We start from the raw sequence: 142,791 nt of genomic DNA, 5'->3' as shown, positions 1-142,791 counted from the left end.
AGTTCCGGGTGAATTCATTGTCCTCTGGCTTCCAAGAATACCAGGCATGTATATGGTGCACTTACATACATGTGGGCAAGAAGCCAATACTCGTAGAATAAAAATAAATCTTAAAAAAAGATTCTCATTGTTTCCTAGGTATTAACTTGTCCTCAGGTGGGGCCTCCTGTGGGAATGGTTTAAGGATGTTCTGCAGCTCCTAAAATCTAAGACAGCCAGAGCTTTAAGACAATGGCTGTTGCTGTGCTTTCAACCTTTGCAAAGGAACAGAGACGAGTACCAAACTGGATGGAGATGCAAGAGTTTTCTACTGCTTTCTTGTTGCCTTAGAGGGCAACTGAAAAGTTGGTCCTTTTAAAACAAAAACACTTTCTAGCTGCTTGTTGTAACAAAAGTTAAAATCTTTTTGATTTTTGAGTCTTGGGTTTTTTTGTTTCTTTTGAGAAAAGGTTTCTCTGTGTAGCCCTGGCTGCCCTGGAATTTGCACTGTAGACCAGGCTGGCCTCGAACTAACAGAGAATCCCAGCACTAAGGAGGCAGAAGCAGGTCGATCTCTTGAGTTCGAGGCCAGCCTGGGCTACAGAATGATTTCCAAAACAGCCAGGACTACACAGAGAGATCTGTCTCAAAAAAACAAAACAAAACAAAAAAACCCAACCAACCAAACAAAAAACAAAACAAACAAAGAAAAAAGAGGGTGGGACTGGAAACATGGCTCAGCACTGAGGGGCAGAGGCTACTCTCTCAGTAGACCCAGGTTCAAGTCCCACATGGTCGCTCATAACTGTCTGTCTGCATTTCCAGGGGATCCTACACCCTTACATAGGCATGCATACAGGAAAACGCAAATTCACATTAAATAAAAACAAATTAATTTTTAAAAGAAGAAGTAAGTGGGTCAGCAATATGGGTGCGTGCAGTGGTTAAGGTGCTTACTTGGCATACCTGGCCACCTCAGTTTAAACCCTGGAACTCACACAAATGTGGAAGAAGAGGGCTGACTCTGAACAGTTGCCCTCTGACCTCCCCTAGGAGACTGTAGCATGCGCATTCACAAGCACACGCCACACACACAATAACAAAAAAATATATTTTTAAAGCAGTGTGGGCAAAGCCAGAAAGCTTAAATAGGTCACAAAAAAAAGCTTTATAGGAGATAAAATTTGAATGTGGTGTACATGATAAAGTTGGCTTTAATCTATGGTCAGATGTTGGTAGATGCTTTTCTTGTCAGCCAATCTTTATCACACATTAAGAAAAACTAAAAACAAAGGCGCTGAGAATTTATGCACTCCAAATTGTGGAGCTCTTAACATCAGTTAAAACAAAGACAGTCTATACCCCAGCACTCAGGAGGCAGAGGCAGGTGGATCTTTTTGAGTTGGAGGCCAGTCCAGTCTACAGAGCGAGTTCCAGGATAGCGAGGGATACACAGAGAAACTCTGTCTCAAAAAACAAAGTAACTAACTAACTAACTAACTAAATACAATCTAATAACCTCAGGGATTGTTTATCCATACAAGAACAAACGTGATTGATATCCTTCGCTCTGGGAAATAATATATTGATCTGGACAGATAAATACCAGCTACTCAGAGAAAACCAGAGTAAGGCTTTCCAAATCCCCACAAATCCCCACAAATCCCCACAGTTAGCCTTAATAGTTAACACTTGATCTGGCTGAGACACAAAATACTTACCTAGGGATATTTTCCTGAAGTTTGTGTCCTTCCTCTAGGCACGTGATCATGGACCCACCGCCAGCCTGAGCCAGCACACACCAGTCCTTGACTATACTCTAAAGACAGGATGACCTCACAGAAAACTGTTCTGATCTAGGAGCTAACGGTGGCACCCTCTAACACATCCGGCTCTTCTCTGTAAGAATAGCTCTGTCCATCCTAACTGTAGGGAAGCTTGCGGACTCTTAGGGGGTTTCCTTATCACAATACTTCATTCACACTCAAGTATCCGCCTACTTCTTTCAGGACTTTCCATTTTAAAACATTTAGAAACAAATCAAATAAAAGAACTGTTATGATAGAGGCCAACTCCAGCCTCCCCAGACCTGTGGATCTTACTTCCTGTGATCCTGACGGTGTCAAGAGGACTCGGGATTCACTGTCAGCCCTAAGAATCCTTGGCCTAAGGGCACAGGTCAGGGAAATTGGAGGAAGGATTTCCTTGCATCCTGTCCCGTTAGCTTTAATCCTCAACTTGACACATCCACAGTTACCCGAGAAGAGAATCTCAATTGAGAAATTATCTGAATCAAAGCAGTATGTGGTGGGCCTGTCTGTGGAAGATTGCCTTGACAGCTAATTGTAGGGCCCAGACTACTGGGAAAGGCATCTTCCTTAGGCTGGCGGTCCTGGGCAGTATAATAAAGCTAGGTAAGCATGTGTTTATTACTGAGACAGCGGGCAGCATACCTCCATGATTTCCGCTTCAAGTTCTTGCTTGAGTCTCTCCTCCAAATTCCTTCAAGGATTGACTGTAACCTGGAAGTATAAGCCAAACAAACCCTTTCCTTCCCTCTGCTGCTTTCGGTCAGGTATTTTACAGCCACAGAATGAAATTAGAGCAATCTGAAAGGAAGATGCCACTGAGATGCTGAGATATAGCACAATAAAGAGGGTGACTGCCCAGAGCTAATTTATGCTGTAGGCACATCAGCGTTCGGTTGTGCCAAGCCTAAGATGGCTCCATTTTATTAAGCAACAGTTTTGACCTGATGTACTTGAATTTTAAGCATAAGGCCCTAGAAAGGGCAAACAACCACTATCTGCCAGTACACCAGAGGCCCCAAACTCACTACATCAACAAACAACTCCTTTTGTTTCATCAAAAACTGCAAACACATGTGCTTAGCAAAGACACTATCTGCAATCCCCTCACCTGAGCCTATTTAGAAGGAGCACCCCAAGACCAGAGTGCGGCTGCCTGGCTGATTGATAAGACTTACTCCGTCCCCAACAGACCTTTGTTTGTCCCCCAATGCCTAGACTCCCAAACCTTTCTACATTCTGCAAGCTGCGCATTGGTTTATTTTGTGTGAAATGTTAATATATGATTTAATATCAGTGATTTAAGATGGGAATAAAAGAGCTGTGATTGCCCAGGGTCTGCGAGTCAGCAAAATTGGGCTTACTTAGAAAACCACAGCCAAGGATAACATTAATGTTCTTTAATAAATTGTGACACTGTAAAAAGACACATGTCCCTGCATGTTTGTGACAGGACTCGGGGAGTCACCACACCTCTTTTCTCCTCTGGTGTACGCTCTCCCAACCTGTGTACCTAGTCTTCACCAACCTCTGCGGACACCGCCAGTCAGGAGGAGGAGGGCACAGACGCACCTGCTGCACGGAGCAAGCGCTCAGGCACGGAGCAAGCGCTCAGCCTGGGACAGTTCAGCCGCTCTGGCTGCAGGCCAAGCTCCACCCAGAAGGATCGCGACTGCGAGGCTCCTCGGAGCCAGATTAGACTCATTCGCAGACTAAAACGGCGCCCTACTCCCACACACCCGGTCACACGAACCATTTCCAGCGACATGGTGTCTTGGTATCTGCTTGGGGTTCCTGCTGTCAGTGGAGGGGAGGCCGAAAACGATGGGAGAAACCTGGAGAGTCCCTCCACAGTCATAAGGACCCAGATCCCAAGAAAACGACAGGGACCAAAAGGGATGTCTCAGTGATGTGTAGCGGCCATATTCTTAATGTCTGGATTTCTCATTGGATTTGCATCCCGAAACAACTTGCCTGGCTGGCCATCAAGACACAGACCCGCCCCTTAAAGCTTACGCGGCGGGAGAGCACAGCCATCTCTCCGAGTGAGATCCCATGAATTCTCGGCGCAAGGCTGCTCCGACAGCCCAGCTTACCCCACTAGTCCACACTGGCTCCACTAGGGGAAGGAGCATAAGCAGAGCCTGTCCCGGCTTTCCTGACTGGGCACTTGCTCAGCGGGCAATTCTTGTTTCCTCCGTTTCCAATGGGGTCACAGATGTGTTCAAGGAATTCCAGTCTCTATGGCAACAACTCATTCCGTCATAGAAGACAAAAGAAAGACCAGGTCTCGTTGGAATAAGAGAAACTGATATTATCACACTAGAGGAATTGAAATGATGCAGATTTCTCTACCTTCCCATATTCAGTCAGTAGCATAGAAAGCATATATGTGAAGGAACACAATTATTGAAGACATAAAGTGTAATTTATGGACAGAGGCCAAGCATACTAGCAAAAGTCCTATACTTTAACAATGACCAAGCACTTAACTTTACCCAATGACTTTATTTATTTATTTATTTGGTTTTTCGAGACAGGGTTTCTCTGTAGCTTCGGAGCCTGTCCTGGAACTAGCTCTTGTAGACCAGGCTGGCCTCGAACTCACAAAGATCTGCCTGTCTCTGCCTCCCGAGTGCTGGGATTAAAGGCGTGCGCCACTACCGCCCGGCTCCCCAATGACTTTTGATGTCTTCTAGAAGCTCAATATCACCTGCCTCCCAATAGCCAGTCTTGAGACAACAGGTGCTACACAATTCAGCCTGGCCCTCAGATATCCGCGAGGGTCAGATTCAAGAGGGACGCTGAGTCAGATTGCTCCTGGTGGCTGTCACCAAACCTAAGATCACAGTATCTATCTGAAGTCAGATTCAGGCACCCAATCTTGTGGAGACAGTTAAAACATACAAATTAATAGTAAAAAGCAGGAAAAGGAGAACTACTCGATAAGGTTACATTGCGAAGAGGAGCAGAAAGATTCAGTGATCGTCATCAGTCCATCTTGGGATGACTAAGGTTAGAAGGAAGTTTAGGGGACCTAGGCACATTAAGCAGTCCAGGACAAGGCATGATCCCACCATCACTCAAATGTCAACATTTCTATGAGGTTACTAATCTCTTTATTGGAGGAGGGAAGCATTTTGGAGAGAAGAGCTCCAGCTCCGGCTGATCCAACACGAGATTCCTGGAGAAATCCCAATTCCTTGGGTTTCTGTTTTCTTTTGTTGTTATTGTTGTTTTGCTTTTCTGACAACAGGCTGGCCTTGAACTCAGAGATCCACCTGTCCCCCCTCCTGAGTGCTGAGATTAAAGAACTGTGCCACCATCACCTAGCTGGGGTTCAGTTTTAATACCATTAAAGCTAGAGCATCTCCTTAGAAAATATTCCTTTCTGCCAGGTTAGTGACAGGGACATAAGATTTAACGTCAAACACAGTATGGGACCTGAAAGGAAATAACTTGGGACTGCTCAGAAAGAGCAATGTATCTATTTTAAGGCTTTGGGGAAAGAAGGGTGATGCACTGGGAGGAAGAAGTGTTGTTGATGTGTGACTCAGAGCTTGTGGGGGAAGGAAGGGATGCATCATTTAAAGTTCTTGGTGGTTTAGGATCTGGTTGCCTGAGGAGCTTGCTCATTTCTGTGGTGGGGGTGTTAGGTTTTGGCTAGGTGCTAATTGGGCCACAGTTTCCTGCAGTGTTTCAGGTACTGGCAGGTTACCTACCACGAGTATGTCTGTGATTCTCTACCCAGGCTTGAGGAAGGAAGTGCTAATTCATAGAGATAAAGCAACTCTTCTTGGATAACCTGGTTCTCAGAGCTGATTCTGAGGTACCTGATGCTGCAGGGATAGTTTAATGGCTAGTGTAATAAAGCCCCCTAGCTGTCTGGATTAGAGTGTGACGGGTCACATCATACTCTGTCTAGCACTCAGTCTCATGGTCTCAAGGAACAATCTCTGTTTCAGTGTCCTCAGTCACACCTCACAGTGAAATTACAGAATCACACCAGGCTACTTGTCAGTTTCCCTCAACTCCTTCGAGGGACTGAGAATCACAGAATCCCAGTTGGGTGCTTGCCAAACAAGCCTCCATAGCTGTGAGAATTACAGCATCAGCATTGAGGTTAGAGAGGCTGCTGCAGAGGGATGGGACCTCAGAAACAGCTGGCCATATCTGACAATACAGACCCTACTTAAAAGGTCTGCGAGATGACAAAATTCCCACTTAATTGCTATAAGCCTTCATCCGGGGTTGAAGATTTAGTTCAGTGATAGAGCACCTGCCTTACAAGCACAAGACCCTGGGTTCCGTCCTCAGCTGGGGGTCAGGGGAGAGACAAAATAACAAAAATGGTTGGAGACATGACTCAGCAGTTAAGAACACTGTCTGCCCAGAGGACCTGAGTTCAATTCCCAACACTCACAGGGCAGCTCACAACTTTTTGTAACTTCAGTTCCAGGGGATCTGACACCTTCACAGACATGCATGCAGGCAAAACACCAATGCACATAAAAGAAAACAATTAAAAGATTTCTACCTACTGCTTGAGAGGCAGAGACAGGCAGATTTCTATGAGTCCAAGGCCAGCCTGGTCTACAGAGCGAGTTTCAGGACAGCCCAGGGCTGTTCAGAGAAACCCTGTCTTAAACACCAAAAAGTCAAGCAACAAACAAAAAAGAATTCCACCCCTTTTAGCAATATGTGAAAGCAAAAAAATACAACTCTCACCCCAAAGGAGATAAGAGATAATTTATTCTGGAGCCAACTATGAGTACCCTGAAAATACTCATGTTACCCTAGTAGTATGTCCCAGTGTAGTAACAGTATTATGATGTTTTATAGTTACAAAGATAGTCAAGAGACTTGAAATATATTGGTGGAAACGTTGGATAGGTAGATTACGGAAAATGAGGACATTTCTATGATATGTCTCAGATGACCTTGACGTTATGGTTGGTCAAGAACTGTGCTAAATTAATATCCTTAAAGAGATTCTTAAAGAGGTGGGTGGTCCTTGGACTTCCCACAGGTCAGGGAACCCTGATTGCTCGAGCTGATGAGGGAGAGGGGCTTGATCGGGGGAGGGGGAGGGAAATGGGAGGCGGTGGCGGGAAGGAGGCAGAAATCCTTAATAAATAAATAAATAAATAAATAAAGAGATTCTGATAACTACAATATTAGCCCCTACACTCAAGAGGGGAAAAAATCGCTAGCAAGAGAGTTAAAGATAGCCCAAGACAAATTAAGCTTTGGACCTGCAACAACCCCATCTCTCCAGTCACTGAAGCTGTAATCACCTTTATAGAACATTCAAAGTTCAACGTGGCTTCTTTTCTTTTGAAATGAAAAAATATTTTTGAGGTAGTCTCACTATACAGCCCTTGCCGGCCTGAACTTGCTATGTAGACTAGGCTGGCTCTAACTCAGAGATCCACTTAGGTATGCCTCAACAATGCTGGGATTAAAGGCATTCACCACCAGACCCAGAAAATTATGTATGTATATAGTGTATGCATGTTTCCATATGTGGGTATGTGCACATGTGTGAGTATGCACATGTGTGCATATCTGCAGAGGCTCAAAGGGGGTATCAAATCCCCTGGGGCTGGAGTTACAGATGTTTGTGAACAGACGGATGTGGGTGCTGGGATCTGAACTTGGGTCATCTGCAAGAGCTGAAAGTGAGCCATCTCTGCAGCCCAAAGGGGAAGTGGTTGGTTTCTTTCTTTCTCTCTTTTTTTTTCTTTCTTTTTCTTTCTTCCTTCCTTCCTTCCATCCTTCCTTCCTTCCTCTTTCCCTCCCTCCCTTCTTCCTTCCCGCTTTTATTCACTCTTATTCTTTCCTTTTCCTCCTTTTTTTTCTTTTTGAGGTTGGGGGTGCATTTTTTCACAAATACAATGAAATCAGGGAGCCAGCTGTGACTGCAACATTGCATACTTAAAACATTTTCTACTTTTGTCTTTTTTTTTTTTAAAGTTCATTTGCAGCCTGCATGTTACTAGCCTGTCAGCACTGTCTACCTTTGGCAGAATTATAAGGTACCCGCATTAAAAAAATGAATCGAGTGGAAGCAAAGGAAACATTTAAACACACTCATATAAGCAGGTTGTTGAAATTCAAGATCTCGTACATTCTCAAGTTCAAACACCAGACTTAACATTGAAATCAAGACCCAGAGCAGATCACTGGAGAATGGTCAAGGACACATAAATAAGTAACTGGGGGAGCATGCAATCCTCTGCCATGCACAACCCCAGACTTGAAACGGTGCCTCCCCAAACCTTCAGATTTTCCAAAGGGACGTTCTTCTGCACATCACCTAAATGGATATTCACAGGACCCCTTATCCAAGGAACTACCTATCCTAAGAGTCTTTCTTTAAGCCTGATCTTCACACATTTTTCTTCACACAGACAAGTTAGAATGACCCCAGAGACTCTGTACGCTAAAAATACTATTCACAAAACACCACCCTCATGCCTGTTACCACCCCATGGGAACCAGGAGCTACACCTACCTCTGGCCTCCTGCTTCTTTCCTCCTTGCGCCCTGCAGCTCCTAGGGTAGCAATTCTAACCAGAAGTCACATGCTTTCAGTGAGGGGGCCTGTCTTCTGCCCACTCGCTTAGTGACCTGCTTCATGCCAACATGGGTCATGAGACAAGGATGTTGACTCAAAATATTTTAGCTAAATGCTAGGATGCTCCCACATTCTACTTCTATGTACACTTACGAAGTGGAGAAAGCTCTAAGACACTGTTCATATGGATTTAAAGACGGGGCAGCAGCCTATTCTTTGGCAATGCAAAGTTGGTAGTTGCTTCTAGGTAAACACACCAGCGTGGAAAAGGACAAAACTGATATGAACTCTCCGTTCTGCTCAGTTTCTAGTTTTCCTTTTCCCCAGCTGGTGGTTGTCAGAGAGGTCTCTGGGCCTGAGCGTTTAGATATTCTGCTTACCCCTTTGCAAGCATCTCTTGATCCACCACCACTACTGAATCACGTGGTCATTTGGGTTTGAAACAGAGCTTACGTTGTAATGGAAGATGGCCTTGAACCCTTGACTGTCTTAATTCTCTTGCCTCCACTGCTTGTTTCCCAGCCATTTCTGTAGTCACTGTTAACCCTCCAGATAGTGTCATTAGGAAGCACCAGGGATGGCAGGTCTCCAAGTAGGTCTGGGACGCTGAAGACACCTGGCAAACTCCATGGAGCAGTTCTAGGATGACCCTTCCTGACAAGCAGTAGGTCCTACATGAAAGGTATAGCAGGGAGGGGTGTGTAGGCATCAGAGTCACTGGTATAAGGAACCTGTTCTGTCTGTTTGAAAGGCAGTCTGGGAGATGAAGACATTGTTCAGGGCCAGTGCAGAATCAGGAAACAGGCAAGAGCCTCCTGGTGACAGAGTAGGGGAGCCTGCTAGAGGGAGGCAAGATATCCACCAGGCCATTAGATCTTGAAGGCTCCTTTATATTGATAGTGGATGGTGTAAGAGGAGTTTGGGGCCAGAAATAAACAGATGAGCCCCTATCCTCCGGCACAGGGTGATGATGAATCGTCCTCAGTTTGATTGCATACAGAGTCACCATAGAAACACACCACGTGGTCTGAGGGGTGTTTTCAGGGAGACCCACTCTCAATTTGGGTGGCACCATTTCGAGCACTGGGATTCAGGACTGAATAGAGGGGTGGAGGGTGGGAGACACGAGATGAGCCCCAATCTGACTGTGGAGGCAATATGGTCAACCAGTAGTCTCGTTGATTCACACATCCTGACAACCTCTCACCACGCGTTCCCTTCCATGAGGGACTCTAGGACTTCTTAAATCTTGACTCAAAACACTGGCTGTCCTGGAACTCACTCTATAGACCAAAGTGGTTTTGAACTTCACAAGTCAACAGTTTGTATGTTTTAGCATATACAGACTCTAGATTTTAGCGAGAGAGAGACCTGAAACTATAGGTCTATTTGGAGTCAGGTGTGGTGGTGCACACCTCTAATCCCAGCACTGGGAAGGCAAAGGCAGGTGTGTCTCTGAGTTCAGGGCCAGCCTAGTCTACAGAGCAGGTTCCAGGAGAGCCAGGGCTACAGAGAGAAACCCTGTATGGGAAAAAAAAAAAGTTCATTTGGGAGGAGATGAAGGCCATTGGGCAGAGGGAAAGAGGAAAAAAAAAGGGTGAGAAAAAAAAACATAGTATGCATGTGTCAAAAACATCATGACAAAACCCATTACTTTGCATAATAATACATGCCATTTTTTTAATTTAGAGGAAAAAATAATATGCAGAAGAAATTACTTTTACCAATCTGGACCTAATGTAAGCATCCTGAAAATGACTAGTCTTAGGTTCAATGTTCACTAGGTTGAGTATAACTTCTTGCTATGTTTACCCCTTCCTATAATCAAATGGGTAGTTGGGAACATCTGTGTTTGTGAAGACCAGTATATTGGAGGAAATACTGTTATGTTGGTATAGTAACTCAGGAAAGTAAAAACTGGACTAGAGCAAAGACAAACCTGCCGCTGTGAAGGCAAGTGTCCCATGCTCACACCACAGGGCACTGCTCCTTAATAACTGTGATAAAAGAAAACGTGTTTGTAAAACCAACAAAGTACAAAACATCCTGAATCATGAAAATGAACAAAGCACCTTCACTTCACTAATATGAGAGTAATTCTCATGAATTCAAATTTCTGGAACAATTTCTATGCTCACCAAATATAGAATTATACTCAAATCTCATTACATTCAACACAGAGGCACCTAACTATGATCTAGCCAACCCCATAAATCCCTGGAAGCTAAACACCAATCCTGCCAGAAGGTCTACAGAAAGTTCTTACTGGTGAGACATACTTGCTTACTGTGTATGAACAAATTTAGTACAATTTATTACATGGTACTCATAGTCTTTGGAAGGGGCCACTGATACCAACATACCTCTTAGTATAATGACTGGAGGAGAAATTACAATGAAAAATCAACGATACAATATAAGCATCAAAACAACATTTACACAAGAAAAAAATCATTTATATATGTACAATTGAAATGGCTGGTGACATGAAAACACTAGGAACACCTGCAAACGTGCAAGGATCTACAATTACAGAGTGACATTTACACCCACCTTCCCAGTCGACTAAGAATTAACACTTGTTAACCTACAGATGGCTTGAAAATAGTTTAAAGGACATAGAGACAAGAAATGTTAGGGGGAAAAATCAGCTAGAGAGAAGGTTAACAATAAAAATATACAAAAGTGGGTTTTGTTCATGGAAGAGAATGACAGTCTACAAAATTGGTAAGAACTTGCCATATGAATTAAGAGGGAAAATCTCAATAGTCACAAAAAGTCATTTTTCCATGATGCATTAATCTGGAGAACGTGAAAGCAAGGCTTTTCTTTATGCCTTCTGACATTTCGGGTAACTATCAACTCATCAATGTTCAGAAATTAAAAGAAAAATGACTTGATTCAATGCAAAATGATTCACCCATTAAACTTGTATGCATCATTGCTTTAAGAAACCTTACTAAATTAATGTAAAGATAATGTACCTTTTTCCTTTTTTTTTGAAATTTTAGTTTCCATCTCCTATACTCAAGCAATCTTCTACCTCACATACTCAGTTTAAAGATAATTTCCCAGGGGCTGAGAAATGGCCCAGTGGTTAGGGTGCGTAACAGTCTTGCAGAGGACTGGATTCAGTTTCCAGCACCCACATGGTGCTCATGATTGCCTATAATTCCAGCCCCAGGGGATCTGACACCTCCTTCCAGTCTCTGCAGGCACTACATGAATGTGCACAAATTCACACACAGACACATGCATATACAGATAATCTTTCAAATTAATTTAAAAAGATAATTTTTCTAGAGCAAAAATGTAAAGCATGGAGATCAGAAAGTTTCTTTTAAGAACGAAATACTGAGTTGGGCAGTGTTGGCGCACGCCTTTAATCCTAACACTTGGGAGGCAGTAGAAGGCAGATCTCTGTGAGTTCGAGGCCAGCCTGGTCTAAAGAGCTAGTTCCAGGACAGAGAGGGCTGCTGCACTAAGAAACCCTTTCTCAAAAAACCAAAACAAAGCAAGAATGAACTAGTGATGCTGGATGTGGAAGCAGACATCTTTCGCCCAAACATTCTAGAGATTAAAACAGGAAGATAATTTGATCAAGACCAGCCAGGGTTACATGGTAAGACTATTTCTAAAAGACAGAAACAAATCCTTAATAAATTTCAGTAAGTACAATATCTTTACAAAGTTTTCTTCAGCTTTTGGATTTTCGAAAACAAAAATTTGTATCCAGTTCTTCACATTATTCACATTTATGGAAATTAACATATGAGAAGTTTTCATAGGACGGTTGCCACTATTTGAGCTTCTTGTGCTTTGACAAGGAAAGATTCTCACTGGGGAAGCTATTGGACATCTTTTCTAGTCAAACAAACTTTTCTTTTCTTCTCTCTCTCTCTCTCTCTGAAATAGTCTTATTATGTAGCCTTGGGTAGCTGGAAAATCAGTAGGTAGATCAGGTTGGCCTTGAACTCTGAGATTCCCTGACTCTGCCTCTCAAATTTAGGGATTAAAGGTATGGTACACCATGTCTGGGCCAAACATTCTTTCTTAATCCAAGAATAAGACCAAAAGGTGTTCCACATGCTTAACCTTTATAGTTCTCTCTGAATGCAGTCCTATGTTATGAAGACTTTTCAAGTTCTGTATTCAAGGGTACTGTCTGGTGAGTTCTTCTGTGTCTGTGGAAAGAACTATAATAACTGAAGGCTTTCCCGCATTCCGTACAGACGAAGGGTTTCTCTCCAGTGTGGCTTCTTTCATGTGACTTGACATAACGAAAAGAACGGAAGGGTTTCCCACATTGCGAACATATAAAGGGTTTCTCTCCAGTGTGGATTCTTTCATGTATTTTGAGGTAACTGGGAGAACGAAAGGCTTTTCCACATTGCACACACGCATAAGGCTTCACTGTCGTGTGAGCTTTCTCGTGTCTTCTCCATGATATGCGACTACAGAAGGCTTTCCCACATTGTTTGCATAAATAGGGCTTTTCTCCAGTATGAGTCTGCTTATGACTGTGAAAGGTACTGAACCAACTGAAGGCTTTCCCGCACTGCTTGCAAACATAGGGGTTCATGCCACTGTGAATTACTTCATGCCTTTTTAAGTGATACAGAGAAAAGAAGGCTTTGCCACATTGCTTACATACATACGGTTTCTCTCCGGTGTGAGTTCGTTCATGGATCTGAACCTGACGAGAAGACCTAAAGGCTTTCCCACACTGTTTACATAGATAGGGCTTCTCTCCAGTATGAATCAATTCATGGTACTGAAGGGAACCGAGAAAAGTAAAAGCTTTCCCACATTCCTTGCACACATAAGGTTTTTCTCCAGTGTGAGTTCGTTTATGAATTTGAACTTGCTTAGGAGACCTAAAGGTTTTTCCACACTGCTTACATACATAGGGTTTCTCCCCGCTATGCATCAGCTCATGGTATTTAACCGAACTGTGACTAGTAAATGCTTTACCACATTGCTTACATACACATTCTCCAGAATGGATTATTTTATGTGTTCGAAAAGCACTTTCACAACTGAAAACTTTCTCACACTGCAAACACACAAAGAGCTGCTCTCCTGTGTGAGTCCGTTCATGTTTGCGAAAGGCACCCGAAGAAGCAAAAGCCTTACCACATTTCGTGCACTTGTACGGCTTCTCTCCACTGTGCATCATCTCGTGGAACCGAAGTGAACTACGGTCAGTGAAGGCTTTCCCACACAGCTTGCACACATAGGGCTTTTCTCCAGTGTGAATTCTTTCGTGTGTCAGAAGGGAACTCGAACGGGCAAAGGTTTTCCCACACTGTTTACACATATAGGGCTTCTCACCAGTGTGAATTCTTTCATGTATTTGTAGGGAACTAGGAAAAGGGAAGGCTTTCCCACACTGCTTACAAACGTAAGATTTTTCTCGGCTGTGGTATTCTTCATGCCTTCTAAAAGAACTGGAAGAAGTAAACACTTTCCCACATTGCTTACATTCATACTGTCTTTCTCCAGTAGACGTCTTTTCGTCATTTTGACCGGACATGAGACATTTAACATCTTCATTACCGTGTCTAGTTTCAGATTTCTCCCTAGTGGGAATTCTTTTATTCTTCTGGAAGGCTGTGGAAGAATGGGAGGCGTTCTCAGGTTCCTTATGTTTATTCAATTCTTTTCCATATTCCTGAGTGTCATATGGTTTGTGTCCTGGGTGAGGATGAGGAGGGACATTTAGAGACAAATGGCCAATTACCACTTCTCCATACACATGGCTTTCGTATGTGGGAACTCCTGGACATGATTTCTGGTCCACAACACACTCTGGAGTCCAGTTAATGATCTCTGCATACTGGTGACCTTCTGTATATTCACAGAATCTCTCCAACAACTGGCTACTGCAAAAAATAAAAAGTGTTACTAAAAAATTGTTTATTAATGATTTATCACAAGGAGTGCTAGTTATATCTCTTGCAATAATTTTTTAAATGTTTGAATTGAATGCTCTGCAATATGGTTTAAGGATATTTAGAATAAAAACAGAGGTATTCGTGAGTAGTTGTGTTACATTGTCTTTACCACAGGCAAAAGCTGAATGTCTGCATTACATTTAAATACGTTTTCAAGGGGTTGGAGAGATGGCTCAGTGGTTAAGAGCATTGCCTGCTCTTCCAAAGGTCCTGAGTTCAATTCCCAGCAACCACATGGTGGCTCACAACCATCTGTAATAAGGTCTGGTGCCCTCTTCTGGCCTGCAGGCATACATGCAGACAGAATATTGTATACATAATAAATGCATAATAAAGGCATATATGCAGACAGAATATTGTACACATAATAAATACATACATTTTCAATATCTAATACTGTATACCTTTTTGATGTGCTAGTGACTAAAATAATGTTGGATTCTGACATATTTGTATATTCATTATGAGTTATCTTGATAATTCATTCTATTATAAAAAGAAATTTTATTATTACTTCGTTTTTAATGTATACACAAAGTCTGGAGATGAGTCAATACAACATTTTGAATAATAATATGTACAAAGAAAGACAGTATATATGAACCAAGAGAAAGTATTTCTTGTGGCATCACAATGCTCCAGTTGTTACTAATACTAGTTCTGATTGCCGCAGGTTAATGTGTAAGCAGATCTGGAGAAGATCTGTTAAAATTAAAATCGTGTGGAGCTGGGTTTATTTGTGTCACCTGTTTATAAAATGTGCTAGCACACAAAGAGTCCCGAGGATCACTGCTGTCTCCTAGGGTACAAATTACCTTAGCTTTCTCCAGAGATTTTTGTACTCATTGTGAATGTTTTGGTGTTCCCATTTGTTTCCTAAAATACAGACCAAGAAAAATGAATTACTGCTACAGGGAAAAAAGAGATTCTAGCTAAATTCACAGTATAAAGTGATTCCCACCTGACATATTCACCCACAGTGGTTTTTTTTTCCATAATCTTATTCATGTAGTAGGCTTAAATAAGCAAAAACTACTTATTCTTTCATTGACTAAGTAAGAAAATAATGGCATCTTCACCTATAGAAGCCAGGTTCCTCAAGGTTTCCTGCATCACATCTTTGTAGAGGTTCTTCTGGGATGGATCCAGCATTGTCCATTCCTCCAGGGTGAAGTTCACAGCCACATCCTCAAAGGTCACTGACTCCTAAAAAGAGCCCATATATATTTCCAGGAGAAAGGGTGAGCCTTACAGTACTGGAGATCTAGACTTAATTCATAAGAACTTGAGATGATGCTATGTTCCACAGGTGTTCAAATCATGTTCTTATTCCATACACACAATTTTATACACGTGCTGATTTTTCACACGGCAATTCTAACAGCAGATTGGAGATATCTGCTAAAGCAAAAGCAGAATGAGATCACTCCTTGTGCTGAAAATTTCTGCTACACAGATAGCCCTAAACTTTTTATAGCAACTTAGGATTACTTAATACCATAAGAGAGACAACACTGACTGTCATGAGACTATATTATCATATGCATGCTGGAGAAAATGTTCTACCTCTCCTGTGGAATGGAAACTGGTACTGGGAAGAATTCCTCTTCAATCTAATTCTAAAGAATGGTATGGCTTTTCCAAACAGTTGATGCCAACCATATGCTTTTTAAAATTTATTTATTGTATGTGCACAGTATTCTGTCTGCATGTTTGCCTGTACACCAAAAGAGGGCATCGAATCTTTTTTTAATTAATTAATTAATTAATTTTTTTTAAAGATTTTTTTTATTTATTATGTATACAGTGTTCTGTCTGCATATATGCCTACTCTCCAAAGAGGGCACCAGATCTCATTACAGATGGTTGTGAGCCACCATGTGGTTCCTGGGAATTGAACTCAGGACCTCTGGAAGAGCAGTCAATGCTCTTAACCTCTGAGCCATCTCTCCAGCCCATCGGATCTTATTATAGATGGTTAATGAGCTGCCATGTGGTTGTTGGGAATTAAACTCAGGACCTCTGGAAGAGCATTCAATGCTCTTAATCTCTGAACCATCTCTCTAGCCCCTATATGCCACTGTTATAACTTTAGTATCTTTGCAGTATTTTTGCATGGTTATCAGAAATTAATGATTGGAAAACACTTTCTTTGCACGATGAGTTTCAAAGAAGCTGGCTTAGTGGATACAATTTCATGTCTTGTCACAACTTGTTAGGGACCTTAGTACATTCTCAATGAATGTACTGAAAAATATTTGGAAGCATGTACTTGGTTTCTTATAGTTCACTCTTAATGAAGAAACTGAAAGCTGGGCATGGTGGCCCACACCTCTAATTCCAGCACATGGGAGGCAGAGGTGTATTTCTGTAGGTCCAAGGCCATTGCTGGCTACGTAACGAGTTCCAGGGTAGCCAGAGCTACATAGTGAGATCTTGTCTCAAAGCAAACAAGCATAAAAATAAACTGTAAAAAAAAACAAGTAAAATAAAAATCGAATGGAATGCATTAAGAATAATCTACAGTACAAGAAAACAAACAAGAAACTAGAGGCAATGCTAATAAAGCCATACTTGCTTGCAGAGGCAATATATGTTTTTCTAAAAATAATCTTCTCAAAGACAATAAATATATTGGACTTACTTGTGTAAAAACAATAACAATTATATATAAATTTCAGATTTCAGTACTTCTTTCTTGTTCCCAAATCTAAAAAGTACCCTTCATACATCCATCTTACAAGTTTATTTAGAGAAAATTTCCTTAAACTTTTAACCTTGTTGTAAACTACATTTGTTTAGAAATGTTAAAATGGGGGAGGGGGTTAGAAGCAGGAGAAATAGCTCAGAGGTCAAGAGCACTTGCTGTTCTTGCAGAGGGTCCAACACCCACATAAGACAGCTCAGAACCATCAGTAACTCTCATTTCAGGGGATCTCTGACCTCCACGGATATCTGCACCCACCTTCATGCACAGAAGAACAAGAAAACACACATTCCAAGTCCCGGTTCCATGGTGGTCTCTTGGGGGGGGTGGTGGTTAAGAAGTCTGGGCACAACAACATAAGTATACACAAATAAGAAATAAAATTTAAAAAGAGGTGGTTCACAGCAACTGTGAACTCTCAGGAGAGGAACACTTGTATCTACTTGTATACCCACTGGTAAGCCCACCAAACCCAGATGGCTATTTCCAAGTTCAGAGTCACACAGGTGCCTCGATTAAACTCTGAGGGACAGTAAACGAATAATGATGCCTATGGAAAAGAGATCTGAAAGACAGGAATAAGGATGGCAGGATGAAAAGGAAAAAGAGATGGTATGGGGAAAACAACCAGAATACATAATTTATGTGTATGAAATTGTCAAAGATTAAATGTATTTTAAAAATGGAGCTTGGTTTTTTTTTTTTTTTTTTTTGCCAAGTGTATATAAACTGGAAACTTTACAGAACAGGAGAGGAATAAAGAAAAAAATAGAGGCGGTAAGGATTTAACAAGCACCCAGATTCTACATATACCCATTGTAAAGGCAATTAATTAACATTCTTCTTTAAGATGCCTGTATCTACAGTTAGCCATGTCTTATTCTTTCCCTGGAGTCCCTTTTTTCTAATAAACCCTGTACTATATTTATTTCCAGGGCTGAAGAGATGGCCCAGAGGCTAAGAAGAGAACTGCCTGTTCTTCCAGGGTTCTGAGCACAGTTTCCAGCCAGCACATGGTGGCTCACAACCATCTGTAACGGGATCTGATGTCCTCCTCTGGCGTACAGGTAAACATGCAGCCAGAAGTTTGTATATATAATAAATAAATAAATCTTAAAAAAAATAAATCTCCAATTGGGTGTTATAGTGTGTGCCTTTAACCCAGCACTTGGGAGACAGAGGCGATCCTGGGAAATGGCCCAGAATTAAGTATGGCAAGGGCTAAAGGAGGAAAACCCATAATTCACTGCATTTCCCATCAGGTCCAATCTCGGGCAAGCATACATCCAGACATATTTCCTGCCTATACTACCTCCTGCCTGCATGCGATCAAGCACACCGGTACAGATGGGCCAAACAAACTTGCCTAGGAGAGTGAATACATGTGGCCTCCAGCATTTCAGGAACTACCTGTCCTTGAGCAAGGGGCTTGCATTTTTGTCTCATGGATCTCTAAGGCATAGTAATTAAAACTTAAAATGTGACTTTGACTCTCACAGAAGGAGACTCTTAATTGAGATAATGCCTCAACAAAATTTGCCTAATGGCAAGTCTGAGGGCATTTTCATTACGGTGGGGTCCAGCTCACTGTGGGAAGTGCCACCACGGGTAGGTATAAGAACACAGGCTGAGCAAGCCATGGTGAACAAGCCAGTTCGCTTAGCAGCACTCTGTGGCCTCTGTCTCAGGTCTTGCCTCCAGTTTCATGCTTCCACAGGGCCTAGAGGGCTCAAGTCTTAGACAATGTATAAAGGAAGAACACACTTTATCAAACACAGAGGTTACACTGTGCCGAGAGAGATCTTCATTAGAATCGAGTCCTGCACACTGTCCTGCTAAGAGCAGTAGTAGTTACCGCAAATGGGCTTAACCTGAGCTCTCGCTGCTATCCTTAAACAGATGGTACTATCACAGAGCAGGAATTAAGTTAAAACTCGGATCTAATCTACATGGGAAATAAAAAAGACAAGCTCTCCTGAGTAAACTGGGAGCGTGGGGACCACAGGAGAGGGTTGAAGGGGAAGGGAGAGGAAGGGGAGCAGAGAAAATATATTAACTCAATAAAATCAATAAAAAAGAAAGTTAAAAATCTGGACATAAGCCAGTGAGATGCATCACTGGGTAAACACTGGGCATTTGAGTTAGTTCCTGGAAACCTCTGTGAGGAGAGAATGAACTCCAGAGAGCTGTCCTTTAACTTACACATACATGCCATGACACACAGACCTCCTCCCATGCACAATAAATAATAAACTGCTTTAGAAAAATTATGATTGCTCTGTATGGCAGAGTTTATTGATTTTGAGTCAGGATCTTACTATGTAGCTCTGGCTGGCCTGAAACTCACTCTGTAGATCAGACTGTCCTGGAACTCACATCGATCCAGTTGCCTCTGCTTCCGGAGTGCTGGAATTAAATGACCAATTTGGGCAGACATTAAATTTATCTAAAGCTTAATCACACATTAGAGAGTCTGCTTTTATGAGTAGTAAATGCCTTAAAAACAGACTATGATAGATTTGTTCCTGAGACATACCACACACAGGAAGAATCTAAAGAATCTTTTAGTTGGATAGACAATAAATACTTAGCTGATTAACCCAAAAGTTAAAGCGGTTTTTAGACTATTTATTAGACTCTAACATATGAATTAACTCTTATACATTAATCAGCTAATTGACTCTAATATATTAATAATAAAATTATTAGCCTCTAATATAAAGAAGAGAGTTTTTTTTTTTACTGTTGATTTATCCTTTCCTATCTCTGGAGTATTATTTGCCTCCGCGAGGCCTTCCAAGTCTTCCTGTTTCTTATCCTTGGCTGCGGGTATATACAGCATGCTCGGATGTGCTCAGCTTTCTGCCAAAGACAGCTGGCTTGATTCGCAGCAGTAGGAAACTATCTTCCACACGAAACAGCTGTTAAGGATGCAAGGATTATGACGAACAGTGAGGGAATATCGGAACACTCTCTAGTGCATTAGAAGAGCACACCTGTACTTCATTTTACAAAAAAGAATCTGTGCATGCGCAGTGGTAGGTTGTCCAGAATATACACACTGCACACACTGCCAACTGTGTCTGTATTCTAAGTTAACCTCTGATTTTGATGGGTGGTGACTCATGAGGCATTCAAGGCTGGGTGGCCTTCATGTAAAAAACAACCTGATACACAGAGAGAGGAGGCGATGGAGGAAAAAGCACCAAAGCCATAAATCCGAGGCAACACTGACCTCCTTGCCCGGAAAGGCAAGAGTAAACTACAAAACCACTCCCTGGCTTTCTTTCCCTGCCCTATCTAACATGCTGGGTAGGACAGATCTTTGGGATGTTACTCCACTGTCTTCTCAGATTGGTTGGCTGTCTGAATAAGACACAGTTTTAGGATTCAACTCCTAGCTCTGTCCACTGGCTCCCTAAAGTGATGGGTAGCATGAACCAGTTTCCCACTTTATCTTCCACGTGTACACATGAGATTAAGGCAAAGAATCCACAACTCACAAGCACACAAGATTCAGCCTTGTACAAGTGTTGTGTAGAGGGCATGTTAATTCACTCAAAGCGGCAATACTCTGCTTAGTGATAAAACACATGAAGGCTAAAAGGAATATGTACATGCACACACACACACACGCACGCACACACACACTCCACTCTGCTCCTCCAGATACAAAGCCAAAGGAGACGAGGATGCCACGGAGCCCAACCCATTCACTCACCTGCACGTGGCTCCTCTGGCCCGCACACGCACAATGAATTTTAGTGTGAAACAAATGGAAACAGTTTACTGTAACCTTTCTCTTGGCTTTCACAGGCTTCATCAATCTAGCTACTCACTTACAAACTGCAGAAATTGCTACGACCTACTTATTCATGAAAGAAAATTCTAAAATGCTGAAATAACCCAATTATTTTATTTTTAAAAATTATATAATGAGGGAAGCATCCAGGCAAAGCAGCCTGTGTTGCTCACAGTTACACAAAGAAACCCTCAGTCAGAAAGTTAGATACTGGCTCTGGAGAGATGGCTCAGTGGTCAAGAGCATTGGTTGCTCTCGCAAAGGACCCAGATCCAATTCTCAACACCTACAAGACAATGCCAACCCCAGGGGATCTGATGCCCTCTTCTGAACTCCATAGGCACCAACAACACACGTGGTGCACCAACACACAGGCAGGCAAAACACCTGTACACATTAATAGAAGGAAAAAGTTAAATATTAAGCTCATTAAATACAGGCTCATCCACCACAGAAATTCAGCAATTGCCTGAAAGGGGCTTATCAGAAACAAAGACACTCTGATTACACAGGAACCTCCAAGAGTTCTTGAGGTTCTATTCCGAAATACAGGACAAAGCCCACATAGTCCATTATACTGCACGCCCACATGAACCACAGATGCTAAGATCTCTCCTTCATTATATTCTGACCACAACACTGTGGGTGCAAAACCAAACACATGAAACATGGACAGTGCTGCAATCCTGGCTAAGGGCTACATTCGCATAGCTCTACTTATTACTATCATCATTATTACTGTGATTAGGATTATTACTGTGGGACCAGTTGTGTTTGTGATCTAAGGAACTCCATTGCTGAAAACACCCTTATTAAGTTTTAACCCCAATAAAGCCTCCAAATGCCCACTTTTTGCTTCAGCAGCGAAGACCTGAATTTATCAGTAGAAATGTCTGGGTAGATTTTCCTTAAGACTCTCCTCGCTCTGATCCTTCAGCCATCCCAGGCTGGGCCAGCATACACCAGTTCCCTAAAGACATGATGACCTCAGAGAAAAACCTTTCTCTAGAGACTGACTGTGGAACCCTCCATTTCACTAGGCTCGCCTGCCTTCTATTTGCTCTCGTTTGTCCATATTCACAACCGTTTTTAACTCCCTACAAGCCAACCATTGGTAAGCTTGAGGGCCAACCTCACAGGACTTTATCCTATTCCAATGCTTCATTCACACATAATCACTTGATGAAACAAGTTCATGTTAAAATGATGTCTAGAGGGGCTGGAGAGATGGCTCAGAGGTTAAGAGCACTGGCTGCTCTTCCAGAGGTCCTGAGTTCAATTCCCAGCAACCACATGGTGGCTCACAACCATCTGTAATGAGATCTGGCGCCCTCCTCTGGCCTGCAGGCATCAGTCCAAGCCACTTAAGCACATGGATCAAAATTTTCCTCGCAAGGAGGTCTGGCAACGGCAGAAGGACTTGGAAAGTTAGGCTTTTGTTCAGAGTTACGAGAATCTTTAGGCCAAGGATAGAGGTCATGGAATTTAGAGGAAACTTGAGGGTTATAGGAAAGCAGATGCTATTGAAAGAGAGAGAACAGGATGAAGCACTCCTTTAATCCCAGCACTCAGGGAGGCAGAGGCAGGCAGATCTCTGTGAGTTCGAGGCCAGCCTGGTGTACAGGAGTAAGTTCCAGGACAGGTAGAGCTATACAGAGAAACCCTGTCTCAAAACACCCCTCCCCCCTAAAAGAAGAAGAAGAAGAAGAAGAAGAAGAAGAAGAAGAAGAAGAAGAAGAAGAAGAAAAGAAAACCGGCTGGGGTTGCTCTGCGTTATTCAATACTGTGGGGATTACCAGCTTTCTGACTGTGCCGAGCCTAATACGACTCTATTTTGTTAAGTGACAACTCTGCACTAGTTTATTCTGAGTATCAATGTTAACAAAACACATAGGGAACAAATTAATAATGTATCTCAATAATGACACCGGAAATATATCAGATCATTAAAATAAAGCCCTACTAAAACTAATTCATCAACCTAATCAGATGTCACCCCTGCCTGAGACTACAGAAAGTGTGTAACTGGTATATTGAACTATCAGAGGTTCACTATTAAGTGACAGGAAACATGTCGCAGGAAAGGACCCCTGCCTCTGCCGCAGGACTCCAGAGCCAGTGCAAAGTCTCCTGCCACGGGCCCCAGCTCTCTTCAAACGGCTGGTCTAATGGCCTCCGCTGCGGAGGAGCTTTGGACATCTCTGAATCCTCATTGCTAAATCTTATCAGTTCTCTGCCTCAGATTTGAAGAGAACCTCCCTTATCTTCAGCCTCTTTAACTGTATCCTAGACATTCAGCATCCTGTACATTTGCATGCCATGGTGTGAAGTGTTCGTGTGTAACCTGCCTGCCTGTTGATATTCGTGGTCAAGACTACTGAGATAAAAGAATCGTGGTTGCCAATAGCCATCTCGCAAGGATTACCAAGTGTACTCGTCAAATCGGAGCCAAAGAAGCCCACAAAGGCTGAGAGATAATTGGCTATTAAGTAAATTGGGATATTGTGGAGACATAATGGTCTCCTATTTTCCAGATAACGTGCACAGAACCCAAGATCACCACACCCCGCGGTTCTCCTCCCTCCCTCCCCGCACAGGAGCCCTAAACCAAGTATCCCCCCACGACTCTCCGCCTACACTGCCCAGACTGCAAAGACGCGGGAGCCCAGGAAACCGGAGAAGCAGCAGCACCGAGCGCTCGGGGAGAGCCAGGACCGCGACTCTGCCTGCTGACCCAGGTCCACCCAGCGGGACCCGGGCAGCGCGGCCCAGCGGAGCCCGATGAGTCCCCACTGTCGCTTCGGCTTGCAGCAGCCTCCTCCTCACGCCCAGCGGCACGCACCATTTCCAGAGACCGGGAGTCCTGATGCCCTCCGGAGACTCCTGCAGTCAGTGAAGAGGATACAGATACCGAGGGGAGAGATCTGGGGGCCTCGGCCAAAGACACAGGACGACAATATGGCGAGGACACACAATGGCACCCCAAATGTTGTGCAGCCTCCGTCACCGAAGACCAAAACTCCTCATTGGACAGTTCACAAAGCCACCAAACGTTCTCACTGATTGGGCAAAAATCCGTGGGCCCGCCTCCTGGATCCTGAGTGACAGGGGAAGCATCTCCTTCCTTGCAGGTTAAAGTCATTGACAGAGTCCTGGCTGAAGATTTCACAACTGGCCCCGTTTCTTACTCAGGAGAGCTCCGGGCCCCACCTGGGAAAAAAAAAAAAAACAAACACGTTCATTTAAAGCGCAGGCTAACCTGGCTTTGCAGATACTTATTCAGTGGGTAATTCCTGCCGCCTTTTCCTCAAAGAGAGGTTGCCGGTGACCTTAGACAATCTCACACTGACTCTGGCGACCACCCACGTCCTCATAGAAAACTGACGAAGGCAGTTTAGAAATCCTTGGGATAACAGGGAGGGTCTAATATCACATCTCAGAAACGGGGAAAGAAGCAGATAGTCAAGGCTTTCTTACAAATAATTTCTCAATCAATAAATACGAACAAAGAGGTGAGAATATTCAAGACACAGAGATAAGTGAAATTTGTGAAGACAAAAATCCAAAAAGAAAATGAAAAATTCCTACTCCTTAACAATTGATTTTTCAGTGCTTACAACCTCAACCAAGGACTCGTGATCCATGAATCCAAATATCCAGAGCAGGTGGTTCTCAATTTGTGGGTCGAGACCTCTTTGTAGGTCGAGACCTCTTTGTAGGTCGCATATCAGATATCCTGCATAGCAGATATTTCAATTCCAATTCATAAAAGTATCAAAATTACAGTTATGAAGTAGCAACGGAAATAATTTTATGGTTGGGGGTCACCACAATATGAGGAACTGTAGTAAAGGGCCCCAACATTAGGAAGGATGAGGACCACTGGTCTAAAGCCTCACTTAAAACAACCTATAGCAACTGGCCCAAATGGGCAGTCTCAAGAGAGAATAGTGGGCATGAAAGACTTAGTATTTAATAAGCTATTAGGAAGCCATTCTGGGGGGCTGGAGAGATGGCTCAGTGGTTAAGTGCACTGACTGCTCTTCCAGAAAAACTGGGGTTCAATTCCCAGCACCCACATGGCAATGCACAGCTGTCTGTAACTCCAAGATCTGTCACCCTCACACAGACATACATGTAAGCAAAACACCAATGCACATAAAATAAAAATAAATAATAAGTCATTCTGGCCTGTCAGGTATGAACCCCACAAATTACCTATAAGATGGGATGAAACAATCTCCCCTTTCACATGTTATAAAAGATACCCACCATCTCTCAGTCATTTTATGGAGTCTGCATTTATCAAATGGCTGTAGCTGTCATACAGTGTATTTAATAAACTTCCTACTTTTGCCTTTCCCTTTTGGTAAATTTATTTACAGCCCATGTTTCGATGTCACCTCACAAGATTGAGGCTGGGGAGATGGCTCAGTAGTTAAGAGCATTTGATACTCATTTAAATTAGTCAGATTCGATTTCTAGAACCATGTGGTAGTTCACAATTGTCTGTAACTCCAGTTTCAGGAGATATAATGCCTATGCCCTCTTCTGGCCTGCAAGGGCACCAAGACATGTATGCAGGCAAAATACCCACACTACCTTAGCTAGGGTTTCTATTGCTGTGAAGAGACACCATGACCACGATGACTCTTTTAGGGAAACTGTTTAATTGGGGTGCCTTGCTTATAGTTCAGAGATTTAGTTTATTACAGTCATGGTGGGAAGCAAGGAAGCTTGCAGTCAGACATGGTGCTAGCGAAGGAGCTGAGCATTCTTACATCTTGACTCACAGGCAACAGGAAGTGATCTGAGACACTAGGCGTGACTTACCTATATGTGAGACTCCCCCAAAGCCTGCCTCCACAGTGATGCACTTCCTCCAACAAGGCCACTCCTTCTTCAACAAAGCCACATCTCCTAATAGTGCCATCCCTTTGGGGACCATTTTCATTCACACCACCACACAAAATAATAAAATGAAAAAAAATAAAATAAAAGTAACGAACCTCCTCCCAAAAAGCACACCTCTTCCAACATGCCCGCCATAAGTACATACAAGCAAAAACAACTATGGAATCCAGTTTGTGTTGGTCAACTGCTGGGGCCTGTTCTGGAGTGTGATTGATGTTCCCAGTGTAAAAAATATTAAAGAAATATGATTTAAATTAAAGAAATAGAAGAAATTAAAGAAATATGATTTTCCCTCTCCCAGTAATTGTTAGTTGCAAATAGCTTCTTGGCATGGGGTGGGACTTTGTGAGGACTTCCCCTTCTCTACTGAGATTTTTGTCTGTCTTGATTGAGTTCATGCAGGTTTTATGCATGCTGTCTCAGTCTGAGTTCAAATGTGTGTCAGCTCTGCTGTGTCTGGAAAAGACCGTTTCCTTGAAGTCATCCCCCACCTCAGACTCTTACAACCATCCCACTGCCTCTTCTGTAGGTAGAGATCTCTACCAAGTCATCCCCCACCTCAGACTCTTACAACCATCCCACTGCCTCTTCTGTAGAGATCTCCACCAAGTCATCCCCCACCTCAAACTATACAATCATTCCACTGCCTCTTCTGTAGAGATCTCTCCCTTAATGACTTTTCTTTTCCTTTTTTGATTTTTCAGCCGAGACAGTAAGAAAGATGATTTACTGTACATGAGTTATACTTGACCACAAGTGAGAACAGAACTAGTTCAGAATGCCGCAGGTCCAGGGCAGAGGGCTGGCAGGGACTGTTTTAGTCTCTCAGATGGTCTCTGTAAGATGGAGATGTTCCAGATCCACTGAAACTTATTGTCAATAGTATCACACAGTTCAACAACTTGTACCAGCATTCCAGCCTTCAATATCCCTTAGCTCCTTCAGCCTTTGTGGAAACACGAGCTAAATTACTTGGACCTCTGCCTCATCTTCTCTTGTGCTTCAGCCTGCACATACGTTTCTTCCTCCACTGTGTTCTCATGGCTCAGGAGTATCAAGGAAGGTGAAACTAAGGCAGAGAGTCATTGGGAATGGGCATGTCTTCTGAAACTCAAAGCCTACCTTCAGTGCCACGCCTCATCCAACAAGGCCACTCCTCCTAATCCTTCCTAAGCAGTTCCCACGAGCTGGAGACCAAGTAGTCAAACAAATGGGTATTCTTATTCAAACCTGTTGAAATAGGAGCAGCGGGGCTGCGTCCTGGCACCCAGCCGCCCACATGGCTAGCTCTAGCTTATGCCCCAAAATAATTACACGGAAACTGTATTCTTTTAAACACCGCTTGGCCCATTATATCTAGCCTTATCTCGGTTAACTCTCGCACCTGGACTAGCCCATTTCTTATAATCTGTGTAGCCCACGAGCTGGCTTACCAGGAATGATCTTAACCTGCGTCTGCCTGGAGTGGGAGAATCATGGCGACTCACTGACTCAGCTTCTTTCTCCCAGCATTCTGTTCTGTTTACTCCTCCCACCTATGTTTTAACCTATGAGGGCCAAGCAGTTTCTTTATTGCTTAACCAATGAAATCAACAGATTGATATATGACACTCCCACATCACAAACCACCATAATCTTTAGGGGAGGATTGTAACAAAAACATCCCACCTAGAACTGAGGGATCCAAGGCTCTTATTTTCTGCACACTCTCTAGTTGTGGGTATCTATGTTAATTACCATCTTCTCCGATGAGAGTTGAACTATAGGTATAGCTGATTTATGGGTATAGCAATATGTCTTATGCTATGTTCATTTATCAGAATAATGGTAGTAGGTTTTCACCTACAGCCTATGACCTATCTAGTATCAGGTTCTTGGCCTTATTAACGGTTTTAAGTAAGAGCTTCATCTCATGAAGCATGACTTAAATCCAACCAAAAACTGGTTGGTTACTCCTATAACATTCATGCTACTACTGTACCAGTAGACACATCTTGTTGGCAGGGCACTATTGTGGCTCAAAGGGTCTAGAGGCGGGTGAGATGAGTAATTACTTTCCTCTTTAGTAGCATAAACGCTTCTTCCAGCACTATGAATACTAGCCAGTGGGGTGAAGCTTCTGGGTGAGTAGCAGCTTTATTTCTTCATGTTCCTTGACATAGTATGTGATGTCTTTAGCGATAAGGTCTTATCAGGTTGTGGAGGGTAACCAGTAGCACTAGCAATAGCCTGTACTACTTAGAGATCTGTTTATTGTTCTAAAAACAGTGGAACCTGAGAGAAAGGAGCCTAAAAATAAGTCAAACTAAAGTCCATGCAATAGCCAACTTTATTCAGATCATCAGACAATTTATACTCTGGGAATTAAGAACGGTACGTGAGCAAAGTTCTTATGTGTTCTAGCTATGTATAATCACAAGGACAAGCTGCACATGGCAAACGCAAATAATAACAGCCAATTGTAGTGAATAAGCTTAAGTAAACTTCACTCCTTTTTGCTACACCTGGGAGGGACACAAAAACAATTCCAATAACAATTCTGTGTTTTTGAAGAAACTAAGGTCACAAGACTCTTGTTTTTTAGAGTTTTCTCACAAGCACGCAGAATTGATTTCATCCTTGGGCCATGTTCCAACAGGGTCTATGGGTCCTCTTTGGCAAATGGCTCAAAAAGATGTAACTCATTCTTAGTCCTGGGGTTTTATTTGGTAGACTATGATGTCACGTTGGGACATTGTCTTTATGTGATAACTGCATTTAAGTACCTCTTATATATTTATATATTTTAGGAAGCATCTATAATAGTAGTTTCGATTTGGCTTTTCAAAAGATCTTCAGTGTTAGTGTTCCCTTCCCATATTTTATCCATTTCTCTGCCTCCTCACCTCATCTTAGCTTCTAATTCTAATTTCCTTTTTATCCCTTTATAACATTATTTGAATATCCCCCCCCCCTCGTAGCGAGCAGCATAGAGCCACACCTGATGGAGATGTATAATCAACTCCTATGGCTAAAGTCTGACTTATGCCTGATCACGCAATGATCATCAGCTGCTTGCATATGCGTGAACCTATGGGCAGTGCCCACCTGGCAATCTGGGATTGGCAGCCCATGCCTACTTAAGGGCTGGGAGAGGTTTGCCCCAGGGGGAGAGAGGGGAAGAGAGAGAGAGAGAAAGTGAATAAAGTCCTGGAATAAACTGCAGTGAGAAGAGCTCCGGTGGTCGCATCATCCTTGCTGGACGAGGTGGGGCGTGACAGTACCCCCCCCTCAGAAATCACTTACTAGCTATAGATTATACATTAAAGGAACTGCTTTCAAACACAGAACAGGAGACCAGTAACAGTCCTGATTGTCCTAGAACTCACTTTGTAGACCAGGTTGACCTCAAATTTACTGAGATCCTCCTGCCTCTACCTCCTAAATGCTGGGTTTAAAGGTGTGCAACACCACCGCCCATTCTTTTTTTTTTAAAATGAATCTCTTTTTTATTATTTATTGTTTTTCATGCATGTATGTCTGTGTGAGAATGCCAGATCCCTGGAACTAGAGTTACAGACAGGTGTAAGCTACCTGTCTGTGAGGGTGCTGGGGACTGACCCTAAGTCCTCTGGAAGAACAGCCAGTGCTCTAACCACTGAACCACCCCTCCAGCCCCTAGGAGACCATAATTCTATGACTCAGGCAAACTTCCCATCTCTTAATTGGGCATTTCTCCTTAAATTTTTATTTTATTATAAAAACAAACAAATCAAAAAGGTTATTATTATTTTGTGTGATTGCGTATGATACATGTGTGCAGTCACGCATGTTATAGCATGTGTATGGAGGTCAGATCCTGGCTCTCTCCTTCCACCTCCATGTGAGTGTCAGGGATGAAACTCAAGTCATCAGGCTTCAAGCCAAGATTTTTTAAAAAATAGAATTTACTTAGAAAGCCCAGAGCTAGAATTTTTTTTCTAATTTTTATTTTATGTGCATTGGTGTTCTGTCTGTGTTTGAATGTCAGACCCCCTGGAACTGTAGTTACAGGCAGCTGTGAGCTTTGAAAGAGCAGCCAGTGATCTTAACTGCTGAGCCACCTCTCCAGCCCCATTTGTTTGTTTGTTTGTTTAAGACAGGTTTCTAGCCCTGGATGTCCTAGAACTCCCTCTATAGACCAGGCTGGTCTTGATCTCAGAGATTCAGCTGCCTCTGCCTCCTGAAAGCTGTGTTTAAAGACCTGGGCCACTAAACCCAGTGTCAGTTGGGTTGTTTGTTTTCATTTCTGTTTCTGGTCTTCTTTTCAATGACTGGACTCACAAAGGAAAACCTTCTGGGTAGATGGACAAACAATCGATTGTAGGATATATGCCACGATGTCATGACATAATATATGGAGACATATCTGCACAGAGAAACATTAGGTCCTTCCAGACCATTACAGAAAAAAAAAAGAAAAGAAAAGAAAAGAAAAGAAAGAAAAAAAAACTTATATAGCAAACTCGCTCCAGACAGTGTAGAGCATCTTCAGGCACTCCCGATCTCTCCTGGTTTCTCTGATTCCTGAAGCATCAGTAAAGCTCGCCAAACTCTCCAAGATATGGAAGCCTTCCATTGCATCCATGAGCCACCTGAAACAAGAAAATAAAACAAAATCTACAGGGCTCAACTGCACAGAGTTGTTAGAACAGAAAGAAATGGTGTCTCTGTCTCCATTTTCTGGCAGCAGGGATGGATCACACCCCACAGTCTCTGCCTCAGTAAACAGAACGAGATGGAATTAAAATCTACAACGCCAGTGGCTTGGGTAGAAGGGTATTTCGCATCTTCTGCTTCTCCTTGCTGAGAACCGAAGCTACAAACAGGCATTTCTCTTCATCTCTCTTATCCTGGAATGTGTTTACAAAAACTTTTACTTCCCATTCCTCGCTCCATCATGCCTCGCAGCTGCACAAGCTGGACAATCAAATGTGTAGCTCGACTCAGGCTGTGGATGCTTTCTCCTGGTTTCCTGCGTCTGCCTCTGTGTGGGGCTCCTGTCATAGCCTTTTGGACCAGTCTGCTTGTGTGACCAGTGCTCCCCACGCCTGCCACCTGCAGGCGCCTGAGGCCCTGTCCCAACTCCAGGCCAGACAGAGGCCTCAGTATCATTGAGCAGGACCGGAAGTGGCTTAGGGCAGCAGCTTGTGGTTAGCATTTGCAGGAGGTACCTCCCGCGTCGAGTGATTTCTAGACTCTTTGTGGTTAGAGCCTGAGCCATTAGTTCTGGGTAGGCCAATTAAGGAGACAAGTAATAGTGAAAAGCAGAAAAAAGAGATTTTTTTTTTCTCCCCAGCATGACTTTGGCCAGAGAATAAGGATTGGAGACTGAAACATCAATATTATTACAAAAAAGAATCCGGTTGGGAGAGAAAAGAGTGAAATCCCTTCCTCCACCTAGGCAGCATACAAAACAATGGAGCATGTACAGGCCAGAGTGCAGAGAAAGACTGTGTCCTAATTAACATTATCAGCTCATCACAGCCTAGGGTTATCTGAGATGACAGCCCCAAATGATCATCCAGGTCAGATTTGCCAGTGGATATAGACTTGGGGTCTTGATTATTAATTTATAGAGAAGGGGCCAGTCAATATGTCATAGGCTGTATGAAGTCAAGCAGTGGTGGTACATGCCTTTAATCTCAACACTCAGGAGGACCTCTGTGAGTGTGGGGCCAGATCTCCAGACAGTAAAACAGTGAACAAAAGCATTGCAGACAAATGCTCAGAGAAACAGGAAGGGAAAATACTGCCCAAGAGAAGACATGGATCCTTTACAGGAAGTGGGCAAAGTTACCTGGCTTTGCCTCATGGACCACGTACATGGTTCATGATATGTCCACATACTTGACTAGAGCAAAAGAAAGGGGTCTACTCTGTGGAGGCCCAAAAATGTGGGCCCATTTTCACCTTGTCTGATGGTCAGAGAGTGAGAAGTTGCTCAAATAATCAACAGGCATAGTTTCACATCCCAATTCAGGATGTGAATGTTTGGTTCTTGAACACTAAAATAGCTCATTTGAGTAGGTCCATGCCATCCCGACAGGTGGTCAGGATATGCAAATGTACTTCTGCTCCTTCTTTTGTAACTGTGAGGTCATCTAGGGAAGGGCAGCCTTCAGGATACATGATCTAGAGCAGCTTCACTACCTAGACAACAGAATGCTAATGATTTGATGTCTCAGAGTGATAAAGAGATTTATTGTTTGAGTTATCCTTTGAATCATGTTAATAAAGTCTTTTGCTATCGTCTCCCCCTCCCCCCATCTACATTTGGCATAAAAGCTGTGAAAAATAAATGCAGCAATTTCAGTAATCACTGGAATGTCCTCCCAGTATTATTCTATAGTTTCTGTCTTATTATTTTTCATGCATCTTCATATTCTTTACTAATATTTCAAGATTCCCATGCCCCTACCATGGTAAGAGATATTTTTGTCAAGGCTGGTCCATGACACTACTCTCCTGGGGGAGTAAATTTACAATGACACTTGTCTACCCTGAGTATTTGATCTAAGGTAAAAGCCTTAGGAGTTAGGCACTAATTACTTATTTAAGATATGGTTGGGCAGTGGAGGCTCACACCTTTAATTCCAGCACTTCAGAGGCAAAGACAAGCAGATCTCTGTGAGTTGAAGCCAGCCTGGTTTGCAGAACAAGTTCTGGGACAGCCAAGGCTACACAGAGAAATTCTGTTTTGAAACAAGCAAACAAAACCCAAGTTATCACAACCCACTGGACCAGCCTCTGAGTCCTTAGGGCTTGTCTGCTATTACGGGGGAAATTTTGCTTCTTGGTTTGGCCTTTTTTATGTTGACCTTTTTGTCCCTACACATGTGTCTGTGTGTAGAACAGGAGTGGGAAGCAGGGACACAGGAAACTGGTGCAGATGTGACTGAAGGGGTGGCTACTGGGGAGGTGGCATTTTCTGGATAGTGTTTTAATGTGAAATGCACAGTTTCTGTGAAGGCCCAGCTTAGGGAAAGCCTTCAACAGTGGAGTCTTGTGGAGAAAGTGTTTCTGTATTCCCGAGGTTAGGTGAAAATGTTCAAAGGAAACCCTTACCCCAAACCAGGGCCACTTGACAGGCCCAAGTCATCAAGAAATGTGCTGCCCATGTAGTTCCTGGAAATCAGCTAGCCCCTAAGATGTGCCTGGAGCCTGGCTGGTGTGGGAGGTCCTTCTGTCTATGTGTTGCTTTTATTGGTTAATGAATAAAGAACTGCTTTGAGCCTATGGCAAGAGCAGAACAGAACTGGGTGGGAAATGCTAGGCTGTATGCTGGGAGAAAGAGGGTGGAGTCAGAGAGAAGCCATGGAATTGATGGAGACAGACACTGGGAAGCTGGGAATTTTACCTGGCAAGCCATGTGGTCATATACAGATTAATAGAAATGGGTTAAACTAATATAAGAGTTAGCCAATAAGAAGCTAGAGCTAATGAGCCAAGCAGTGATTTAATCAATACAGTTTCTGTGTGATTATTTTGTGTCTAGGCTAGCTGGGTGGCCGGGAGCCAACAAGCGGCCCTTCTCCAACACCTGGCAATTCAAAAAACCCTGAAATCTGGCTTATCTCTCACTTTGCAGTTTAAAAAAAATAAGAAGTAGTTTCTGTGTCAGGTGAAGCCAGGCCCTCCCCCTCTCTACTCTCCATATACACTGACTCTCAAGATCAACTAGCCCACTCTCCTGTACCCCAGGACACTAAGCCCCAGGGTTTGGAGGGGGCATTTGTAACAGGGCCCCAGATCTTAGCACAACTGACTCCATGATGGAAGTGCCATCCACCTGTAGAACTCAGCACATAGACAGCACCACTAGCCAAAAGGAAAACAAAGACCTAATCCATGGAAACCCACAGTTCTGGGAAAACCTTTACAGGAGTCAGAGAAACTGGGGGAAGGCCAGGCCCACTTCAGTCCTTGGGGTGTAGTTTAGGTTGGCACATGGGTATGCCAGCCAGAAAGACTCTAACAGCTACTGAGAGATGCTGAGAAAACCTAGCAATGACTGCTTTAGTACATTAACAGGCACCTCAGCCTTTTGTTCTGGGTTTGATACCTAATATGGATTCTTGTTTTTATTTGAGGCCAGTTTTTCACTATAAATTCCACTTTCTCCCTGACTTGAATAATTGTCATCACTTGCTTGTGTGTTTTTGAGTTATTGATTGAATATGGGATTGAGAAAGCCCTGGGCACCTGACTCATTTTAAATTCTGAGGTGAAAAAATACCAGTGTAATAAGAAATCAGCAAATGAAAATGAATAATAAGCTAGAAACAGCAAGAGCAGACTGCCCCCTCACCCCCACTCCAAGACAGGCTTTCTCTGTGTAGCCCTGGCTGTCCTGGATCTCAGTCTGTAAAACAGGTTGGCCTGGAACAGAGAATGTCCTTCCTCCAGAGTGCTGGGATTAAAGACTTGTGCTGCCACTGCCCAGGTGAGAGTAGACTTTTATTAGCCTGAGAAACTGAGACCTCCAAACCTGAACACACTGTGCAGGTGCTGAGAATTAATTTTTGCAATAGAGGTGTGGGGGAGGGGCATCCTGGCTTCAAGATGCTCAGAAACTGGTTTTCTGGGCAAGCTGATTTTCTTTCTCTTTTCTTCTTTTCTCTTTCTTTCTTTCTTTCTTTCTTTCTCCCTGTTAATTGCAGGGCGAAAGGTAAACCAGATTGCCTGTTTTTGTAAATGCCATGGATGGAAGGATCGCTGCAGTCTTGGGCAGGTTGGTGGTGGGGTTGTGGGGTGATGGGGGCAGGGCATTTCCTTTAATGAGGCCCGCCCTCCTTCTGCAGCAGGACCAGCCTATTCAAGGCGGCCCTTTGAGTTGTCTCCATGGTAACCGAGTCTGGAATTCTTTAAACTCTTGCTGTCACAGCACTCTGAGGGGGAAGAAGTAGGAATTGTTCTGAGCAAGTGGAGGCCAGGACAAATTATGCTTAAATAATAGGAATTATTTCCCCCAGACAGGGATAAAAAGCTAGGGCCTAGAAAAAGCTTGTGTCTCCTGTCACTAGAGTTCCAGGACTTGAAGCAAGAACTCATTGGCCTATCAGAAAATTACTGGAGTGCATGAACTGGCCAATGAGGAGTGTGTTTCTTAGGTGCGGGAAGCTGCCTGACCAAGGTCCGTTAGTTTCCTCGCCCATCCCCCAGCCCCCTCACCTCACATTAGGCACTTGTGTATTCTTTGTAAGCAGATCCTAGATCCCAGGCCTATATATCAAAGTCGCCTTCACTGACAGGAGCGGGAGGAGGACACCAGAACACTCTGTGACTGGAGATGGTAAGTTTGGCCCGCATCTTGGATGTAGGGAAGATGGATACTGCATACAGAAACTTCAAGGAGACCCGGCCTTCCAAAGCAGCTGAGTCTGCAACTTTGGACTCTGCTGGGCCGCACTGCCCGGGTCCCTCTGGGTGGAGCTGGGTGATCAGGTAGAGTTGCGGTCCTGTTTCTTGTTGAGCGCTCAGTGCTGCTGCGTCTCGGGTAAACTGGGCACCCACAGGGCAAAGAGTCCTGGGGAACCGTGGGATTCGGACTGGGGCTCATGTGTAGGGTGTGTGTGTGTGTGTGTGTGTGTGTGTGTGTGTGTGTGTGTGTAGGGGGTGGAGGTGTGTGTGTGTAGGGGGTGGAGGTGTGTGTGTGTGTGTGTAGGGGGTGGAGGGGTGTGTGTGTGTGTGTGTGTGTGTGTGTGTGTGTGTGTGTGTGTGTAGGGGTTGGAGGACCTGCCTGGATGGTGAAGATTAGGACACTGGATCTGCTGCGCTCTTCGAAAAACCTCGCCACACTCCTTGCAGTGAGTCTCAGGGCGCAGATACCCAGAGCGCCTGTGACTCTCGGTGTGAAAAAAATGAGGCAGACACGATCTCCATGGACTTTGACCGATTTATTGGAAAAGCGAGGAACCTTTCTAGTAGGAAGCTTGAGTGCCCGAGGGTCTGAGGGACGTGTATACACATAGGTAGCCACCAGGAAGTTACACCTATTTTTGTGATTTGTCTGTGTCTGTGTTTGGGGGAGGGTGTTTTGATACCCGGACAATATTGTTTCTACACATGAAGCACACGCACTCTCCAGGGGCTTATTTATTCTCAAGCAACTTAACTGATACGTTAGAGACTTAAGCCCCGTTTTGCTTTTTAAAAGAAAGAAAAGAGGGGGCTGGAGAGATGGCTCAGTGGTTAAGAGCACTGACTGCTCTTCCAGAGGTCGAGAGTTCAATTCCCAGCAACCACATGGTGGCTCACAACCATCTGTAATGAGATCTGGCGCCCTCTTCTGGCATGTGGGCATGCATGGAGGCAGAATGTTGTATACATAATAAATAAATAAATCTTTAAAAAAAAAAAAAAAAAAAAAAAGAAAGAAAGAAAAGAAAAGAAATGGAAAGGAAAGAAAAGAAAAGAACAAACCAGGCACTTAGGAACTTTGCTGATGGAATTCTCTTTGACAGTAGCTCACTGATTCTCAACCTTCCCAATGCTGTGACCCTTTAATACAGTTCCTCGTGCTGTGGTGACCCCCAAGCATAAAATTATTTTCGATGCTACTTCAGAACTATAATTTTGCTACTGTTATGAACGTAATGTAAATATCTGATATTCAGGATATCTGCTATTCAACCCCCGTGAAAGGGCCGTTCAGTCCCCAAAAGGTTAAGATCACAGGTTGAGAAACACTGGAGTAGTTCACGCATCCCAGACACGGAACATGTCAAGACTATGCACATTTCAGAGTGGTTCCGAGGAGGGTAATAGTTCCCATTTTTCTTTCTGAATCTGCTAAACAAGCTTTCTTTAATGCTTCGGGCTTCCCTCCTATTATTCTGCCTTCCCCATTCTTTCTCTAAAGCCTCCATCTCAGCTATGTAACTGATTGCCCACCATGTGGGGGACCTCCTTGACAGTTTAGAATGGTGGTATGGCCTTCTTCCTTCTCTCCTCCATTCTATTCCTCTGTGCTGTACTGATAGTTTACAGCTTGCTTGCCCTGCAGGTTTTCATTTAAACATTAATAAAAATTGTCCTTGAGCTTTAAAAGCAAGCAAACAAAACCCTTTTTCTTTTGACTTGGAAGGCGACAAAAGCACATAGCATTTAGTGCCTCTGTCATGTTCATGTTGTGGTTTCTTCCTTCTGGGAAGTTGAAAGCACAGAGTCCATGTGCTAAATCTCTCACTGCCTTGAAATGTAGGGGTGGTGGAGCCTCACAGAACCACCCAGACTGGGCTTAGAGCTGTTATGTGACAGAATTTTTCTGGGGATACTCAATTCAGTGCACATCTACTCACCTTAGAAAGGAGCCCAGAATAGTCCCAAATATTACTGAACCAGAGTCCAGTTGATGAGCCAATGTGTGTTTATTTTGGGGCTACTAACGGAATTATGGAGGGGCCTTGCAAACAGCAGAGACAACTCAAAAGCAGCTGCTTCAGCAGAAAGCCCGCCCCAGCCTGGGGGAAGACACCCTGCCCCTCCCCCCACACACCCTTAATCTCTTCAGTTCCTCTCAGCTTCCACGGGGCCACAGGTCCAACATCTCTTCCAGCAGTTTGGCTGGACAGAGGTTCCATCCCAGGGGTTTTTATTCTCTTTTATACAGCTGATTGGGATGCTCCACAGCCTTCCAAGTTTCTGTTCTTTCTGGATTTGTGACCTTTTGTTTACCTGCTTGGGGCTAACATTTCAGTTTGAAGGGACACACCATACAAGAGCTAGTTTGTTGTTTGTTTATTTATTTTAATATTATTATTATTTTTTTAATTTATTTGGTTTTTTGAGACAGGGTTTCTCTGTAGCTTTGGAGCCTGTCCTGGAGCTAGCTCTTGTAGACCAGGCTGACCTCGAACTCACAGAGATCTGATTGCCTCTGCTTCCCAAGTGCTGGGAGTGGTCCTGACCTGGCATGCTGGGATTTGGAGTCCAGACCAATACAACTCCCTGGTCTGGGGGCTGGGATGAATGCAAGGGGCTGGGGGGCTACACTCCTAACTTAACAGAAACCATATCAGTTCCTAACATCCCAAGATATTTCATTTTTGTATCTCCCAAGATGGTTTAGATAAAACGCTGCAGTTCCAGTTCCCTGAGGGGTGCAGCGGCAGGCCACGAGGGCCAGAAGGTCCCTGGCAGGGAGCCACATAGCAGGGGAGAGACAGAGACAGATAGGCACGCCATGCAGAGTGAGGTTGGATATTTATTTAGTGGGTTATGGACAGGAAAGGGAAAGGGGGAAGGGGAGAAGAAGAGGGAGGAGAGAGAAAGAGAAAGAGAGAGAGAGAAGCAAGAGAGAAAGGGGAGAGTGGCAGGGAGAGGAGAGGAGACCTTACCTCTTCAGGAGAGGAATGAAAAGGAAGGGGCTCAAAGGCACACTTGCCTCTGTAGAGGAGAGGGAGAGAGAGTGGGTGGGGCTTGTCTCTTAAAGGGACAGGACCATTACAACACTGAGTTTAAAAATTTATGTTTTCTAAGCCTGGAGAGATAATGAGCATTTTGGAGCTCATACTGCTCTTTCAGAGGTCCCAGGTTCTTTTTGCAGCACACATATCTAGTAACTCAAAATTGTTGAAACTCTGGGCCCAGGGAGATTAGACACTCTTTCCTGGCCTCTGAGAACATGTGAGGGCCTGACTTTGCAATCTTGATTTTAAAGAAAGGGCTTCATCTTAAGCCATATAATGAACGGGAGCTGATCCCAGCTCCAGAAATGTGCTGTGATAGCGAAATTTAAACAGATACCCTGAAAATAGCCAATTAAGGAGTTAGGGAGCAGGGTTATAAAATTTAAAGAGGTCCAGATGTTCCTAGAAGGCATCTTGTACTTGAAGATACCTTGTCAGTTATTAATGTCTCTTTATTAGGGTTTTCTTGCCAAAAATACCCATTGGTTTCAGAAACTACCTTACCCTATGCCCTCCTTACCCAATTCCAAGACGAAAAGACATGAACTCCCCTGGTTATGGCATTTCTCCTTTAAAGTTTCCCCCTTCCCCAGGCTTGCCATTGCACTTTTCTCACCCATGCATTGGTGCACACTTCATTAGTGTGCACTGCCTTGGTGTGCACTGCCTTGGTGTGCACTGCCTTGGTGTGCACTGCATTGGTGTGTACTGCATTGGTGTGCACTGCATTGGCGTGCTCTGCATTGGTGTGTACTGCATTGGTGTGCACTGCATTGGTGTGCTCTGCATTGGTGTGTACTGCCTTGGTGTGCACTGCATTGGTGTGTACTGCATTAGTGTATACTGTAGTGGTGTGCACTGCCTTGGTGTGTACTGCCTTGGTGTATACTGTCGTGGTGTGCACTGCCTAGGTGTGCACTGCATTGGTGTGTACTGCCTTGGTGTGCACTGCATTGGTGTGCACTGCATTGGTGTGCACTGCATTAGTGTATACTGTAGTGGTGTGTACTGCCTTGGTGTGCACTGCATTAGTGTATACTGTCGTGGTGTGCACTGCCTTGGTGTGCTGAAGGCGTAAATCATAAACAATGCCACATCAGTTTGGAATTATGATTAATAGGGTGGTATTTATTTAAAGGGGAAAAAACTTACAGATCACCGTCAGCCCTCTGCGCAACCAGGAAGGGAGTCTAGTCACCTCGGAGCAGGAAGTGAAGAGAGAGAGAGGAGAGGGAAGTGGCCGCTTTTTTAAAGGGAGAGAGACCATGCCCCAATGGGCTGGTATCTCAGCAGCGATAGGCTGGAGGAGTGGGAGGACCTCCCGTAACAGTGTGCACTGCCTTGGTGTGCACTGCATTGGTGTATACTGTCGTGGTGTGCACTGCCTTGGTGTGCACTGCCTTGGTGTGTACTGCGTTGGTGTGCACTGCATTGGTATATACTGTCGTGGTGTGTACTGCATTGGTGTGCACTGCCTTGGTGTGCACTGCCTTGGTGTGTACTGCCTTGGTGTGCACTGCATTAGTGTGCACTGCATTGGTGTGCACTGCTTTGGTGTGCACTGTATTGGTGTGTACTGTCGTGGTGTGCACTGCCTTGGTGTATAATGTCGTGGTGTGCACTCCCTTGGTGTGCACTGCATTGGTGTGCACTGCTTTGGTGTGCTTTACATCAGAATCTGGTTCTGTGGAGTTTCTTTGTGGGGATCAGTAACTTGGGCATAACAAACACCACACTCTCATGCATACACACACACACACACGAAATAAAACTAAAGTCTTGTAAAAAAGAAAAAGAAAATAACACTTTATGCCCCTTGTCAATGCTGTTTCTTCAATTAGCCTATCATAATGACTTTACATTGCAAAGTAGAAGGATTTGGGGCTAATTTCAGAGTTGTAATTTATGTGAGGACTCACTAGTCTTTGTCTAGTTATTTTGAATTACAATTATTATTTTTGAAATATGTAAGCAAGGTTAGAGATCTTGGGGTTCCTGGAGGTAATGAGTTACAGGCCACGCAATGTAGGTGTTGAGATTCGAACTGAGGTCCTCTGCAAAGGCAGCAAATGCTATTGAACCATCTCTCCAGCTGAGACTCACTCATCTTACAAATGGATTTGGTACTGTGTTTACAATATAAAGATATGAACACAAGTGGACAATATTTATGTACATGTAGGGGCTATAAAGATAACTCTCAAAGTTTTTATGGCTTTTACTTGGAGTATGATTTGTCAGTTTTTATGCTAGCCTGTTAATTGATTATTATTTATTGTCTTAATGAGTCTTAATCTGAATTGAGTCCATTTAAGGGCATGAGTTTGAATAGGAACAATGCAGAGAACTAAGATGCAAGGACATGGATACTACCCTGATCCCTAAAAGCTTGGAGCAACAATTTGGTTTTGGCTTTATTTATTTTGTTTTTGTTCTTTGAGACAAGGTTTCTCTCTGTGTAACTGTTCTGACTGTCCTGTAAACCAGGCTGACCTCAAACTTACAGAGATCCATCTGCCTCTGGTCCCCGAGGGCTGGGATTAATGTGCCACCACCACCTGGCTTTTTTATTTTTAAAGGTACTATTTTTTTTATTTATTCTTTTAGAATTGTATACATGTAGACAATACATTTGAACATATTCACACAAACCTCACTCTTTCTCCTAACTTCTCCATCCCTCCATACTCCACTAAACATTTTATCTTTTTATTTATTTATTTTTAATCTACTGCTAAAATCTACTGTTCGGTTTCTGTTGGTCTTTTATGCATGCTTGCAAGACCATGCACTAGAGCATAGTTGATTTACAGAGGGCCATACCTTTAAAGCAAACTGACTCTCCCCTGCTAGCAGCCTTTAATTGATGATAGCTCCTCAAATAATGCTGGAATGTTGACTTGCTTGATCTTATGCAGACAAACCCAGGTGCTGTTATTTTAGAGTGTAGTCCAGTCATGCCCAGTAGGCACAGTTTTACAGTCATTCTGCCCCTTCCTCTCCAATGTTCCCTGAGCCTGAGGGGCCAGGATGGGGATAGAGGTGTGTTGCGGATACCTATTCTTGCCTGAGCACGCCACACACACACACAGTCATTCAGTTCACATTGAACAGTTGTGGGTTCCTGTGGTAAGCCATGTCCACTGAACACAGAAACATCTCTCATGAAACTAAGATAGTTATTTTGGAAGTGTTAGCACAGAGTAAAATAGTAGATTTACTTCTCAGGTCTATGACCTCTTCAGTTCTTGGTCAGATTTACAGGTCCAGATTTGGTTTTCCTTTTGCGGAGTGGGGCTTAAATCCATGCAGAATGCGATCTGTTACCCGTTAGTTGATGACCTGTGGCTTCCAGGAGTGAGCATAGTGCCCTGTGGAGGAAACTGGTTTTGACATTTATTATAGGCATTCAGGCAGTTAATGGCTTTGGTAAACATTTTACTTTGAGTGTGTTTTAGGAATTTTAGAGGTGAGATGTTGGTGAACTAGACCCTTGTCTAAGAATATGTGCCATATTTTGATGGTTTCATTATCCAGCGACTTTCTCAAGACAACAACAAAACACAATGTAACAGAGTGATGGGCTAGTAAGACTGAACACCTGAGAAGAGGAATCCAGCTGCGGAATTGGCTCCACCAATCTGACCTGTGCACACGTCTTCGGGGCATTTCCTTGGTTGTTAATTGATGTAGGAGGGACTGCTCCAATGTGGGTGTTGCCATCCCAGATCAATGGGGCCTGACTTGTACAGGGAGGAATGCCCAGCAAGCCAGTGAGCAGTATTCATCTCTGCTCTCTGTCTCAGTTCTTGCCTGCATGCTGCTTACTTGAGCCTTCTGCCTTGGCTGATGGTGAACTGTAATCTATATAATCACTTTCCTGCCCAAGTTGCATTTGGTCATGGTGATACAGCAACAGCAAGTAAAATAGGACACTAATAAAAGGAATTAGTTGTCAGGGGGCCTATTTGGTGTTTGACTAAGGACAAACCAAGGAACCCAGATACATACTTTGTAATACTGGCCTTTAGTGCAACCACAGAACAAGTATTCAGGTTTCTAACCAGTTGTAAGAAGAAGTATTAACCACCTAAGCAGGGAAAGGCACTTGCTATGCAACCCTGGTGGGCAGAAGTCAATCTCTAGAACCCTTGCTAAGCTAGGAAGAGAAAACCAAGTCCCACAAGTTGTTGCTGATCTTCACTAGAGTACTGTGGCATGCTCACACTCGCTCGCTACACTCATGCTCTCCACACATAATACACCAGATCAAGGTTTTAGCAAGATGTACACATACTGTCTTCTGGGTCTAGAGAGATAGCTTAAGGGTTAAGAGTTCTGACTGCCTTTCCAGAAGTCCTGGGTTCAATTCCTGGCAACCACATGGTGGCTCACAACCATATGTAATGAGGTCTGGTGCCCTCTTCTTACCTGCAGGCATACATGTATGCAGAATGCTCTATACATGATAAATTTTAAAAAATCTTATAAACAAAAACCAAATACTGTCTACCAAACGAGGTAATGCAAAGTCATAATCTAAAGACTATACTGGGTTCTAATCAGATTGCAATCCTCTGCTTACCATGCGAAATTATTGCTAAGATTCCTAGGGAGAACAGGTATTGATATTTTTAACTTGGGGTATAGTTGTCATCAACTATATGAGAAATCTATCTTACTCTTTGCAGGTATGGGATGAAGGAATCACTCTAGATCTCCTTTCTGAGATACCAGAAGAACTGCTGTGTTCAGCATTTTTCTAAGCACATTTTTTTTAAGGACAGCTGGTGGGTAGTAGAAGTCGGAATTTGTGATGAGAGTAGTTAGGAAGATGAGATGCCGAAAGAGAAACTAGAAAATTATCTGCACCAGAGCTCGTGCTGTCCTGATGTTTCCTTCCCAGAAAGCTCCAGTTTACTTGTAGCATTTGTGTTTGGGGAATCTTAGTCTGTATGAGCAGTACAGTGTGATGATCAAGACAACATGAACACTTGTGGAACATAGTGTCATGTCAACTTCTTATTAATCCTGTGTGCGTCTCCAGGACCATGGGGCTGACTGTCCTGGAAATATATGTGTGTGCTTTTAGGAGCCAGTGACCTTTGAGGATGTGACTGTGAAGTTCACCCGGGAGGAGTGGGCTCTGCTGGATCCATCCCAGAAGCAGCTGTACAAAGATGTGATGCGGGAAACCTTGAGGAACTTGGCTTTTATAGGTACCTGAGCATTGCCTTTTCTAGTCCACCACAGGGCAAGTGTTTCTAGTTTATCCGTGCTGATGTATGAATTGGATTATGGAAGGGGGATGGAGGGGAATATGTCACCTAAATCATGACTGTAGCTGGCATCCAATATTTTCTCTATAATTAATAGTTGGTAATTTTCTCTGGGTCTGCATTTTAGGAAAGAAGTTGGGAAAACAGAAGGTTGTAAAAGAGTATGAAAATCTCTGGAGAAAACTAAGGTAATTTGTTTCCAAAGAGATAGCCGTATTTCAGAGTGCTGGTACAATAGAACAGTTTACTAAGACGTAAAAGATGTATATGATATCCAGCATCAGATCAATTTCATCTCAAGAGAATTTCTCTCAATATTTGTGTCTTAAACATCAGCACTAGAAGTTGTCAAATATTGCAATATTGAAAATGGTACAATGTTGATTTTTTTCTCATAGTTCATATATACAAACTTTATGCCATACCAAGTGTCTTTGTTTGGCTTTGTATCGCTGTGCTGAAGACCATGAACCAAAGCAACATGGGGAGGAAAGGGTTAACTACACCTTGTAGTCCACAGTTCATGATCAAGAGAAGTCAGGGCATGACCTCAAGCAGGAGCCTCTAGGTGTGAACTGAAGTCAGATGCTGTAGAGGGATTTTATTTACTGTCTTGTTCCTCTTGACTTGCTCAGTTTGGTGTCTTGTATATCATGTGGCCATTAACCCCAGACTGATTCTGTAGGCTGGTGGCTTCCATATCAATCATCCATTATGAAGAGCTGCACAGGCTTCCTTACATGCCAAATCTGGAGGGGGCACTTTTCTCAATTGAAGCTCACTCAGATTTCTCTACATTTCAGCAAGCTCGCAAAATATTGACCAGTACAATTGACCCCTTGTCAGCTTGACACACAAGTGAAGCCCTGTTTTGAAACACACACACACACACACACACACACAAAATCATGATTTTGATTGACACTACTGCACATCCAAACATCCAAAATGTGAATAAGATTTGGACTGAAATTTGTGTTGAAATGTTACATAAATATTTGATGTTTTCAAAGAGACATACCCCATCAAACATGAATAGTATTGTTTCTATTGTAGCTGCCCTTGATAGTCTTGGAAATCATGCAGTCCAAACATGTTACAGACTTTTCCCAGCATGAAACCAACATTTCCTTTGTTCAGTCATTAGTGAACCAAGTCTTAGTCCTGTGCTCTCCACCTGTTTTGCAGCAGCCAACTGGAAGAGAAATATTTTAAGTATAAAGAAACTCGCCATTCTGAAAAAATCCTCAGCTGTATTCCAGAACCTTCTGTGAACCTGAAATCTTGTCCAGGACTTGCCACACGTGAAAAGCATGTGTGTGAAGAAGGAAGCATTGGCCGTTCATCTCTAGGTGTGCCCCTGAACCATCAGGAAGGACAGAAACCTCGTGAAGACCAGAACTATCGACAGAAATTGTATAAACATAAGGGGTTTAAAGGCAGCTCCAGTTCTCCTCTGTCCCTTCAGACACATAAAAGTGCTCACACTGGAGGGAAGCCTTTAAAAAATAAGAACCACAATGGTCTTCCTTGTCCACGATCTGGCCAAAGGAATGAAGAACATGACCATGCAAAAAACTCTCATGTTTGCAAGCAATGTGGGAAAGGCTTCTCCCATCCCCGTACTTTACAAAGGCATGAGAAGATTCACAGTGTTAAGAAGCCCTACATGTGTGAACAGTGTGGGAAAGGCTTTGCTCGGTTAGGTAACCTTCTAAGACATAAGATGAATCCAAATTGTGAGAAGGCTTTGCTGTGTAATCATTGTGGGAAAACTTTTTCTCGTTCTTCTTGCCTTCGAAGACATGCAAGAATTCACAGTGGTGAGAAACCCTATGAGTGTGAGCAGTGTGGGAAAACTTTTCTTCATTCTGTTTACTTTCAAATTCATAGACGTATTCACACTGGAGAGAAACCCTATGTATGTAAGCAATGTGGGAAAGCCTTCACTGCTTCTCGTTACCTTAATATACATGAACAAAATCACACTGGGGAAAAGCGTTATATATGTAAAGAGTGTGGGAATGCCTTCTCATTTTGGAATCAATTTCAAAAACATAAAGTAACTCACAGTGGTGTGAATCCCTATGTCTGTAAACAATGTGGCAAAAACTTCACTTGTTCCGGTTCTTTAAAAACACATGAGAGAATCCACACTGGTGAGAAGCCCTATGTGTGTAAGCACTGTGGAAAAACTTTTGCTCATTTTGGTAACCATAAAAGGCATGAAAAAATCCACACTTGATAGAGGTCCTACACATGGAAGCCATGTGCGAAGATTTTAAATGAGTACAGTTCCTTTGAATTCCATAATAAAATGCATACAGGAGAGAAAACCTGCAAGTGTAAGTCATCTGAGAGGGCTTTTGCTTCTTCTTTCTTCATTTTGAAGCCATGGAAGGAATCACTATGGGAAGAAACCCTGTGTGTGTTTGAAACATGCGAAAGCTTTCAGTTCTGAGAGTTCTCAATAACTCTTAGTGCAGCAAAATCCTATGAATGTAAGCAGCGTAGGAAAGCCTACAGTTGTTTATTTGAGGCTCAAGAATGTGAGAGAAACCACAGCAGCCAAAGACCCTATGAATGTAAGACATTCGGGAGACGTTATTTGAAGACATCTCATTTGGCACTAACTTGTAGTAGAATTAATAAGTAATACGAGAATGCCTTCTCTTTGTTAGCTCTCACAGAAATCAAACCACAAGAGAGTGCTTATGCTAACATATGGGGAAATGTAAAGTCTTAATAGAAGTTGTTCTTTTGAGTCAATATAGCTTTTAGTACTAGAAGATCCCTTCAAATACATGGAAGCAGACACACTGGAGAAAAGTCCTTCAAATACATGGAAGCAGACACTGGAGAAAAGTCCTTCAAATACATGGAAGCAGACACACTGGAGAAAAGCCCCTTAAATACATGAAAGCAGACACACTGGAGGAAAGCCCTTTGGAGAAAAGCTACAAGTAACATGATAAAGTCTGTGTTCTTTTCATTTTGGAGAAGATGGGAAATAGCTCACACTGGAGAGAAACCTTATGCGTGCAGTGTGGAAAGCCTTTAGTTCTTAGGGGGCTCTCAAAAGACATTGTAGTAGTCATTTTGGGGATAAAGCCTTAATTTATAAGGAATTTTAGAAATCTTTGTTATACCAAGGTTTTTATAGACATGAACGAACTCATCAAAGGAAGCCTAAAGCACAAAATTTGTAAAGTCTCCATTTTCACACTGGTAGCACTGAATGTATTGAAAGAATTCTTGACATTGGAAAGTGTGTGGGAACATTTCTTGATTTAACTCAAAAATTAAGAGATATTAAGGTTTGTGAAACAAGTTTCATTAAAAGAGATATTTTTTTTTTGGTGGGGGGGGGCTCAGTGGTTAAGAGCATTGCCTGCTCTTCCAAAGGTCCGGAGTTCAATTCCCAGCAACCACATGGTGGTTCACAACCGTCTGTAAAGAGGTCTGGTGCCCTCTTCTGGCCTGCAGGCATACACACAGACAGAATATTGTATACATAATAAATAAATATTTAAAAAGAGATATTTGGCTGGGTGGTGGTGGTGCATGCCTTTAATTCCAGCACTTGGGAGGCAGAGACAGGCAGATCTCCGTGAGTTCGAGATCTCAGCCGGGTCTACAGATGGAGCTCAAGGACAGGCTCCAAAGCTACAGAGAAACTCTGTCTTCAAAAAACAAAAACGGAGAGTGGGAGTTTGATTTAATCAGACAGTGTCACCCACTGAGTCTGTGTGCCCTCCCTCCTTTCTTTCTGGGGGTGTTCATTTGTGTGACTGATGCCTGCTGAGACCAGAAGAGGAGTTACAGATCTCTGGAGTTACAGATGGTTTTGAGCCTTCATGTTGGGGTGCCAGGAATTAAGTCCAGGTCCTCTAAACTGCAGCCTTTGTTCCTAACTTCAAGCAATCTCTCCAGCATCTCCTTCTGTTTCTTTGAAGCAGTCTCTGGCTAGGAAACCACTGCTAGCAACCTTGATACTTATCATGTAGCCCAGGGTGGCCTTAAGCTCACTACAACCCTCCTGTCTTCTTCTATCACGACATGTTTAAGTAGTATTTTAACAGGAAATATATAGTACTTGTTAAAAGCAATATACAGAAAAAACTGTGTTGTTCTTCACTTGCACATTCCTTCATTTTAAACAAATACTTTTTCTCTTTATCCTTGTCTAGTCTACTCAGGAAAACATGTAAATGCAATCACTTGTTGCTCCACTCTGATATTATATTTAGAATTTTTTAATTTTTGATGTTTTTTGATAATATTTTTTTTCATACATTATATTCTGATCATGTTTTCCTCTCCTCTTCTCTTCCTAGATCATCTCTTTATCCAGCATCTCACCTTCCCTCTCTCTCTGTTTAGAAAACAAGCAACTGAAAAAAACAGAATATAACAAAACAAACAAAAAAGTAAAGAAATGCATACATAAGTAGACACACACAGACCCCAACAATATGCATCAAAACCTAAAATTTGTCACTGTCCTTGGAGTCTTTCCAACTCTTGTTTTAAAAAGCAAGTTTGTGATGGAGCTAGGCCATAACAGCACGTGGGAGGAGAGCTGCAGTAAGGAGTAGGCCCCACTTTTAGGTCTGCAAGCTTCTCTACAGTTTGGCTGAAGAGGGCTGTTCTCTCTTAGGGAGGAGAAAACAGAGCTAAATATGGACAAACAGAAGGAAAGAGAAGGTGGGAACCTGGGAAAATGAGGTGGAAAGTTAAAAGCATAGAGTCCATGTGTTAAATCTATCACTGTCTTAGAATATAGGGAATCCACGGCCTCGCAGAACCACCCCAGATTGGGCTTAGAGTTGTTGTGTATGACAGAGATTTTCTGCGAATCACAACAAAACACACATCTACTCACCCCAGAAAGTAGCTCAGAATAGTTCAAAATATTATTGAACCAGAGTCCATTGGTGAACTAATTGGTGTGTGTATTTGGGGGGTACTTACAGAATTACGGAGGGTGCTTACAAACAGCAGAGACAACTCAAAAGCAGTTACATTAGCAGAAAGCCTGTCCCAGCATGGGCAAAGACTCCTGGCCCCTTGATCTCTTCTCCTCAACTTCTATGCAGCACACTGACAATATCTCTTCCAGCACTTTGGTTGGACAGAGGCGACATCCCCAGAAGCTGTTTACTCCCTTTTACTCTGTTGGTAGGAGTGCTCAATAGTCTTCCAAATTTCTGTACTTTTTAAAATTCTCGTGTCTTTTTTCTTTTAAGATTCATTTATTTTATTTTCTGTGGTTGAGTTTTGCTTGCATATCTATGTGTACCACACGTATTCCTGGTGTCCAGGAATGTCAGAAGATGGTATTGGATACCCTAGAAGTGGCATTACAGATGATTGTAAATCACCATGTCCGTACTGGGAATTGAACCGGGGTACTCCACAAAAGTAGGAAGTGCTCTTAACCTCTGGGTGATCTCTCCACTCAGCCACCCCCAAAATTTCCATTCTTTCTGTATATGTGACCTTTTGTTTACTTTCTTGGAGCAAACATTTCAATTTGGAAGAATGTGCCACCAGGAGATTTTTTTTTTAAATAATAAAGATGTTTTGACTATCATAGCATCAACACTATAACAAGAACCAATGTAATAATAATCAAAAGATGCTACTATAGCCAGCCGATGGTGGCACAAGCCTTTAACGAAGGAATTTGGGAAGCAGAGGCAGATGGGTCTCTGTGAGTTCAGGCTAACCGGGTCTACAGAGTGAATTCCAGGACAATCAGAGTTCTGTTACACAAAGAAACCCTGTCATGAAAAAACAAACAAACAAAAAGATGCCACCGCCTTCTGTTTCAGTTTTATTTTCATTTCTGTTGTTTGTTTTTTGAGACAGCATTTCTTTTAGTCCTGGCTTACCTGAAACTTGTCAATAGACCAGGCTGGCCTCGAACTCAGAGACTGTCTTGCTTCTGTCTCATGAGTGCTGGGATTAAAGGTGAGTGCTACGTCTGGCCAGCTGTGTTGAATTTCATAATGTGAAGACCACATCAATCTCCAACATGAACCCAAGGACATGAGACCCTTTTTTTTGTTTCTCTGGAGGTGGCAACATTATGATTTTGAAGTTTTATTTACTAGCTTTGGAGAGATAACTAAGCATTTCTGAATTCATAGTGCTCTTACAGAGGACCAAGGCTCTTTTCCCCATTTCCACATCAGGTGACTCACAGATGCTTGTAAATCCAGGTCACTCTTCTGGCCTCTGAGTACACTACACTCGTGGGTACATACATTAGAAATAAAACAAAACTCTTTAAAACAGAAAAGAAGTATGCCTCTTGTCAATGCTGTTTCTCCAATTAGCCTAGCATAACAGCTGGTGGCCAAGCTTAGCCACAATCAGAAAGTTTTGTCTTAAAATTTTAATTATATTGTAAAGTACAAGGCCTTTGAACTTATTTCAGAGTTGTAATTTTTGTGAGGACTCACTATTCTTTGTCTAGCTATTTTGATCTATAATTTTTAGTCTTTAAAAATGTATGTAAAGCCAGAGGTGTTGGAGTTCCTGGAGGTACTGAGTTACAGGCAGTAGATCGCCATGCAATGTAGGTGCTGAAATTCGAACTGAGGTCCTCTGCAAGGGCAGCGAATGCTATTGAACCATCTCTGCAGCTGAGGCTCACTCATCTTACGAGAGGATTTGGCACTGTGCTTACAATCTAAAGATATGAGCACAGATAGACAATATTTATGTACACACGTCTCATGAAGATAATTCTCAAAGCTTTTATGAGTAAGTAAAATTTTAAAGTATTTTAAATAAAATACTTTTACTTAGAGTATAACTTGTCAGTATTAATGCTAGCCTGTTAATTGATTGTTTTTATAGTCTTAATAAATTTTAATCTGAAGTGTGTATGGTTGAGTTTTATTTTTTTAATTGTTTTTATTGAGCTATATGTTTTCCTCCGTCCCCTCTCTCGCTTTCCCCTCCCCTTCTATCCTCTCCCCTAATCCCCAAAACCCCCAGGCTCCCAATTTACTCAGGAGATCTTGTCTTTTTCTACTTCCCATGTAGATTAGATCCATGTATGTCTCTGTTAGGGTCCTCTTTGTTGTCTACTTCTCTAGGATTGTGAATTGTAGGCTGGTTTTTCTTTGCTTTATGTATAAAAGCCACTTATGAGTAAGTACATATTATACTTGTCTTTCTGGGTCTGGATTACCTCACTCTATGTGATATTTTCTAGATTCATTCATTTGCCCACAAATTTCAAGATGTCATTTTTTTTTTTGCTGTGTAGTACTCCATTGTGTAAATGTACCACATTTTCCTTATCCATTCTTCAGTTGAGGGGCATTTAGGTTGTTTCCAGGTTCTGGCTATGACAAACAATGCTGCTATGAACATAGTTGAGTACATGTCCTTGTGGCATGATTGAACATCCTTTGGGTATATACTCAAAAGTAGTATTACTGGGTCTTGAGGTAGGTTGTTTCCTAATTTTATGAGAAATTGTCATACTGATATCCAAAGCAGCTGTACTAGCTTGCACTCCCACCATCAATGGAGGTGTGTTCCCTTTACCCCACATCCTCTCCTGCATAACTTGTCATAGTGTCTTTGTTCTTGGCCATTCTTAAAGGTGTAAGATGACATTTCAGAGTTGTTTTGATTTGCATTTCTCTGATGGCTAAGGATGTTGAGCATTTCCTTAAGTGTCTTTCAGACATTTTAGATTTCTCTGTTTAGAGTTCTCTGCTTAGGTGTGTACCCCATTTTTTTATTGGATTATTTGTTCTTTTGGTGACCAATTTCTTGAGTTCTTTGTATATTTTGGAGATCAGCCTTCTGTCTAATGTGGGATTGCTGAAGATCTTTTCCCATTCTGTAGACTGATGTTTTGTCTTGTTGACCATGTTCTTAGTTTTACAGAAGCTTCTCAGTTTCAGGAGGTCCCATTTATTAATGATTTCACTCAAGGACTGTTACTGGGGTTATATTTAGGAAGTGGTCTCCTGTGCCAATGCGTTCAATTGTACTTCCTACTTTCTCTTCTGTGAGGTTCAGTGTGGTTGGTTTTATGTTGAGGAATTTGATCCATTTGGATTTGAGTTCTGTGCTTGATGATAGACATGGATCTGTTTTCATTATTCTACATGTTGATATCCAGTTATGACAGCAACATTTGTTGAATATGATTTCTTTTTTTATTTTATATTTTTTGCTTATTTGTCAAAAATCAGATGATTGTTGGTGTGTGGATTGATATCTGGGTTTTTGATTTGGTTCTATTTGTCCTCCTGTCTGTTTTTATGTCAATACTAGACTGTTTTCAGTACTGTAGCTCTGTAATAGAGTTTGAAGTCAGAAATTGTGATTCCTCCAGATGTTCCTTTATTGTAACAGGATTTTTTGGCTATCCTGAGTTTTTTGCTTTTCTGTATGAAGTTGAGTATTGTTCTTTTGAGGTCTGTGAAGAATTTTGCTGGGATTTTGATGGGCATTGCATTGACTCTGTAGATTGCTTTTGGTTAAGATTGCCGTTTTTACTATGTTAATTCTACCTACCCAAGAGCATGGGAGATCTATTTTCTGGTGTCTTCTTCAGTTTCTTTCTTCAAAAATTTAAAATTCTTGTCATACAGGTTTTCTACTTGTTTGGTTAGAGTTATTCCAATATATTTTATGTTATTTTTGGCTATTGTGAAGGGTGATGTTTCTCTAATTTCTTTCCCAGCCCATTTATCATCTGTGTAAAGAGGAGGGCTACTATTTTTTTTTTCAAGTTAATCTTGTATCCTACTACATTACTGAAGGTGTTTATGAGTTGTAGAAATTCCTTGGTAAAATTTTTGGGGTCACTTATGAAAACTATTATATCATCAGCAAATAGTGAGAGTTTGATTTCTTTTCTGATTTGTATCCCCTTGATTTTTTTCTTTTTCTTTTTTTTTTTTTTTTTTGGTGTCTTATTGCTCTAGCTAGGACCTCAAGAACTATATTGAATAGATATGGAGAGAGTGAACAACCTAACTTGTTCCTGATTTCAGTGGGATTGCTGGGAGTTTCTCTCCATTTAGTTTGATGTTGGCTGTTTGCTTGCTGTATATTGCCTTTATTATATTTAGGTATATTTCTTTTATCCCTGCTCTCTCCAAGACCTTTATCATGAAGGGATGTTGTATTTTGGATTTTTCAGCATCTAATGAGATATTCATGTGGGTTTTTTTTTTTTTCGGTTTATTTATATGGTGGATTACATTGACAGAACTTCATATGTTGAACCATCCCAGCATCTGTGGGATGAAGCTGACTTGATCATGGTGGATGATTTGCCAATATGTTACTGAGTATTTTTGCATCAGTGTTCATAAGTGAGATTGGTCTGTAATTTTCTTTCTTAGTAATGTCTTTGTATGGTTTGGGTATCAGGGTAATTGTAGCTTCATAAAGAGTTTGGCAATGTTCCTTTTGTTTCTATTGTGTGGAATGATTTGGGGAGTATTGGTAATAATTCTTCTTTGAAAATCCTGTAGAATTCTGCGCTGAACCCATCGAGTCCAGGGCTATTTTTGGTTGGGAGATATTTGATGCCTGCTTCTATTTCTTTAGCAGTTATACATCTATTTAATTTGCTTATCTGGTCTTGATTTAATTTTGGTAATGATATTTATCCAGAAAATTTCTTAAAAAATTTCTTTTAAGTTTTCTAATTTTGTGGAATACAAGTTTTTGAAATATGACCTGATGATTCTCTGTATTTCCTCCATGTCTGTTGTTATGTCCCCCTTTACATTTTTGATTTTGTTAATTTGGATGTTCTCTCTTTGCCTTTTGGTTAAAAGTTTGGATAAAAGTTTGTCTATTTTCTTAATTTTCTCAAAGAACCAACTCTTTGTCTCATTGATTCTTTGTATTGTTTTCTTTGTTTCGATTTTGTTGTTTTCAGCTCTCAGTTTGATTGTTTCCTGCCATCTTGTCTTCCTGGGTGAGTTTGCTTGTTTTTGTTCTAAAGTTTTCAAATGTTCTGTTAACTCACTAGTGTGAGATTTTTCCATCTTCTTTATGTAGGTATCTAGTGCTATGAACTTTCCTCTTAACACTGCTTTCATTGTGTCCCATAAATTTGGGTATGTTGTGTGGTCATTTTCATTGGCACTTAAGAAGGGCATTCTGTGAGGTTGTCTATACAATGACAAAGCATAAAATACTGTGAATTATGGACAGGAAAAGATCCTTTCTTTATGAATGTGGCTACAAAGTACTTCTCATGAATTAAAGTTTCCTTTAATTTCAGACTCTCAGATAACAACCTTTTATATATGATTTCCAAATAAGGAATTCAGTTCCAGGGTTACACAGAGAAATCTTGTTTCTCAAAACCAAAATAAATAAATAAAAATAATTCATCACTCAGGAGGCAGAGGCAGGTAGATCTCTGAGTTCAAGGCCGGCTTAGTCTACAGGTGAGGTCTAGGACAGCCAGTGATACACAGAGAAACCCTATCTTGACACACTAAATAAATAAAAAGAATTCAATCTTCCAACATGGAAAGACACTTATATATACTGATCAGCCTACATAAATCTCTCTAAAGTATCCTTAATCCTGTCAGAAATGATGAAGACTGCTCTTCCTGATAGGAAGTACTCAGTACGTATGCACAGATTTAATGCTACAATATGTTACACATACAATGCTCAATCATTGATGTTAGCAGGAGAAAACTAATGCCTGCCTATCTCTGGATATAACGAATCAAGGAGAAATTGAAAAGTAAAATATGTAACACTATATGTATGAAAAGCAAAGCAAAAACCCAAACCAACCAAGTAAATGGGGGGAGTATGGGGAATGCCTTTTGATTTGGTTTGGTTTTCAGGACAGGGTTTCTTTTGTAGTTCTGGCTGTTCTTGAACTCTCTGTAGATCAGGCTGGCCTTGAACTCAGGGATCTGCCTGTCTCTGCCTCTTGAGTGCTGGGATTAAAGTAGTTCACACCATGTCTGACTCAATTGGGAAGTTCTCTCTCTCTCTCTTTCCTTTTCTCCTTTCTTTCTTCCTTTTTAATTTTTGTTTTTTCGAGATAAGGTTTCTTTATGTAGCCTTGGCTGCCCTGTAGACTGGGCTGGCCTCAGACTCACATAGATCCACCTGGTTCTTTCTGCCAAGTTCTAGGATCAAGTGCATGCACCACTGCACCCAGCTCTACTGGGAATTTCTCAAGGGAGGGAGGCATAGAGCATGGTAGGAAGGCTGGGGGGGGGGTGTTGAAGTGTGAACTAAAGCAAAGTAAGTCTGCAAAAGTCACATAGAAATCCACTATATTGTGAGTCGATTAAAAAGTAGAAGTTTAAAAAAAATCAGAGGGAAGCTAACCATGATGCATGTCTACTTGTTACAAATTAATGTCATCTGAATAGGAAACCTCACCTAAAGAATGGTCCTGGTTGTTTATGTGGGAAGACTCTTCCCATCTGTGCATGGCACCTTTCGGTAGCAGTCCAGTTTTAAAGAGGGCATGGCAGAAGGAAGATTTGGCTTCCTTGGCATTCCCTCATACTGAGCAGCTGATTTACGTGATTGTTCTTCTTGATTCTTTACTATGTCAGAACCAGAATTCCCAAGCTTCCATTGTGGACCAAAGATGAGCAGCTCTCTAGGAATCTTCCAGGCTCCTGGTACCACACAGGTACTACTGAATCATCAAGCCCCGTGAGAGACTCTGGTGCCTGTAGGACCACTCTGACTGCTAAGGCATCCAGCCTAGAGGACCAAGCAGCTACCAGATTCTCAGCCTATGAAGTGGGATTAAGGTGTTACTATTTTGGCATAAGCTAATTTTGTTCACACATACAAACACACACATGCACGCACGCAAACAGACATATATGCATAAATAAATAAAATCTAAACAAATTCAATTCCTGGCTTCAGACAAACAAAAAAAATGAAGCATATAATAATGGCTGTGACCCAAAAACAAAACTAGGAAAATTTGTAAATGTGATCAGATCTACTGTTAGAATATGGCACTTATAACTGTCCTATGAGCAAGGGAAGGCTAACATATGCTCAGGTACAAGTAGTTTGAACAGAAGTCAAATTCTAAGAGGATATACAGAAAAATAATGTTACAAGAAAAACTAACATACAATGGATAATTTAATATCAACATATAAATGATTTTAGGGCTCAGGAAAAGGCTCAATGAGTAAGAGTTCTTGTTACGTAAGTGTGAGGCCCTGAGTTCAAGTACCCAGCACCCACACACAAAGCTGCAGGAGGTACATGTGAGCCTGTTGTTACCCCAGTGATTTGCCATGGGATGGGAAGAGGAGAGGAGAAGGCTGCTAACTGCACCTGGCTGCCAATCTAGCTGCAAGTTCAGTGAGAAACCCTGCTTCAAGGGGGAAAAGAGAGAGTGATGAGAGCAGAATTCCACATGTCTTCTTCTGACCTCTGCAAAGGTAAGTCATGAACATCTCACACAGATATACATGTGGGCGCATGCACACACACACACACACACACACACACACACACACAGAGAGAGAGAGAGAGAGAGAGAGAGAGGAGAGCATTAAAAAGTATTTTCTTTTTTATTCACAAAAAAGAATTAGTGTCTTCATACAATGGTGAAACCTACCACTGAGACCAGTAGGAAAATCCAAGATGTACAAAAAGCCATTTTCGCCCTTCTGACTTGAAAACATCATTTGGTAGGTGGGTATATTATAAACATCAATGACTCAGATATAAAATAAAGGGAGAAGTATTTACTCATACATGGCTTTTAGACATAAAGCAAAGAAAAACCAGCCTACACGCCATAGCCCCAGAGAACCTAGACAACAATGAGGACCCTAAGAGAGACATATGTGGATCCACATAGGTAGGAAAAAAAGACAAGATCTCCTGAGTAAACACGTAGCATGGGGGTCACGGGAGAGGGTAGAGAGGGAGAGGAGTGGGAAAAATTTATAACTCAAAAAAAAAAAAACCCAATAAAATAAAATAAAAGGAGAAATTACTACCTGATTTGACATAAAAAAAGACATCACCAAGTACATGTAACTATTGATATTTCTCCCTTGGAGAGACTTTCACAGTCAGAAATTCTTTCTCACTTTTCTTCAGCATTTGTTCTAATTTAAAACCAACACAAGGTGCTGGAGAGATGGTCTCAGTGGCTAACAACCATCTGTAATTCTAGTTCCGGGGGACCTGGCACCTCTTCACAACTCGGAAGGCTCCTCCATGCGTGTGGCACACACACATACACTCAGGCATGCACTAACATGCATACATGAGCAATGAATATTGCTTCAACAAACCTTTCAGAATTAAGTTAGCACACTTTCTTTGTACTTTTGGAGTTGTTTGTTCAATCTCACTGGTCTCTAGCTCCTGAGATTAAGGAGACTTTGGACCTTAGACAGTTGCAGTGGGATGGGAAGACGAGCGGAGGAGGCTGATAGCTGTGCCTGGTTTACTTTTCAGCTTAATGCTTATTTTCTAGAGAAATTAGAAGTGAGGAGTCCAGAGTTTTACTTTAAAATCTTTCGACTGTTATGATTTTGACATGTGGTGTTTAGCTTGCATTATGTCTGGGGCTCCCAGAGAGCAGAAGAGGGCGTTGGATTCCCGGAGATTGGAGTTCCAGGTGGTTGTGAGCCACCATGCAGACGCTGGGTATTGAACCTGGGTCCTCTGAAGGAGCAGCCAGTGCTCTTATCTGCTGAGCCATTGTTCCAACTTCCAAAATGTACTTTTAAGAATGAGATACCAAAATTCACATCTTTTATCCCAGTACAGAGGAGGCAGAGGCAGGAAGATCACTGTGAGTTTGAAGCCAACCTGGTCTCAGTACTTCCAGGAAAGCCAGAGCCATATAGAGGGACCCTATCTCAATAAGGTAGATAGATAGATAGATAGATAGATAGATAGATAAATAGACAGATAGAAGATAGATAGATAGATAGACAGATGAATAGACAGATAGATAGATAGTAGATAGATAGATGAATAGACAGATAGACAGATAGAAGATAGATAGATAGATAGACAGATGAATAGACAGATAGATAGACAGACACAGAAAAGTGAACATATCAGAGAAGCTAAGAAACACATAAACATACCACAACAACAAACCCATTTGTGCTGGTTATGATTTTATCAACTTGACATAAACTAGAGTCACCTGAGAAAAGAGAACTCAACTGAGAAGATTCTGGTATCAGATTGTCCTATAAGGATAAGTGTGTGGCATTTAAAAACTATGTGGGAGCCCCAGTCCACGGCGGATAGTGCTACCCCTGGGAAAATGGCCCAGGGTTGTATAATAAAGAAGGTTGAGGGAGCTATGAGGAACAAGCCAGCAAGCGGCATTTCTCCACGGCCTGTGCTTCAATTCTTGTCTCTAGGTGCCTACACTGATTCCCACTTTGATGAAATAAACCTTTTCGTCCTCCATGTTCCTTTCTCCTTCCTTGGGCCCTGATGTTTATCCCAGCAACCTAAAGCAAGCTAGTTTACCATTAATTTACATAAAATAATGCTTGCTAATGGTTTAAAAACTTTTTCAAAAAGAGACAGGTCATCAAAGGAGATCTGTCTTGCCAGGCACTGTGGCACATGATTGTTAATTCCAGCATTCAGGAGGCAGAGGCAGGCAAATTTCTGTGGTCTGAGACTAGTTTGGTCTATATAGCAAGTTCCAGGCCATTAGGGGTTAAACAGTGAGACCATGTGTCAAAAAATAAAACGCAAAAATGTCCTTCCACATCACAGGTTAAGGTGAATAATCTGAAAATGGTTAGAGATGTAACCGTCATAGAATTAAGTGTAAAATGCATTTTTCAACATATTTTCACCTTACCAAGAGGCTATGATCATGTATCTTATTGAAAAACCATGGAAAAATTGTATTTCTAAAGAACAGTATCCAATATATCATGGAAAATATTTTAGTGTTCATAAGGCACTAGAGCCCTGGTCTTCATCTCACACAGCAGGGGCAAAGCTGCTGGAATTCCATGTGCCATACCACTGCTCTTTACAGACCACAGCAGAAGACATGGGGCTTCCTGTTAGGTTATTTGCAAAATCTGCTAAGTATAAAACATGTTGAGTCATGGCAGTAAACACAGTCCCCTCTCCTTACCAATCTGCCTATTATTTCTAAGATACTAAATTTCTCTTCACTTCATTACTGAGGCCTTTGAAAAATTCACAGGTATGATTTCACAAATATAGAATTACATTCAACTCCTGCTAGTCCTCTGCCAGAAAACTATTGCTTCTGGGAAGACACAGCTCACTCACCGCATATGAACACATTTAGTGGAAATTACCAAGTCTATGGTGCACACGATCTTTACCAAGTGGACACAAATATCAACTTATCTTTTAGAATGATTGAAGAAATGACAATAAAAAGGATAAAAATCATTGTAAACACAAATTTACAAAAGAAAAACTCTGTAATTAGATGTATATAACACAGGTAGCTAGCCACATAAAAGAAAAGAAAAAAATAGCAAACTTGTAAACATGGTCTGACTTATGATTTAGCTTGGTGGTGCCCACCTTTAATCTCAGCACTTGGGAGGAACAGACAGGTAGATTTCTGTGAGTTTGAGTCCAGCCTGGTCTACACAGCAAGTTCCAGGAGAGTCACGGCTACATAAAAAAAAGATCGTGTTGCAAAATTCAAAAGGAACCAATCCCCCCAAATGTGTGTATATATGTATATGTGTGTGTATGTATGTATGTGTGTATATGTATAATGTATTTAACCCTACCATCTGATTAGATGGGAAGGTTAACATTTGTTATTCTAAAAGTGAATGGAAAATCGATCAAAACTGAAGACAGGTCGGCAAATAAAAAACATCAGAGTCATCAAAGAGAAAAATAAGCATACACATAAAAGAATGGATATAAATCAATACAGAAATAAAAGTGGCTACGGCTCAGGAGATGACTCAAGTGGGTTAGGAGAATTTGCTGTGCAGGTATGAGTAACTGAGCCTGAATCCCTAGTACGTGCATAGAAGGCGGGTTTTCATCACAAGCCTGCTTTTATCCTCAGAGCTATATTGGTACAGATAGGTAATAAATCACATCTTCCTGACTGCCAGTCCAGCTCTGACCCCCTTTCAAGAAAGAAAGCAGTGTAATAGAACAAGAAAACATGTTCATAATTCACTAACACACACCACGTATAATCTTTAAATGGCTTTTTAATTCATGGAAAATAATGACTTAGACATTCATGAGGCATACATAGTTGGATCTCTGGGAGCTCAAGGCTAGCCTCCTCTACGTTATGAATTTTAGGTTATCCTGTGCTAGACAATACGAGCCTGTCTCAAAAACAAAACAAAAAAACCCAATACCAACAAAAGCAAAAATGAATGAGGCTATAGCCAAGAATGTCAGACTCTCAATATTCATTAAAAAAACCAATGGCCCGAGTGCTGGGATTAAAGTCGGGAGGCAGAGGCAGGCGGATCTCTGTGAGTTCGAGACCAGTCTGGTCTACAAGAGCTAGTTCCAGGACAGGCTCCAAAACCACAGAGAAACCCTGTCTCGAAAAAACCAAAAAAAAAAAAAAAAAAAACCAATGGCCTACTAACTAAATTGATGGAACAAAATACTTTTTTTGTTGTTTGTTTTTATTTTGTTAATTTTTTTTTTCGAGACAAGGTTTCTCTATGTAGCTCTGGCTGCCCAGGAACTTGCTTTGTAGAGCAGGCTGGCCTTGAACTTACAGAGATCCTCTTACCTCTGCCTCCCAAGTGCTGGCATTAAAGGCACACACCATCACTGCCTGGCATAATAAAATAGTATTAATAAATACTTCCATATTAAAATATCGATGGGCTGCTAAATAAAACAAAACCAGATGAAAGATAAAACTAACTCATGTATAAAAACACATCATTCATTAAACTCACACACTAGCTCTTCAGCAAACGACAAGATCATTTCATTATACTTTGCTTTATTCTCATGATTTTCTTTTCAGATGAAGGTCTCCCCTGCTGGGTGAAAGTGATCAATCCACTTCACCTACATGGATGGATTAGTGCTAACTTTCAACAATAAAAATTAGAAATCTGGACCCCAGACATGGATCTTTAAAAATGAACTATACTGCTGGATGTGGAGGCTGACACCTTGCCTGGGAACATCAGGAAAGCTAACGCCAGAAGATGGCCAATTCAGGGTCACCTTAGAATAGCAAAATATGACGTTTCATTTACAGTATGTATTTTCTGGATAAAGCAAAGAAACGCCCCCCCCCCAAAAAAAAAGTGTTCAGTCCTTTGTATTGCTGGCATTTGTCAGAATGAGCCTGAGGGATTTTCAAGGGACTTCTCCAGTATTTGCTATTACACCTGATATGGCACAGATTTTTGTCATTCTTATAGCAGAAAATTAGATCTGAAGTGAGTGCGCATGTGTGTCAATTGAAGAGTCCAAGAGTAAGAATATAAAAATGTAGATTCCAGAAACAGGAATGTAGAAATAAAGAAATATAAAGTTGTAAGCCTAGGAGAATGAGAACAGACTGTCAGCAGCTTTCTCAGCAGCTTAAGGATTAACTATTAACAGTGGGTTACTCTGCTTTATAACCCATAGCTCTACTTACAAAGCCAAACCATCTCTCTGCAAACTGAGAGCTGGCCTACAGATATGAGCTGAGTCAACTTTTAAGAAATAGATATTTGACCTCTGGGTTACGCATTATCCCTGCTATGTGAAACTGGCAGCATCAAAGGGGAGAACACAGAGCTTCAGTAAACACCATCTGGAAGTACCAAGGAAGACAATAAAGTACAAACACTAGTTTAATTGAAAAGCTCTGTTAATGAAGATTGTAAAGTAAGGCAATCTGTATCTGAGTTTTACCTTGAGATTGTAAAAATTCCTTTGTTCAGACCTAATGCCTAGTGCCCCTAGTAGAAAAAGAAAAAGGTGGGTTTAGAAAACAGCCTTTGCCACAGCCTTACAAATCCATCTCTGGCTGTGGTCTCAGCTAGCTGATAAGCTTTTTGTGCTCCATGGAGATATTTTATTTTATTTTTTATTTTTTCTTGGATTTTGGTTTCTGAGATAAAGTTTGCTTCTGATTTAGTAGACTTCGGTGATCTGCCCCCATCTTTGCACAACCCCCTGGACCCAATTCTCATTTTTCAGGCATATCTCCTGGCTGTCGTGGAGATATGCCTGCCTCTGCTTACTGAGTGCTGGAATTAAAAATGAGCATCACCACTGCCGGACCCCAATTGTCTCTTTTAACCAACCTTGTTATTTCTTAATTTTTGAGTTGATCCAGAATTTTCTCACATATTTTGCAACAATGAGTTCTCAAGATACATTCTTTTAAATGTTGTAAAACTGATAATGAATATTTTACAAATCCTTTATTAACCTACAGTGAGTATATTCATGTCTGTAAAAGAACCTGGGATAATTGAAAAATTTGGAAGATTTCCCATGTATGAACAATTTCTCTCCGAAATATTAACTTGAATATTTTTTGAGGGCCCGGAGAGAACTAAAAGCTTTCTTCACTGTGTACATAAGGTTTCTCTCCAGTGTGGGCTATTTTACTTCTTTTGACACAATTAAAAGAATAAAGACGACTTTCTCGCATTACGTGTAGCCTTTCTAATACTAAAAGCCCCATCGGATTAAAAAAATATATAGCTTCTCAAGCCCTACTGTGGTGGCATGCGCATTTAATCCCAGCACCTGGGAAGCAGAAGCAAGTGGATCTCTCTGAGTTCAAGCCCAACCTGGTCTACAGAATAAGTTCCAGGACAATCAGGGCTATACAACAAAACCCTGTTTTCAAAAACCAAAAACCAAACCAACCAACCAAACAAACAAACAAAAAAATCCAACAACAGAACCCCAGTTCTTTCTCTCCATTATGACATTTTCCCACATTTTAAACATAAACTTTCACTCTCGTGTAGTTTGATTTCTGTGAGAGCAGATTAAGTGGAGGCTGTTTTGGGCTGGAGAGATGGCTCAGAGGTTAAGAGCACTGGCTGCTCTCCCAGAGGTCCTGAGTTCAATTCCCAGCAACCACATGGTGGTTCACAGCCATTTGTAATGAGATCTGGTGTCCTTTTCTGGCGGGCAGGGATACATGCAGCCAGGACACTAGTATACATCACTAGTAAATAAATCTTTTTAAAAAGTACATTTAAAAAAGAGAAGACTGTCTCATGTTACAAATATCTTTTCTATGAATTAGTGCATGTCTTCCCAAACGATATCTTAAGAAGCCCTTCTCACACTTCTTACATACATAAGGTCTCTCTCTCCAGTGTGAGTTCTTCCGTGTATTTCCAGCTGATTAGAAGATATAAATCCTTTCGCACACTTCTTACACTCATAGGGTCTCTTGTTGCTGTGGGTTTGTTCATGTCTTTGAATATAAAAAGAATAACGAAAGGTTTTCCCACATTGCTTGCATACATACGGTCTCTCTCCTGTATGAATATGTGTTTTAAGGGTACTAGAACAAGCAAAGGTTTTCCCACAGTGATCACACACATAGGGCTTCTCACCAGTGTGAATTCTTTCATGTGTTTTTAGGGAGCCGGAACAAGTAAAGCTTTTCCCACATTGCTTGCAAAGAAAGGGATTCACGCCACTGTGAATTACTTCATGCTTTTGCAACTGAATCAAAAGCCTGAAGGCATCCCCACAATCCTTACATACATACGGTTTTCCCCCCAGTGTGAGTTCATTCATGTACTTGAAGGTTACTAGAAGTAATGAAGGCTTTCACACATTGCTTACATACATACGGTTTCTCTCCAGTGTGAATTCTTGTGTGTCTTCAAAGGGAAGCTGAACGAGAAGAAGTTTTCCTACGCTGATTACACACATAGGACTTTGCATCATGATTACATACAGAAGACATCTCAACAGTGTGAATTATTATTTTATGTCTTATAAGGTAACCTAACCTAACGAAGCCTTTCCCACACAGTTCACATACATGGGTATTTTTACCACAACGAATCTTTTCATGTGTTTTTAAGAAATCGAGATATGAAAAGCATTTCCCACACTGTTTACATACGTGAGACTTCTTTGCATGGGCACGACCGTCATTCCTTTGACCAGATCGGAGACAAAGAAGGTCTTCTTTGCACTCCTTATTTTTAGAAGGTTTCCCTCCAGTGTGAGCACTTTTATTTGTCTGAAGGGACAGAGGAGAACTGGAGCTGCCTTCAAATCCCTTATGTTTATACAACTTCTGTCCATAGTCCTGGTCTTCATGAGGTTTCTGTCCTTCCTGATGGTTCAGGGGCACACCTAGAGATGAACGGCCAATACTTTCTTCTCCACACACATGCTTTTCACGTGTGGCAAGTTCTGAACAAGATTTCAGGTTCACAGAGGGCTCTGGAATACAGCTGAGGATTTCTGGACACTGAAGACTTACTTTACAGTCACGGAATTTCTCTACCACTTGACTGCTGCAAAACAGGTTAAGAGCACATGACTAAGACTGTTTACTAATGACTGGAAGAAAGAAATGTTGGCTTCATGCTGAGAAATCGCCTGTAACATGTTTGGGCTGCAATGCTTTCCAAGACCCCTTGAGGAGTGCTACAAATGAAATAATGGTATTCATGTATGATGGAGTATGTCTCCTTGAGAGCATTAGATATTCCCATAACTGTTCAACAAAAATTTGAATCCACAATATTATGCACATTCTAAATGAGCTTCAAATAGAGTAGACCCACCAGCATACTGGAGATGCCAGCAGAACAGAATGACCAGCGGGACAGTAGCAGATGTGGTGTGATTCCAGCTTGAGTTTAGGAAAATCTATGTGTGCTATCAACAGCAGACCTGGAAAAGTGGGGCTAAGACCTTGGGAGCCCAGAAATGATGCATCTACACTAGAGATGGGACACTAGATTGTTTGCACTGTTAGAAGCTGAGTTTGCCTTGATGTCGTTATCACTATGCCCTGGTTCTTTCCTCTCTGAGTATAAAATTATGTAACTGACTTTTTGAGTCTGTAGACTCAAGGTCAAAGACTCTTCCTGTATTCCTGCAGGCCAGAAGAAGGCACCAGACCCTATTACAGGTGGTTGTGAGCCACCACGTGGTTGCTGGGAATTGAACTCAGGACCTTTGGAAGAGCAGGCAATACTCTTAACCACTGAGCCATCTCTCCAGCCCCCTGGCATATCCTTCTTGAGTCTCCTGTCTTGACTTCCCTCAGTGATTGGCTGTAACCTGTAGTCCATATAAACACTTTCCTGCCCAAGCAACATTTGATCATGTTTTAGCACAGCAACAGACAGCAAATAAGGATACAAATGAAACGAATTATTCATCATGAGTCCTGTGTTGTTGTTTGCTGAGGAATAGGACAAAGAACCCAGCTATGTACTTTCTAATACTGGCCTCTAGTGCAACCACAGGAGATGTGCTCAGTTTCCTAACAAGTTTTAAGGAGTATTAACTAGAGGCCTGCTGAGATGGCTCAGCGGGTAAAGGCACTTGCTATGCAAGCTGCTGGTATGTTAAGCTAGAAAGAGAAAACCTGCTCCCTGCTCCCACAAGTTGTCACTGACCTTCACAAGAGCACTGTGGCATGCTTGTTCACCCCCATGCATACACAACGAAAATTAAGGCATAAAAACATTGTAAGTAATGTCTACCAAACTAGATTCATCAGCTAGAGAAAATATTCAGGATTAACCAGATAACATTTATCTGATGCCTGTGAAATTATTGCAAAGCTTCTAAGGGAGAAGAGGTGTTGTTCTTGTGCTTTTATTGTTGTTGTTGTTGTTCCTAGGGTTTTAAACTTTGGATATAGTTGTCATCAACTGTCTGAGAACTCTCCCACATTCTTCACAGCTATGAGTGAAGGCGTAAGTCATAAACAATGCCACACCAGTTTGGAATTATGATTAATAGGGTGGTATTTATTTAAAGGGGAAAAAACTTACAGATCACCGTCAGCCCTCTGGGCAACCAGGAAGGGAGTCTAGTCGCCAGTGGAGCAGGAAGTGAAGAGAGAGAGGAGAGAGAAGTGGCCGCTTTTTTAAAGGGAGAGAGACCACGCCCCAATGGGCTGGTATCTCAGCATCGATAGGCTGGAGGAGTGGGAGGACCTCCCGTAACATATGAGGGGAAGGACTCACTGCAGATCTCAGTCCCCAGATACCAGGTGACTGTTTTGTCCAACATTTCTAAAAGCACACACATTCTAAGGACAGTTGCTATTGAGTCCCTGGTGAGTAGTAGACAATCAGATTTTGTGATGAGAGTAGTTAGGAAGATGAGATGCCGAAAGAGAAACTAGAAAATTATCTGCACCAGAGCTCGTGCTGTCCTGATGTTTCCTTCCCAGAAAGCTCCAGTTTACTTGTAGCATTTGTGTTTGGGGAATCTTAGTCTGTATGAGCAGTACAGTGTGATGATCAAGACAACATGAACACTTGTGGAACATAGTGTCATGTCAACTTCTTATTAATCCTGTTGAAAGACCCCCACTCACTAAGCAGCAGTAATGCCATTTTGCAAGGCTTAAACTTTGGAGCAACGCAAGTAATTAGAACAGGGAAGTTCGACTTGAAAACAAGGGTGGAGAAGCCAGGCGAGATATCTGCGGTCAGCCGGTCAGCCACCTGGCCCCAAGCGATAAGGAACCCGCAGCTGGCCTGCTCTAATGAGAACCTCCCGTTTGCATAGTCAGCACATGTGCCCAACTTAGAATGTCAGTAATTCACAGAAGAAGACAACTCCCCCTATGAAAGATCCCAGCTTATCTGCTGTAACGTCATTTCACAAAGCTTTTGACGAACGACTGTAAGTGCAGAGTAAGGTCAGGGTCCCTGGCTGCAAAACAGGATCTTTATATCCATAGATTAGGACAGGACATCAATTAACAGGATGTCTGTTCCCATACATCTGTGCTGGGAGAGGAAAAACCACCTGTGCCCCTTGCCCCATTCCAACTGACCACTAACGATGCATTTGCTTCTGTAATCTGCTTCTGCTGCCCTCTTTCCTATAAAAAGACCTTCCCCCAGTCTGCAGGCGCGCTTGTCTTCCGAGAGACTAAGTCGCCCCAGGTACCTGTGTATTAAATAAAGCCTCTTGCTATTTGCATCCGAAGAGTGACTCGCTGTTCCTTGGGAGGGTCTCCTCAGCCTGAAAGACTGCCCAGCACTGGGGTCTTTCACTGTGTGCATCTCCAGGACCATGGGGCTGACTGTCCTGGAAATATATGTGTGTGCTTTTAGGAGCCAGTGACCTTTGAGGATGTGACTGTGAAGTTCACCCGGGAGGAATGGGCTCTGCTAGATCCATCCCAGAAGCAGCTGTACAAAGATGTGATGCGGGAAACCTTGAGGAACCTGGCTTCTATAGGTACCTGAGCATTGCCTTTTCTAGTCCACCACAGGACAAGTGTTTCTAGTTTATCCGTTCTGATGTAAGAATTGGATTATGGAAAGGGGATGGGTGTGAATATGTCAGATGGGATCACTTATACCTTCAATTTAGCTGTTGTCTAATTTTTTCTGTTATTGATTCTTTTTTTGCCTTCTTTTTTTCTTTTTCATTTTTTATTTAATTTATTTTTTATTAAAGATTTCTGCCTTCTCCCCGCCACCGCCTCCCATTTCCCTCCCCCTCCCCCGATTAAGTCCCCCTCCCTCATCAGCTCGAAGAGCAATCAAAGTTCCCTGCCCTGTGGGAAGTTCAAGGACCACCCACCTCCATCCAGGTCTAGTAAGGTGAGCATCCAAACTACCTAGGTTCCCACAAAGCCAGTACATGCAGTAGGATCGAAAACCCATTGCCATTGTTCTTGAGTTCTCAGTAGTCCTCATTGTCCGCTATGTTCAGAGAATCCGGATTTATCCCATGCTTTTTCAGACCCAGGCCAGCTGGCCTTAGTGGGTTCCCGATAGAACATCCCCATTGTCTCAGTGTGTGGGTGCACCCCTCGCGGTCCTGAGTTCCTTGCTCGTGCTCTCTCTCCTTCTGCTCCTGATTTGGACCTTGAGATTTCAGTCCGGTGTTCCAATGTGGGTCTCTGTCTCTGTCTCCTTTCATCGCCTGATGAAAGCAGTGTGCAGTGTGGTGGTTTCTCAGGAAATTCGGGATCAACCTACCCCTGGACCCAGCAATACCACTCTTGGGAATATACCCAAGAGAGGCCCTATCATACAACAAAAGTATATGCTCAACTATGTTCATAGCAGCATTGTTTGTAATAGCCAGAACCTGGAAACAACCTAGATGCCCTTCAATGGAAGAATGGATGAAGAAAGTATGGAATATATACATATTAGAGTACTACTCAGCAGTAAAAAACAAGGACTTCTTGAATTTTTGCATACAAATGGATGGAAATAGAAAACACTATCCTGAGTGAGGTAAGCCAGACCCAAAAAGAGGAACATGGGATGTACTCACTCATATTTGGTTTCTAGCCATAAATAAAGGACATTGAGCCTATAATTCGCAATCCTAGAGAAGCTAAATAAGAAGGTGAATCCAAAGACAAACATATAGGCATCCTTCTGTTATTAATTCTTAACGATTTCTCTCGTTCTACATTTTAGGAAACAAGTTGGAAAACCAGAATGTTGTAAATGAGTATGAAAATCTCTGTAGGAAATTAAGGTAATTTGTTTTCCAAGCCACATTTTATAGCTCTGTTGTGCTAGGACAATTTACGAAGAAGTAAAAGATGTATTTGATATCCAGCCTCAAACTCTTTCGTCTCAGGAATTTTTTTCCTAAAATTAAAATGTGCTAAGTCTCAGCAATAGTTCATTGCAAACATTCTAATTTTGAGAACTAGAATATGATGATGTCACATGTGATGTGCTGTCATAGCTCATATATACAAACCTTATGCCATACCCAGTGTCTTAGTTTGATTTTGTATTACTGGGATGAAGGCTGAGCCAAAGCAATTTAAAGTGAAAAGGGTTAACTTTACCTTGCAGTTTGAAGTCCATGATCAAGGGAAGTCAGGGCATGAACTCAAGCAGGAACCTCTAGGCATGAACTGAAGCAGAGGCCATGGAGGAATACTACTTACTGCCTTGCTCCCCATGGCTTGCTCAGTTTGTTTTCTTATAAACTTTATGACAAGCTGCGTGGGAATGGTACCGCTCACAGAGAGCTAAACACTTCCACACTGATTATCAAACAAGAAAAGCTCCGTAGGCTTGCTTATAGGTCAATATGATGGGGACATTTTCTCAACTGAAGTCCTCTATGATGACTCTTGGTTTTGTCAAGTTTAAAAATACCAGGATTGGAATAAAAGCACTTGGATTGCCACTGCCCAGATAGAAAGAAAAGTCTAGCTTGTTTGGTAAATTACCACCACCACCAATGCTGGTGAATATGAGTGGTCAATAAATTCTGACTGTAACCTGCCTGGCAGAACTGAGGATATTCTAAAGACTCTGAACAATGGACACCCCCACCCCCTATGGAGTTTTCTTAGGAATCTCAAGTTGAAAGAAGGACAAGGTGCCAATCAGAGGGAGGAGCTTGTCTCTCAGAAAGGGATTTCACACCCTTCTAACACTTGTCAGACCCCCTGCCAGGAAGAGACTGAAGCCCCCGCACTGGTGGGTGAGCAGAGGGTGGGGCCCTCACCTTGACCTGCACTGCAGGACCTGCATTGCTTATTCAGGACCTGGTCCTCTTTAAACTTTCCCACTTCAGGGCCCTGAAGACAGACTTAGGGGCCTCCCTAGACCTCTCTGTCCCTCTTCCAATGTGCATTTACGAAATTAATCTTTTTCCTCTTTTCACTAATAACTTGGCTCTTTTTCTTGGCTTACTGAGAACAGGTGAGCGGGCCTGACTTGGAGCCTAGGTTGGGAACGCCAAGTTCAAGAACACAAACATGTCTGTTTGTTGTTCATATACCAGCCTCAAGACTCCTGGGGTTACTGTTACATAAATAATGTTACAGAATAAGCAGAAAGGGAGCCGAGGAGCGATTCTTTGGGAGAGATATACATCAAGTCACAGGCGACCATGCTGAAGTCCTGAAGGGAGAAACAACCTTCAGCTCTGGTGGACAAACCAACACAACAAAAACAAACAGCAACCAAAGACTAAAGCCGGAAGGGAGGACAAAACTAGGAGTCCACAAAGGCTGGTTTCCCCACTTTAAAAAGTGCTGCTCCTTGAATGGATAAAAGTCTCAGGCCGTGAGGAACTGAGTCAGGCTGTGTACTAGACATAAAGAACTGTGTAGCCCGATCCCATTCATTCTGCTTCGCCTCCAGAAGCAGTATGCCTGCGTATACTCTGCTCCCCGTCAAACCACAAAAAAATTAGCTTAACTTCCCGGTGGCTACCTACGTACAAATACATGTTCCCCAGACCCTCTAAAGTGCACTCAATCTTCCTGGAAAAGTTAAGGTGTCTCGCTGTTCCGCTAAAGTGGTCTCAGTCCGTTGTAATCACGTTTGGCTGCTTCTCTGCTTCATTTATTTTTACATTCAGACTTACAGGTCCTCTGGATAGCTGCGCCCTGAGACACTGTATTGGGTGCGGGGAAGTTTTAGGGAGAGAGACAGTGACCTAACAGATACCACCCACGCACATTGCACTCCCTCACCTCGGCTCATGAGCTCCGGTTCGACTCCTAAGGCTGCCCACTCATGACCCTCTACGGTGTCCGTAGGCAGCGGCCGCTAAGCTAACTGAGCTCTCAGGTAAGGACAGGACCGCTGCTTTGCCTGCTGGTCCAGCTCCACCATGCGGAATCTGGGCAGCGTGGCGCAGCAGAGCCAGATGAGACTCATTTGCGTGCAAGAGGTCATGTACCTGAGACCGCAGCTGCCTCCTCCGCATACCTGGGACGCGTTAGCACGCACCATTTCCAGCCTTGGGTGTCCTGGTGTCCTTCTGAGGCTCCGGAAGTCAGTGAGGGCGACCTGGATACCTATGTCTGGGATCTAGGATCTATTTCCAAAGAACACAAACGTGCCTAATGTCGGGGGGCAGGGAGGGGATGCAGGAAGGAAAGTAACCAACCTAATAACCACGAATAGCCTCACCTATGGAGCAAACTCCTCATTGGGTAGTCCACGCATTCAAATAAGACCATGATAGGCCAGCGAACCCTAGGCCCGCCTCCTGGAGCTCGAGGGACAAGAGAAACAACTTTTACTAAGCAAGATAGAGATCATATTACAGACTATAGGCCTCTCCAGATCCCTGAATTCTGCTGTGACCCATGTCTGAGCGCCATGGAGGGCTAGTACAGGGTGCCGAAGAAAGCTTGAGGGCGTGAAGGCAACTGTAGACCTTGGGGTTGGGTGGAAAACTCCTTTCAGAACTAGAATCAGCCGCTGCATCTGCCTTTTTGCTCCGTGGCTCTTGTGGTCTCCCTCAAAGGCCAAGCACCTTCCAGGAGGACCACAGGGCTAAATAGGCATCTTAGAGACTTTGCTGAGCATGCGTTGAAGGCCTGGGCCCTGCCCACGACCCCACCACACCTGCATTAAAAATAAGACAAGAAAAAAAAACTAAAAACGAAATACTTTAGACAAATATTTATTTTTAATTACGTCTACACGCACGCGTCTGTGTGGGTATGAGCAAGGGAGAGCAGTGTCCCCAGAGGGTATTGGATGAAATCGTGTTTGCCATCCAGATTGCTTTAAAAAGCCTATACCTTTCCAAAACAGGCAAGGAGATAACCAAGTCAAACTGCAGCAGTGTCTGATGGTCGAATGCCCACTGGTGGCTAAATAAACCTGAAGCTGCACTTGGGCATTTCTACTACCAAAAACTAATAAAATATGTGTAATAGAGTGGAACAAAAGGTTACTATATTCATATATCTTCTTAAGTAGACTAGACAATAATATAGGGGGGAAAGTGTTTGCTTAAAATGAAGTAATGGGAAAATAAATATTTTTTGCTGTGTATTTTTTAATGAGGACATATACTTCCTGTCAAAATACTACTTCAAAATGTGATTATAGAATAAGACAGGAGCATTGTAAGCGAATGTGAAGTTATTCTGGGCTACAATAAAAATTAAGCTAGCAGCTATTACCTAGCTATTGCCAACTTCAAAGAATCCAAGAGGGGATAGGAAGACGATGGCTCAATGGTTAGGAGCATAGGCTGCTCTTTAGAGGATCTAGGTTTAATTCCCAGCACCCCAACAGGGAGGCTCAAAACTATCTATAAGTCTAGTTCCAGGGGGCCCAATGCCTCATCAGGCATCAGGTACACATATGCAGGACAGACACGGATGCAGGCAAAAACACTACTCATGATTTTTAAAAGTTAGAAAGGGAAGAAGGATGATGAGACAGATAGACAAGACAGACACACACACACACACACACAGAGGTGGGGGGAGGGAGACAAAGAGTTTGGGGAAACATAATACAACTACCTATAGCTTGCCTGGTAAGTTGCTACTCACTCCAAGTTTAAAAAATAGTCCCGGAGGGCTGGAGAGATGGCTCAGAGGTTAAGAGCATTGCCTGCTCTTCCAAAGGTCCTGAGTTCAATTCCCAGCAACCACATGGTGACTCACAACCATCTGTAATGAGGTCTGGTGCCCTCTTCTGGCCTGCAGGCATACACACAGACAGAACATTGTATACATAATAAATAAATAAATATTTAAAAAAAATAGTCCCGGAGATTTCTTCTGGGTTGAATGGTTAAATTCTATGATTAACAAGATAAAATTTCCGAAAGGGGAACCCAGTTTTCCTGGGAATACCAGAAACTCAAAATATAGTCCAGACAGTTCTGGAAACTTGGGATCCTTCTTACTAGCTTCCCAAGTAGGACTACATGCTTGTCCCACCACACCTAATAGTGACATTCATAGTGGATCTCAGCCCACCCTGCATGGCCACCTGAGACAGCACTCAGACTCAGTGGGTGAGATTGTCACATTAAAATCAAGTATCTCCTTTAATGGAACTTATTTCCCAAACCTTGCTATTTCTTAAATTTTGAGTTGAATCAAGAAATACTCCCACAAGCTTTCCAATGCCAGGAGTTCTCTCAATACATTCTTTCAAATGCTACCAAAATGATAAAGGAGACCTCACAAATTCTGTACTTTAGGCTACCCTCAGTGAGTTCTTTCATTTCTACAAAAGGATAACTGAAAGACTTGTAAGATTCCCTATGCCTTAGTCACTCTTCTATTGCTGTGAAGAGACATCATGACAAAGGCAACTCTTATAAGACAAACCATTTAATTGGGGGCTTGCTTACAGTTTCAGAGACTTAGTCCATTATTATCATGTCTGGGACCATGGTACTTGAGCAGTAGCTGAAGCTACATCCTGACCCACAGGTGCAGAGGAAGAGTGAGTGGATCTGGCACTGGCTTTTGAAAGCTCAGAGTCCACCTACAGTGTCACACTTCCTCTAGAAAGTTCACATCTGCTCCAACAAGGCTACATCTAATTCTTGCCCACAGTGCCACTCCCATAAACATGTCTGGAACATTCTTATTCAAGCTACCACATTATACATGAAGGGTTTCTCTCCAAAATGACTACTACAATGTCTTTTGAGGGCCCCTTAAGAACTAAAGGCTGTCAACATTGTGTGCATAAGGTTTTTTTTTTTTCCAGTGTGAGCTATTTTGGATGTTCTCCATAATGAAAAGAACACAAAAGACGTTATCACGTTCCTTGCAGCTTTTCTCCAGTATTTGAAGGGAACTTCTAGAACTAAAGCCATATCGATTCAAAAGAATAGCTTCTCTAGAAACTGCTGGACATTTTCCCACACTGATAGCATGAGCTGTTTCCCGTCGTTTGATTTCTGTGAGAGCTAAGCAAGAGAAGACTTCCTCGGGTTATTTACAAGAATCTTTATTGGTTCTGCCATGAATTGGTGCGTGTCTTCGCAGATGAGTTGCACTGGAAAAGCCCCTACCACACGTCTCACACTGATAGGGTCTCTCGCTGCTGTGGACTCGTTCATGTACTCGAACCTCAAAGAAGCGCCGGAAAGCTTTCCCACACTGCTTGCACACATAGGGCTTTTCCTCACTGTGCATTACTTTGTGTTTTCGAAGAGAACTGTCAGAACTGAAACCTTTCCCACACTGCACACACACGAAGGGCTTCTCTCCAGAGTGATTCCTTTCATGGCTCTGGAGGGAAGACGAAGACGCCAAATCCTTCCCACACTGCTTACACTTGTAGGGGTTATCCCCAGCATGCATTCTTTTATGGAACTGAAAGGAACTGTGATTATTGAAAGATTTCCCACATTGCTTGCATACATAGAGTCTCTCTCCAGTGTGAGTACTTCCATGTCTTTTAAGGTTACCAGAACTACCAAAGGTTTTCCCACAGTGTTCACACACGTAGGGCTTCTGGCCAGTGTGAATTCTTTCATGTGTTTTTAGGGAACTGGAATAGGTAAAGCCCTTCCCACATTGTTTACAAACATAGGGATTCACACCACTGTGAGTTACTTTATGCTTCTGGAATTGATACCAAAATGTAAAGGAATTTCCACACTGCTTACACACATGAGATTTTTCCCGAGTGTGAGTTAGTTCATGTGATTTAAGGTAACGAGAAGCAGTGAAGGCTTTCCCACACTGCTGACAGACATACGGTTTTACACCAGTGTGAATCCTTCTATGTACTCGAAAGTAAGTAGAATCAAGGAAAGTTTTCCCACACTGATCACACACATAGGGTTTGTCACCACTGCGAATTCCCATACGTCTTCGAAGGCAAGCAGAACGAGGAAAAGTTCTCCCATAATGATTAGGCAGAAGAGGATTCTCACCCGAGCCAGTTGTCTGATGTCTTAGAAGGTTACCTAACCGAGCAAAGCCTTTCCCACACTGTTCACACATGTAGGGCTTCTTAACACTGTGAACCTTCTCATGCCTTTGTAAAGGGTTGGGATGGGTGAAGCCTTTCCCACATTGCTTGTGAGCGTAAGATATTTTTGCATGGGCACAACCGTCATTCCTTTGACCAGATCGGAGACAAAGAAGGTCTTCTTTGCACTCCTTATTTTTAGAAGGTTTCCCTCCAGTGTGAGCACTTTTATTTGTCTGAAGGGACAGAGGAGAACTGGAGCTGCCTTCAAATCCCTTATGTTTATACAACTTCTGTCCATAGTCCTGGTCTTCATGAGGTTTCTGTCCTTCCTGATGGTTCAGGGGCACACCTAGAGATGAACGGCCAATGCTTCCTTCTCCACACACATGCTTTTCACGTGTGGCAAGTTCTGAACAAGATTTCAGGTTCACAGAGGGCTCTGGAATACAGCTGAGGATTTCTGGACACTGAAGACTTACTTTACAGTCACGGAATTTCTCTACCACTTGACTGCTGCAAAACAGGTTAAGAGCGCATGACTAAGACTTTGCTTACTAATGACTGGAAGAAAGAAATGTTGGTTTCATGTTCAGAAAAGTTTGTAACATGCTTGGGCTGCAATGCTTTCAAAGACCACTTGAGGACAGCTATAACAAAAACAATGCTATTCATGAATGGTGGGGTATGTCTTCCTGCGAACATTAAATACTTACACAGCATTTCCATACAAATTTCAATCCAAATCTTATGCACGTTTTAGATGTGCAATGGTATCAGTCAAAATCATCTTTTTTTTTCTTTTTAAATACTTGCATGTGCATGAAATAAACTGACAATTAGCCATTCCCCATTTGGCTCCATGACTGAGGGATAAATCAATACAACATTAAGTTTGAACAATGTGTACATTTATTGTGTTTGTGGATATGCATGTGTGCTACAGTACAAAAGAGAAGCTCGCAATATCTTTCAGGAGTACTGTTTCCTTCCATGTCGCTGAAGGAGGGTCTCTCTTAGAAGTATAGGGATTACAGATATGTGCCACTTTATATGTGTTCTGGCAATTGAACTCAGGCCATTGTGATTGCATGGACAGCCTTAATACTGGCTAGGCAATCTTTTGGTCCCTCTGTATCCCATTTGAAATGCTGAAGTGTTCCCTGCTTAGTTTTCTGTCAACTTATCACAGTGTAGAATCTCAGCAGAGGAAATGTCTCCACTAGATGTCTTTAGGCAAATTTGTGGGGGCATTTTCGTGATCCATCAACATTGTGGGAGAGACTAGCCACTGCGGGTGGTATTGGCCCCAGGCACCAGGTGGTCCTGATTATGTAAGAAAACGGGGAAAAAAAGAAAAGGAAAGGAAACAGTCTGAGCAAGCCCAGGAGTACAAGTGAGGAAGGAGTTTCCTCCACGGTCTCTGGGCCCCTGGCCTGCCCTGAGCTCCTGCTTTTACATCTCTTAATGACGGACTATGATCGGGACACATAAGCCAAATAAAGCCTTTGCTCTGTCTACATAGGAAAAGGTGGGGCCTCAGGTACAGTGGACACCTTAGCATATTGGTGATACCAGTAGGATGGACAACCATTCAGGACTATACGTGCTAATGTGGAACTGGCCTGAGTCTGACAGATGATCTATTTGTGCTGCCAGTAACGGAGGTGGGGAACTGGAGCTGGTGTTTCAGCTCCGGATGTGGCACATTGATTGTTATACTGCTGGAAATCGGTTTTGATTTGCCTTGATTTTGACTATGCCCTGGTTCTTTCCTCCTAGAGTAAAAAAGTATGTAGCTGATTAAAATTTTTGGATATTGTAGGGGCCCACAGTTTGGTAGCTTTCAACTTTTGTAAGAAACACTGAATTTTTAAGGAAAACTTGGACTTAAACTGTTGACATTTATTAAGACTGTTTTTTATGTTTTAAATTGTGATATCAATATTACCATGACATCTTGTGGACAAACAGAAAGGACAGGTTAGGGTTTAATACTGAGGTCTCTGTGTGTAATGAAGACAAGGAGTCAATTTTGCTGATGTGGGATTCCTCCTTATGCTATGAATGTGTTTTATTGCCATTGGCTAATAAAGAAGCTGTTTTGGCCTATAGCAGGGCAGAATATAGCCAGGGTGGAAGAGATATAGAGAGCAAGCAGAGTATGAGAGACTCCATGTAGCTGTTGAAGGAGACAGATGCCGGACCTTTACCAGTAAACCACAGCCTCGTGCTGATACACGGATTAATAGAAATGGTTAATTTAAGATGTAAGAGTTAGTTAATAAGAAGCCTGAGCTAATAGGCCAAACAGCATTTTAACTAATATAGTTTCTCTGTGATTATTTGGGTCTGGGCGGCCAGGAAATGAACACATAGTCTCCGGCTACATTTTGCTGGTTAGTATTTTGTCAACTTGACAAAACCTAGGGAACTTTAGTTGAGAAAATGCCCCCATCGAACTGGCCTGTAAGCAAGCCGTGGGGCATTTTCTGGATTGATGATCAATGTGAAGGTATGTAGTTCACTGTGGGCAATGCCACTCCTGGGAAGGGGGTCAGGAAGTGTATGAGAAAACAAACTGAGCAAGCCACAGGGTGCAAGACAGTGAGCAGCATTCCCCCACGGCCTCTGACTTCAGGCTATGCCCTGCTTGTCTTTATGCCCTGATATCCCTAGATCATGGACTTCAAACTGCAAGGTAAAACTCACCATTTCCACTCCAAGTTGCTTTGGTTCATAGTCTATTCCAGCAATACAAAACCAAACTAAGATACTGTGGATGGCATCAAGTATATGAACTATGACAGCACATTACACGCGACATCATCATATTCTAGTTTGCGATGGACTATTGCTGATACTTACCACATTTTAATTTTTGAAAAAAATTTCCTGAGACAAAATTAGTTTGATGCTGGATATCAAATACATCTTTTACTTCTTCATAAAATGTCCTAGCACAACAGAACTATAAAATGTGGCTTGGGAAACAAATTACCTTAATTTTCTGCAGAGATTTTCATACTCGTTTACAACCTTCTGGTTTACCAACTTGTTTCCTAAAATGCAGAACGAGAGAAATCGTTAAGAAATATTAATAACAGAAAGAATTAGACAACAGCTAAATTGAAGGTATAAGTGATCCCATGTGATATATTCACCCCCACCCCCTTCCTATAATCCAATTCATACATCAGCATGGATAAACTAGAAACACTTGTCCTGTGGTGGACTAGAAAAGGCAATGCTCAGGTACCTATAGAAGCCAGGTTCCTCAAGGTTTCCCGCATCACATCTTTGTACAGCTGCTTCTGGGATGGATCCAGCAGAGCCCATTCCTCCCGGGTGAACTTCACAGTCACATCCTCAAAGGTCATTGGCTCCTAAAAGCACACACATATATTTCCAGGACAGTCAGCCCCATGGTCCTGGAGATGCACACAGGATTAATAAGAAGTTGACATGACACTATGTTCCACAAGTGTTCATGTTGTCTTGATCATCACACTGTACTGCTCATACAGACTAAGATTCCCCAAACACAAATGCTACAAGTAAACTGGAGCTTTCTGGGAAGGAAACATCAGGACAGCACGAGCTCTGGTGCAGATAATTTTCTAGTTTCTCTTTCGGCATCTCATCTTCCTAACTACTCTCATCACAAAATCTGATTGTCTACTACTCACCAGGGACTCAACAGCAACTGTCCTTAGAATGTGTGTGCTTTTTAGGCTGTGGTGGCACACACCTTTAATACTAGCACTTGGGAAGCAGGGGCAGGTGGATCTCTGAGTTTGATGCCAGCCTGATCCACAGAGGGAGTTCCAGGACATCCAGGGCTATACAGAGAAACCCTGCCACTAAATAAATAAATAAATAAAATATAAATAAATAAATAATAAATGATGGATTTTAAAAAAAGTGTGTGCTTTGAAACGCTGGACAAAACAATTCTCCCAGTGAATGGGAAGTGAGATCTAGAATGATCCCTTCCTCCATAGCTGTGAAGAATTAGGGAGATTTCTCAAATAGCAGATGGCAACTGTACCCCAAGTTAAAAACGACACCATCTTCTCCCTAAGAGTCTAGCAATTCTTTCACGGGATTTTTCACGGGATTATCAGAGGGATACAATTTGTTTAAAACCCAGCATCCTCTCTAGATGAAAAGGATATATCACTTGATTTGGTGGACAGTATCTGTGCATCTTTCTAAATCCTTGACTTAGTGTGCTGTGCTTGGAGAGCGTGAGTGGGGTGAGCGTGAGCACAGCGAGCGTGAGCACGGTGAGAGCACGGCGAGCGTGAGCACACCACAGTGCTCTAGTGAAGATCAGCAACAACTTGTGGGACTTGGTTCTCTCTTCCTATCTCAGCAAGGGTTCTAGAGATTGACTTCTGCCCATCAGGGTTGCATAGCAAGTGCCTTTCCCTGCTGAGCCATCTCAGCAGGCTTCTAGTTAATACTTCTTCTTACAACTTGTTAGGAACCTAAAATCATAGTCTGTCTTTGCACTAAACTAAAAGCCAGGATTACAAAGTATATAGCTGGGTTCTTTGGTTCATCCTTAGTTAAACACCCAATAGGCCCCTGACAAGTAATTCATTTATTAGTGTCTTATTTTACTTTTTGTTACTGTATCACCATGACCAAATGCAACTTGTGCAGGAAAGTGATTATATGGATTACAGTTCACAATCGATCATTGAGAAAAGCCAAGGCAGAAGGCTCAAGGAAGGAACGTGAAGACAAGAACTGTGGCAGAGAGCAGAGATGAACATTGCTCACTGGCTTGCTGTGCTATCCTCTCTGTCCAAATCAGGCCCCCATGACCTGGGATGGCAACACCCACATTGGAGTGGGCCCTCCTATATCAATTAACAACCAAGGAAATGCCCTGACGACATGTGCACAGGCCAAATTGGTGGAACTAATTCCTCAACTGAGATTCCTATTTTCTCGGGTGTGCCAGTTTGCCAACCAATTGGGCCATCTCACTAGCCCATGACACCATTTTTATTTGAGAATCTGATGGATAACAAAACAAGGAAACATGGCACATCTTCTTAGAGTTCTACTTCATCTACATGACAACACGTCATCTCTAAAATTTCTGGAACACATATTAAAGCAAAATACTCAACCAAGCAGTGGTGGTTCACGCTTTTAATCCCAGCCCTTGGCAGGCTGGGGTATTTGGATTTCTGTGAGTTTGAGGCCAGCCTGGTCTACAAGGTGAATTCCAGGGCAGCCAAGGCTGTTAACACTGAGAATCCCCGTCTTGAAAAACAAACAAAGAAGGGAATAAAATACATATGATTAAGTTTACTATAATTATAAATATATATATGTTTATTATATATGTCATCTCCTAATTTCCCCGAGTCCATATTACTAAATGCTTATGATATCAGTCAATGTGCTGATTAAGAAAAAGCTACACCAGGAGGAACTGAATATAACCACTATTATGTTTTTAAAAAACATAACAATCTTTGCAATGCAAAAAAGTGGCAAGGGGCTGGTGAGGGGCTCCGTGGTTAAGAGCACAGGCTACCCTTCCAGTGGATCTGCACCCTTTCCCTGCACTCACAGTACCTAACGCCCTTTCCAATGCCCTCTCCTGGCTCCAAGAGGGTTGGAAAAACCATGTGCCGCAAACACATTTATACAGGTAAAGCACCCACAGAGAAAACAAAATATTTTAAAGCGTTTTTAAAATTTCTGTTTTACAGGTACAAAAGAGGACAAATAGGAGCTGGAGGGAGAACCCAATGGATAAGAAGCCATGCTGCTCTACCAAAGGGCCCGTGATCAATTCCTACACCCGTATTAGGTAACTCACCACTGCCTAAAACTCCAGCTGCAGAGGGATAAAATGCCTGTTCCTCTCTGGGCAACCACACTCATCTGCACATGCTCACACAAAGATACAAACATATATGTCATTAAAAATTAAAATAAATTGCTGGGTATAGTAGCAAATACCTTTAAACCCAGCAATAGGGAGACAGTGGCAGGCAGAGCTTTGTGAGTTCAAGGCAAGACTAGCCTACAAAGTGAGTTACAGGATAGCCAAGGCCATTACAGAGAAACCCTGTCTTGAAAAACCACACACACACGCACACACACTAACAAACAAACAAACAGACAAAAATAAATCTTTAAAAAAAGAACAATAATACTTCAGCGACGGGAAACATGGCTTACTGGGTGAAAGAGCTTGGTGCTTTTCTAACAGACAAGATTGGTTTCCCAGCACCAACTCTAATGATAGGCATCCAACAAGACCTTCTTCTGGCCTTCTTGGGTTCCCATACACATGCGCAGACAGACATGTAGACAGGCACACACACACACACACACGACAAACATATACACAAATAAAAATAAATCTTAATTTTTCATACAAAATATTTTGACCATATTCTTTTTCCCTCCCCACTCCCTCTACTGAAAGACCCTACAGACCCCCTCCTCAAAACCCGCAGCTAGCATGCTCCCGGGGGAACGTCCTGTTTGCTTTAAAAACAAAATTCTCCAGATCAGCAGCCAGCCTGCTCTCGTAAGAACATCCCACGTGCTTGAGAGAGCAGGATGTCTATGAGATAGGAAGACTGCAGGGCAGGATGTCAATAAGATAGGACATCAACAAAGCAGGTTTAGATAGGAACAGTCATGCCCCCGCCTCATTCCAATAACCACGCTTTTGCTTCTGTAAACTTGCTTTTTGCTCTTCCCTATAAAAAGCCCGATCTCCAGTTGGCAGGCGCACAAGTCCTCCGAAAGACTTGCTGCCCGCAGGTACCTGTGTTTACTCAATAAACCTCTTGCTAATTGCATCCTGTGGTCTGGACTTAGAGTGTCCTGGTTCTGGGGACTTCATTGGAGGAAAAGGTCCTCTCTGAGGGTCTTTCACTACCATCTCCACTTTCTTATCCCTCCAGTTTTAAATCTGTCTCTCTCTCTCTTTTAAACAAAAGGGGAAAAACTATCAAGACAAAACAAAACAATAAAAATCACACGGAGAACATGGACTCAAATGCCTCCTTCTCAAGGCTCAGAGATCTATGCAGAAGAGGAGGCGGAAAAATACTTTTTCTAAGAGCCAAGGGTAGTGAGTGACTCCAAGGGACCAACATCCTCCAAACACAACAGGGCTGAGCACGTAAGAACTCAGAGAGACTGACAGCATGCGACCAAGTCAGGAGAGATCACGGCATGGGGAAGAAGTGGGCGCGATGTTCCAGTCCTAACCAGTCAGCTAGCAGAGGGAAAGCTGCCTATTTCCAACGGAGCGACTCTGGGTCGAAGAACAACAGGGCATCCCCCATGTTCAGGAATAGTGGACAGCCGTACAGTGAGTGAGAGACGCGGCCTTAAATTGAAGAACATTGTTACAAGAAGGAAAAAAAAAGGATATTCCAACAGGATCACAGGAAGTGATTATAGACAAGGAATGAAGGTATCTCTGAAGTTGGATAATAAGTTACTCCCCTGAATGTGTCTGCTAACTCAGAGACCAGCAGGGAAAGAGAAACACAGGGGTTGTGCTTGCTTTCCTCTCAATGTTGTTGGGGAAAACAAAGGGCTTTGCGCCCTCAACAAAAGAGAAATCACTGTTCTAAGAGAGAGGTCTTTGGGCTGAAGATGGCTCAGTGATGAAGAGGGCTTGGTGCTCTTCTGCAGGACCCAGGTTCAAACACCAGAACCCCTACAGGTGCAATTCCATGTGTTATGATTTGCCTCACTGTGCCTTTAACGTGGGACAACAAACATTGCAAACACCCTAGTAATTTTGTTTTCACTCCCAACAGGGCTTGGAAATCCAAACTTTTAGCTTCAATAATAAACACTAAACTCAACAGAAGACAGACAATACTTAAGAAGATTTCTTTTTGTCCTCTTCATGCCAGTGACCGCTGACCAACACCCACTCTGATCATAGAGTTGCCCATTCCTCACTGTAACCCCAAAGACAGGATGACCTCAGAGAAAACTGCTGTCTGATCTAGCTGCTGACTGTGACACCCTCCCTTTCTCCTTCCTTCTGTTTACCCATATTTAGCTCTGTTTTCTCCTCCCTAAGAGAGAACAGCCCTCTTCAGCCAAACTGTAGAGAAGCTTGCGGACCTATCACTGGGGCCTACTCCTTACTGCAGCTCTCTTCCCACATGCTGTCATGGCCTAGCTCCATCACAAACTTGCTTTTTAAAACAAGAGTTGGAAAGACTCCAAGGACAATGACAATTACGACAGAGGCCAAGTCCACTCACCCATCCCTTTTCAGTGAGTCTGGCAATGTCAGAAACACTTGGAAAGTTAGAGATTTATTCCCAGTCCTGAGAATTCTGGGCCCAAGGGCACAGATCACAGAATTAGAGGAAATAGCCCTTGAATCTGAGACTCTCCTAGAGACAAGGAGGAAGTGGGCGGGGACTGCTCTTGGTTACTGCTGTGTTGAACAACACCTTAGTGACAGAGCCTGCAATCTTGACCTGATTTGCTACAGAGTATCAGGGCCCAGAAAGAGGGACCTTTACAGAAGAACGCTTGTTTACCTAAGCAAACACCCACCATCTGCCAGCACACCAAGAGACATTAACTACACCAATAAATAAGTAATAACGTCGGAAAATATACCAAATCATACCAGAACTGCAGACATGGCCCCTTTTGAGCCACAACAGATGGAACCCCTAACCTGAGACTGTAAAACACCAAAGTGTGGCAGGTGTGAGTCAGAACAGGGTCAGCTGTCAAAAGCCAGGAAACTTTTCAACTCCTTGCTAACCATGTCCCCCACCCCAACCTTGCTCCAGCAGTTTCTTCATGGCCAAACACTCAGCCCGCTTCAAACTCCCCATCCCACAGCCTGCCTTCCCAGCGGGCAATTGACACCTCCACACCTGCACTGCTGAGAATTCTGGTCCCTCCAGACTTCCCCTTAGGCCTCCCTCAGCTCCCCACCTGGGACTTCAGCACAGACTCTGGTCCCTGCAGCCTCTTATCCATTTCCTAGCCTTTCTGTGGCCTGAGCTGACTGTCACTGTGTGAACTGCCAATGTGTGATCTGCTGGTTAGTGTTAGTGATTCAAACTGGGATGAAAGGGCCAGGTGTGGCTGTGCACATCTTTCACCCCAGCCCTTGGGAGGAAGAGCCAGCCAGGCAGCCCTGGGAGTTCAATGCCAGCCTCCTCTACCTACATAGGTGCAGGCCAGCCAGGGACACATAGTGAGCTGATGCTGTCTTAAAACAAACAAACAGACAAACAACAACAACATATTTAGGACAAAAGGCCAAGCGTGGTGGCACATACCTTTTACCCCACTACTCTGGAGGCCAGGCTGGCAGATCTTTAAGTTCAAGTCAGTCTGGTTTCTATAGTGAGTTTCAGACCAGGCAAGACTACACTGTGAGACTCAGTCTCAAAACACAAACAAGTTAAAAGATTGGAATAAAAGAACTTGGATTGCCACTGCCTAGGTAGAAAGCAACGGCTAGCTTATTTGGTAAATTACCACCACCACCACCACCACCACCACCACCACCACCACCACCACCACCAATGCTGGTGAATATGAGTGGTCAATAAATTCTGACTGCAACCTGCCTGGCAGAACTGAGGATATTCTAAAGACCGTGAAACAATGAACACACACACACACACACCCCAACCCAAGGGAGTTTTCTCAGGAAACTCAAGTTGAAAGAAGGACAAGGTGCCAATCAGAGGGGGGAGCTTGTCTCTCAGAAAGGGATTTCACACCTTTCTAACACTTGTCAGACCCCCTGCCAGGAAGAGACTGAAGCCCAGCAATGATAGGTGAGCAGAGGGCGGGACCTCACCTTAACCTGCAGTGCAGGACCTGCTTTGCATGTGCAAGTCCTTGGTCCTCTTTAAACTTTCTTACTTCAGGGCCCTAAAGACAGACTTAGGGGCCTCCCTAGACCTCTCTGCTCCTCTCCTAATGTCCATATTGACTAGTCCTATGAAATTTGCTTTCCCAAAGCTTGGCATTTTGACAAAAGCCAACATTCCCTCAGGAACTTGAGAAAATAGTTCTCATCTGCTTAAACATGAAATCCTCATTATGGCTGGTAACAGGGACCTATGGCTTTTCCATTCACATATGTTTTGGTGCCTCTTAGCATACCAACGTCTATGCTAGCCTCTAGGCTCCTTCTATTCCTACACACAGATACCAGTTATACCTTTAACAGCAGCCTATCCCAGGTCAGGGGCTCCCCTCCCTCCAGACACATCTTCCCTTACAACCCTGGAAATTTCCCCCCTTAGGTTCTCTATGTTTTCCTGCCTGGGCAGTTTGTAATAAACATTTCCCTCCTTCCCCCACAGAGCAGCTATTCTGGTTTCTTTACTGCAACCGTTTTATTCACAAACACTGAACTTGTCTTTTTCTACTTTTCGCTAATAACTTGGTTCTTTTTATTGGCTGGACCTGACTTGGGGCACAGGTTGGGGATGCCAAGTTCAAGAACACAAAGGAGCAGTTACAGGTTTGGCAGAAAGGGAGCCGAGGAAAGATTTTTTGGGAATCTGCCACAGGCAGCCATGTTGAAGTCCTGAAGGAAGAAACAACCTTTAGCTCTGGAGGAGTGAGAGAATTTACCTGCTCAAAAAAGTTTAGGGTGGGTGCAGCAATATTCAGTGTCCCTAGACCTGACGGAAGAACTGGCAGTGTGAAAGAGTAGTGGGGTTGACAAAGACTAGAGCCCAGGAGCAGGGTGTGGCGGTGCACCCCTTTAAATCCAGCTTTGGGAAGCAGAGGCAGGTGGATGTCTGAGACCTAGGCCAGCCTAGACTACAACACAGGTTCCAGGACAGCCAGGGCTACACAGAGAAACTCTGCTTGGAGAAACCAACCAACCAACCAACCAACCAATAACAAAGATTAGAGCTATAACTCTAAGCCATCCTGCATCTAGTCATTACAGACGGGAAGGCAAAATTCAAGAGTCTACAAAGGTTTGGTTTTCCCATTTTAAATGCAGCTGCTCTTTGGGTGGGTAAAAGTCTCTGGCCATGAGTAACTGAGTCAGGCTGCGCTGGCCAATAGCCCCTAGCCATAAAGAATTGCTCAACCCTGGCTTGACCATTCCTCTTGTCCTGCAGATACAATATATCTTTGTTGAAAACAACTCCCTCTGCTCCCAGTCAAACCAGAAAGAAAAATATCTCTAACTCCCTGGTGGCTAACTTTGTGTATATACATGTCCCCCACATCCTCTCAGGCAGCCTTTCTCAACCCTAGTCAGGACCCCCTAGGGGTCCAATGGTGCAGGGTTCCCCTATCAGATATCCTGCATATCAGACATTTACCTTAGGAGTCATAACAGTAGCAAAATTACAGTAATGAAGTAGCAACGAAAATAGTTGTATGGTGTGTGTGGGAGGGGCGGTCACCACAACATGAGGAACGCTATTAAAGGGTTGCAGCCTTAGGAAGGTTGAGAGAACCACTGCTCTAAGGGCATTCAATCTTTGTTCCAGAAAGATTGGTCCCACTCGATGCTCAAAAAAATCGGTCTCCGTCAGTTGAGATAAGAGTCTGCCTCCTTTTCCTTTTTCCTTTTCTTTTCTTTTTTCTTTACTTCGAGAGTCACTGATGCTCTGGGACACTGCATGTAGCGTGGCGAGATTTTAGGGGAAGGAGAAGGCAGCTACAGAACCAGTGTCCTAACCATCATCTAAGCAACTCCACCCCCACCTACCCGCACTTGAGCCCCGGTCCAACTCCCAGGCTGGTTCCGCACAGCCTTCTGGCGACACCGCCCGGACTGCAGGAAAGGCTGCGGGCGTCCCACTGACCCGACACGCCGCAGCACGGAGCGCTCAGCAACGGACAGGACCGCGGTTCTGCCTGTGGACCCAGCACCACCCAATCGGACCCGGAGCCAGAGGAGACTCAGCTGCAGACTCGGCTGCCTTGGAAGGCCGGTTCCCAAAGCAGCTTCCATATTCAGCATCCCTCGGCCCCATATCCATATTCGGGCCGAACGTACCATTTCCAGCCAAGGAGTGTCCTTGTATCCTCCTGCCGCTCCTGTTGTCAGTGAAGGCGACTCTGATTTCTAGCCCCAGGATCTAGGACATACTTGTTAAGAACACAAACATGCCTAATGTTCGGGGTTAAGGAAACAGACCTAGGTTAGGCAAATTCCCTCACCTAAGAAGCATACTCCTCATTGGACACTTCTGGCACTAAAGTAATAACCTTTATTCTGATAGGCCAGCAAGCTCAGGTCCTGGAGCTCTAGTGACAGGAGACACAAGTTTTCCTAGGCGAAATAGTGAGCAAATCACACACTCTAGGTCCTAGCTTTCTGTCCCTGTCGGGGGGAAATAATTACTATTACTTAAGCATAATTTGTCCTGGTCTCCACTTGCTCAGAACAATTCCTACTTCTTCCCCCTCAGAGTGCTGTGACAGCAAGAGTTTAAAGAATTCCAGACTCGGTGACCATGGAGAGGGCCGCCTTGAATAGGCTGGTCCTGCTGGAGAAGGAGGGCGGGCCTCATTAGAGGAAATGCCCTGCCCCCATCACCCCACAACCCCACCACCAACCTGCCCAAGACTGCAGCGAGCCTTTCATCCATGGAATTTACAAAAACCGGCAATCTGGTTTACCTTTCGCCCTGCAATTAACAGGGGAAAAGAAAGAGAAAGGGGGGAGGGGGATCAGTTTCTGATTCTCTTGAAGCCCGACCTCCCCCTCCCTGCTCTACTGCAAAAATTGATTCTCAGCCCCTGCACGGTGTGTTCAGGTTTGGAGGTCTCAATTTCTCAGACCAATAAATGTCTGCTCTCACTGAGTGATAGTCAGGGTTCTTTAGTGTAACAGAACACACACATATGTATATGTTGTTGTTGGATTTTCTTTTACTCTAGTCCCACGTTGGAATGCCAACATGTTTGTTTTTTCACTCTTTTGAGGGCCCATCACCCAGTTCCCAAAAAAATTACACAGGGAGTCTTATTCTTTCTTACGAATGCCCAGCCTTATCTTGGCTCGTTTCTTGCCAGCTTTTCTTAAATTATCCCATCTACCTTTTGCCTCTGGACTTTTTTCTTTTCTTACTTCTGTAATCTTACTTTCACCCTTACTCTGGTTTGGTGGCAGGCCCCTGACTTCCTTGCCCCTTGATCTCTCTTGTTTGTTTTCCCAGATTTCTTCTTCTATTTATCCTCTCTGCCTGCCAGCCCCACCTGTCCTTTCTCCTGACTCACTATTGACTGTTCAGCTCTTTATTAGAACATCAGGAGTTTTAGACAGGCCAAGTAACACAGCGTCACAGAGTTAAACAAATGCAACATAAAAGAATGCAACACATTGTTTTAGAATTAAACAAATAGTCCACAGCAATGTGTGTGTGTGCATATGTATATTAGGGGATTTATTAGAATCATTTATTGGCTGTGGTCTAGCTAATCCAATCCAACAGTGGCTAGCTATGAACAGAAAGTTCAAGAATCTGGTAGTTGCTTAGTACACAGGCTGAAAGTCTCAGCTGGTCTTCAGTAGATACTAGAATCCCAAGAGGCAGGCTCCAATGCCAGTGAAGGAATGGACTTGCTAGCAAGGCAAGAGAAAGCAGGCAAAGAAAGCAAAAGCTTCCTTCTCCCATGTCCTTATATAGGCTTCTAGCAGAAGCTCAACCTAGTTTAGATCTGGGTTAAAGATCTGGACTAAAAGTGTGCCTTTTCTCAACTCAAACAAAACAGATTATAGATGTGTTTTCCCACCCAAAAGATTAGATGTAGTCAAATGCTGTATAGATGTAACCATCATATGCTGTGTCAAGGTCTAACTAAATCGATTTTTTTGTTTGTTTTCCTTTACTGACTTATTTCTTATTACACTTGTCTTTTTCCACCTCAGAATTTGGAATGAGGGAGATTCCCAAGGTTTTCTCAATCCCCATATTCAACCAATAACATAAAAACACACAAACAATGACAATTATTCCAGTCGGAGAGAAAGTAGAGTTTATAGTGAAAAACTGGCTCAAAATAACTGCATAAAATCCTCATTCATTTAAAATTAGATATTAGATGTGGTGGCACAGGCCATGGATTTGGACTTGTGAACACTTGGGATAGTCCTGAGCTCTGAGTTCAAGGCCAACCTGGTATATCTGGGCCAGCCAGAGCTACTTAGTTAGACCTTGTCTCAAAAAAATAACAATAAAAAACTAGATCCTGACTGCTCAGCTTGACTGCACGATTCATGATGATGGAGCAGGTCTCCAGACTTTAGTTGGTCCCCAGACCTGCCCACAACTGAGTTCGTGATGGAAATACCATTCGCGCTGTAAAACTCAGCATGTACACAGTACCACCAAAGTCCATAGTTCTGGGAAAGTCTCTAAATGCACTATCCTTGCTTTTAGGCTAACTGTTCTTGTTAACTGAAGTATGTCCACACAGGACATGGTTTTTATGCAGAAAAGCTCACCTGGGATCCCAAATACCAAGTGTAGTCACTGACTGACAAATAAAGATTCTCTGTTAGCTTAAAACCATGTCTGAGCAGTCTTCTCTGGTGGATACCCTACAACGGTGTCCACTGTGAGCATGTATAACTGACCTTCCCAAGGATGACACATGGCACCTGACCCTCAGTGGCCAGTGTAAACAGACTAATAGCTGCTAGAAAATCTAGCTTCTTCCTCTCCAATATAGACCCTAGGCATGGAGAGATGGCTCAGTGGTTAAGAGCATTGGCAACTCTTTCAGGTGTCCTGAATTTGATTCCCAGTAACCACATGGTGACTCACAACTGTCCCAGAGGGATCTGATGTCCTCTTCTGGCATAAAGGCATAAATGCATAAATGCAAACTGAGCATTCATAAATAAATAAATAAATGCTTTAAGAATATAGAGCCTATACAAATGGCCCGGCAGTAAGACTAAATATCCTCTCACTCAACTGCTCTAAAAGTCTTCCCTATCCCTCAGCAAAAGCAGTGAATTCTTTGCTCTGGCAGTCAGCTCGGACCCCACAGCAGTATGTTTAGTAAATTGTCTAATATTCTACTTTTATCTTTGTTAGGTTCAAATCATCTTTCCAAAATGTCAGTGGTGGTGACAATTTCCTAAATAGAAAGACTTTGGCTGAATAAACAGAAGGAGTTTTATTGGGTAAACTAGGCTTGTTTCTATTTACCAGAGGAACATATCTCCTAAGGCAGGATTCTGTTTGTTAGGAACATCTCTTAATCCATCCCGAAGATCAACTACCTTGGGTAGAATCATCTAGATCCCAGTCAATCCTAACAACTTAGACCCCCACCTGTTGACTGTCTAATATCTGCTTTCTCTCACTCCATTTTGAATGTGTCTTTCCATCTTCCCCTAACCCTGTGAGACAGTCTTAGTAGTGGGAGCACCAATAAAGCTTTCGTTCTACCCATGGAGTGTTTTCACTGCGCCCAGACTCACAATCTTTTTACTAAATTCAAAACAGTTTGCATTGTGTCTAGCTTGTCAGCATTGTCCACCACTGGTCAAATAAAAGGTGCCAGCATTAAAAAATGAATACAGAGAGAAAAGAAGGAAATACCTGATGTCACCTAGATAAGTAGGCTGTTAAAAAGAAAGGACCCCCCCCCCAAAAAAAAAGGTCCTCCTCCCAAACTGAAGGAACATATTAACACTGAAATGAAGCCTATGGAGGATCACCCGTGAATGGCCAAAAGCAAGGATGGGTTTCTGGGCTGGAGAGATGGCTCAGTGGTTAAGAGCACTGGCTGCTCTTCCAGAGGTCTGAGTTCAATTCCCAGCAACCACATGGTGGCTCACAACCACCTGTAATGAGATCTGGTGCTCTCTTCTGCCATGTGGGCATACATGGAGACTGAATGTTGTATGCATAAAAAATAAATAAATCTTAAAAAAAAGTATGGGATTCTAAAAGCCTACAACCCACTCATGTCCCTTATAACAGAGGTGGATCTCTGATTCTCCAAGCCTACATAACTATCAAAGGGACCTTCTCATTGTAAGAAAAAGTCACCAAACCTGGTGTGGCAGTTCACACTGCTAATTCCAGCACTCAGGAGGCAGAGACAGGTGGATCTCTGAGTTTGAGACTAGGCTGGTCTACAGAGCAAGTTCTAGGACAGTCAGAGCTACACAGAGAAACCCTGTCTTGAAAACAACAACAAACAACAACAAAATAAAACAAACAAAAGAGAAAAAAAGGAAAAAGTCAGCAGAGAGATAAAAAAAGAAAGATTATACTCAGTTCAACCTCAAATCAAAAAGAGCAGACTTTCATAAGTCTGGGAGTGGCAGCCCAAATTAGTATCCCACGGTTCAGGGGAGTGAGCTTAGCTGGGCCTGAGATCAGTGTAAGTGATAGAGAGCAGAGAGGGGGAGGGCCTGGCTTCACCTGACACAGAAACTACTCCTTTTCAACTGCAAAGTAAGAGATAAGTATGTATGGGGGGGGGTTGACTCTCTGGGCTTCAGGCTTCCATCTCTCCCTTCTCTCTCTCTTCCTCTCCTCCATCTTCCCTTCCATAACCCACTGAATAAATATCCAGCCTGACTCTGCATGGCGTGCCTATCCATGTCTCTGTCTCTCGCCTGCTGCCGTGTGTCTCACTGCCCCGGACCAGCCGCCTTCAGAGACCTGCCGTGTGGTCTCGTGGCATGCCCATCTGTCTGTCTCTCCTCATAGCCTGTTGCAGCCACTCTGGGAACTGCGCTGTCCCTGCCTGGAACTGGCTGCTCTTGGGACCCTCTACCGGCTGCCTGCTGCCACCACTTGTGGACCTACAGTGTTTCTGCCACTGCAGCCACTGGGATCCTGCAGCATTTTTTATTTAATCCATTACACATAGTACAGGGGCTTGGAGTTTTGGGGGCTGGAAAGGCGAGGTGTGGAAGATTACATTTGCAGGTCAGTTCCCCTCACCTCTCAAAGTGATAGATGCCAACGGGGAGGGGGAGTACAGAAACTTCCTCAGGTGTTATCAGTCACCTTTCCTGTTCAGAGTTTCTCAGTCCACCGGTGGCTTTTAAGTCTTTTTTTTCTTTGAGGGGGTGGGGGCATGATGGTGATTGAAATGGTCTCTCTCTACAGTCCTGGTTGTCTGGAACTCACTACACAGACCAGACTGGTCTTGAACTCACAGAAATCCACCTGTTTCTGTGAGTGCAAGAGCACTAGCTGTGCTGCTCGGAGGCTATTCTTATTCAGACCACCTCACCCTGCTTATCCTCTCTCTATTCTTCTTCCAGTCTGTGTGGAGTTTCAGAGCTTGCCTGCCTGGCAGTTCTTCTGCTAAACTTCAGTCAAATTATCCTCCACCTCAATTTGCATGCTTTCTTTATATTCTTTTATTAATGAAACCTAGAGCCCAGAGAGTGGAGCCTAGTTAGTTCTCAGTGAGGGACTAAAATCTCTCTGAGATCACAAACTAAAATGAAGTCTTCTCCCTTACTTGGCTGTCATGATCTGTCTGGTCATGGGCTGCATTGAACAGCCCTATATATTTGTGTCTAGACACTTGTTTTCACTGTGTTGTGTACACAACCAGTAGGCCTTCAGGATAAAATGGAAATTCCATTTCACTCTCCTTGATCTGACGAACTGTTTTTCATAGCAACTGCAACAATCTGCATTCCTTCTGGAAAGCTATAGGTTCCCAATTACACTACATCCACCCCAACCAATACTTGTCGCTTCCGCTTTCTGGATGCTAACCTTCCTGGCAGTGTAAATTGACTTTGTGTTTTTCTCTACATTCTCGCAATTATTAAGGCATTGAATATCTTTCCAGGTACTCTGTAGCCAATGAAATAACATCTTAGAATAGGACATTGTATTGTATGTATGTATTGCATTGTAATTGTATGTATGTCATGTTATTAGAGGCAAATAAAAATATACACAACAAATATGATTATAGGACCTGGAGAGATGGCTCAGCAGCTAAGAACACTGGATGCTCTTCCAAGGACCCAGGTTCAATTCCCAGTACCCATACCCAATTCCAGTACACCTGACAGTTACTTCTGGCTTCTGTGGACACTGCAGAGATGTGGTGTACAGACATACATGCAGGCAAAACATCCATATGATACAATAACAAGAAATTAATTTAAAATACTATTATAAATAAATACTAAAGATGTGTCTGAGAAAAATATTAATAATTATTACCTAGTATATTAGATTTATGTGTGATATATTTCTGTTCTGCATCTTCCTTCTTTGATGGGAGCGTATTTCAATAACAAAGTATTTGAAGTGAAAAGCCTAGAGGCAAAAACCAGAGCTATGACTCTCAGAAGAGAAAAATATACTTTTCTTCATCTCTTTTTGAGGTTAGAAGTTAGACCCCACCAGGTAGTCAGGATGGGGTTCCTAACCCTGAAGACTTCCCCTCAATGACAACCTGTTGCCCATCATAGTTGGTTCTTTGAAAAAACCACAGAGATGCTGGGCATGGTGGTACCATGCCTTTAATTCCAGCTCTCAGGAGGTAGAGGCAGAAGAAGGCAGATCTCTGAGTTCAAGACCAGCCTGGCTTACAGAACGAGGGCTGTTACACAGAGAAACCCTGTCTCAAAAAAATCAAACAACAACAACACACAGACAAAAACCAACAACGACTACAACAAATAAAGAAAAGCAGTTCGTGTCTGTGTCCCCTAGGGTCGCCTACCCTCTAAATGGACCGTGGAGCGCATGCTAATCGGCAGCTCATGGCGACATCCCCTGAAGTCACTCTCACATTGCAGTTCTGTTGAAAACCCTAAACAGGATCCAGACAGCTGCAACTTCCTCTCCTTACAGATTTCAGTCATGGAACTCAAGATAAACCAACTGAGCCTTGTCCTCTGCTCACTGTTGATGGTTCCTCCCCTTGGCAGCAACCCCAAGCCCATTGGAATCTCTTCAACAGACTCCTTTGCACCCGAAGAGACTATCTGTATCACATTGAAAAGTTGTATTTACGCTGGGCAGCGGTGGTGTAACTCCCTCTGTAGACTGGGCTGGTCTCGAGCTCACAGTGATCCTCCTGCCTCTGCCTCCCAGGTGCTGGGATTAAAGGCGTGTGCCACCATGACTTGGCCTGCATCTCACTTTTTATTTGTTTCTCTGTGTTGTTTTCAATACAGGGGCATTGGAATGAAGAGATGGAACACAGCTCCCTACACGCTCAGCAAGGGCTTCATCATTAAGTTAGTCTCATTATGAGGGGCATTTCCAGATACAGCCCTTGTCCATAGGGCTAAAGGAGTGGTTTTCAACACCCCAGTACCCATCCCCTCAACCCTTAGCTCTCTTTCATACTGGGGAAAAACCTGAAGACATGACTACATAACACCCCGAAGAGCCTAACATGGTGACCCATGGATTTGCACCGCCAGTGCACTGCCAGTTTGCAAGGCTGAGGCAGAGCTTACTTTAAGATCATGAGTTTGGGACCGCTCATGGTGACATAACACACACACACACACACACACACACACACAAAAAAAAAAAAAAAAAAACCCTAACATACAAAAAAAAAAAAGACAAAAAATTCCAGGCTTTAGGTTTACTAAGCACAGTAATTTAGTGCCTCCTCTCCTCCCTTTCCCCCTCTAAGAAAAATAATCAAATAATTCCGAGGTGAGAGAAGACGGGTCTATCGAGTGGTTAGAATGGAGGTCAATGTAGTGGAAATGGAGCTGAAATAAAGGATTTGCCGTGAGAAACAGAGCTCAGACTTGCCCTTCATCCTGGATCCTCTCTTGCACAGACCTACCTTCCCTTGGCTTTCTATGTCTAGAGAGTAGTTCAGCTTGGCTGGAGGAGAATACACCTTCACTATAAAGACTTCTTGTTAATTAGAGGAAGTCAAGGGTACCAGCCGGCCTCCCTCAATCCATACACAGGAACCATACATAGCATCCCCCTTCTGGCATTTGGCAAGGTTCAGATATGGGTGACAGCTCTGATTATTCTGGGATCCACAGAGGTAGTTGGGTGGGTGGGGTGGCCCCAGGTCACTGTGTGCCCGTGCTCAATGGCTCCACCCGCAGCCACAGCCCGCCCTCCGCGCGCAGGATCAGCTCCGGTTGCCTGCGCGGCTCCTTGTCGTCTGGCAGGAGGCGGAAGCGCAGCAGTGTGAGCGCCAGCGCCACCTTCATCTCGCTCATGGCAAAAGTCTGTCCTATGCAGTTCCTGCGGGAGAGCGGGGTAGGGACTCTGACTACACTGGGACCCAACCAGGCACCGTTAGAACCCAATCTGACCGGTCCCTACCAAGCTTGATCAGCCAGAGGTGCAGGAGGGACCGTGACGCGCCTGGAACAGCACTTGGGCATCTGTAGCCCCGAAGCTCTTGCAGCCTCTGCGCCCAATTCAGATGAGAGCAGGGTTCTGAGCACAGAGCAGCAGCCCTTCACCCCGCAACCCCTACTCTCTAAGACCTTTGTGAATAAGTTGAGTAGGGAGCAGGAAGGAGACCCAGAACTCGACCATCTCAATTCCCCCCATTCCTACTGTCAGCCCCAGACCCCACTCCATTAACCCAAGCCTCTGCCCTCACCTGGACCCTGCTGAGAAGGGAATAAATGCCAGCGGTGATCTGTCTTTTATGTTTTCAAGATCAAAGCGGAAGGGGTTATAGACCTGCAGAAGACATTGAGCCAAGGTGGATGAGTAACCTCTCAGTATAAAGAGGGACAGAGCCCAGAGTATTCTGAGGAAGGTGAGGTCTGATGTCTTAGGTCGAAGCCCTGCCCCCTCCCCATTATATACGAGACTAGGTAGTAAGACAAGCAGCACCTCCGGGTCCGGCCACACAGATGGGTTGTGATGAATCCCAAAGATGCTGATGAGGCAGGTGACACCTGAGGGAGAAGAGAGAGTTGTAAAGACAAGACTGTGTCACCTATCCAGAACCCTCCTTCCCTGTCCCATGGGCACCTTTAGGGATGATCCGGCCATCTGGGAGCGCAATGTCCTGGGTGCAGCATCGAGAGATGACAGGGACCGGAGGATGCAGCCGCAGACTCTCCTTGATGCACATGGTCAGGAAGGGCAGCTGGTTCAGGTCGTCCCTAAAGAAACCCTTTGAACTATTACTCAAGGAGCAAGAGAGAGGCTGGAAACTCATGCGGATCAATGAAATATTTTCTCACTGTGCTCAAATAAGTCCAAGGTGAACCAAATATGTGGTGTCTGGAACAACAGAGAATTAGGAAGTATTCTAAATTAAGACTGATCTCCTACCAAGTTGGAACCTTCGGACCAGTCCTTGGCCTGCTCCCTCCCTGGTTCCTGGAACCAAAATGGAGCTGAACACAAAACACAGAAGGGTTTCCTTAGGGAAGACTGAATGGATGGATGATTCAGGGGCCCTGAGCAGTACATAGATTGCCATTTTATTTTAGTTTAGTTTATTGAGACAGAGGCTCTCCACATAGCCTTGGCTATCTTGGAACTTGCTATGTAGACTAGGCTGACCAGGACTCAGAGGGCCTCTCGAGTGCTGGGGTTAAAGCTGTGTTCCCTACTGTACCTGGTTATTTTATTTGTAAGTGTGTGTGTGTGTGCGTGTGTGTGTGTGTGTGTGTGTGTGTGTGCGCGCGCGCGCGCGCACAGGTCAGGGCTCCAGATCCAGTGGAACTTTGTTCCTGGTGGCGGTGAGCTACCAGATGTGGATGCTGGAAAGTTAAGAGCAGAAAGTTCTCTGAGCTGAGCCATCTCTCTAGCTCCAGGACACTTTAATGCCCAAATGTTACCTAGAAATCTCTGAACACATAAAGAAAGGTCTAGGGTACAGGAGAAGAATAAACAGTTGTGGTAGAAAGCATCAGTTGGAGAGAAAAGAGAAAAGAGACTAGGGCAAGTGCTTTCACTGAACTCATGGAAAATGTTGCCATTTTTCCCCTTATACTTATCCCTGCTCTCTCAGCAATACAAGTTTTTCTGCTCCAAAGTCAAAAGTCATTTCTTGTTATCCAGGCTTTATACCAGGTATATCCTCTGGTCCTACATTCTGTGTCCATGAGCAAATATAGGAGAGTCATCCAAAAGAGGGACTCTTTCTTACTTGAGGAGGAGAGCCAAGGAGGGAGGAATGAGCCAGGAAGACCTACACTCACCATTCAATCTCCTCAGGTTCTCGGCCCCTCAGCAGCTCCTGCACCTCCTGCCGGCAGCGCTCCTGGTATTCTGGGTGCCTTGCTAGGTTATACAGGATCCAGGAGAGTCCACTGGCCGTGGTGTCATGGCCTGAGGAACAGACAGACAGGCGTGGATCTCTGCACTGCTTCAGCACTACTGGGTGGACAGCACCCAGGTAAAGAAACCCAGGAAAGGATGGGAAGGGGGAGGAAGGGTAGAATGGAAGGATTCCAAGTCCTTCCTTACCAGTGTCAAGATGAAGAAACCCCTGCCTGCTCCCTAGTCCCACAATAGGACCCTCACCCTCAAACATGAAGGTGTCAGCCTCTGCTCTGATGTCCTCATCTGACAGCTGCTTTCCATCTTCATCCTGGAGACAAGGCAAAACTCAGTAGTTCTGAAAATTTCTGTTTAAACTATGACAGTCTTCTTTTTATTTTTATTTTTTGAGTTTCTCTGTATCACAGTCCTGGCTGTCCTGGAAGACACTTTGTAGGTCAGGTTAGCCTTGAACTCACTGAGATCCTCTTGCCTCTGCCTCTCAAGTGCTGGGATTAAAGGTGTGCGCCACCACTGCACAGCTAAACCGTGACATTCTTTTTATGGGGGGGGGAGTGCGAAGAGGCTTGAGACATGGTTTTTCTGGAGCCTGGAGCCTGTCTTAGAACTAGCTCTTGTAGACCAAACTGGCTTTGAACTCATAGAAATCCGCCTGCCTCTGCCTCCCGAGTGCTGAGATTAAAGACGTGCCACTACTGCCCGGCTTAAACTATGATATTCTTTTATTTTCAGTATTTATTTATTTATTTATTTATTTATTTACTTATTTATTATGTATACAATATTCTGCCTGCAGGCTGGAAGAGGGCACCAGACCTCTTTACAGATGGTTGTGAGCCACCATGTGGTTGCTGGGAATTGAACTCAGGACCTTTGGAAGAGCAGGCAATGCTTTTAACCTCTGAACCATCTTTCCAGCCCCAAACTATGATATTCTTAAATGATATGTTGTTCAGCTAGAAACCAAAGGGCACCCACTATTGCATATATCTTGGCTGTTACTATTGGTACAATTTGAACTTCCCAGGCTTTTTGCTGGTTATCCTGATCCTTTTGTTGGTCACAATTGGAAGGGTCAGGAACTTATACATAAAAATGTCACCATTGTAGTGACATTTCATTTGTATTTTAATAAATAAAGCTTGCCTGAAGATCAGAAAAGTAAAACAGCCACGCTGGCTAGCCTTACAGCCGAGGCAGCAATGACACACACCTTTAATCCCAGTAGCCACACTAGTTTGCCATAGAAACTAAGCGATAGTGGTGAATACCTTTAATCCCAGAACTAGAGAGGATTATAAAATGGGAGGAGACAGCTCTCGGGCTCAGTCTCATTCTGAGATTCCTAGAGGCAGGATCACCATTTCAGACTGAAGTAGAGATAAGAGCCAGTGACTGTCTGTTGTACTTTTCTGACCTTCAGGTTGAGCCCCAATTTTAGTCTCTGAGTTTCTATTAATTGTGCTACACTCCATGTTTCTGCTTGATGAGGAATTTCTGAGGAATGGACAACAACTTGATATGAAGGTGAGTAGGGCAACTCGCCTTGGAAATTAGAAGTAAAGCTTTACTCCGAAGACTTTTACTCATATTCAAAAGAGCTCAATCCAAGGATTCTTATCTTACCCATTGAAACATACTATGCAAATCTATGCATTTTGCCCTGGAGAGAACCCATTCAACTCCAGAAGAAAGTTTTCTCTTCCCTTCCTCCCTCCCTCCCTCTTGGCTCACTATTTACCATCTTGAGGGGAACTGGACTCAGGAGTACTTGTTATTCTACATGAACCACAGATGATAACGCACAACCCTTTCTCTGCAATGTAAACCTTGCTGCACATACAGGTAAATACTTCATCCCCTGGAAAGGTGGGAAATGGAAAAACCATTGCTAACGCCTATTCTGGTTGTGCCTGTTGCCGTGACTAATTAAGGGCTGCTGTGATCATTGATTTGGTGCAGTTGCCTCTGTGTGTGTGTGTGTGTGTGTGTGTGTGTATGTGTGTGCAGATATAAATGTCATATGGTGATGTATTGAACTGTAAAATGCTCAGGCTCTTCAAAGTTTCATCTTGGCAGTCTCGTGAAGCCTGTTTTCCAGGATCATCTCTAAAACCTGCCTATGCAGGCCATGACTTTCCCAATCCCACACACCCTGTACCCACAGTGCCCCCTGCATTAAGTTCAGGTTATTCGACTTAACATTTGGCATCAATATCCATCCTGCTTCTTGAGAAGCCCACCTTGATCAGCAGCAGCACATCAATGAAGTCCAAAGTCTTGGACTCAGCCTTGGACTTAAGGAAGTCATCCAAACCCTGACTGGGGAGGGTGTGGCGCCGTTTCTGAATGACGGCATCAGTGAATTCATGCACCAAGCTGCAGGCCTTATGGAAGCGCATCCCATCGCGGGTGAGACGGTACAGCAGGTCCACGTACATCAGAGGCTGCTGGTGCCTTTTGGCCACTAGAGCACTGAGCTCCAAGATGGCAGCAATATACTCACTGGGCTTCCTGCAGGATTCGGACAAAGGAGACAGCAATTTAAAATACTTGGATCTTGTGACTCTTACCAGCAGCCCGGAGCCACTGTGAATGGAGTAGCCAGGAACAGTTGGCCACTGAGGCAGAGTGGAATGAGCCCTGAGATTCAGCTCTCAATGAATTCATCATATGTCTGTGAGCTGCCTCCACATCCTATGCCCCCAAACCACAGTGCAGACAGCTCTCAGTACTGACTTCATGAAGAGACTAGATAAATCAACCGTGAAAGCACCGATATTAATAGGTGAGCTGAACCCTGGACCATATTGGAAAAGAATGAGGTCCAATCTTAAGGAAGGAAGTATCATCAGCTCTGCTGTAACTTAGAATTATCTCCCTAAGGTATGTGTGTGTGTGTATTCTTAAGCTCATGCATATATTATATATTATTTATTCATATATTTATGTACTTAAAACTCACATATTTATTTAAATATTTATTTATTATTTATTTATTTCATTGGCATGATGTCACAAGACTTTAATCCCAGCACCCTGGAGGTAGAGGCAGGTAGATTTTGAGGCTAGCCTAGTCTACATAATGAGTTTCAGGCCAGCTGAAACTCATAAAATGAGAACTTTTCTCAAAAATTTATTTATTTTTATTTTGTGTGTTTTGCCTGATGTATATATGGACCCTGGTGCCCTTGAAGGGCAGGAGAGTGTGTTGGGTCACCTGGAACCATAGTTACAGATAGTTGTAAACTTCCTTATGGGTGCTAGGAATCAAACCCAGGTCCCCTGCAAGAGCCATCTCTCCAAGGCCCCTATAGAACATTCAAGGCCATAGAACTTCAAGATGTGGCATCTAGGGAGGAATTAGGGCATTAAGTATGCTCTCAATATGGATAGTCTATCAGTCTGCCTCTTTGTCTTTCTGTCTGTTTCTGGATGCCATGGGGCATCAGACTCTTTTAACCGGTGCTTCTGGCTGTGGTGTGCTGTTATACTGGCTCAAACGCAATGGAGCCGATGGAGCATTGATTAAGGCTTCTGAAACCCTGAGCCAGAATAAGCCTCATTTCAAGTTCTCTCAAGACCTTTGCCACATTTTTGGAAGTAGGACTAACACAAGCACTGACACCTTCATCGCCTCCCAGGGATGAGGCTGAAAGCACAACTTTCCTGGTCTTACACTGCTCTTACAATCTATCCACTGCTAAGCTCTGAGTTTCCCTTCCAAGGTGCCGCCCACTTTCTACCCCACAAGTTCTGCTTGTCCCCATCTTTGTGGCTTTATTGAAACAATCCCACTTCCTGGAAGGAAGAATCACTTTCTCCTTTCTCAGGTCTTTCAGTGTTGGTTCTGAAACATTTTTGGGAGGCCACTCTGATCCCCTGACCAGTCCTCCCTCCTTTGGGTTATGAGGCCCAGAACACGGACTCACTCCTGACAGTGGCTGTTAAAGCTGAAGACACATTTCTGCAGACTGTCCAGAGTCATGAGGCTGACGTGCTCAAACATGTCCAGACGGGTGTTGCCTTTGGAGATCAAATGCTGCCACTTGGCCTGGACAGAAAGACAGAGGACTGGAATCAGACCTTGACTCCTTGAGACTCTGCCTAATCTCAAGTTGTGACCCAGAACCAGCCTCCTTATCTTAGGTTCTAGCCACACAGACGCAGGAATAGCCAGGGTTTGGGAAAGAGGAGGACTTTATGAAGCTGGGTTCCAGGGACTCACATGCATGATGTTGGTGCTGTCATTGAAAATCTTCACATAGGGCTTCAGGATGTTGAAATGGAAGGCGGGGGTCAGCATACGACGGTGGCGGCTCCACTTGTCACCAGCACTCACCAAGAGCCCATCCCCTGAAGGAGTGGCCATAGTGTTAGGCAAGACTTAGCACCTTTCCCTGATTCCCAATGATCCCTTTGTCCCTCATCTGCAGATACTCACCAAGCCAAGGCTTCAGAAAGCTGTAGAGTACCACATCCTTGAGGGCAACTGCAGCTAACATGAACAAAGACAGTCAGGGGTCATGGAGTGAGTAAGGGCAGACCACGGATGATGGGTTACGATCCTTTCCAGGAGTCTGCCCTTGCCCTCCAAAGTCCACATGCCATGAAAAGACCCAAGGACAGAGGAAGCAAAATGAAGTTGAAAGTAATAGAAGACAGTAGTAGTAGCAGCAGGTAAGTCAAAGGTACAACTTGACATGCTACATTATGCTGCAGCACTGCTTCCCACAGCTTCTGTATAGTCTAACATGTTGCCATACCTGATCCCATTCCAACACTCTGTGATATTTATTGGAACCTATGTCCTTGCCATCTAGGCACCCTAGGTAGCTGACATCTCCTGAACAGATATAAAACACATCACATTGACACAAAAGGGTTAACATGACATGGCACGGCCTTAGCACACGTAACCACCTTGGCATCATGATGCCTCAGGCTATAACATGGACCAGAGACTACCTGACAGACCTCTGTGTATACCTCAGACAAGCTGCTGACAAGATCTGAAAATGATTATGTATGGTGTTTGAATAAGAATGTCTCCCAGAGGCCAAAGTACGTGATTGCTTGTTCCCCAGCTAGTGGCACTGTTTCGGGAGGTTTAGCAGGTGTTGCTTTGCTGGATGAAATAGCTCAGTTGCATCGGGTTTTTAAGAGTTCATAGACTCTAGCTACTTCTAGGTTTCTCCTTCTTCTCTGAGTTTAAGGTAGAGTACGTGATCGCTCGGTTTCCTGCTCTTGTCACCGAGCCTCTCCCTCTGAAACCATAATCTAAAATAAACTCTGCACTTTGTGAGTTCCCTTGTTCATGGTGTTTTATCACAGCAACAGAAAAATAACTAAGAAATTGTGGCTCTTGTAATTTCTAGCACTCAAGAGGTAAAAGAAAGAAAATCCAGAGTACGAGGCTAGCCTGAACTGAACAGCAAAACCAGCGAAACACTGTCTTCAAAACAGCAAAAGCTCAATTAATAAACCAGGAGTGGCCCAGGTTGTGACCCACTGATCTCACCTGGAGATTCTTAAAAATTTGCCTTGGATACAAGCCAGATAAAGCATCTATCATTTCTCAGAAGGACCCTGGGTCCCAGACATTAGCAACACAATCAGACATGAGACAGGACATGTCCAGGTTAGAAAGATGTAGGAACATCATTTTCATAGCCCAGTCTGTCTGCCTGATACAAATTACATTATCAGCTAGAGACCTTAGTTGTGGGCAAGTTGGATCCAGCAGCCCAGTGCCCACCTGGAGTAAAGAGCATGGGCTTCGTGAAAGTGGGTGGTCTGGACTGACGAGGTGACTCGGTGGATAAAAGCACTTGTCATACAAGTCTGAGGATCAGACCACGAATCCCTTGAACTAGATGAGACAACACATGCCTGCAATCGCGGTGTTATCATGGTAATATAGGAGCCAGACACAAGAGGGTTGTCCACCTTCCCCTGAAGTTTGAGGTCTATCCAAGTGGTGTGTATATACAGGAACAGACAATGAGGGACTGTGTCTCAAGCAAGATGCAAGGCAAGGGTCAACACCCAAGGTGCCCTCTAACCTTCACACATGTGCCACAGCAAATGCATGCCTGCACGCGCACACACAAACATGACCTTCCATGAATATTTTAAAAAGTAAAGTGGGGTGATCGATTCAGGTGCTCAAGTTCCAGGGAATAATTGAAATAATTTGGCAGCCAGAGGGTGTCAGGCTCATGCCCGGCAAGGGACAGAGCTGTGGTGATGCTTCTCTTTCCCTTCTCAGCCTGGTCTATCCCAAGATGGGAAGACGAAAATGCAAGAGAAAGGGGCTAGGCTGTGATGGGTGTCTTGCAGGGCGATTTCTGGACCCTAACAAGACACCAGTCAACATAAGGCATTCAACCAGCTGGACAGGGTGGAAAGATCAACTCAGCAGAGTTGGATGGTATAGAAATAATAGCCTCTTTGCTCTCTTTGCTCTGAACCTGGGGATGTTTTTTTCTGGTTCTGGGCCTTGGTCTCAGATATTTCTGATGCCTATGGGGACACCTGGACTTGCCTTCAATATTCTTACTCATGCCCACAGACATGGCTTGAACAACTCCTTTCCCAGGAAGCCTTTGCACATATTCTAGCAGAGACCACACCCTTCCACTTAGCTATCAGGGCCCCACTCCCTCTGACAACACAAGGTTAGGGTTGTTCCTGTCAAGTGCTTTTCTTTTTTGGGAGGGGAGTTTGACACAGGGTTTCTCTATAGCTTTAGAGCCTGTCCTGGAACTCTGTAGACCAGGCTGGCTTCGAACTCACAGAGATCTGCCTGCCTCTTCCTCCTGAGTGCAGGGATTAAAGGCGTGAACCACCACCACCACCTGGCATCCTCGTCAAGTTCTGTCTCAAGAATTGACTTCCTCTAGGATAGGATCTAAGGAGGAAGACACCTGGGAACCTGGAACATCCCAGAACACCAAGCTCTAGGTAGGTCCAGAAAGGACAGTTGTGTGGGAGCTGGTAAAACTACGAAGAGGGCAGAGAGGCTGATGGGAGAAAGGAGAGACTGGACCACTATAGGAGCCATGCTAAAATATGTGGTTAGGAACTGGAAGCCCTCCGATTCCCATCACCGCCAGCTCCCCTGGGTACCTGAGGCATTGAGGATAGATCGGACGATGTCAGTGTGGCACAGAGTGATAGTGGGGAACATTGGACCGATCCACAGCATGAAGCCCTGAGGGTAGGTGGCTACCAGCTGAGTCAATGTCTTCATGCCCTGCTCTGTAGGAGTTATCTGCAAGCAACACAGGCACAGTCATCTCCTGAGGTGGTTTATCTCAGGGATCAAGTTGGCTGGGTTGAGAGATGCCCAGTAGGGATGCTCGAGACCTCTGGGTGCATCTGCAATGGTGTTTCAAAAAGAATTATTCTTTGCATTGGTAGGCAGTGTGGACAACACCATCCAACCCAGAGAAGGGGAAAATTTGATCCCTTTTCCAAAGCTGGTACATTCATCTTCTCCTGGCATCAGATATCAAAATTCAGGTTCTTGAGGTGATGCTGAGCTCTGGTGTCGTAAGCCTTTCTCTGTCCTACCTGCCAGCTTCCAAGTCATGACACAGAGACTTATTATTAATTATTAAAGTTCGGCCAATAGCCCAGGCTTGTTTCTAACTAGCTCTTATAACTTAAATCAACCCATTTTCCAGCCCTACAGAAAGTAATAGAAGGAAAATCGCAACCCAAGGAACCCAACATTGCCAACACTGCCTACAATAACTCAGGCATCTAGCGACCCTTCACCAGCACAACTCAAAGAAGGGAGACACACAAACTCTACTACCAAAAACAATAAGAATAACCAGAGTAAACCACCACTGGTCATTAATATCACTTAATATTAATGGGTTCAATTCACTTATAAAAAGGCACAGGCTAAGAGATTGGATATGAAAACAGGACCCACCATTCTGCTGTTTGCAAGAAACACATCTCAACCACAAAGACAGGCATCTACTCAGAGTAAAGGGTTGGGAAAAGGTGTCTCAAGCAAATGGTCCTAAGAAAAAAGCAGGTGTGGCCATACTAATTTCTAACAAAACTGACTTCAAACTAAAATCAATCAGAAGAGATCGAGATGGACACTTTATACTCATAACAGGAACAATTCATCAGGATGAAGTCTCAATCCTGAATATCTATGCCTCTAATATAAAAGCACCCACTTATGTAAAAGAAATATTACTAGAACTCAAGGCAGACATCAAACCACACACACTAGTAGTAGGAGACTTCAACACTCCTCTCTCACCAATGGACAGGTCAATCAGACAGAAACCTAATAGAGAATTAAGAGAATTATTGGAGGTAATGAAGCAAATGGATTTAACAGACATCTATAGAACACTCCACCCAAATAGGAAAGAATATACCTTCTTCTCTGCAGCTCATGGAACCTTCTCAAAAATTGACCACATACTTGGAAACAAAGGAAACAAAAAAAATATCAGTGTCCACCTGTGTCTTATCAGATCACCATGGATTAAAGTTAGAAGGCAACAACAACGCTACCCCCAGAAAGCCAACAAACTCATGGAAACTGAACAGTCAACTACTGAACCACACCTGGGTCAAGGAAGAAATTAAGAAAGAAATTAAAATCTTCCTTGAATTTAATCAAAATAAAGGAGCAGAAGACTGGAAATAATCAAACTGAGGGCTGAAACCAACAAAATAGAAACACAGAAAACAGTCCAAAGAATCAATGAAACAAAAAGTTGGTTCTTGGAGAAAATCAACAAGATCGACAAACCCCTATCCAAACTAATTAAACAACAGAGAGAGAACACACAAATAAATAAGATCAGAAATGAAAAGGGGGACATAACCACAGACACAGAGGAAATTCAGAGAATCATTAGATCTTACTACAAAAGCCTGTATGCCACAAAACTGGAAAATACAAAAGAAATGAACAGTTTTTTAGATAAGTACCATATACCAAAGCTAAACCAAGACCAGGTGAACGATCTAAATAGACCTGTTAGTTGCGAAGAACTACAATCTGTTATCAAATATCTCCCTTCCCAAAAAAGCCCAGGACCAGATGGTTTCATTGCAGAATTCTACCAGAACTTCCAAGAAGAGCTAATACCTATACTCCTTAATGTATTTCACAATATAGAAACAGAAGAGTCATTGCCAAATTCCTTTTATGAAGCTACAGTTACCCTGATACCAAAACCACACAAAGACCCAACCAAGAAAGAGAATTACAGGCCTATCTCACTCATGAATATCGATGCAAAAATTCTCAACAAAATACATGCAAACCGAGTCCAAGAACACATTAGAAAAATTATCCATTATGATCGAGTAGGCTTCATCCCAGAGATGCAGGGCTGGTTCAACATACGAAAATCAACCCATTTCTATTATTTACTTTCTGTTTTGTGACTTTATGGCCTTTTCTCCGTAGTGTCCACCTTCTTGCTCTGTGTCCTTTCAAGTCTCTGCCTTCTTCCCAGTGTCTTCTCTGCCCCCCAAATCCTACCTAGGTATTGGCCATTCAGTTATTTATTTATTTATTGTTTTTCAAGATAGGGTTCCTCTGTGTTGCAGCTCTGGCTGTCCTGGAACTCGCTCTATAGACCTATCTGGCCTTGAACTCTCAGAGATCCACCTGTCTTTGCCTCCCAAGTGCTGAGATTAAAGGCATGCACCACCATTGCTCAGCAGCCATTCAGCTTTTTATTAAACCAATCTGGGTGACACATCTTCACAGTGTACAAAAAGATTACTCTACAACTCTCGAGTACTTACACCTGAGCCCCTTCACACCCCTGAGTTTTCACATTGTTGTTCCAAGACTGAGTTGTCATAGCCTGGATTCCTATTTGCAGATGGCATAGTGAGGTATTCCTCCATCTCCACAAAGACATAAACCAATTCCCATAATGCAATGGACCTCCTCTCTTCTACCCTGCTTTATATATATGTATACATATGTATGTGTGTACACATGACTGCAGATGCATGATCCTATGTCAAAGATAGACTGCACAGGTGAATTTATCTCTTATGGCTGCAATGAAGCTAAAGAATCCCTATTGCTTATTATTTTTCTTATACTTTTCTATGTTTAGATACATTCAGATACATAAATACCATGATATAACAAATTGCCTACAATGTTAAGGAAAGCACCATGATGTACAGATTTGTACAACAATTGGTACCAGATAGCCTAGGTGCACAGAAAACCACACATAGCACGTTTGTGTTAGTAGGCTCTGATGTCAGCACAATGACAATACCAGTTTTGGACAAATTTCTCAGAATGTCCCCATCACTCCTTGATGTATCATTCTCTCTCTTTCTCTCTCTCTCTCTCTCTCTCTCTCTCTCTCTCTCTCTCTCTGCGCGCGCGCGCGCGTGTGTGTGTGTGTGTGTGTGTACTACTTGTCCCCCTTCTTCAGAAAACCATAACTAAGTCACTTTTGCAGGAGCATCAGCAGGCGCCTTCTGCAGCCTCTGAAAGTGACACAGCTTCCGCCGTAAGTGAACCTGTGTCTCGATTTTGAAGTGATGAAGGGAACCCTTGTCTCTTTCTGTTTTGTTCTTCCCAGGGACATGCCCAAGGCCCAAGTGTACATTTCAGGCCCAGTGGACAAGTTAGGTTGTGTACCTATGACCTTTTATGTCCTGGCTGGGCCACAACATCTCCAGTTCTTCCCCTGGAGAAAGGGCCACACACCAGGGACCTCCAGCCTTGCCAGGTTCCGGGGGAGTAGAATTGATAGCAACTGCCACCCACCAGCACCCACTGGTTGACCACCAGTCTCAGAGCACCTGGAACCTCTGTGCACAGCCCACCCTGGGCCATTTGCAAGCCAAACTACGGCAGCTAAGCCACCTAAATGGGAGAGCAGATGGAACTCAAAGTTCAAAATGTTGGGTAAAGGGTGGGGTCAAGGAAGGTTCATGGAGGATGAGTGGACAGATTTTATCCAGGTAACACAACAACAGGTAACACTGGTCTATCTTATAGAAGAACATGATCAGGAGGAAATGGCCCAGGGAGGGAGGTGGAGAGTCAGCCTGTACTCTGCTATAGTGCCCCACCACAGCTGAGAGGGCTGTGCCCCACCTGAGCAGTTAGGGAGAGAGATCAAAGATCAAAGATCAATACTACAGAACGGTAGGACAGAGATGGGCTCACACAAAGGAACTGCCACAGTCCCCCTGGAGACCTCAACTCTAATAAGCAGACACTGAGAAGAGGTCATGGGTCTTCACTCTGTAGATCCCATCCTGAGAACTTCTCAGTGTTCCCCAGTGTGAGGAAGACAGTTGGAAATGACACAGCAGACTGGAGTGGGAACCCAGAGAGACGAGAAGGGAAGGCATACCCAAGATCATCAGCTAACCCACTCCATCAGCCTGAGCCCCATTTCTAGCCCCTTAAAAGACTGTCCACTCTGACATTCCCCATCCTGATGCCACACTTACCATGCCCACATGTCCCAGAAGCCAGTTCTGTTTGGGAGGCTGAGGGAAACAACGAAGGCGATGGTAGCTCCCATATACGGCATAGATCTGGGTCAGAATTCGGGCCAGGAGCCAGAGGACACCAATGGGCAGCAGGAGCTGCCATGGGGAGGCCCACTCAGGCCCCAGTGCTAGCCAGGACAGGCTCAGCTGTGACATCCTGCTGGGTGGATCAACAGCACAGTGAAGAACAGAGGTCCAGGAAAGAGGCGGGAATCTCCAGAGACACTGAAAAGAGGACCAAGCAGGGAGGAGGAGGAGTAAGATCCAGGGAAGTGCAGGGGAAGGGGCTATAAGAGTGGAGAAGAGGAGGAAGGGAAGGAGGAGCACAGTGATAGGGGGGAAGGGCCAGGGCTAGCAAAACAGAAGAAGAAGAGAGATTGATCAGGATTTAAGACCTCCCTAAATTATGCAAAACTAACCAGGGGTTTGGTTATTCAGAAGCTACCATGCCCAAGGCCAGCTGGCTCCCTGTGGCATTTGTGTGTGGCCAGCTGGCTTTCTGCCCTACCCTGCCCTGCCCTGCCCTTGGGTTGTATGTTCCCTACTCCAGATTAGGTCCCTACGACGTCACTGCCCCCCAGCCTGACACTTCCTCTCAGGAACAGCAATCTACCATACCTTTCCACTCCTCTTCTGGGACTCCTTTCTCCCTGGCTTCTGGAGGCTGGGGGGCTGGGTCATTCTAAACCAGCCAATCCCTGTCAAGCCTGGATGCCTCCTCCTTGCCTGGGAAAGTGGCCAAGATGGGGGTAGAATTAGCTTGGTGCAGAGACCAATCATCATAGACCGGCAAAACATGAATCTTAGGACTATTGCGGGACAAGGTTGATGCTGAGTTACATATTCCCAGCATTCCAGCTCCTCTGTGGATGTGGTACACTAAGTAAAAGGGTGAATTTGGGAATCCACAATCAGAATCTGACCAGCCTGGTCCCCATCATCTCCTGAGCTTCAGCCCAAAGGACTGTGATGATAGCAGGCACTGTTTTCCAGTGAGAAGGCTGTGGGACTGAAGAGTCTGCCCACCAGTTGCTCAGCCTGGTGGAGCGCAAGTCCTGTCTTCTCAGCAGAAACAAGACTTTCTGGCACACAAAGAAATCCCAATTGGGGTTTCCAGGTCCAAAGCTAGGGATCAAGAATACAGATGAGACTGGGGTGGTTAGAGCTGGGCAGTATGGTGTCCCATGTGGAGTGAGAGAGAGCTTGAGCACATATGAGATCCAGGGAAAGGTAAGTGTGAATTCACATGTGTGAATGCCAGCAGAAGCCAGAAGAAGGCATCTGCTCCCCTATAGCTTGAGTGGTGGTAAGACACCTGGCATGGGTGCTTGGAGCTGGCCCTCCGGGAGAGCAGGAAACATTCTTAACTCCTGAGTCATCTCTCTGGTTGCCTTTGTTTGTCCTTCTCTTCTCTCCTCTCCTCTCCTCTCCTCTCCTCTCCTCTCCTCTCCTCTCCTCTCCTCTCTTCCTTCCTTCCTTCCTTTTTTCCTCCCTCCCTCTCTCCCTTTCTCTTTCTTTCTTTCTTTCTTTCTTTTTCTTCCTCCCTCCTTTCCCCTCCACCCCTTCCTTCCCTTCTCCCTTTTTCTTTCTTTCTGTCTTTTGGAGACAGTTTCTCTGTGTCGTTCTGGCTGTCCTGGAACTTGTTCTATAGACCAGGCTAGCCTTGAACCCAAAGAGATCCACCTGCCCCTGCTTCCTGAGTGATGGGGTTACAAGATATGCACTCCCGAACCCAGACCAACTTCTTCTGTTTCTAAATTGGAGCCCAAATAACACTTTAGCTGTATCCACTCTCCTGTATGATCATAACTTGTGCATTTTGTTATTTTGAGGCAGTGTTTTATTTTATGTAGCTAAAGATGACTTATGCTTCTAAACCTCCTAATCCAGCCCTGATGCCATAATTACAGGTGTGCTCCAGAGTGCTCAGTTTTTGCAGAATTGGAGACCAAACCCAGGGCCCTCTTTTTTTTAATTTATTTTTATTTTATATTTATTAGTGTTTTGCCTGCAGGTAAGTCTGTGTGAGGAGGTCAGAAACTCTGGAACTGGAGTTACAGACAAGTGTGAGCTGCTATGCGTGTGCTGGGAACTGAACCCCAGTCCTCTGGAAGAGCAGCCAGTGCTCTTAACCATGCTGCTATCTCTGTAGTACCCTCCCTCCAGGCCTCTTCTATGTTAGGTAAGCACTCTACACACTGGGCTACAGTCCAGGCTTCTAATTTATATTTTTTTTACAAAAAAAAAGCTCAGGAGAGGAACAAGGACTTAAAGGGACAGTGGACAGGAGCAGTTACCGCTTAGGCTTTAGAGACAGAGCAGAGAGGAGGAGGGCTACTCATAGAAATGGATGGGAAGGGGTAAGAGGGGAGGAGATGATATTGAGGAGAAGGAAGAGGAAGAGAGGGAGATCAGACTGTGACACCATGGGAAAAACAGACGGATTCAGACCTAACTGAATGGGTATGACTCGTGACTCAGTTGCCTAGCGATCCCCATCTCCTGGACCACCTGCTCCCTGCAGCTGTGTTCACTCTACCCTGAGAGGATCCTATAGACCCACCACCAGCAGCTTGGTAAAGATGTCCCTGACTTCTTACCTGGAGGGGTTTATGAGGGGCTAGACTGGACCAGACAATCGCTGCCAGCTCTAACTGCCTGCTCCTGGCCTGGGAAGGTGGCCAAGATATGGGGGTAGGGCTGGCCTTGTTTAAAGGTAAGGCAATTGGGGTTGTAAAGCTCTTGATCCTTAGAACCTGGACACTCCCTTCTGGGATGGGGGACACGAATGGAGGTGTGGGCAAAGGTGATTGAGAGTTACCATGTGCCCAACACCCATGACCTTATAAGGACAGGACATATTAGGCAAAAGAATAGAATTTCAGAGGCCCAGGGGACCAGGATCAGGTAATCCCGGTGCCAGAGCAGCTTGCAAGACGGAAGGATCTGTGCAACATTTCTTGGCGTGTCACTAAGGTTCTGTGATGCTTTTGCCTGACAGCCTCACAGCCTGGGAAAATTCACGTTCTTCCTCCAAGGCTTGGAGTCTAAGAAGACCAGGGCTCAGGTGAAAAGGATCAGGAATAAAGAATCCAGCCCTGCTGGAGATTACCCAGGTCAGATTGCAAAGATAATAAGCCCAGCTGCCAGAACATGGCTGGGCTGGGCTGAGCTGCAGAGCAAGGGGTAGAGGGACATGTGGGGTGGAACTGAAAAGGCTTCTGAGGAGACGGGCGTCCACGAGGAGAGGGCAGAAAGGGGACACTGAGTCCTCTTTCTACATCTGACTGTGGGGATGGCCAGCTCTCTTGACTGCAGTTCTCACAGCTGGGGAGGCAGCTGTCCATGGAGGGTTTTTGAGGAGGAGAAAGGAGGGGCCAAGAAGAGGGAGTGAAGGAAGAGCCTGGTGATTCCTACAGGAGCTGCTGTGGGCAAGTCTTATGTGCAGAAAGTGGAGCGTGTAGAGAAATGTCTTAGTTAGGGTTTCTATTGCTGCGACAAAATACTATGACCAAAAAGCAAGTTGGGGAAAAAGCATTTATTTGGCTTACACTTCCACATTGCTTTTCATTATTGAAGGAAGCCAGGACAGGAACTCAAACAGGGCAGGATCCCGGAGATGGGAGCTGCTGAGAGGCTTCAGAGAGGTGCTGCTTACTGGCTTGCTTCCCTTGGTTTGCTCAGCCTGCTCTCTTATGGAACCCAGGACCATCAGCCCAGGGATGGCACCACCCGCAATGGGCTGGGCCCCCCTCATTGATCACCAGCTTACAGCTGGCTCTCATGGAGGCATTTCCTCTTCCTCTCTGATGATTTTAGCTTGTCTCAAGTTGACACACATAAACCAACTGGTACAGGAAAGTACTACATTATGCAGCATCTTCTCCATAAAATATGCTTACTGTATACTGGACGACCGTGGTGCATTCCTCTGGACAGGCTTATGAGGCTACTTTCTGGAAAGAAGAACTGGAGAGGAAGGTCCTCCCCTAGAAGGCAGCACTTTCTGACTGCAGCCCCGATATAAAGAGACCTGAAGGAAAACAGGCAGTGTTGCCTTTTCCTGCCCGCCTTCATGCCTTGTTGGCAAGTGGATCCACTTGGAATCTGCTGCTGTTTGTGGACACTGGAATCTAGATTCGCCATTCTTCCAATGTGTACTGAAGACCGATGGTTCTTCAGGTACCCTCCAGGTTTTGAACTGCGGAGGCATCCAGCTTCATGGACTGAGCAAGTACAAATTCTCAACTTCACCATACAGACTTCTCAGCCTCTGCACCATACAGATTCAGCCACAACTATGGAAGACATGCTGCACCCCTTAGTAACATATTCTCATTGTATTGGCTGTTCCTCTAAAGGACTGTGATGACCATGATAGTATAAAGTGTGTCTGTCCATTCTTGCATTCAGGCAACCTCAAGGAGTAAGTTTTCCTACCGTGCACTCCTCAGCAGTCTGGACCAGAGTCCTGATGTCACAGGGGGAGACGCAAGTGATGGCATCCAGAGGAGAAAAAATATTTATTTAATAGAAGAACTAACAAGCCCCTGCCCAGATCACATGATCCCCCCTGAACCACCCTGGACTTTGTCCAGACTTACTCTGTGATTGGTTCCAGAGAGCAAGTGCTCGAAGAGTCAGACTCCTAGCAGAGTGGTTACCAGAGAGGGTATGTGGGTAGAGTCAGGGTTCCTGACGCTGTAGGATGTTAGGAACGGCCTCACCTCCCTCTACCTGCTCATTGCCATCTCAGTTCAGTTAGCAAGAGCATCAGGAGGCTGCCTCTAGAGCCCTCAGAAGGGTGGTTTGTGCGCCTTCCCCAAATCCCCACCGCAGTCAGGGACACGTTGAACCCATCTCTTTCGTGCCTGCTGTTCTCAAACTGTCCTACAGAGGGAGCATTCTCCAAGGTCAGGAGACAAACAGGACCCACACTAGCCCTGCGGAGTCTTCCAGGATTTACACAGGCTTCTGTAGGAGGTCAGGGATCGACAAAACCCGGTCCCCCAACTCTTCATGAGCATTGCGATGCTAGGCAGAATCTTCAAAGCCTGTTCAGAGCAGGAAATGAAATGTAGCAATTACTCTAAGAAACAGTTTGCTCCACCATAAAGCAAAGAATGGAGTATTTCCTGGTGAAAAGGACCATTTTTTTTAAAAACTGATGGGCACCATAAAAAATGCACTCGGTTGTTCAAAATATGTGCAAGACATCTATAATGAAAACTAGTGCGAGAAATTCAAGGAGAACCAAATAAATGGAGAGACATACAATGTTCATGGATAGGATAACTCAACAATGTTAAAATGCTGATTCTCTTCAAACTGACCTAGTGATTTAAAGAAATCTTAAAATCCAAGCAGCATTCTTTGCAGAGGTAGACACTTCCATTTTGAAATTAATTAATTTTGAGACTGGATCTCACCATGTAGGTCAAAGTGTCCTGAAACTCCCTATATCCACCTGCCTCTGCCTTCTGAGTGCTAGGATTAAAGGTGTGCACTACCGTGTTCAGTTGATTATGACATTTATGTGAAAACTCAAAGGGCACAGAACTGCCAAAATTTATTTGAAAATAAAAGTAACACACTATACAGTTATGGGAATCACGGGGTTGGAGAGACAGCTCAGATGTTAAGAGCACTTGCTGATATGGAAGAGGATCAGGGTTCTGTCCTCAGGACCACAAGGCAGCTTACAACTGTCTGTAACTCTAGATCTGGGGGTCACAATGCCCAATTCTGGATTCTGTTGGCACCTATGCTTCTGCATTCAGTGTACACCAGCACATAAAATAAAAATAAATATGTTTCCTTTGAGACAGGGTATCTCTATATAGTCCTGGCTGTCCTGGAACTTGCTGTGTAGACTAGCCTTGATCCTTTGAGACAGGGTATCTCTATACAGTCCTGGCTGTCCTGGAACTTGCTGTGTAGACTAGCCTTGATCCTTTGAGACAGGACATCTCTATACAGTCCTGGCTGTCCCAGAACTCGCTGTGTAGACTAGCCTTGAATTCACAGATTCACTTGCCTCAGTTTCCTGGGTGATAAGATAAAGGCTTGCACCACTACACCTGTCATAAATAAACAGGCAGCCTTGAAAACATACACACAAGGAACCATCCAGACTTAGCAGGATATATTTAGGAATATATATGTATATACATATATGCATATAGTAGCAATTAATGAAAAAGAGGTCATGAATTTGAAGGAGGGTGGGGAAGGATATATGGGAGTTTGGAAGGAGAAAAGGGAAGGGAGAAGTGTTATAACTACATTATAATCTCTAAATAAATAAATATTATGGGAATACTGAGTATGGTGGCCAAAAGCTAGCAGTTGCAGTCACTTGAAACAGTCCACCCAGTGACTACCAAAATACAAAGTTTCTATTATTCTCCCAAACAAAGGGCACACAGCAACATTCCCAAGGGAATTTTACCCAGAGTTCACCGATTTCCTTTATTTGCTCAAAGTCTAAGATCTTTCTTGTTGTGCGATGCTCCCTAAGTTCAGATGTGGGTGAGTGCGGGCTGAAAGGCATAAAGTCAAAGGTGATTATCACTTCGATACACCAAAGAGTAGAGTCACCAATGTAGTAAGACCATTTAAAATTTCATTTGCGGGATCGTGGGGTGAGTCGGTAGGGAAGGCAGTCTGTTCCAAACCTGCTGGCTTGCATCAGTTCAGGGTTCTAGGCAGTGACTCTGATTCCCTTAAGCTGTTCTCTGACCTCCACATATGCATGGTGGCATGTGCACCCCCCCCCATGAAAATGAACATGTAAATGTACTTTAACATAAAGCAATAATGGCGGCGTGTGGAGGCATGTAACTTAATCCCAGCACCAAGGAAGCAGACACAGGTGAATTCTGTGAGTTTGAGGCTAGCCTGGTCTCCCTAGCAAGTACCGGGTGAGCCAGGGTTCCACAGTGAGGCTCTGTCTCAAATAATTGTAAACAAACATATAAATAACCTCGTGTGAGACTTGTTTCTGTTTATGGTAAGTTATTTCGTTATGTTTCTAGCTGTTTGTAACTCTCAAACGTGAATACTTTTCCAATTCTTTAAGTAAATATATGACATGAAAAGGTAATAAATACAGAGTCAGCTGGGAGTGTAGCTCAGTAGGGGAGAATGTGTTAGGCTCTGGGCCCAACCCCATCACTGACCCCCTAAAAAACAAAACACAAACAAACAAAAAAAAACCAAAGGCAATTTAGAAAAAGGAAGAAACCTAAAATTAAATGGACTTGAAATAGAATTTTGCTCTAAAGCCATTTCTCACATTAGAAAAGGAAAAAAAAAGCTGTCTATCTATCTATCATCTATCTATCTATCTATCTATCTATCATCTATCTATCTACCTACCTATCATCTATCTATCTATCTATCTATCTATCATCTATCTACCTATCTATCTATCTTTTATCTAGCTAGCTAGCTATCAATCATCTATCTACTATCTATCTATCTATCTACTATCTATCTATCTATCTATCTTTGTTTTTCGGCATAGGGTTTCTCTGTGTAACAGCCTGGCTGTCCTGGAACTTGCTCTGTAGACCAGGCCTACCTCTGCTTCTCAAGTGCTGGGATTAAAGGTGTGTGCAACCACTGTGTGGTAAAACTATTTATTTTCAATAACTTTTTTTTTTTGAGGCAGTGCTTGTGTATCCCAGGCTGGCTTGGAACTTGTGTAGCCAAGGATGGCCTTGAATTTCTGACCTCTGCCTCCAGCTCCCAAGTACTAAATTTTAGTCTTGTAACATGATTATGGGGTGCTGGGTTTGGTACCCAGGACTTCCTGCACTCTAGGCAACCATACTACCAATAGACCTGAGCCCAGCTTTGAGACAGTATTTCACTGTGTAGCCCAGGCTGACTTCAATCATTGGTCTCTAATGATCCTTTCCTTCAGCCTCCTGAGTAGGGGGAAGGATAGGCATGTGCCACCATGCCCAGCTGAAATTCAATTATTTTTTTAAACTAAGCATGCCTAGAGCAAAAGCCAAGGCTTAATTTTTTCTAATACTTAATTTATTTATTATGTATACAAGGTTCTGTTTCCGTGTTTACTTGAGCACCAGAAGAGCGCATCAGATCTCATTATAGATGGCTGTGAGCCACCATGTATGTAGTTGCTGGGAATTGAACTCAGGACCTCTGGAAGAACCACCAGTGCTCTTAACCTCTGAACTCTAGCCCCTGAACTTCAGTTTTAATGGTCTTGTGACGGGAAAAGAGAAGTCAAAGCCCGGAAATGATTCGATAAGGTAAGCTTGTCAGAGCCTCCTGCGAACAGTGAGAGACTGCTATTTCAGCAAGGTTGCTGAAAAGACAAAAGAAAGCGGGGTAGCCTGTCAGTATGATTTCATTTAAATTTTAGCTGCTTTAGCTATCACAAGCCCTGAAAATTATTTAACACCATCCTCCAGTGTTCCAAGCTTGAGGAACAATCGTCTTCCGATTCTACAACTGTCCCTTATCAAGTCTGGTCTCGCTTAGCGATCCACTTCTGTAAGTGCAGCATCAAGAAGACAGAAGAAGCAGGAGGATCGCGCTAAGTTTGACGAAAGAGGATAAAAAGGTGGAAACGTAGTTGGAAAGTTTCTGCATCCCAATAAGCCTCTCCGCCAACGCAATAATCCAAATCAGGCCAAATTAGAAAAAGCCCAGGTTTAATAGATATCACGCTCCGGGATGGCTTTCTAGCCCCGCAGAGAGGAGACAGGAAAGGAAGACTGAAAACCCATGTGTTTGTTCTCTGGGGGGGGGGGGGGGGGGGATTTTAATACCCTGTGGAAGTAGTTTTGAGCATCCCTGGGGAGGAGGTCATCGTTTGGCGGACTTTCTCAGGAGTGGAGTCTGGACTGAGGCAGCACCAGAAAAGAGGGCTTGGAGCTTCCATGCGAACATTCCAGACTCTTTGGGTATATGGATGCCAGGGGCTGGCAAATAGTGAATTTAAGGGTTTGCCTCAAATGACCACAGAGACTCAATTCTGCCGGAAAGACTGTTCCCCTCTCCTACTCAAAACACCTGTGGTAGCTCTCATAGGATGGAGTCTAGGCTTGAGCTCCAGGAGAACACTCATCAGCAAGAGGCGTCAAATTCTTAATTGGTGCTCGCCGCCCAGGCATAGAAGACAGTTCTACTTAGTCAAAAATCCAAAGAGGTAAGCGGGTGGGTGGGGTGGAACCAGGCCAGGCGTGGAGGTCACTGTGTACTGCTTAGCGGCTCCACCCGCAGCCACAGCCCGCCCTCCGCGCGCAGGATCAGCTCCGGCTGCCTGCGGGGCTCCTTGTCGTCGGGCCGGAGGCGGAAGCGCAGTAGTGTGAGCGCCAGCGCCACCTTCATCTCGCTCATGGCGAAAGTCTGTCCTATGCAGTTCCTGCGGGAGGACAGGGTGGGGACTGCACCGGGACCCAGGCAGGCACTCCCCAGCCAGACACACCCTCGGACCCAATCTGACCGGGTCTCTGATGCGCCTGGTCAGTGTGAGAGGCAGAAGGGCACTGATGTGCCTGGGACCCTGCATAGCCTTCAGTATTACTGGGGCATAGCTTCAGTGACAACTCAGACCAGGGCAGGACTGAGAGTACAGAGCCTTTGACCTTGCAACCCCGGGTTTTGCAGCCTTTTGCACACAATCCAAGCAAAGGTCGGTAAGGAGACCCAGAATCTTGACCCTATTGTCCCCTGAACCCACCATCGGACCCAGATATCCCCGCCCCCGCTTTACCCCAAGATCACCGATCTTACCTGGGCCCCGCAGAGAAGGGAATAAAAGCCAGAGGCGACCTCTTCTGTGGAGTTTCTGGGTCAAATCTGAAGGGGTCATAGACCTGCAAGCCAGGCAAGACTATGTATGCTAAAGGGTCGTGTCTCTCGCCACATTCTGCTGGCCGCAGAAAAGACAAACATAGAAAAAGCCAGATGGTTTCCCAGGTAGGCCTCTTCCCCAGGTCCCAGAGTTGGGGAAAGGGCAGGGTCACACCTCAGGATCTGGCCAGACGGAAGGGTTGTGATGAACCCCGAAAATGCTGATGACACAGACATTCCCTGTCGAGTAAGGGGACAATGATGAAAAGGTCCACTTTGTTTCTGGGGACCACCATCCTAACCAGACCCACTGATACGGAGGGCACCTTTGGGGATGACCCGGCCATCTGGCAGCACAACATCCTTGGTGCAGCATCGGGAGATCATCGTAACCGGAGGATGCAGGCGCAGACTCTCCTTGATGCACATGGTCAGGAAGGGCAGCTGGGCCAGGTCGTCCCTGAGGAAGCCAACACATAGTTAACCAGGAGCAAGACCTAAGCCCTGCCCAGCCTCTCTGCCACTCGGTGAGACTGATCCATACACAGTTTTGTACCAAAACTATTGTTCTTAAAAAATAACTAATTTTTTTAAATTATGAGTGTGCATGTGTCTTCCACTTATGTCTGTGGAGGCCAAAAGAGGGAGTCAGACTCCCTGTAGGTGGAATTATAGGTTGTTGTGACCTGTCTGTTGTTGGTGTTGGGATCTAAACTAGATTTCTCTGGAAAAATAGTTAAGGGCTCTTAATTGTTGAGCCCTCTCTGTATCCCCTTGGCTTTGGTTTTTTTCAGGTCCCATGTTCACCTTGAACTAGTTATGTAATAAAGGGTGACCTTTAACCTTGATTCCCTTGCTTCCACTTTCTAAGTGCTGGAATGAAAGGGATATTAGTGCACTCTAGACATGCTCGTGAATACATTAATATCTGGTAAAATAAAGAGGGTGCGCATGGCTCCATAGAGAAACCCTGTCTCAAAAAACAAACAGAAAGGGAGGGAGGGAGGGAGGGAGGGAGAAAAGAAAGAAAGAAAGAAAGAAAGAAGAAAAGAAAGAAAGAAGGAAGGGAGGGAGGGAAGGAGGAGGGAGGGATAAATACACCAGATTATGAGTTAACAGAGATGAAAGACTTCTGGCAGTGGGAGGGATGTTATTTCACATCTATTCCAGGTAAGAATTAACAAGGTATGAAGACTGGCTGAGGTGTGAGGTGGTAGAGGGGACCCATGCATTGATCCTGGGGATGTAGACATGTACAGAGGCTACCTGTAGTGAACAGATGGTAGCTCAGGGACCCAATACTAGGGTACTTGAAAAACAAGGTCTGTACGATGAGCTAGGGCTGGGGATGAAGCTCAAGCTCAAGTGCTGAAGCTCAGCACTTACTACTGTGTCCAAGGCCCGGGCTCCATCCCTGGCACTGAAAAGAGAAAGCAGTAAACTAAACATTCTTAGGGTTATAGATGGTTGATAAGACCAGAATGATTTTTCCATCTCTAATAAAGAAGAACCAGGAAGAGACTTTGAATATGTCATGAATTCTCGGGGGCTGGGAAAATGGCTCATTAGATAAAATGCTTGCCATGCAAGCATGAAGAGTGAAGTTTTGTTCTCCAACCAGGAGATGGGTAGAATACATCTAGGCAGGAAAACTAAACCTAATGCTAGTAGAAAGTTGGCAGAGTCAGTGAAAAGCCATGTAGCTGCCACAGGAGACAGATGTCTCTGACGGAGCTGCTGAAACTTTGCTGGTAGGCCATGACCTTGTGGTGATGCACAGATTAATGGAGATGGGTTAGTTTAGAAAGTAAGAGCTAGCTAGAAATATGCTTAAGCTATTGGCCAAACAGTGTTGCACATAATATTGTTTCTGTGTGATAATTTCTGGAGTCTGAGTGGCCAGGAAACGAACAAGCAGCCCCCCAACAAATTGGTGCCAATGTGGGTGACTACATCTTTAAAACCTGAGAGAGCATTATTTTTTCCCTTGGATGGGCTCTGTTTGCTTGCGGCAAGTAGGAACACCATGGCTCCTTTAAGAGAGGTCTTTCTGATTCAGTGGTAGCAGAAAAAAGAAACCAAAATACTCCAAAAACATGCAGTTTCAAAATGGAAGCTTCCCAGAACAAACTCTGGCTTTTTTTAGGAGGCCAAGCACTTGAATGGGGTTTGTGGGCAGAATGCTGCAAGTCACTTGGTGGCAGCATGGGCCAACTGGTTACCAGAGTTGAGGTGGTGAGTGTGGCTCCCACTCAGCAGTCTCAGAGGCAGTGAATGGACTTCCACCATGTTGGATTGGGTGGACCAAGCAGACAGGACCATGGAATTGGTCCTAGACATGCCTGCTTAGTAATAATAAAGAAAAAGGGTGCTTCTGGTCAGAATATAATTACAGATATGCAATAAAGACAGATTCAGATGAAAAAAACCTATAAATGGGTCACAATGTTGAATAAATGTATGCAGGCTTGAGAGAGAAAGAAAAAAAGTATAGACAGTTATGATATAAAAGATCACAGACAGTCATAGGTTAAAGGAGTAAAGATTATAAAAAATATATTAAACTTATAGAAAAAGTAATAGCATAAGAAAAATAAGCCACATAAAGATGAAAAATACACAGAGAGTCTAGATTATGTATATTATTGTGTTTTCTTTGAGTTTTTTGATTGTGAATGAACTAAGTACAGAGAGACATTTCATTGTATAGGCTGTTAAGCTAAATATATATTTTTAAAGGTATCTTGACTTCAAAATTTTGTCTAAGGATTTGTTGCTTTTTTATTTCCACAGAGGATTAGAACCTGTGGATTCCTTCTAGACTAATGTGGTTTTATGGACTAAAACCCCCGTGAAAGGTCGCTGTGAACATCCCCCAAAATTACTTTGCCCAACTAAAATAAATGTTTGTTTACATTTAAAGGGGGAAATGTTATAGAGAATACTTTGCATTGGTATGGATCTTGGTTTACTGACATAAATTTAAGGTCAATTTGGTTATATGTATATTTCTGCTATTGATTAAGGTATAGTGCTTGTGCAGCTCATTTAAAAATATAATGTATAATTAAGAAATATCGGTCAATAGAGAGTCATTTATAATAGTCAAGCTTGTAGTCATGTTAGTTAGGTTTTCTAGATGTACAGAGAGGTATTTTCAGATTGATAGATATTCTTCAGATCTTTCAAAGACTACAGAATATGGCACTTAAAATGTTTTAAGAACCAAGCTGAATGCTGCGAGAAAGTAGGTAAAGTCAGTGAGAATCCATGTAGCTGCCACAGGAGACAGAAACCTCTGCTGGAGCCCGCTGAGTCTTTGCTGGTAGGCCACGACCTTGTAGTGATGCACAGATTAATGGAGATAGGTTAGTTTAGGAAGTAAGAGCTAGCTAGAAATACACTTAAGCTTTTGGCCAAACAGTATTGCAAATAATAAAGTTTCTGTGTGGTTATTTCGAGTCTGAGCAGTGGGGAAACCAACAAGCAGCCTCCTCTAACACTAGATGTATTGGTATGTGCTTGTGATTTCACACAGAGGCAAGCAGATCTGTCTGAGCTAGATTCCAGCCTGGTCTATAACTAAGTTCTAGGACAGCCAAAGCTACATAGTGACAGCTGTCTCAAAACAAAAATTAAAAACATTTTTAAAATGTATTGATCAGTAAGAAAAATAAAAACCATAAAAATTCCAGAGATAGGAAAACAAAGTAATTTGTCACAGAAAAAGACATATGCACGGCTGATCAAAAGATGAATGCCATGTCTAACACCATTAGCACATACAGTGGTATTTATTCATGTAGCAGAGTGAGCTACAACTTTTCAGATTCACAAACACTCCCAAGTTCCACACACATACTGAAGACACAAAGAAGTGAGCACTCTCCGGTCTCTGTGTGGAAGGGGATTTTCCAAGAGCTACTACGTTATAGAACTCATGAGTGATGTTTTGAAATTATTTGTGTGTATGTGTGATTGTGTGTGTGTGTGTGTGTGTGTGTGTGTCCATGAAGGCACCTGCAGAGACCAGAGAAGGCAACAGATTCCCTGGAGTTGGAGTTTCAGGCAGTTGTGAATCACCCGGCGTGGGTGCTAGAAACCAAAATCTGGTCCTCTGCAAGAACAGCAAGTGCTCTTAGATGCTGATCCCACGTCTCTAATCCCAAAGCATTTTTAAATACACAGTTTAACAGCTCATATTCTAAAGGTCTGACTTTAGCAACTGAAGTCTTGGAATTTGTTCTGCACAGGAATTCACACTTTATACACAGGGTTGAACTGAAGTACACAGATACTCGCTGCATTGTGTTTGTTAGATGAAAAGGCTGAAGGACCAGCAAGAAGGCTCAGAGGGTAAAGGCACAACCCACAAGTACACAGTAATAAATAAATAAATAAATAAATAAATAAATAAATAAATAAGTAAAAAAGAGAAAAAGATTAGAAGCTAGGCAAATGTTCATTAAGTTGGGAATGTATTGATAAAATCATGATATATTCTGGCTGCCTTAAACACCACAACACACATTTTTCTTTTTTTTTTTTAACCTTGAGTAAAGTCTTATTTGTAGCCAAGTCTACACACTATAATCTGCAGCAGTCTCCATAGTTCTGACATTGCAGCCTGAAGGCTTTCCCACTCATGTTTATCTTGGATCTTACATTGACTTCCAAAGGTCTTCAGTGTACACACCTTTGATTAAAGTTCAAGTTATTTGTTGATTTATTGAGACAGAGTTTCTCTGTGTAACCCTGGCTGTCCTGGAACTCAATCTGTAGACCAGGCTGGCCTCAAACTCACAGAAATCTGTCTGCCCCCTCCTGCCTCCCAAGTGCTGGGATTAAAGGTGTGTGCCACCACCCACCGGGAAGCTCAAATTCTTAATAGTTTTAAAGTGTTGCATTTCCAGCTCCAGTCTCATGAGGAACCTCCCTAGTCCTCACATGCATTTTCTAAGCATCCAGGCACATTATTCTCCCTGACCCCTAAGCATGTCAAACTGTCTGATGCATGCTTTCTTTCTGGTATAGCAAAGATGTCTCCTTAAACTGAAGAAGTTCTGAGTGCCTCGTTCACTGTGCTATCAAGCAGCTTGGCTTCCTTTATTTTTTTGCTTCATCAGTTAAGATCAGCCGTTCTGCAGAATGAAGCAGGATGATCACTTGAGTCCGTCAGTTTGGTACCAGCCTGGGCAGTATAGCAAATATCCCACCACAAACTGACCAACTTAAAAACGCATCTAGGAATGGGCACGGTGACATGATTTTATAATTCCAGCACTCAAGAAGGGGCATGAGAATGTGTAGAACTTAAAGCTGAGGCCTCTCAGCACTAGTGCTCCCCCTCCTCTGGGAACCAAGGACCTAACAACTACACATGCACATACTGGAATGATGGAGGAAGGTCATTGGTTAAAAAAATAAAGAAACTGCTTGGCTGGCCCTCATAGGTTAAAACATAGGTGGGAGGAGTAAACAGAACAGAATGCTGGGAGGAAGAGGAAGTGAGCTCAGACTCGACAGCTCTCCTCTCGGGAGCAGACGCCTCAGAGAGACGCCATGCTCCCCTTTCCCGGGAGGAGGCAAGAGCTCTGCTCTCTGAGGCACACGCAATGAAGCGCCGACCCAGGATGGACGTAGGCTAGAATCTTCCGGGTAAGCGCACCTTGGGGTGCTACACACAGATGATTAGAAATGGGCTAAATTAATATGTGAGAATTAGCCTAGAAGAGAATGGGCCAAGCAGTGTTTAAATGAATACAGTTTGTGTGTTGTTATTTCGGGCATAAGCTAGCAGCCGGCCGGGGTGCTGGGGACGCAGCCCCGCCGCTCTTATTACTACACTGGAATGTTGGGGATTGTCCTTGTGGATGTTCTCCAGATAGAACTCAGTTATTAGAATTGGGGCAAGATAACCCTTAGATGTTGACTCAGTTCCTCAGATATGGTTAGGATGACTCACAGATGTTCCCCTTTACCCCGCCTGATCTAGCAACCACTCTCTTGTCGTGGCTCAGACCAATCATTGCTAATAGCCATTTGAATAAGCCAATCCCAATAGTTGGAAAACAACCCCCAAAGTAGCCTATACCAGCTATTCAGGGTCTTTCTGGCTTCTCGAATGCTGAAAGACCCTGTTGTGACAGAATTAATAAAATCCTCATGCTTTTACATCAACTAAAGTACAGATCATGGTGTGAGAGGTGGTCTCTTGGGGCAACTCCTCCTCAGTGATTGGACTTCAGGGTCCAATAGATGGATCTGAGGTCACCCTAGTGTCTTAAGGTAGCTATCGCTGTGAAGAGCCACCATGACCATGGCAACTCTTATAAAGGAAGATATTTCAATGGGGCTGGCTTACAGTTTCAGAGGTTTAGTCCATTATCATTATGATAGGAAGCATGGTGGTGTGCAGGCAGACATGGTGTTGGAGAAGGAGCTGAGAGCTTTGAGGTATCAGAAGCTCAAGGCAGCTCGCTTCCCAGGATCCCCTGTCTACAGTGCACTCAGATGATTTATAAAAGTTTGCTAATTTTGACTAGCAAATTAGTGAGGTGGTAAATGTGGGCTTTGGGGGGGAGAGTTCGAGACAGGGTTTCTCTGTAGCTTTGGAACCTGTCCTGAACTCACTCTGTAGACCAGGCTGGCCTCGAACTCACAGAGATCCGACTGCCTCTGCCTCCCAAGTGCTGGGATTAAAGGCGTGTGCCACAACTGCCCAGCTAACTGTGGGCTTTGAGAGGTCTCCGTCACTAAGCATACAGTCTTTCTTTTGCTAGCCATCTCCCTGAGCTCAGCTTCTACGTACACCAAGCAATAATGGAAGAATCAACCAAAGGAGATTCTCTTCTCCATCTGGGGAGCAGAGCCAAAGAGAAGGGCTATAGAACAGATCACAAGGACCTACACTCACCATTCAATCTCCTCTGGATCACGGTCCCTCAGCAGCTTCCGCACCTCCTGCCGGCAGCGCTCCTGGTATTCTGGGTGCCTCGCAAGGTTGTACAGGGTCCAGGAGAGCCCACTAGCTGTAGTGTCATGACCTGCAGGATCAACAGGAAGACAGGCTGGGCAGTGTCTAGGCAGCAAGGTCCTTAGGAAGGCTGGGGAACCGGTGGATGCAAGGAATGGAGAGGTCCTGGGTTTCCCCTGACAGATGACTCTTAGGTCTAGGAGATCTTTCCCTTTCTGTAACCCTACATAGGGACTCTCACCTCCAAACATGAAGGTGTCAGCCTCTGCCCGAATGTCCTCATCAGACAGCTCCTCTCCATGTTCATCCTGTAGACAAAGCAAGACCACAGCTCATACAGTGACTGAACACTAATAAGCCTGTCTTGAGACAGGGCCTGACATTCACTGTGCACACAGGATTCCCTTGTATTATCTCCAGGGCCTTCCACACAATTTTGTCCTTGGCTTTTTACTGTTATTTGCTTCTTCTACACAGCATCCAGCAGTCACCTCTAAAACTTATCTCTAAACTTTTCCTCCTTTTTACAACCATTGTTTATGCCTCCCTAGTACTCTCTAGATTAAATTCAACTTCTAGCTAACATTGGACATTAGGATCCATGCAACTCAGACCCCAGAAAAGCCCACCTTGGCCAGCAAGAGCACATCAATGAAGTCTAAAGTCTTAGACTTAGCCTTGGTCTTTACGAATTCATCAACACTTTGGCTGGAGAGGGTGCGGCGTCTCTCCCTGATGACAGCATCTGTGAAGTTGTGCACCAGGTCACAGGCCTTGCGGAAGCGCTGCCCGTCAGCAGTGAGGTAGTACAGGAAGTCCATGTGCAGGAAGAGCTGGCGCTGCCGTTTCATTATGAGGGAGCTGAGCTCCAAAATGGCAGCAATGTATTCACTGGGAGACCTGTAGGACAGGCCAGAGAGAAGGCAAACTCTTAGCACACATAAACCCCCTGCCCAGGCAGAGACCTAGGGCTAAGATTAGCTCCCTCTTGCTTGGCGGTGGTGGCACACGCCTTTGTTTTGAGAAAGGATTTCTCTGTGTAGAGTTGGCCATCCTGGAACTCAGAGATCTGCCTGCCTCTGCCTTCTGAGTGCTGGGATTAAAGGAATTGGTTACCACTGCCTGGTGACAGTTAAATCTTTTTTTAAAATAATTTTTTAACCTTTGATCATATTCTTTCCCCTCTGCCAATTCCTTCTTGAATCTTCCCACCCATCCAACTTTGTTTTTTTTTCTCTCTTAAAACAAAACAAAACAAAAAAAAAACTCCAAATGAAACCAAAGAACACACACACACACAAATGGTGTCTGATTTGTGCTGAGCATGAGGTCTGCCCTGGAGTGTGGTAGATATGCCCAGTGTCACTCCATTGAAGAAAACTGATTTCTCCCTTTCCCAGAAGATACCAATGGAAATAGCTTTTTAGCTAGGGTGGGACTTTGTGCCCACTTCCCTTCTTCTTATGGGGATCAGAACAGTTAATCTCGATTAAGACACATCGAGGAGTTGAAGGAAGCATATTTCTGTGTGAATCTATAGGGCAATTTCAGGGCAGACTAAGTGGGTGAAAGCTTGCTCAGCATGTGGGCAGCATATCCCATTGGCTGGGGCCCCACGGAGACAAGAGGGGAAGGTTGGTTGCAAGCACAAGCAATCTTCACTCTTCGCTTCTTCGCCATCATGATGGGAGGTGCTCTCCCACCCCTTTCCCCACCAGGAAGCACTGAAACCTCCGATACCAGGAGCTCAAACATACCTCTTCTCCTTTAAGCTGTTCTGCTCGGGTGTTTCGTCACAACAACAACAACAACAACAAATTGAACCCCCCAACTTCGTTTTCAGATGTCTTTTTTCCAAACTGCCTGTTAATGGCAACACATGTCTCTAGCTCCCTGCTTTATCTAAACAACCCCACCTATCTGAAAGGGTCACTCTTTCTTGTCACTCTCCTTAAATGTCAGTTATAGCCCACCTTTTCTCCCTCTTGCCAGTCCCTCCATCCCCAGCCTCCTGCCTTGGTCCATGCTCAGGTTCCCCGACAAAGACAGTGACTCACTCCTGACAGTTGCTGTCAAAGCTGAAGATGCATTTCTGCAGACTGTCCAAGGTCATGAGGCTGATATGTTCAAACATGTCCAGACGGGCGCTGCCCTTGGCAGTCAGGTGCTGCCACTTGGCCTGGACAGAGAAGTAAACTGAGATGGGCTGAATCTTTCAAAACTTGAATAGGGTCCCCTACCCTGCTCTGAGCCAGCCTTCTGGTCTTTGGCCCTGGGCACTCCACCCCAGGGTAGGCCAGGCTTGGGTGAGAACAGCAGTGTTAATGTATGAGACAAACATGCAAGCCTGGAAGTCAGGATCCCTGAGTTCGAGTCCACCTTTGTTCAGCTTATCACCCTCTCCTCAGTCCCACCACTTAAACCTTTAGTAATAACTAAATTGACTTGATTTTTATACATAAACATCTTGCTTCCCTGCTTCTACTCTCTTACTGCTGGTGAACTTTGACATGCTCCCTGACCTCTCTGGCCCCCAGTTTCACCATCCATAATGTCGTAGTCATAGTGATCTCTACATTAGAGCAGTGTGGAAATTATATCAGATGACTTAGATCATGGAACTGCCATAATATTTCTGTAGCTAGTAAGTGATCAATAAATGTCTGTTGTCATTGCCATCCTTGTTAGCATAGTGGCAGGAGGTTCAGAAATGTCTTCATTTTTTCATGATTCCTCCACCCTCAGTCTTTGCCACAAGCCCTTGTAGCATTTCCATTGGGATGTAGGCCTGTTTCTCCATGTCTTGAATCTGAGCTGAACTCAGGGCTTGTTTGCTCGGACCTGAGGAGTGTTTTAAAAATGATGGTGTGCTATCTCTGACTCTAAGCTTGGAGAGTTACTGAGCTTTTCTCCTCGTTCTCTCTTTCAGAACCCAGTCTCTCCATGCTAGAAAACCCAGACTTCCTTAAGGAATAGTCAGTGAAGTTGTTGGTTTTTTTTTTTCTCTTTTATTTAGCCAGGCATGCTGGCACACACCTTTTTAATCTCAATACTTGGGAGGCAGATGGCAGGCAGATCTCAGTGAGTTTGAGGCCAGCGTGGCCTCCACAGTAAGTTCTAGGACAGCCAGAGATATAGAGACCCTGTCTAAAACTGCCCCCTAAAAAGCAAAACAAACAAACAAACAAACAAAAACCAAAATAACAACAGCAAAAATCCAACCTAAAACACACATACATGAAAACAAACACTCCCCCAAACCATGTTTTCTATTTTTTTTTAATACTGGAATGGAAACCAGGGCTTTGTGCATGCTCAGAAGACTGTCTAGCACAAGAACTGGTTTTTTCAACACAGGGTCTTGCCATATAGCCCTGAACTCACTATGCTTCTGCCCCAGTCTCCCAAGTGCTGGGATAAAGATATCTGTCACCGTGTAGAGTGTAAGGCCAGTGAGTTTAGAGTGGTATGTTGTTGTAGCATGTTATTTTAAGTAGGCAAGGATGTGTTTCACTTGTTTATGTGGCTGGATATTACTCTTACTGTGTAAAGGTGTGTCACATCTGTTTATGCTGCATTTGTTTAATGATGCAAGGATGTGTTGTTACGCTTGCTTGTGCTGCATTTGTTTAATTATGAAGATACGTTGCATTTGTTTCACATTGCCTGCCTAATAAAGATCTGAATGGCCAATAGCTGGGCAGGAGAAACGGACAGGTAGGGCTTGCAGGGAGAGAGAATAAATAGGAGGAGAAACCTAGGCTCTAAAGGAACAAGAGAAGGAGGAGAGAACAAGAGCGATGCCTAGGGTAAGAAGGCAGCAGACACCAGCCAGTCAGACATACAAAAGCAGTGAAAGTAAGATATACGGAAGTAAGAAAGGCCAAGGCAAAAGGTGGATAAAGAGAAACGGATTAAGTTAAAGGAGCTAGCCAAAAAAGTGTCAAAACTATGACAAGCATTTAAAACTAACAACAAGTCTCTGTGTCTTGATGTGGGAGCTGTTTGGTGGCCTAAAAGAACAAGCCTGTTACAGTGTAGTTTGTAGAGAGACCTACTGAGCAATAGCCAGATGAACGTGCTGACTTCCCAAAGCTCCTGTGACTAGACACAGGTCCTTCTCAGCCCCTTTCCTATGCTAGGATCATGACTCCATGGTGTCACCTTGGCTACCCTTTAAGAATGGATTAGTTCCCCATTACAGATAGAAAATTGCCTGGCAGTGGTGCCGCATCCCTTTAATCCCAGCGCTCAGAAGGCAGAGGCAGGGGGGTAGTTCCTCTGAGATCCTGGCCAGCCTGGTCCACAGAGCATGTCCCAGGATAGCCCAGGCAACACAGAGAAACCCTGTCTCGAAAAACTAAAAAAGAAAAAAAAAGGAAAGAAAAAGAAAACTGAAGTTTGGAAAGGGAATTTTGTGGTACCCACGCCTGCAGATTACATCTGAAAGCAAATTCCTTTCTACATGGCTCCAGGAGGACCCCATGCTCAAGAAACTCACATGCATGATGTTCACACTCTTGTTAAAAACCTTCACATAGGGCTTCAGGATGTCAAAGTGGAAGGCAGGCGTCAGCAGGCGACGATGGCGGCTCCACTTGTCACCTGAACTCAGCAGGAGCCCATCCCCTGGTAGGGAAGCCAGGACAATAGGCAAGGGTAGTGCCCCCCTTTAACACTCAAGGGAGTCCCCTGACCCTCGCCTTCAGTTACTCACCCAGCCAGGGCTTCAGGAGGCCATAGAAAGTCATTTCCTTGGGTGCAACAGCAGCTGACACAAAGGAGAACAATCAGGGCCCATGGCAATGGACTTTAGGAGGGGTGGGAACTCTCAGCAAGGGCTGCGCATTTCCCCTTCCAGCTCAGCATGACAAGAAGGGGATGAAGACAAAGTAAATAGGGATGCAGGGCAGGGATGGGGCACAGGAAGGGACCAGACCAGGCATAGCAACAGGTAGAGCAAAGGTCAGGTTAACATGGCACACATGTCCATCACGCCTTCATGTGGTTCCTACTTTGTCTGACACATCCTCCACGTCTGATCACAGCACAACACTCCACGAGCTTTCCCAGAGACCTGGGACACAGTGTCTGTTGCAGCTCTCTGATCTCACTGACACATACTTGGACATATGACATGTGTTATCACGGCTTGTCTTGGACACCACACACATGGTCTTCCTTGACACAGCACAAACTAGTCTGACATGATCAAATTGTGCCCTTCGGATACACCTCAGACAAAATTTAAATACAGTCCTATTAATGTCCCCAGTGTGACGTAGATATCTCTCAGATATTCCCTGTCTCCCATCACATTCAATAGCATTCTGGCAAGATGGAGAATTCTTGAAGGAGGAGGCTGAGGCTAAGAGAAGACAATGGCATATGAAGGACCCCTCACTATTCAGTGACTCGTCATTGTTCCAACCAGCTGAGATGAAGGGATTCCAAGCTGGGGGGTGATTGAGAGGAAGACAGCGTGCAGAGCATTGCAGGGGAAGCTCCACCATAGCTTTGATGGGTCCAATCCTGTCTCATTGACCCTGGGGTTGGAGGGGGCAGGGGCAACTCTAAGTGGAGGGCACATGGGCAAGCATCCTGTGGTATCTTTGAGGATGGGGAGTCCTTGGCCCTAAGTCCTTGTCACATCCTTGGAAACGTCTGGGTCCAGATGAACAACAAGGGGAAAGTGTAGGGCACGACAGGGAAAGCAGCATCGCCATCATGAGCCCCAGGGGAACGACCGAGCCTGTGGCCAGAGGAGAAAGGCTGAGCTCTCCCAGGACGGTCTTTTGTTCTCTGTCATCTCCCTACCCCTGCTGTACAATGTGATGGTTGGAGCTGAGCTGTGAGGCGGGTTTTTGTTTGTTTGTTTTTAGAACATTCGGACTCCCTGCCTTCTCTGCTTGCAGGTTCTCTGAATAAAGTACGATTTAAAGATTAAATTATAATTTCCAATCATTGGCATTCACAATGACAGGCAGTATGAACCTCAGTGTTCTGGTTACCTCCTCTGGTAGCTCTGCCTGAATGGCTCAGGCCTCTCCAGAGATCTCAATGACGGCCTAGACGCTGTCCCTGCTCCAGGCACTCCTTGTCACTGTCACTTAGTGAACCGAATTGCTGTGCTTCCAGCTTTGTTCCCGGTGACAGCTCGCTTGGCTTCTGGTTTAAAGTGTGCTCTAGCGCAGTTTCTTCCCTCTCCCAGGTTATGGCCCATGAGGCATCTGGTTTAAAGGCACTGTTCTGATCTACTTCACAATTCTGTCTGATATAATGGGTTACACGGACCCCACTCCTAGTGGGAACCACTCAGGGAGGAGCATCCTGACAACTGGCCTGATTAAGCTTGCTATAAGAAAATGAAAATGAGGGTGCTGGAGAGATGTCTCAGAGGTTAAGAGCACTGACTGCTCTTCCAGAGGTCCTGAGTTCAATTCCCAGCAACCACATGGTGGCTCATAGCCATCGGTAATGAGATCTGGCGCCCTCTTCTGGCCTGCGGGCATACATGCAGACAGAATACTGACAATATACATAATAAATAAATCTTTTAAAGAAAATGAAAATGATATTTCATTGTAAAAGTTATGACCACTGTATGTATTACATTCCAGGGGTTGGTGGTGGCCATTAGCTGTTTCTCTCATTGTCATATACTACTTTACAATTATAGTTATTTAACCAATAAAGGGAAAGATATTACCTTAAGTACACATAATGAGTTTACAGTCTCACTATTTTGCTTTCATTTCAGGAAGTTCTATGCAAAAGATGTAAATTTCCTGCCTTGTTTCCATTAAAGATTACGCTTTGAATTAGTGGAATTGTTTACAAAATTTATTTTATTTTTATTGTGAGTGCGTGTGTAATGTGTGATGTGTGGGTGTGTGCATGCATGACAGCTGCGTGAGGTCAGAGGACAAATCTGTACAGTCAGTTTTGATATTTTACTGTTAGTGGGTGCCAGGGTCAAACTAGGCCATCAGGATTGTGCAATAAGTGTTTTTAGTCACCAAGTTAACCTCACCCATCCTAAAGTAATCGTTTCTATGTATCATTTTGTATCTTTAGTAGTTTGCGATAAAATTTATATGGCCTTAGAGACTCTGATTATCAATGAGTGGCAGATTTACAGCCTCTATTTTATATGTTATATTTTATGATGAATACATAAACTCTCTGAGTCCGACCTGTGGTGGGTAGACCCAGCAGCCCAGTCTGCACTACTGGATACCCACTGCCTTTTATTTCTTCAGTAAAAAGCCAGATGTTTGCTCTCCCTCTCCCACAGTTTTCAGGGTAGCAGATACCTTTTGTATCTCATGCTGAAATTACAGGGTTGGCATAAAGATTTTCGGCCCCCTCCCTTATGCCTTCTTGCTTATACAATATGGCTCCCTATCCAAGATCATCGAAGGCTCTGTTAGCTTGCGAGCCTCTGCTGGAAAGTAAAATTCTGTAACCCTCAAACATTAGTGAGACAAAAGAAAAACATGTAAAACAGACTTTTAAAAAAATTTGAGCAGCAGTGACATCTGCTTGGGTCTTGCACAGTCAGGAACTTTATAGCTCAATAAAATGTGGGTGAGTGACCTTAATCTGTTACATTATGTAATAAATGTGATTTAGATGGAATAGTTTCCTAAGAAGCTGACAAATTTGTTTGTTATGTTGCTGGGTCTCATGATACTGAGAGAAGAAATAAAACTACAAAGCGTAACGACCACAAAACAGTTTAGCGGGAGATAGAAACGCAAGAGAAAATAGAAATGCATATTTTGGTAAGAAAATTTAAAAAGCATTTCTAAAGAAAAAAAATTTTTTGCATGGAAAAATAAGATTTTGCCTGAAGATAAAATGACTGGATTTTCTCAAAATGGTAAAAGATAAAACCAGGCAAATTAAACACATCACAGAAGATCTGAGCAAATCACAGAGGGGTTGTAGAAAAGAATCTTCTTTAATGATGATAGGGTACAGTGATTGAAGGTTATTAAGATTCCTGAGGTCAAACTTCATACATGAATGTAGAATTAAAATCTAGTTCTCTGGTTAAATCTAGAGTGGTAGGTAAATTAAGGCTCTGTATCTGGCTTTAAGGGAAATGTATAGCAAAGCCTTTGTAGGCACTGAGAGGAATGTTTCAGCAAAGCCTACACGTGTTTGGGTGAAATCATTAGCGGCTGAGGAATTGTTTTATCTTTTATTTATTTATTTATTTATTTATTTATTTAAGATTTCTGTCTCTTCCCCGCCACCGCCTCCCAGTCCCTCTGAGACTGTTTGAACCTTGAAGAGATGTTGTTCTGGAGACTCTGCACTTGGTGCCTCCTGAGCGCTCTCCACTGCACTGATCTTGGTCCTACGAGCTGGAGCTCTTTCTTTTGATCAAGCCTGAAATGTGTGTGGGTTGTCTGCTCTCACGGGCAGCAAGAGCAAGATAATGTTGGTGGCTGGAACCTTTCCCAGCCCCTATTAACCTTGTATGTGTTTGAATAAAGTAGCTGGAGTGAGCTAGCTGGGTGTCGGTCTTTTCAAAGAAGGCAGAACCCCTCTGCTCCTTCAGAAAATGAAGGCTTAGCACCTTGGTGAGCTTCTCTCTCTACTGCGGCACCTCAAGCCAACATCAAACAATATAAATCAATGAGGTTCTCTAAAGATATTGATTAGTTCTTTGTAACATTTACAAAACCAACTTAAAAACACAAAAATTTATCTTTAATCAAGGTAAGTTTTCTATTAACTTTGTCAGGCTCTTCACTACTTAGAAAACTGAGTTAAGGGCTGGAGAGATGGCTCAGAGGTTAAGAGCACTGGCTACTCTTCCAGAGGTCCTGAGTTCAATTCCCGGCAACCACATGGTGGCTCACAACCATCAGTAATGAGGTCTGGTGTCCTCTTCTGGCCTGAAGGCATACAAGCAGGAAGAACCCTGTATACATAATTAATAAATAAGTCTTAAAAAAAACTGAGTTAAATACAAGACTTATCTAAAAGTATCTAGTTATACTTTCTAAAAAAAATATTTGTTATTTTTATTTGTATGTGTCTATGTGTGTGTGTGCCACATGTGTGCAGGTGACCACAGAGGCACCAGATCCCTGGGATCTGGAGTTACAGGCAGTTGTGCACTGCCTGATGTGGGTGCTGGGTATTGGACTCAGGTCCTCTGCAAGAGCAGTGATTGATTTTCACCAGTGAGCCATCTCTGCGACTCTGCTTTAACTTCACAGGCAAGTTTATTTTAAGATGGTTCTAGCAGAAGACAACTAGATTATTCTTCTGACTGTGAATTTTTTTTTTTTTTGCAAAAGTCTAACCAGGACTACTCTAATTCTTTTGTTTCCCACAGTTCTAGACTTTATAAAATGTAAACTTCATAATCAGGGTGTAGTTCAGATGATCGAGTGTTTGCCTAGCATGAGAGGAGACCAGGTCCACCCTTTAACCACATACAGCAAGTGTGGCTGTGAACACTTGTAGTCTCAGCATTCAGGAGCTGGAAGTAGGAGGATCAGGAGCTCAGTTATCTTTACCAAATAGAAGCCAGCCAGGATGTTTGAGCAGCTGTCTAAATAAACAGATTTACAACCACTCTTAAGAAAGGTTTCAGCCGGGCGGTGGTGGCGCACGCCTTTAATCCCAGCACTCGGGGGGCAGAGGCAGGCGGATCTCTGTGAGTTCGAGGCCAGCCTGGTCTACAGAGCTAGTTCCAGGACAGGCTCCAAAGCTACAGAGAAACCCTGCCTCGAAAAAGAAAGAAAGAAAGAAAGAAAGAAAGAAAGAAAGAAAGAAAGAAAAGCTGGGAAGTGGTGGCCCATGACTTTAATCCCAGCACTTGGGAGGCAGAGGCAGGCAGATCTCTGTGACTTTGAGGCCACCGTACTTGGTCTATAAAAAAGAGTTTCAGGACAACCAGAGCTGTTACACAGAGAAAAAAAAAAAAAAAAAAAAGACTGATCCCCCTAACTCCCAACAGCTATCAGTTAGCAGTGGCTCCTCGGCTAGGGTGGGACTTTGTGCCCACCTCCCCTCTCCACCCATCTGCAGGCTGGGATTTTGTTTGGTTTGAGCTTGCACATATGAAAGGTGTCACAAATGCTGTGAGTCCATCTGTGCAAACGCCCTGCCATGTCTGAAAAAACAGTGTTTCTTACAATCATCCACTGCCTCTTCCACTCTGTCTTCTCTCTGTTCTGCAATGATCCCTGAGCCTTGGGAGGAAGAGATGTAATGTAGATGTCTCCTAGGGCAGGTTATTCCACAGCCCTCTTCCTCTGCACCTTGGCCAGATGACGGTCTCCAGTGAACCACTCTCCATTCAAGAATATATGGGCAGCAAAAACTACTTGGTGGGATTTTTGTTTGTTTTGCTTTTTGAGACAGGGTTTCACTGTGGAGCCCTGGCTGTCTTGGAACTCACTTTGTAGACCAGGTTGGCCTCAGACTCAGAGATTCACCTGCCTCTACCTGCTGAGTGTTGGGACTAAAGGCGTATGCCACCGCCACCCAGCTAAGATGTAACAATTTTTAATAGTAGTGAAAAGTGGTACAAATAAAAGGATTGGTTAGGGGGACTTTATATTTTGTATTATAAGGAAATATTTTCACTCCATATTGAGGAAAAAAATCTACACATTGTAAACAGATCTGTATACACACACAGTTAATGACTTGTTCATTCTGAAGTAACTGCTCTCAGCCTAGGCAACAGTAAAAAAGAATGCAACACAGACCACAGACACTAACAAAACTCAGCATCCAAGTGAATGTCTTGGCCTAGCTACACAGGATTTAATACCCTGAACCCCAGGCCAAAGGGGCAAACCTGAGATCTGGAAATATTGACTGTCTTGTTTCTCTCCTTCCCTATATAAGCTGCTTGCTTGAGAGATGTATGCATGGGAGTGAGGGGCTGGTGTCTGTGCATGTGGATATCAAAAGTCAATCTCAGGAGGAGGCATCTACCTTGGTTTTTTGTTTGTTTGTTTGTTTTTGAGACAAAGTCTCTCACTGGGATCTAGGGCTCACTAATTTGACAGGGCTAACTAGCCAGTGTGCTCCAGGATGCACCTCCCCCGTACAGGAAATTCAAGTGCATGCACCACCACACCCAGCTTTTTAGCAAGGCGGTGTTTTACGTGAGATGTCCCTCATATCTTAGGCACTAGAATTCCTGGTTCCCAGTTGGTGGCACTGTTTGGGGCAGGTTAAGTTAGATGTGTCCTTGCTGGAGGGAGTGAGTCACTGGGGGTACAAGTCTCTCAACACCCCCAGTTTTCTCTCTCTGCTTCTTGTTAGTGGTGTGACGTAAGAGTTTTCAGCATCGGTCACCGTGCGGGCCTGCTGCTGTACTTCCGCAACATCGGGGTCACAGCCCCATCCCTCTGGAACTGTGAGCCCAAAATAAAGCCCTCTTTCTGCAAATTGTCCTGGTCATGGTGTTTTAAGCCAGCAATAGAAAAGGAACTAATCAAACTAGTGCCTCCTTAGGTCACCAGGTACCCGAGTAAAGAGCAACTCAAACGAGCAACTCTGCTCACCATCGTCGTTTGCACTGATGAACAGAAATAGCGTCAGTGTTCTATAACAGATGGACAACTCGTGGTGTCTGCCTCCACATTTCTGTTCTCTCAGGTCAACAACCTCACTACACCTTCCATATCCTGATGCCACTATTTGGAAAGGTGGCCATCCTGCCCAGAGTCTCAGTGATCAAGCTATAGTGATTAGAGGAAGTAGCCAGTCCTACCACCAAAGTCAATTGGAAGGCCGCTAGAACACTGCCCAGTACTACACGGTTTTTTTGAAGGGTGCTGAGTTTCTAAGAGTTATCTGTAAAACCACCACAAAAACAGAGCTAAGAAATGAAGGTTCCTGGAGCCGTTGTTTACTCCCTTTGCATAGTCGTGCTTGAAGATCTTGAATATCTCCCTCCTTGACCCCAACAACAATAGAAGCCTTTACTTTCCTTTTCTGTGCTACACATGCGACCTCAGGTCTTGTACATGGCAGGTAAGTGCTCTGTCTCTGAGCTACACCCCCAGACAGTAGATTCCCTTTGTTGGATAAGATTGGATGTCCGTCACTCACAACTTAGACAGACCTCAAAACCCCAGGAGACCCAGGACCGGGTCCACAGTCATCCAGAAGACAGGTGACAGAGTCATGACATCTGTTCCCTACGGCTTCACCCCCTGCTCAGCTTGGTCTGTGTACGTGTGAGGAGGACTGGGAGAAGAAGGAGGGGAGAGGCCAGGGTTTGGGATCCTGGGAGAGATACCTGAGGCCTGGAGCAGGGGAGCAATGAACTTCGGGTGGATGAGCCTCAGGACAGGGTAGACAGGTCCAAACCAGCAGAGGTGGATGTCACGGAAGTAGTGGCCCAAGTGTGCTGCAAACTGCATGCCTTCCTCGTTGCTCCTCATCTAGGAAATGAGAAATCAGAGGGTAGTCCTGGAAGGGTCTCTGCCAATCACTCCCAACCTCTCTCATCCCTTCGACTCGCATCTATGGTTCTTGCTGAGTCACCTCAAGTTCATCCATGTTTCTCTTACAATATTCAACTTTCAATCTACAAGCCTCTTTCTGACATCTCACTGTCTCCATTTTTATGTTTCTTACCTTAAACAGGGGCTTGATGAATCAATAGGAAAATACACACAAATGATTTATAGATATGAGACTTGATAGATAGCAAAGTTGTTACAAGGACATGTGATGGGTAAATGGTAAAGGGCTAAGAAATAGTATCTAGAACTGAAATTCAGATAATGCAGGTATAAGAAATTTCTGAATGGAACCCTAGAACTACAAGAAACATCCCCGCCAGGCCCTGCACAGGGAATAGAGGTAGGCGGGGAAAACTAAACCGAATACTGGGAGAAAGAAGGGCAGAGTCAGAGAAAAGCCATGGAGCCCCGCTGGTGCAGTATGGAACTTTACCTGGAAAGCCACACCCATGTGGCGATACACAGATGAATAGAAAAGGGTTAAATTAATATGTAAGCATTAGCCAATAAGAAGCTAGAGCTAATGGGACAAGCAGAGATTTAATTGATACAGTTTCTGTGCGGTTATTTTGGTTCTGGGTGGCCAAGATGAACAAGCAGCCTGTTGCTACAAACCAGCTTAGATGCTCATCAACACATGACTGGCTAATGAAGATGTAGAATACACACAACCTAATTTTATTCAGCTGTACAATTTGCCAGGAAATGAATCTAACCAAGAAACACTGTATTAGGTGAAATAGTCCAGGCTCAGATAAATACTGTGTGTTCTCTGTGGATCCTAGCCTTTCACTATTAAATAAATGTGCTTAAGTAGGAGTAAATATGAGAAAAGTTTGGGAAACTGGAAAGAGGATCATGAGAATGGGGAAAAGGCTTTAATGGAGGGAATGGGGAAGACAATAGAACCAGTGGGAAGAGTATAAGAGTACTGTGGGGGGGGGTGGAGGAGAACCAACCAAAATGAAATATGTATGAAAATGTTATCTGAAGACGTTTCACTTAGTAAATTATTAATTAAAATCATGTATTATGCATTGTTCTACTATTTGTTGTTTGTGTCTATTGGATTCTTTCCACTGAATTCTTCCCAATTCATCTCTCCCCACCACCACATTCAACACCTTGTCACTTGTTGCCATTCAGAGTGCTCTCACGGTTAATTTTATTCCAACCCCAGCACACGCTCCTGCCACCAGCTGCCTCCCTGTACTGCAGTAAAGAACTTGGTGGCAGCTCCAGTCCTGATCCCCAGCTCAGAAAGGATGTGAACTTAGACCTCGTTTCAAGAGGGAATTGATGGCCAGTTTAGGAGCTGGACTCCCGGGCAAGAAGGCAGCCTTGGGACCTTGAGAAGAAGGAAGGATTAGGGTTTCGGTGAACTCTGTGTGAAAATGTCAGGGGAAGGAGAAACCAGCAGCAGACACAGAGGGACCTGCAGAGAGCCCAGGGGAGAGCAGTGTGGGTGTCTCTTGGAAGCAAGAAAGGAGACTCCTGGATGTCGTTGCCATGGGGAGCAGTGGGGAGAGAGACGACATGGGGCTGCCATTCGGGGAATCACAAGAGTAGGGAGGGAACAGGAGACAACCAGTGAAGATGACTCTGTCCACAAGGAGATGACAGAGTGAGCAGACGGGAGGTTCCGCACAGAAGGAGACACGCTGGAGGGGGGCAGGGATGGGGGAGTCTCCAGTTTTATCATTTTCTCCAGCATTGTGTGAAGAAGACCTGGAAAACTATGGCTGGCTGAATTCATTCAAGGTAAAGATTTCTAAATATTGATAAAGGAAAACCTAATGGACAGGAAACTGCAGACCATGAGTCCTGCTGGAAACTTAAGTTATGTATGCTCAGGAAGTGGGTCACAACAGTTAATCCTATCTTCTGCTTCCTAACAAGACAGCTATGTTATGCCCTTCACACCCCTCTGTAACTCTTGTTCTAGATCTGACACCCTCTGCTGGACTCTGCAGGCCCCTGCATGCATGCATGCATGTTCCCTCCCACATATAATTAAAAATAAATCTTTTAAAACATAGCCAATGCTGTGTCACAAGTAAAAAAAAAATCAAGGATTACAATTGTTATGAGTAGGTCTTTCTTACTTTGTGAAGAACAGATTTATAGCCAGGCAGTGGTGGCACACACCTTTAATCCCAGCTCTTGGGAGACAGAAGCAGGTGGATCTCTGTGAGATTGAGGCCATCCTTGTCTACAGAGCAAGTTCCAGGACAGCTAGGGATACACAAAGAGAATCTGTGCCTCAAAAACCACAAACAAACAAAAAACAAGAAAAGAAATATCAGTAATTAAGTATTGCAAACCTGTACTATCGTTTTTACCTTAAAGAGTCTACTAAAAGGCTAAGTATTCCTCAAGAGGTTTTTCAGCCTATTTGGGGGAGGGGAAAGAATTAACGAATCATTGGCTGTGTGTAGGATAGTTACATCAGGTGGAATTATGACTTTATTATTGTATTGTTTTAGATAAATTAACCATGACAGAAGGATATGTGGTTGGGGTCAAGATGATAAGGAGTGGATGTGTGATATTTAATCTTGATTGCAAATATGATAAGATCTGAAACTAAGAGGCGAACCTCAAGGTAAGTCTGTGAGGATGTTTCCAAAAACACACACTGAGGGGAGAAGATCTTGAGAGGGTGGCACTTTCTGATGGATAGCCTGAATATAAAAATATTGAAGAGGGGCTAGAGGGAGGCTAGAGAATTGGCTCAGTGGTTAAGAGCACTGACTGTTTTTCAGAGGACCTAGGTTCAATTCCCAGCAACCACACAGAGGCTCATAACTGTAACTCCAGTTCTAGGGGAACGGATACCATCACACACAGACATACAAGCAGGCAAAACACCAAGGCATATAAAATAAAAATAAATTATTAAAAAATGTTTGAGGAAAAAAGTGTTGCCTGCCTGCCTTTTGCCTCTTCCACATGAGTGCATCCATCTTTAATGACATCAACATCTGCTTCTTGGACCTTCCCTTGTGAACTGAAGAGCAGAAATTTTCTATGAGACTTTCAGACCTTTGAGCATGAGACTGGGACTACGGCGGCCTTCAGTTTTATAGATGTGTAACTGTTGTGTTCTCTCCAGTGTGCGGATGGCCACTGTTGATTGGGAACCACTCTAGCAAATCATGTGTGTATGTATATATGTATGTGTGTATATATGTATATGTATGTATGTGTATGTGCATATTATATGTATGTGTATATGAATATGTGCATTGTATATATGTATATGTATGCATACATGTATGTCTGTATGATTTATACGATATGTATACATATGTATATGTATGTGTATATGTTTGTGTATGTATATATGTGTGTGTTGTGTATATGTGTATTGTGTATATGTGTGTTATGTATATAAATGTATGTATATGTATCGTGTATATGCATGTGTGTATGTATGTATATGCATATATGTATTATCATATGTGTGTATATACATATATTTCCGGGTTTGTTCTCCTACAGGACTCGACTTAGTCAGAAGGATTGGAAGGAAGCAACTGGACTGCAATGCAGAAAGGAAGAGGGTCCTGGGGGAGCCTGGAAAGCCAAGGGCGAAGAAGGATTTTGGATGAAGATTTGTCTGTATGGAGAGAAAGCACCACGTGAACCAATGACATTGGAGATGGTGCCCATGATTACAGATGACATAGAAATGTGTGACTCTGCAATAGTCACCGTGCGGCATGGAGTAAGGAGTGCTGGGAATAAGAGGGATGCAGAGGAAGGAGCCTTCCTAGGAAGGGTAGCTAGTATGGGGGCGGCCAGCATGGTCCTTGATGAAAAGCTTGCTTCATCCCAGTACCACAAACAAACAAAGTGCTCAGGTTGGACAATGGAGTCCACTGATGCATCCTGAGAGGGGAGGGGAAGATCAGAAAGAACAGGGCCTGAGCAGTTGAAGATCTATTCACATCTCTCTTCCACCCCTTAGAATCCCTGAAGGTGGACACGGGGATCATAGCTTATTACTAAAGGGCAAATGGCAGTTCAGAGAGGTACTGGCCTAAGGACGAGGATGGGCCAGGCAGGGGCCAGACTTTTGGCACCGCTGCCTCAAATCCATCAGTGGAAACTGAGTGGATCAGGGATGTTCGTGCTGCGTGCTCCCCTCCCTGGGAGCTCCTATGGAGGACAGATTTGTATAAATATATAAATATATATATATATTTATTTATATAAAAGAGACCTCAAACCATGAGTCCTGGTATAATGTGACCTAAAGTAGACTGGGGGCAGGGAAGGGAGAGAGAGAGAAGAGCCTCAGAGCTTGGAGTGGATAGGAACCAAGGGATGCTGGGATTGAGGAGAGAGGTGCTCCCTAGGCCCTCCCTCACTTCTCTAAAGTCCTGCGTTCCAGACCTCTCTATAAGCGCCTTTCCTCACTCCTTGAGAACACATCTATCCTGACACCCCGAGACCCACCTACTGCCACACTCACCATGCCCAGATGACCCCAAAACCAGTTTGGTTTAGGAGGCTGAGGGAAGCAACGAAGGCGGCAGCAGTTGTTATAGAAGACATAGATGCAGGCCAGAATTCGGGCCAGAATCCAGGAGGCCCCACCCAGCAACAGGAGATGCCATGGGAAGGCAGCCGTGGACCCCAGTCCCAGCCAGGACAGGCTCAGCTGTAGCATCCTGCAAGGCAGATGGGCAGAGAGTAAGCTTCTGAGGCCCAGGAGAGGGTTATAGCTATGTAGACTGGAATGACTGGGGGGCAGAGCGGGATGAAATGCAAGGACCACACAGTGGGAGAGAAGAGAAACGACAGGAGAGGGAGGGACAGCAGACAGGAACTGTTTGCATTGTAGAATAGCTCAGCCTGAAGCACAGGCCCTGGGTGCAATGACCAGGAAACCAGAAGTCTCCAAGGCCAGCAGACACCCTGCAGCCCTCCCAGCCCTGGGCAGAGTTCAGGACCAGAACCCTTTTTGTGGCCTCCCAGCCTGGCACCTTCTCTCAAGAGCAGCGATTCTTCCAGGACCTCCTGTCTTCTCTGAACTGTCTTTGTCCCTGGCGTCTGACCTGCCGGAAGCTAAGTTGCGTGGGGAACTGGGGCTGGACTGAGCCAGCCAATCCCTACCAGGCCCAGCTGCAACCAGGGCCTTGGCAGTTGGCCAATGTGAGTGGGGCGGGTCCAGCCATAAACAGACTGAAACAGGCCGGGAGTCTCGGGCTCCGGCAGCCCCGGGGATCCTCAGGTTTCAACCCTTTCCGTCTCAACCAGGGACAGAAGCGCCTTGAGACTCCAAATTTACAACTGTACCTGCCCTCCCAAGGCCAAGGGTTGGCCGATAAAAACACAAACACCAAAGTTCAGGGTCCA

General features: G+C 43.8%; 7 protein-coding genes and 1 pseudogene across 15 annotated transcripts in view; 2 read left to right on the top strand and 6 right to left on the bottom strand.

The window, feature by feature from the left end:
• The window catches only part of LOC121432516 (zinc finger protein 791-like), a 9,966-nt gene extending 7,484 nt beyond the window's left edge, over nt 1–2,482 (bottom strand). Inside the window, exon 1 of the mRNA XM_041630508.1 lies at nt 2,433–2,482. Coding sequence (XP_041486442.1) covers nt 2,433–2,438 — 6 coding nt within the window. The 5' untranslated portion in view covers nt 2,439–2,482. The remainder of the gene's footprint in view (nt 1–2,432) is intronic.
• A 7,452-nt stretch (nt 2,483–9,934) lies between these two features.
• LOC121432497 (zinc finger protein 124-like) lies at nt 9,935–23,821 on the bottom strand. Of its 4 annotated transcripts, XM_041630489.1 has the most exons (5): nt 23,676–23,821; nt 15,404–15,530; nt 15,140–15,200; nt 13,128–14,252; nt 9,935–12,875 (listed from the first exon to the last, which is right to left on the bottom strand). In XM_041630489.1, exons 1-5 carry the CDS (start codon nt 23,676–23,678, stop codon nt 12,494–12,496), a joined length of 1,698 nt encoding a protein of 565 aa, XP_041486423.1. In that variant the 5' UTR covers nt 23,679–23,821; the 3' UTR covers nt 9,935–12,493. The 4 variants fall into 4 exon arrangements, with proteins under 4 accessions (XP_041486423.1, XP_041486420.1, XP_041486421.1 ...); XM_041630486.1 differs by having other exon boundaries at nt 9,935–14,252; XM_041630487.1 differs by lacking the exon at nt 15,140–15,200 and having other exon boundaries at nt 9,935–14,252.
• Nucleotides 23,822–35,093: 11,272 nt separating this feature from the next.
• Nucleotides 35,094–46,113, top strand: LOC121432322 (annotated as a pseudogene).
• A 16,634-nt stretch (nt 46,114–62,747) lies between these two features.
• On the bottom strand, nt 62,748–65,099 carry LOC121432321 (zinc finger protein 239-like). Its single transcript, XM_041630174.1, is given in 4 exon segments — nt 62,748–63,197; nt 63,199–63,313; nt 63,446–63,857; nt 65,078–65,099. Coding segments are annotated over 4 exon segments (999 nt in total).
• A 269-nt stretch (nt 65,100–65,368) lies between these two features.
• LOC121432320 (zinc finger protein 124-like) lies at nt 65,369–68,151 on the top strand. The gene is made up of 3 exons (XM_041630173.1): nt 65,369–65,380; nt 66,758–66,884; nt 68,087–68,151. Exons 1-3 carry the CDS (start codon nt 65,369–65,371, stop codon nt 68,149–68,151), a joined length of 204 nt encoding a protein of 67 aa, XP_041486107.1.
• A 3,923-nt stretch (nt 68,152–72,074) lies between these two features.
• On the bottom strand, nt 72,075–86,516 carry LOC121432493 (zinc finger protein OZF-like). Of its 3 annotated transcripts, none has more exons than XM_041630483.1 (4): nt 86,367–86,516; nt 77,595–77,766; nt 77,337–77,397; nt 72,075–74,851 (listed from the first exon to the last, which is right to left on the bottom strand). In XM_041630483.1, the coding sequence occupies exons 2-4, from the start codon at nt 77,713–77,715 to the stop codon at nt 73,348–73,350; spliced, it is 1,686 nt and encodes a 561-aa protein (XP_041486417.1). In that variant the 5' UTR covers nt 77,716–77,766; nt 86,367–86,516; the 3' UTR covers nt 72,075–73,347. The 3 variants fall into 3 exon arrangements, with proteins under 3 accessions (XP_041486417.1, XP_041486415.1, XP_041486416.1); XM_041630481.1 differs by having other exon boundaries at nt 77,595–77,721; XM_041630482.1 differs by having other exon boundaries at nt 72,075–74,848; nt 77,595–77,721.
• Nucleotides 86,517–93,907: 7,391 nt separating this feature from the next.
• LOC121432377 (cytochrome P450 4F1) lies at nt 93,908–108,546 on the bottom strand. Of its 3 annotated transcripts, XM_041630306.1 has the most exons (13): nt 108,516–108,545; nt 108,055–108,253; nt 103,693–103,837; nt 101,006–101,059; nt 100,790–100,917; nt 100,494–100,615; nt 98,805–99,075; nt 96,805–96,871; nt 96,480–96,609; nt 95,299–95,432; nt 95,158–95,222; nt 94,919–95,001; nt 93,908–94,551 (listed from the first exon to the last, which is right to left on the bottom strand). In XM_041630306.1, the coding sequence occupies exons 2-13, from the start codon at nt 108,250–108,252 to the stop codon at nt 94,374–94,376; spliced, it is 1,575 nt and encodes a 524-aa protein (XP_041486240.1). In that variant the 5' UTR covers nt 108,253; nt 108,516–108,545; the 3' UTR covers nt 93,908–94,373. The 3 variants fall into 3 exon arrangements, with proteins under 3 accessions (XP_041486240.1, XP_041486241.1, XP_041486239.1); XM_041630307.1 differs by lacking the exon at nt 103,693–103,837 and having other exon boundaries at nt 108,516–108,546; XM_041630305.1 differs by lacking the exon at nt 108,516–108,545 and having other exon boundaries at nt 108,055–108,495.
• A 2,480-nt stretch (nt 108,547–111,026) lies between these two features.
• LOC121432396 (cytochrome P450 4F6) lies at nt 111,027–142,546 on the bottom strand. 2 transcript variants are annotated; one of them, XM_041630342.1, is made up of 13 exons: nt 142,419–142,546; nt 141,905–142,103; nt 137,196–137,340; nt 129,624–129,677; nt 129,408–129,535; nt 126,964–127,085; nt 125,536–125,806; nt 125,148–125,214; nt 124,847–124,976; nt 118,257–118,390; nt 118,106–118,170; nt 117,871–117,953; nt 111,027–113,150 (listed from the first exon to the last, which is right to left on the bottom strand). In XM_041630342.1, the coding sequence occupies exons 2-13, from the start codon at nt 142,100–142,102 to the stop codon at nt 113,144–113,146; spliced, it is 1,404 nt and encodes a 467-aa protein (XP_041486276.1). In that variant the 5' UTR covers nt 142,103; nt 142,419–142,546; the 3' UTR covers nt 111,027–113,143. The 2 variants fall into 2 exon arrangements, with proteins under 2 accessions (XP_041486276.1, XP_041486275.1); XM_041630341.1 differs by lacking the exon at nt 111,027–113,150 and adding an exon at nt 116,570–117,499.
• Nucleotides 142,547–142,791: the final 245 nt, after the last annotated feature.

Source organism: Microtus oregoni, unplaced genomic scaffold (genome assembly GCF_018167655.1).
Source record: "Microtus oregoni isolate MIOR12 unplaced genomic scaffold, Mior012 000034F_ref0000314, whole genome shotgun sequence".
Lineage (NCBI taxonomy): Eukaryota > Metazoa > Chordata > Mammalia > Rodentia > Cricetidae > Microtus > Microtus oregoni.
Note: the sequence above shows the minus strand (reverse complement) of the source record. Positions and strands in the feature narration are given on the sequence as shown.

Bases quoted from the DNA above. Each gene is read 5' to 3' on its own strand.
- LOC121432497 (XM_041630486.1), bottom strand. The intron at 15,201-15,403 runs GTGAAGATGCCA...TCTGTATTTTAG, and splicing joins GAGGAACCTGGCTTCTATAG to GAAACAAATGGGAACACCAA. The intron at 14,253-15,139 runs GTAATTTGTACC...TATTTTTTGCAG, and splicing joins AATCTCTGGAGAAAGCTAAG to TAGCCAGTTGTTGGAGAGAT.
- LOC121432493 (XM_041630481.1), bottom strand. The intron at 77,398-77,594 runs GTACCTGAGCAT...TCTGCATTTTAG, and splicing joins GAGGAACCTGGCTTCTATAG to GAAACAAGTTGGTAAACCAG. The intron at 74,852-77,336 runs GTAATTTGTTTC...CCTGTTTTGCAG, and splicing joins AATCTCTGCAGAAAATTAAG to CAGTCAAGTGGTAGAGAAAT.
- LOC121432396 (XM_041630341.1), bottom strand. From the start codon at position 142,102: ATGCTACAGCTGAGCCTGTCCTGGCTGGGACTGGGGTCCACGGCTGCC. The intron at 127,086-129,407 runs GTGAGTTTCTTG...TTCTCTGTCCAG, and splicing joins AGAGTGTGAACATCATGCAT to GCCAAGTGGCAGCACCTGAC. The intron at 118,171-118,256 runs GTGCCCTCCGTA...CTTACTCGACAG, and splicing joins TGGCCGGGTCATCCCCAAAG to GGAATGTCTGTGTCATCAGC.
- LOC121432377 (XM_041630306.1), bottom strand. From the start codon at position 108,252: ATGTCACAGCTGAGCCTGTCCTGGCTAGCACTGGGGCCTGAGTGGGCC. The intron at 96,872-98,804 runs GTGGGCTTCTCA...CCTTGTCTCCAG, and splicing joins ATGTGCTGCTGCTGATCAAG to GATGAAGATGGAAAGCAGCT. The intron at 95,223-95,298 runs GTGCCCATGGGA...CTTCTCCCTCAG, and splicing joins TGGCCGGATCATCCCTAAAG to GTGTCACCTGCCTCATCAGC.
- LOC121432320 (XM_041630173.1), top strand. The intron at 66,885-68,086 runs GTACCTGAGCAT...TCTACATTTTAG, and splicing joins GAGGAACCTGGCTTCTATAG to GAAACAAGTTGGAAAACCAG.